The 118,545-nt window shown below is 35.0% G+C and overlaps 22 protein-coding genes, 3 long non-coding RNA genes and 1 pseudogene across 33 annotated transcripts; 10 read left to right on the top strand and 16 right to left on the bottom strand.

Moving 5' to 3' along the window:
- The first annotated feature begins 777 nt into the window (after window positions 1-777).
- On the top strand, window positions 778-2,379 carry LOC125610004. The gene is made up of 2 exons (XM_048781644.1): window positions 778-1,304; window positions 1,365-2,379. The coding sequence occupies exons 1-2, from the start codon at window positions 778-780 to the stop codon at window positions 2,377-2,379; spliced, it is 1,542 nt and encodes a 513-aa protein (XP_048637601.1).
- Window positions 2,380-8,591: 6,212 nt separating this feature from the next.
- Window positions 8,592-13,369, top strand: LOC125575887 (alpha-humulene/(-)-(E)-beta-caryophyllene synthase-like). Its single transcript, XM_048735089.1, has 7 exons — window positions 8,592-8,740; window positions 8,875-9,157; window positions 11,202-11,577; window positions 11,655-11,873; window positions 11,978-12,116; window positions 12,208-12,456; window positions 12,826-13,369. Exons 1-7 carry the CDS (start codon window positions 8,648-8,650, stop codon window positions 13,114-13,116), a joined length of 1,650 nt encoding a protein of 549 aa, XP_048591046.1. The 5' UTR covers window positions 8,592-8,647; the 3' UTR covers window positions 13,117-13,369.
- Window positions 13,370-13,746: 377 nt separating this feature from the next.
- On the bottom strand, window positions 13,747-21,039 carry LOC106352010 (ferric reduction oxidase 4). The gene is given in 10 exon segments (XM_048781645.1): window positions 13,747-14,001; window positions 14,087-14,811; window positions 15,731-15,733; window positions 16,305-16,539; window positions 17,057-17,384; window positions 17,699-17,933; window positions 18,440-18,619; window positions 18,709-18,805; window positions 18,896-19,138; window positions 20,985-21,039. Coding segments are annotated over 10 exon segments (2,244 nt in total). The 3' UTR covers window positions 13,747-13,858.
- Window positions 21,040-23,428: 2,389 nt separating this feature from the next.
- On the bottom strand, window positions 23,429-24,941 carry LOC125575888. 2 transcript variants are annotated; one of them, XR_007314425.1, is made up of 4 exons: window positions 24,599-24,941; window positions 24,165-24,515; window positions 23,917-24,004; window positions 23,429-23,787 (listed from the first exon to the last, which is right to left on the bottom strand). It is a non-coding gene; the product is annotated as an uncharacterized LOC125575888 (long non-coding RNA). The 2 variants fall into 2 exon arrangements; XR_007314426.1 differs by having other exon boundaries at window positions 23,917-23,976; window positions 24,599-24,939.
- A 1,200-nt stretch (window positions 24,942-26,141) lies between these two features.
- LOC111197841 (uncharacterized membrane protein YjcL-like) lies at window positions 26,142-28,214 on the bottom strand. The gene is made up of 6 exons (XM_022687655.2): window positions 27,903-28,214; window positions 27,603-27,829; window positions 27,233-27,343; window positions 26,968-27,129; window positions 26,640-26,881; window positions 26,142-26,567 (listed from the first exon to the last, which is right to left on the bottom strand). The coding sequence occupies exons 1-6, from the start codon at window positions 28,175-28,177 to the stop codon at window positions 26,244-26,246; spliced, it is 1,341 nt and encodes a 446-aa protein (XP_022543376.2). The 5' UTR covers window positions 28,178-28,214; the 3' UTR covers window positions 26,142-26,243.
- A 2,570-nt stretch (window positions 28,215-30,784) lies between these two features.
- Window positions 30,785-32,854, bottom strand: LOC125610006 (replication protein A 70 kDa DNA-binding subunit C-like). The gene is made up of 9 exons (XM_048781646.1): window positions 32,626-32,854; window positions 32,444-32,540; window positions 32,234-32,358; window positions 32,031-32,115; window positions 31,813-31,942; window positions 31,537-31,730; window positions 31,341-31,464; window positions 31,044-31,259; window positions 30,785-30,940 (listed from the first exon to the last, which is right to left on the bottom strand). The coding sequence occupies exons 1-9, from the start codon at window positions 32,852-32,854 to the stop codon at window positions 30,785-30,787; spliced, it is 1,356 nt and encodes a 451-aa protein (XP_048637603.1).
- Window positions 32,855-34,082: 1,228 nt separating this feature from the next.
- On the top strand, window positions 34,083-37,011 carry LOC106348292 (probable receptor-like protein kinase At5g24010). The gene has a single exon (XM_013788006.3). It carries the CDS (start codon window positions 34,298-34,300, stop codon window positions 36,782-36,784), a length of 2,487 nt encoding a protein of 828 aa, XP_013643460.2. The 5' UTR covers window positions 34,083-34,297; the 3' UTR covers window positions 36,785-37,011.
- A 73-nt stretch (window positions 37,012-37,084) lies between these two features.
- Window positions 37,085-38,395, top strand: LOC106348291 (septum site-determining protein minD homolog, chloroplastic). The gene has a single exon (XM_013788003.3). It carries the CDS (start codon window positions 37,136-37,138, stop codon window positions 38,117-38,119), a length of 984 nt encoding a protein of 327 aa, XP_013643457.2. The 5' UTR covers window positions 37,085-37,135; the 3' UTR covers window positions 38,120-38,395.
- Window positions 38,396-39,094: 699 nt separating this feature from the next.
- On the bottom strand, window positions 39,095-43,917 carry LOC106348290 (S-type anion channel SLAH3-like). Its single transcript, XM_013788002.3, has 6 exons — window positions 43,694-43,917; window positions 41,602-41,805; window positions 40,947-41,492; window positions 39,917-40,687; window positions 39,799-39,830; window positions 39,095-39,723 (listed from the first exon to the last, which is right to left on the bottom strand). Exons 2-6 carry the CDS (start codon window positions 41,773-41,775, stop codon window positions 39,336-39,338), a joined length of 1,911 nt encoding a protein of 636 aa, XP_013643456.2. The 5' UTR covers window positions 41,776-41,805; window positions 43,694-43,917; the 3' UTR covers window positions 39,095-39,335.
- A 5,252-nt stretch (window positions 43,918-49,169) lies between these two features.
- Window positions 49,170-51,199, top strand: LOC106447670. Of its 6 annotated transcripts, none has more exons than XR_007314427.1 (7): window positions 49,172-49,514; window positions 49,638-49,736; window positions 49,842-49,955; window positions 50,130-50,161; window positions 50,250-50,436; window positions 50,647-50,755; window positions 50,835-51,199. XR_007314427.1 is itself a non-coding variant. In XM_048735090.1 (7 exons), the coding sequence occupies exons 2-6, from the start codon at window positions 49,685-49,687 to the stop codon at window positions 50,698-50,700; spliced, it is 363 nt and encodes a 120-aa protein (XP_048591047.1). In that variant the 5' UTR covers window positions 49,172-49,514; window positions 49,638-49,684; the 3' UTR covers window positions 50,701-50,755; window positions 50,835-51,199. The 6 variants fall into 6 exon arrangements, 3 of the variants coding, with proteins under 3 accessions (XP_048591047.1, XP_013745099.2, XP_013745100.2); XM_048735090.1 differs by having other exon boundaries at window positions 50,326-50,436; XM_013889645.3 differs by having other exon boundaries at window positions 49,173-49,514; window positions 50,386-50,436.
- A 5,975-nt stretch (window positions 51,200-57,174) lies between these two features.
- LOC106352009 (putative F-box/kelch-repeat protein At5g24040) lies at window positions 57,175-59,260 on the bottom strand. Its single transcript, XM_048781647.1, has 3 exons — window positions 59,133-59,260; window positions 58,274-58,694; window positions 57,175-57,703 (listed from the first exon to the last, which is right to left on the bottom strand). The coding sequence occupies exons 1-3, from the start codon at window positions 59,258-59,260 to the stop codon at window positions 57,311-57,313; spliced, it is 942 nt and encodes a 313-aa protein (XP_048637604.1). The 3' UTR covers window positions 57,175-57,310.
- A 4,656-nt stretch (window positions 59,261-63,916) lies between these two features.
- On the bottom strand, window positions 63,917-65,429 carry LOC125575284 (putative F-box/kelch-repeat protein At5g24040). The gene is made up of 2 exons (XM_048735091.1): window positions 65,016-65,429; window positions 63,917-64,445 (listed from the first exon to the last, which is right to left on the bottom strand). The coding sequence occupies exons 1-2, from the start codon at window positions 65,271-65,273 to the stop codon at window positions 64,053-64,055; spliced, it is 651 nt and encodes a 216-aa protein (XP_048591048.1). The 5' UTR covers window positions 65,274-65,429; the 3' UTR covers window positions 63,917-64,052.
- Window positions 65,430-68,650: 3,221 nt separating this feature from the next.
- LOC125610007 (putative F-box/kelch-repeat protein At5g24040) lies at window positions 68,651-69,148 on the bottom strand. Its single transcript, XM_048781648.1, has 2 exons — window positions 68,877-69,148; window positions 68,651-68,801 (listed from the first exon to the last, which is right to left on the bottom strand). Exons 1-2 carry the CDS (start codon window positions 69,125-69,127, stop codon window positions 68,651-68,653), a joined length of 402 nt encoding a protein of 133 aa, XP_048637605.1. The 5' UTR covers window positions 69,128-69,148.
- Window positions 69,149-69,705: 557 nt separating this feature from the next.
- Window positions 69,706-70,179, top strand: LOC125610008. The gene has a single exon (XM_048781650.1). The coding sequence runs from the start codon at window positions 69,706-69,708 to the stop codon at window positions 70,177-70,179; it is 474 nt and encodes a 157-aa protein (XP_048637607.1).
- Window positions 70,180-70,329: 150 nt separating this feature from the next.
- On the bottom strand, window positions 70,330-73,347 carry LOC106348288 (uncharacterized protein At3g49140). The gene is made up of 10 exons (XM_013788000.3): window positions 73,196-73,347; window positions 73,015-73,108; window positions 72,416-72,623; window positions 72,195-72,297; window positions 72,043-72,113; window positions 71,797-71,946; window positions 71,328-71,732; window positions 71,076-71,231; window positions 70,898-70,993; window positions 70,330-70,770 (listed from the first exon to the last, which is right to left on the bottom strand). Exons 1-10 carry the CDS (start codon window positions 73,230-73,232, stop codon window positions 70,663-70,665), a joined length of 1,428 nt encoding a protein of 475 aa, XP_013643454.2. The 5' UTR covers window positions 73,233-73,347; the 3' UTR covers window positions 70,330-70,662.
- A 2,552-nt stretch (window positions 73,348-75,899) lies between these two features.
- Window positions 75,900-78,793, bottom strand: LOC106454600. Its single transcript, XR_007314430.1, has 2 exons — window positions 77,814-78,793; window positions 75,900-77,696 (listed from the first exon to the last, which is right to left on the bottom strand). It is a non-coding gene; the product is annotated as an uncharacterized LOC106454600 (long non-coding RNA).
- Window positions 78,794-79,425: 632 nt separating this feature from the next.
- On the bottom strand, window positions 79,426-84,194 carry LOC106352007 (probable peroxidase 61). The gene is made up of 4 exons (XM_013791699.3): window positions 81,450-84,194; window positions 81,148-81,327; window positions 80,857-81,016; window positions 79,426-80,408 (listed from the first exon to the last, which is right to left on the bottom strand). Exons 1-4 carry the CDS (start codon window positions 81,696-81,698, stop codon window positions 79,972-79,974), a joined length of 1,026 nt encoding a protein of 341 aa, XP_013647153.1. The 5' UTR covers window positions 81,699-84,194; the 3' UTR covers window positions 79,426-79,971.
- Window positions 84,195-86,327: 2,133 nt separating this feature from the next.
- Window positions 86,328-89,703, bottom strand: LOC106352006 (G-type lectin S-receptor-like serine/threonine-protein kinase At5g24080). Of its 2 annotated transcripts, none has more exons than XM_013791697.3 (5): window positions 89,374-89,703; window positions 87,865-89,228; window positions 87,588-87,765; window positions 87,035-87,485; window positions 86,328-86,836 (listed from the first exon to the last, which is right to left on the bottom strand). In XM_013791697.3, exons 1-5 carry the CDS (start codon window positions 89,646-89,648, stop codon window positions 86,465-86,467), a joined length of 2,640 nt encoding a protein of 879 aa, XP_013647151.2. In that variant the 5' UTR covers window positions 89,649-89,703; the 3' UTR covers window positions 86,328-86,464. The 2 variants fall into 2 exon arrangements, with proteins under 2 accessions (XP_013647151.2, XP_013647152.2); XM_013791698.3 differs by having other exon boundaries at window positions 87,865-89,217; window positions 89,374-89,598.
- Window positions 89,704-89,781: 78 nt separating this feature from the next.
- Window positions 89,782-94,369, bottom strand: LOC106350546 (acidic endochitinase). Its single transcript, XM_048735092.1, has 3 exons — window positions 93,798-94,369; window positions 93,328-93,538; window positions 89,782-92,716 (listed from the first exon to the last, which is right to left on the bottom strand). The coding sequence occupies exons 1-3, from the start codon at window positions 94,102-94,104 to the stop codon at window positions 92,311-92,313; spliced, it is 924 nt and encodes a 307-aa protein (XP_048591049.1). The 5' UTR covers window positions 94,105-94,369; the 3' UTR covers window positions 89,782-92,310.
- Window positions 94,370-96,453: 2,084 nt separating this feature from the next.
- Window positions 96,454-97,365, top strand: LOC125610009 (glutathione S-transferase T3-like). Its single transcript, XM_048781651.1, has one exon. The coding sequence runs from the start codon at window positions 96,454-96,456 to the stop codon at window positions 97,363-97,365; it is 912 nt and encodes a 303-aa protein (XP_048637608.1).
- Window positions 97,366-98,410: 1,045 nt separating this feature from the next.
- Window positions 98,411-99,457, top strand: LOC106350543 (putative nuclease HARBI1). Its single transcript, XM_048781652.1, has one exon. The coding sequence runs from the start codon at window positions 98,411-98,413 to the stop codon at window positions 99,455-99,457; it is 1,047 nt and encodes a 348-aa protein (XP_048637609.1).
- Window positions 99,458-100,591: 1,134 nt separating this feature from the next.
- On the bottom strand, window positions 100,592-103,139 carry LOC106348282 (eukaryotic translation initiation factor 3 subunit B). Of its 2 annotated transcripts, XM_013787996.3 has the most exons (9): window positions 102,990-103,139; window positions 102,808-102,877; window positions 102,639-102,702; window positions 102,482-102,553; window positions 102,153-102,407; window positions 101,972-102,046; window positions 101,798-101,895; window positions 100,908-101,724; window positions 100,592-100,817 (listed from the first exon to the last, which is right to left on the bottom strand). In XM_013787996.3, exons 2-9 carry the CDS (start codon window positions 102,864-102,866, stop codon window positions 100,761-100,763), a joined length of 1,497 nt encoding a protein of 498 aa, XP_013643450.2. In that variant the 5' UTR covers window positions 102,867-102,877; window positions 102,990-103,139; the 3' UTR covers window positions 100,592-100,760. The 2 variants fall into 2 exon arrangements, with proteins under 2 accessions (XP_013643450.2, XP_013643449.2); XM_013787995.3 differs by having other exon boundaries at window positions 102,808-103,105.
- Window positions 103,140-104,122: 983 nt separating this feature from the next.
- Window positions 104,123-104,930, top strand: LOC106348287. Its single transcript, XR_007314431.1, has 3 exons — window positions 104,123-104,262; window positions 104,369-104,469; window positions 104,558-104,930. It is a non-coding gene; the product is annotated as an uncharacterized LOC106348287 (long non-coding RNA).
- An 8,620-nt stretch (window positions 104,931-113,550) lies between these two features.
- LOC106348284 lies at window positions 113,551-114,537 on the bottom strand (annotated as a pseudogene).
- Window positions 114,538-114,684: 147 nt separating this feature from the next.
- Window positions 114,685-115,609, top strand: LOC106348285 (arabinogalactan protein 41-like). Its single transcript, XM_013787998.3, has 2 exons — window positions 114,685-115,002; window positions 115,335-115,609. Exons 1-2 carry the CDS (start codon window positions 114,885-114,887, stop codon window positions 115,406-115,408), a joined length of 192 nt encoding a protein of 63 aa, XP_013643452.2. The 5' UTR covers window positions 114,685-114,884; the 3' UTR covers window positions 115,409-115,609.
- Window positions 115,610-115,768: 159 nt separating this feature from the next.
- LOC106348283 (probable WRKY transcription factor 30) lies at window positions 115,769-117,434 on the bottom strand. Its single transcript, XM_013787997.3, has 3 exons — window positions 117,039-117,434; window positions 116,731-116,865; window positions 115,769-116,517 (listed from the first exon to the last, which is right to left on the bottom strand). Exons 1-3 carry the CDS (start codon window positions 117,326-117,328, stop codon window positions 116,001-116,003), a joined length of 942 nt encoding a protein of 313 aa, XP_013643451.2. The 5' UTR covers window positions 117,329-117,434; the 3' UTR covers window positions 115,769-116,000.
- Between the last annotated feature and the right edge of the window lie 1,111 nt (window positions 117,435-118,545).

The raw sequence follows: 118,545 nt of genomic DNA on the forward strand, positions 1-118,545 counted from the left end.
ACTGAATCGATCTATATATAATCGGATTGGATAACATGGATCGATTGGACTCGAATCTATCTTATTAAAACAGAAATATTGTGTTGGATTCAACTTGTTTCTAGGTAAGGTTTTAATTAAAGGAAGATGTAATATTCAAAAGTCCAACGTTCATTTATAAAATAGTTCGGTACATTAGATTTTCTACATTTATCATCGTTCGCTATCTAAGTTAATAGTAATAATTTTTTCTCTCTAAAAACGGCGATGATATTGGCGACTAGGGTTTGATGATTTTATGAAGATGGAATCCGGGAATTCGAGCAGGGGATTGGGTGGACTCGATCTATGGTGATCACAACAAGGATTATGGGAATCAAGGCTTTTATTTGGCTCGATTTGGGAGAGATACGGGAATCGAAAAGGGGATCTGTGGGAGTTTAAGGAAATCGAATATCTGGGTCCAAGGGCGATGGAGTCTGGACGCAATTGAGATTGATCTCAGGATCTTTACAGGTTGTATTTTAGATCGCGATTCTTTTATTTCCTTTTCATACCTTATGGAGATGGGGCTGTTTTACCTTACGGAGGCTTGGGTGCATTGGTATCTGTGGGGATCGAGATCAGAAAGTATCAAATTACAGAGATACGGCTTAATTGTGGAATATTTGGTGTTTGAATATATGGGAATTTGGGGTCAATATAAGGGGATGACAGAAGTGTTTTTTTGGGGATATCACTGGTTCATTCCTCATTCGTTTCATGCTTAAAGTTTTCTTTTTCTTCCTGATTATCATGATGCAGAGCCAGCTCTTGTGCCACGGTGAGGAGATGAGGAATGGTGAGGGCATGCGCAAAAGACTGAAGATTTCGGTGGCGCATTTTGATAACTCCGCCTTGATCAAAACCTACTCCAAGACTTTGATCGGGAGATGTATGAATCCGGAGGAGCAGGAAACGAAGGCGTTGTTCTCAAATCTTCCAAAGATTTGGAAATTGGAGGAGAGGGTTACGGGAACCGATTTGGGCTTTGGCAAATTCCAGTTTGACTTCCAGACGGAGGAGGAACTTGAAGCGGTCTTGATGCAGCAGCCTTACCATTTCGACTATTGGATGCTGGCTTTGGCAAGGTGGCAACCTAAACAGTCAAACTCTTTCCCCTCCGAGATCATGTTTTGGATAAGAGTCATTGGAGTCCCGCTTGAGTTTAGGATGGTCCCGACATTTGAGAGCAATGTGGGAGCCTTGGAGAGAGTGGTTGTGGTTGATGTGAAGTATAATAGAGTTCAAGTAGTGCTTGACGCGTTCAAGGAGCTGTGTCTTGAGTAAGCGGCAGTCTCTCTGCGGTATGAAAAGTTATTCGGCCACTGCAAGCTATGTGCTAGTCTTTGTCACAAGGAGGAGCTATGCCCTTTAGACGACAATAATTTAAAGTCGAGCCCAGAGAGAAGAAGGGAGCTTAGAGAAGGCAATGGAGCGTGGACAGATGGTACGAAACATGAGGATCGAGCTCGTAGTTATAAGGGTGTGGTCATCAACGGGCAACCAGGTCAACAGAACAAAGAAAGAGACAGCCGGGAAAACTATGGGAAAGGAAAGGGTAAGGCGGTTGATGTAGTAGATTCTAAGTGGGTCAAGGTAGCTGAGAAGGGATCTAGGAAGCCTTCTACCTACTATGGCAGTTATAGAGGAGATGGTGAGGGCTTTCGGTACAGAAACACGCGGAGGGATGAGGAGAGAAGTGGAGGCACACGTGGGGGAGTTGGTGAACAAGAGATACGTACCAGACCTTCTTCGAATCAACCAAGAGAGTTTCATTATCAGAGGACTCCAGCTTCTGCAGTTAGGGAGGAAGGGGAGATCAAGGGCACTGGAGATGATGCAGCAACTGATGAGTTTCAACTTGAACTAGCTAAGACGCAGGCGGAAGGATCAGAGGCGATAATTGACACTACTGAGGAGGAGATGGGTTTACTCAAGCTCAAGGGAGTGATGGAGCAACATGAGGACATAGCAGCTGACATTGATATGGAAATAGAGGCTATTCATGCTTCCATATTGGAGAATGGTGGGGATGTGGAGGTAGAGGAAGAGTTTCAGACTCTCTCGGAGGAGGAAGCTGAGCAAGTGGCTGAGGTTGATGGGGAAGAGGAATTGGTGAGTGGTGAGGTTGATAGCAACAATGAAACGGTAGCAGATGACATGGCGATGAGACATAGTAACCGCAGGAGGCTGCTCAAACCCAGCACTGCGGGTAGCAACAAGATGAGGATGGCAAGCTCGCTTCTCTCTCCACGCAAACGTGCTGCAGCTAAGGTGGGAACTCGTCAGGGTGATGGTGGTAAGCTGTCGGAAAGAAAGGGGCCTTCAAACCCGAAGTCAACGAACCTCAAGTTTTAAGATTATGGATCAAGACCTATTTAAAGTAAGTCTTACCAAGAAGGAATTGGTTTATGGGGGTGGTCTCTTTTGTGTCAAAAATATTGTCCTATCTATGGCAAGTTAGTCTGGATGATGAGGGTGGGGAAAGATGAAATTGTGATGATTATTGTGGCTTTTATTAAGATATGGAATAAAATTGGAATTTTAAGTTTGTTGTGGTGTTTTCTTGTTGTATGCGTACATGTATTGTACGTGTAAGGGTGGACTATTTGGTTTGGAGATATGGCTTTGGGAGTTGGCTTATACCGGGTCTATTATATATGGTATTTGCTTTGGTTTGGTATGGAACTATGGAGGCTTTGGGTTCATTGGCAACTATGATTTTAGGTATCATGGTGCAAATTTGTTTGAGATCAAGGAGATGGGAAATGCAAAGTACATTAGGACATGATGAAGACGTTCTTAAATTCTTCTCTTTTGGGGGTTCATACCCTTTGTGGTTTTTATGAATTATTTAATGGGTTGTCTTTGGTAGGCCTAGTTGCTAGAGATAAATTTAGATGGAATTATGGTCTTAGTGATAAGTTTCTTTGTCATGATATCCGTAAATATTTAAATACACGGAAATGGTCTTACGGGTCTAATGGTATGTTTTATAAATATAGCTGGTTTGCTAAGCGATTGATAAATCTTGTACATTTATTTGATCTATTGGTATTTTTCAGAGAGAACCGTGATGGTTTAGATATATATAATATGTATCTTGCTCTGATGGGTTTATGGAATGATGGCAAGGAGTCATCGGCAATTTGGAAAAATGGGCTTCGATGGTGTGGTCATGATCCTGATGGGTTTAGTGATACACTTAATGGGGTTTGAGTACGGGATTTATGGTTTACAGGCACCTGGTATTATAAGACTGTTGAGTATCATTAAACTCCAGTCTTCTGGCTCGAAAGGGCAAAACCAGTATCTTTATATATGAAAATATTAAGTTGGAATTGTAGAGGTCTTGGAAGTCACTGGACAAAAAGTTATCTTCGGGAAATATGGCATCAAAACAAACCAGATTTTTATTTTTATCAGAAACGAAACAGGATTTTGGATTAGTACAAGGATTTCAATTTCACTTTGGTTATGACAATCTGGCTATGGTGGATCCAATTGGGAGAAGTGGTGGTTTAGCTCTCTATTATAACAATGAGTTCCAAGTTAAAATTTTATATTCTAGTAATAGAATGATTGATGTTGAGGCTGTGGTCAAAGGGAAACAAGTTTTCCTTACATTTGTATATGGAGAACCGGATCAGAAACTAAGGGAACAAGTTTGGGAGCGATTAACCCGGTATGGGTTATCTAGGTCGGATCCTTGGTTTATTATAGGAGATCTAAATGAGATTACTGGGAATCATGAAAAGGATGGGGTTCTTTACGATGTGCAACATCTTTTATTCCTTTTAACAATATGATACGGAATAGTGGGTTATTAGAATTCCCGGTTCGAGGTAGTAAAATGTCATGGCAAGGCCGGAGAGGCAAAGGGAAAGGAGCGGTGATAGTCAGATGTAGACTGGATAGAGCCTTAGCTAATGAGGAATGGCACACACTGTTTCCAGTTTCTTATACAGAATACCTGATGATGGTGGGATCAGATCATCACCCTGTAATTGTTTTTTTGGAAGACAAACCATCAAAGAGAAGAAGGGGACAATTTAGGTTTGATAAGAGGTGGTTAGGCCAAGAGGGGCTAATGGAGTCAATCGTATCGGGCTGGACAGAATCTAGGACAGGTCAATCAGAGGATTTTATTACTAAAATTAGTAACTGCCGTCATGAGATCTCCTCTTGGCGGAAGGAGAATCAACCATATGGAAAGGAAAAAATCCATAATCTTCAACAAGCTTTGGAAGAGGTACAAACAGATAACAACAGATCACAAGAGGAGATTATTGAGATTTCCAGGAAATTACAAGAGGCCTATAAGGATGAGGAAGAGTATTGGCATCAGAAGAGTCGGAATATGTGGCATTAAACAGATAACACAAAATTTTATGATGCTTTGACAAAGCAACGACGCATTCGAAATAAAATAGTTGGCCTTCATGATGATACGGGTAAATGGATTACAGATGAGAATGGTGTTGAAAACGTGGCGGTAAATTATTTTGAGGGTTTGTTTCATTCTACTAATCCTACTGAGTTTGATAGCTTTCTCGAAGAGATAGGACCAACAATTTCTTTACAGATGAATCAAATGCTACTACGGTTAGCAACGGAGGAAGAAGTCAGACAAGCACTATTTATGATGCATCCGGAAAAGGCGCCAGGGCCGGATGGGATGACAGCTCTCTTTTTTCAACATTCTTGGCATGTTATTAAAACAGATGTGGTGGAGCTGGTGAATAATTTTTTGATTACAAGCGATCTGGATCCAAGGATAAATTTAACTAATATTTGTATGATACCAAAATTGGAGAGGCCGACAAGGATGACGGGACTAAGGACGATAAGTCTTTGTAATGTTGGATACAAGATTATATCGAAAGTTTTGTGTCAAAGATTGAAAAGTTGTCTTCCAAGGTTAATTTCGGAAACACAATCGGCTTTTGTGGCAGGAAGGCTAATTTCGGATAATATTCTTATTGCACATGAAATGTTTCATGGTTTGAGAGCCAATAAGTCTTGTCAGAATAATTTCATGGTAATAAAAACAGATATGAGCAAGGCTTATGATCGGATAGAGTGGAATTTCATTGAGGCTCTCCTTCACAAAATGGGTTTTGATTCTCACTGGATCAAATTAATGCGCAAATGTATCTCCTCAGTCCAATACAGGGTTCTTATCAATGGGCAACCTCGGGGTCTTATAACCCCCCAGCGAGGTTTACGGCAAGGGGATCTCTTATCTCTTTATTTATTTATTATGTGTACAGAGGCATTAATTTCAAATATTAAAAAGGCGGAGCAGATGAAACAATTAACTGGTATGAAAGTGGCAAGAGCTTGCCCTGCAATCTCTCATCTGTTATTTGCAGATGATAGTTTGTTTTTCTGCAAGGCAAAAAAGGAAGAGTGTCGGACTATTCTCAGAATTCTAAAGGAATACGAAACTGTCTCAGGGCAACAAATTAATTTTCAGAAATCTTCCATTCAATTTGGACATAAGATTGAAGAGACTAGTCGTCAAGAATTGAGGGATATTTTGGGAATCCAGAATTTAGGTAGAATCTGATCTTATTTAGGACTACCGGAAAGTCTAGGTGGTTCTAAAGTACAAGTGTTTGGCTTCGTACAAGAAAGGCTGAATAGTAGGGTTAATGGATGGACCTTTCGTTTTTTTACCAAGGGTGGAAAAGAGGTGATTATTAAATCAGTGATTACGGCTTTGCCAAACCATGTGATGTATGTGTACCGGTTGCCGAAACCTACAGTGAAGAAGCTCACAGGTGCAGTCGCCCAATTTTGGTGGAGTCCAGGAGGTAGCACAAGAGGTATGCATTGGAAATCATGGGATAAAGTGTGTGCCCATAAAGACAATGGTGGGCTGGGTTTTAAGGATTTGACTGATTTTAATACGACAATGCTTGGGAAACAGTTGTGGCGGCTGATCGAGAAGCCAAATTCTTTTTTTGTTCGAGTCTTCAAAGGACAGTATTACAGGAATTCTTCACCCCTGGAACCGATTCGCTCATACTCCCCGTCATATGGCTGGAGGAGTATTATTTCTGCTAGATCTCTGGTTTATAAACGACTAATTAAAAGGGTTGGAACAGGATCATCTATTTCAGTATGGAATGACCCTTGGCTCCCATCCACTCGCCCGAGACCAGCCAACAAAAACTTTCATAATAGTTACCCGGACCTCACTGTAGATTATCTCATTAATCAAGGATCACGCACATGGAATGTACAGGCAATTAGGAACTTGGTGGAGCCACAAGATGCAAAAATAATTGAGAGTATACCGTTGCGTAGAAATCAATTGGCAGATAGGAATGGATGGCATTTCACAAAAAATGGAAAATATACGGTACAATCAGGATATCAGGTAGAAAGGATTTATCCTGACAAGGAGAAGCCACCTGATTTTTATGGCCCTAATGTGGATATCCTTAAGGCACACTGTTGGAAGGTGAGGTGTCCTCCGAAGCTAAAACACTTTCTATGGCAGTTGTTGTCTGGTTGTATAGCTGTGACGAAAACATTAAAAGCACGAGGGATACAAGGAGACACCTGCTGTGCCAGGTGCGGAGCTCCGGAGGAATCAATAAACCATGTGTTCTTTGAATTACCTCCAGCACGTCAAGTATGGGCATTATCCAAGATCCCATCAAATCCAAACATTTTTCCAATTGGCTCTCTTTTTGCTAATATGGACCATCTATTTTGGAGAATTAATCCAAAAATGAAGGATCACCAGTTTGCATGGATATTATGGTATATTTGGAAGGGTCGGAACAACAAAGTGTTCAGTAACTTAGATATGGACCCAAGAGACACGCTGAGATTGGCAGAAGTGGAATCAACACTGTGGGCTGAGGCACAAGTTATTAATGATCGTAGGTTGGTACATGAAGTACAGGTAAGGCCTGATATAGGGACCATAGGAAGATGGTGTTTTACGGATGGTTCTTGGAAAGATAAGGATCTTTATTCAGGACAAGGAAGGCATAGTACGCTGCCCGGGTTTGATGGCTTATTGGGGGCACGAAATGTAAGGGCATCCCTCTCACCTCTTCATTCGGAGATGGAGGCATTGATTTGGGCAATGGAATGTATGCGAAATTTAAGGCAGTTTCAGGTTACGTTTGCAACGGAATGTTCTCAACTGGTGAAGATGGTTTCGGAACCAGAGGAATGGCCAGCATTTGAAAGCTACCTGGAAGATATCAAGATTTTGCGACAAAGTTTTGTCAACTGAGAAATCGTTCATGTTCCTAGGACGGAGAACAAAAGGGTGGATAGCTTGGCACGGAGTGCTCGGCAACAACCGTCTTTCGTCGTGCACATGGATGTAGTTTTACCACCTTGGTTTACAGAGTCTACATGAGTCTGTAAATGTTTGCTGTCAAAAAAAAAAAATATCATCGTTCGCTTATTTACATAAGAATCTTTTCATTATTATTCATGATTAACTCTACAAAATACAAAATACAGTAAAATTTCTATAAACCAATAATATTGACACTATGATATTATATTAATTTATAGAATTATTAATTTATAATTTTTTTTTTGCATTTTAAGATATATTTTCAAAAGAAGAAAAATGATTGATTTTAGTGTAAATAAATTAATTTTTTCTTTTTCGAAATTCTACATTTTATATATGTTTGTGTTAGGGGAAATTACATGTTTACCAATTTCATGGTACCACTTTTTATTTTTACCATCACTAATAAGACATTTTCAAAAATACCTTTTTCATTAAGTGGCAAAAAAACTCTTATGCATTTGTTATTTATATATATAATAAATCATTATTTAAATAAAAATAATAAAAAAAAATTAAAATTAAAAATTAAAAAAATTTAAAAAAAAAATTCGAACTTTTTCATAAAAAAAAAAATTTTGAATTTTTTTTCGAATTTTTTTTTATTTTTCAAATTTCTTTTTGAAAAACAAAAATTATGTTTGAAACTATTTTTAAAATTTTTTTATATATTATTTAAGTATTTATATATTTATTAGAATCATAAATTTCACATTTCAAAAACCCTACCCCACCCCTCAACTTTAAACCCTAAGTCTAGATTATTTAACCTTAAGGGTATAATTGTATTTTACCCTTCATTAAAAGTGAGGGTAAAAGTGGTTAGTGTAAACATGAAAAGTGGTACTATGAATGTGGTATTTGTGACAATTTTTCTTTGTTATATTATTTGATGTATATAAATTATGCTTCGTAGAGTTTAATATGATTTTTGATATAATTTTCTTTTAAAACTAAGTTAAAATATTAAACTCTCAATTATAAACGTAAAAACCCAAACATTGAAATTGAAATGTTATTCACACATGGAACACAAATACAAAATGTCAATAAATAAAAGTTATAATCGAAAGAATACTTCCATCATACTTTAGTACTATATTAAATTCAAATTTCTCTACCTAAAATTAATTGTTGATAAATGAATTGACATATTTCTTTTGTATATATTAGTTAAGATATGTTTTTACATCTTTGTCCCTAATATATAGTTTAGAGTTTCTTATATATATGGATAGAGCTCACTCGTTAACTTAAAGCATTCTGAAACCACAAGTGATTGCTAACTTAAACATGAGCATGGAGAGTGAAGTCCACCGTCCGCTAGCTGATTATTCAGCAAACATCTGGGAAGATATCTTAACACAGTTCTCAAAGTCCGAGCTTGTACGTATATTCTTCCATATTATTCAATTCAAGCATCACATATGCACGCATAGCATCCTCAGGCTATTGTCATTTTTTTTTTGGCCTATTGTGAGTTGATTCACTTATGCATTTATATTCCTATTTCCATGTAGGAAACTACTGATACGTTAAAAGAAAAGCATAGTACTCTAAAGGAGGCTGTGACAGAATCATTTATGGCTTCAAAAGAGAATCCGATAGAGAACATCAAGTTCATCGACGCTCTATGTCGCCTTGGTATCTCATATCATTTTGAGATAGACATCATAGAGCAGTTGGGATATGCAATTAATAGTCTTGATTTTAATCAGTTGATACGTCGTGATGAATGCGATTTGTACACAGTTGGGCTGCTTTTCCAAGTTTTCAGGCAATTCGGGTTCAAACTTTCCGCTGGTAATTATTTTTATTTGGGAAAATTGCTAAAACGGAACAAATTTAGCATAGTTATCATTTTGGTATAAAACCAATTTTGTCCATTTTATCTTTCTTTTACCTTTTTCTTTTCTGAAATTTAATGAAATGAATAGTTTTATGAATTAAAAAATTATTAAAAATATAAAGAATTAATAAAACACCGATATACACAAATATATTTATTTTTTTGGTTGAAAAACTTGATAAATAATATTTATAAATTTTGTTCTACTAAAAGTAGAATTCGTCTTCTACGGAAAATGAGTTAGTAGAAAACGAATTCCCGAATAAACAAGTTTATCTACTTTTTCTAGAACGAAAAATTTACTTTTAATTAAAATTCTAAATATTGAGAATGCGAATTCTACTAATTGTAAAGATATATACTTTTCTCTCAAAAGCCATTTTTACTTTTATGAAATATTCTAAAATTTCCGGAATGCGAAATCTAAATACAACACGTAAGTCTACATGAGGTAGAAATTGCATTCAAGATTTTTGTCATAGTTCTACTCATTGTATAAGGTGCCTTTTACGGATAAGAAAACCTGTTTTTCGAAAATTAAGGAAGTTAATGTTAAGAAAATATTCTAAAAATATTCTAACTTCCCAAAATGTGTTTTGATCGATTAAAAAAACCGATTTTTCCTTTTCTTCTTAATCAATCAATGATTTCTCCATAGTTTGTCTTGTGATTTTCACAAACTCTTGTTCTATGATGCATATATATAAAACATGTGATGTTTGAGAATCTGGTGCAACTATGGGATGAGTTTTTTTGGTTGATGACAAAGTGGATAGACTACTCTTATTGGAATCAAGTTCTATCTTAGAAGATTTAAAAAGAATGGTTGTGGAGGATTTTGATATAGAAGAAGATTAGGGTTAGTAGGGATATTTGGTTCCGTACTTCAGTGTCTTTTGTTTCATTTTAAATTGTTTTAACATTTCTTTTGCCTTTCTAAAACATTTTATTTTTATCTTTTTTTATTAAACTTTTTAAAATGGTTTTAATGTATGTTTAATTTGATTAATGAAAGGTTAGTTTTGGCATTATGAAAAATATTATACTATAGAGACAACTTAGTGATGTTATTATACTAAGGGGACAACCATCCTAAATTTTTGTTCCGTTTTTGCAATTTTCCTTTTTTATTTTATATTTCCTCTATTCAAAACGATGGATAATTTAAAATTTCACACATATTAATAGAATATATAAAATCTTAATTATCAATGTATAGTCATTTGGGATTCTCTATTTTTTATAATTCTAAACCAATAACTATTCAATAAATTCAATTTTTTTAAGCTTACAATTAATCATTACTATGTGATTATCGCGATCATGCATGTGTACAAATATTTTTTTTTTTAAAAATTAATAGTAACTAAATTTTTGTAATTTATATGAATAAAGTAAATAAAATATTATTCTTAATAATAAAATTTTGTTTTAATTAGACCTTTAAATAATAATTATTGTGTAAATTTGGATTGGTTCAATTACACATTGTTTAAGTATATTGAATAGCAAATATTCTTCTGAAGTGAGTCACAACTGTTTTTTTGTTTTGTTCTGAATAGCTAACTTCGGATTCAGTTTTTATTGTATTTAGCTTGATTCTTAGTTTTATATTAAATTATATATATATATATATATTGTAAGTATTTATATTTTAATAGGTTTTCAAAATAATATATGATCTGTTTATATATTAAACTATATTTCTTTTTCTAAAATTTGCTCAAAAGAAATAAACTGATTTACCATCTTAAGAATGAACGTGAGTGCAACACGTAAGAAACTGATTTTTCAAATAATATTATACAGTTTAGTTGATAAAAAATATATTAAAAATAGAAAAATACATCTTTTTGAAACACTTTTTTCTTTCTAAAATATGGATTTATCATTTATGAAACCGAGAGAACATAATTTTCAAATAAAATATATTAATAAATAACACTGCAACTTTGGATGATTTTCATTTAATCCAAGTTAAAATTTATACATCTCAAGATGTGTTTGAGAAGTTCAAGGGCGAGGATGGGAAGTTTAAAGAACACTTAGTGGCAGATGCAAGCGGTATATTAAGCTTGTATGAAGCTTCACAATGGAACACTCGTGGAGAAGATATCATCGACCAAGCTCTCGCTTTTTCAAGCTGTCACTTAAAAGCAATGTCATTTCAATCTATCCCCCAGCATCTTGCAGTACGCATCAAGAATGCTCTAAAGCATCCTTACCACAAAGGCATCTCAAGGATAGAAACGAGGAAATATATCTCATACTACGAGGCAGAAGAGAAGCGTGACGCAGTTTTACTTGAGTTTGCAAAGATAGATTTTAATATGCTCCAAATGTTGCACCGCACAGAGCTTGCTTGCGTAACAAGGTAACTATATGAGCTACTCAACGCATGTAAGTAGTATGTGACATGAAGTTGATCTTTTTTTTACCATTACAATTCAGGTGGTACGAAGAAATGGAAATTAAATCTAAAGTAACATACACAAGGCATAGAGTAGCAGAGGCGTACTTGTGGTCAATTGGGGCATATTTCGAGCCTCAATATTCTCAAGCACGAGTTAAAACAGCTGTTGCACTAATCATATTCACAATGCTTGATGATACGTATGATGCCTATGGCACAATGGAGGAACTTGAGATTTTCTCAGATGCAATAGAAAAGTACTCCATTTGCAAAACAAAAATTAAAATACAATAAACCATGTACTGTAGAATTTTAATTTTCTTTATGGCTATGATTAATACGATATGGTTGGCTTTAATAGGTGGCTTCCCGCTCCGCCTAACATGATACCTGAGAGCATGAAGTACGTGTACCGTATCATGGTAGATTTCTATGAAAAACTTGATGAGGAATTTGAGAACGAAGGAAGGTCAGGTTGTGGCTTTCATCTTAAGAAATCAGTTAAGACCACAAGAATCAACCTTCAATACCATTTTGTTTTATATATATATATATATATATATTCAGACCTGATGAATTACTTACAATCAGTTGAAGACAACGGCGAATGGATATATGCAAGAGGCAAAGTGGTTGAAAGAAGACTACACTGCTACATTTGACGAGTATAAAGAGAATGCGATAGTGAGTTCCGGTTACTATCCCTTGATTGCAATGACCTTCGCAGGAATGGGAGATGTCGCAAATCTTGATGCTTTTGAATGGTTAAGCTCAAACCCTAAAATTAGGGTAGCTTCAGAGAAAATCAGTCGATTCACAGATGACATTTCTAGCTACGAGGTGAGCAATTAATATTTTATTATTTGAATTTTGTCAATGACCAAACGCGAATTAAGTTATAAGGAAGCAAATGAAGCAAAACCAATCGAATCAAATACATGTTTAAGGTTTGTATATTAATTATGTGAATGATAAGTTTACAATCCTTACATATGTATTTATACTATTCGCAAAATCCGATATTTCTTTTCTCTTTAGAAAAATATATTTATACTAATAAAGTAATTTTTTAAAAATTCAAACGAATGTTGCTTTCTACTAGTGTACATAAATATAAGTCAATTTCAGAATCAACGAGTTTGTATAGTCCTAACTGTATATATATGTTTATTAATTGAATACATTTGACAAATATATTATGGTTTGCAGTTTGAACGAAAAAGGGAGCATGTAGCAACGGCTATTGAGTGCTATATGAAGCAATTTGGTGTTTCCAAGGAACAAGCAGTGGAAGGAATAAATATCATGCTTTCTGATGCATGGAAAGACATGAACCAAGAGCTAATGAGGCCTCACTCATGTCCTTTCCCTCTTTTGATGCGAATTTTTAACCTATGCCGTGTCGTCGATGTATTCTATAGGTACCAAGATTGTTACACCCACCCTGAGTTCCTGAAAGAGCACATCGTCTCCTTGTTCATTGAAGACATACCCATTTAAAAACATCACTGTGGAGTAATTCATCACAAAATGATGGTCAAATAAATATCTCGACACTTAAACCGTGCCGCTCTCAACATATATGCCATTTGTTGTATACTGTATGTGGTTGTATTGTTTTTTTTTTCTATGTCAAGTGTGGTTGTAATGCTGGTAGTACATCCATTTCTGTTTCTATTTTATTTTTATTTATGTTGGTTAATCCATTTGTGTTTGAATAATTATTTGCATGAGTTGATTTTTTTTTTATCAAGTGTTTTTTTAACCCAGCTGGGAAATTACAAAATAGGTAATTTTTGAAGTCAAATGATCACATTGAAACAAAACTAACATAAAAATGTTCTGATATTAAGTATGTATTTTTTTATTGTGACACAAAGCCTTTTGATGATAAAAAATCACAGATAGATCACGTCTATATAATTGGGAAGAATTATTTTCTCAATTTCTAATTTTATGGACAGTAAATAAAGAAAAGTGATGTTTCTAGCATGCTTAACCCTCAAGACTTTTAGTTAGCCACAACTCACAAGCTCTTCAAAAATATTGTTATCCCTCAACCACCGCGAGACGATGATGATCCCATAAATGATGTTGATAATGATGTGGATGCTGGATAACATAAGTATATATTAATATTCCATTTTTGCATTGCATTAAGAGAAAATTAAACAGCAAATCATAATAAACACCACAGGATCATATTACAATATAAAATAACATAGTTAGAACATTGAATCAATCACCAGTTGAAACTAATTGCCTCAAAGTGAAGGTTTTTAGCTAAACCAGATGAGCATATCCTTGCCACCTCATGCCTCATCTTTCTTGGCCCACACACCATCACTCCAACGTCTTCTGAACCTTCTGCCTCAAACAGAATTTCTGCAAAACAGTAGCGTTCAACTATCATATTCATGTTTATATGTACATTCAAATAAACCATTTGTGGGCATGCAAGATGACTTACTTTTCAGATTAGGTTTGGAACCGAAATGAACTGAAGTGGCATGTACTATAGACTGATACGGAACGCTCTCGAGCTCTCTCTCGTGGCCGCAGAACCATGAACCTGGAGAAGACGTAGGCGTCTGAATATCTACGCTCTGTACTTGCTTCTTGGACTCTTTTTCTCCTTCCTTGTTCTGTTTCTTGCGCCACAAGAAAACTATGCTTGAAGCAATGAAAATACAGACGCAACCTAGGAACATGTCCCAGAGCCCTCTATAGGAGAAATTGTAGATACTTCCTGTGTTATGATCAACAGGGTATATATAATAGCGTGTGACAATCGCTATGAGCAAGAGAAACATGACAAATGATGATAAGATCACCACTCCGAGCCAGAGTAAGTTGTTGGGTCCAAGGACAGGTGAGATGGGAGAGTCTAGAGGATGCGGTTTAAACCACTTTTTCTGCAAAAATCTGTGATCATTATCTGTCTCTGGCTTCTTGTCTTCTTGTGTTATATAGGCCTCGATCCGCAGATTCAGCCTAGAAATGTCTTAGACTGAAATATCTGATGGGAATATTATGTCTAAAAACGCAAGATCATGGTAGTGTTTAAAGGCACAAACAAGAAGAACATCTGGTAGTTTTGGGCTTTGGCTTTGGCTCTGGAATATGAGTTCTCTGATAACGGAAATGAAGGGAGTAATTCCACTTCCCCCGCTCACCAGGATCAGTGAGTCATGCCTTTACAAAATGAGAACGATTTAGAAAACATAATGGTAAGAAACTGAATGAAGACCTTGTAAGTACTCGTGCCTCAAATCTATGGAGTTAGGGCCATAAGGACCTTCAGTAGAAACCTCCAGAGAATCGATGGAAGAAGAGATATGGGTGTAAAGCTTCTTAGTCCAACTTCCTTGTCTTCTGATGACAACACTCAGTGTATCTTTCTCCAAGTTGCTGCTTGAAGTTATTGTGAATGGATGCCATCGAAGCTTGGAAATGCTCGGAACATGTAGAAACAATATGCTCGTTGGTGTATAATGTAGTCCTATAGTTAGATTGTTACAATGTGTTAGAATAATTTGGTTGAAAACGTGAAGCATCTCTCTCTCTTAAACATGGCACTCTAGCCCAAGTTTATTGTTCTTGCGTTTAAATCAAACACGACTATAGTTTTGATTGTTTCAACCGAAAATATTTGTGTTTGGTTATGCTTACATTGAATAAACTCAACACTTGAAAAAATTGTATTAAAAAATTCTGCAAACTGTAGACCTTAAAAAGTAAATTAGAATATTTCATTTAGCGTTTAAAAAAAAACTGTTGTGGTTTCATTTGAACGTAAACGTAAATGGATGAACTAGATATAAACCTGGTATTTTGGCGAAAGTGAGCTCGAGATTGTCTGAAGGTAAGATCTGAGCTGAGACAAGTCTAGATCTCTAGGTGGATTGCAAAAACCTCAAGTAGCGGTCAATGAAGAAGAGGAAGATGTTGGGCAAGATCATGCATAGCCACGAGTCTCCAACATGGATCACGTAGAATATTATGTAGAGACCGTATAGATGGTGAGTGTAGAAGAAAATCTCAAACTTCTTTCGTCTGTAGTATGGTAAACTCGTCACCCACATGGCTATTCCAATCACCATCGCTATTGTACCGGCTAGATTAGGCACATATGTCGGATTCCATGCAAACGCCTTCACATGTATAAGAACCAAAAAAATTATTTTAAAATATCAGTTTCGGAATAGAATAGCTACATAACATCCTTTTTTTTAAATTAATTTTGATTTGTTAACAATACTAAAAATATAAGATGGAGTTAGAAATAACGGATACCTCCAATCAACTTATTGATCATGGCCCAGTAGATAAGGAAAGCGACGGTGTGAACGAGGAAGAGAAAGTTTCAGATATGTCCGAGCCAAATGTGATATTTGATGCTTGACTCGGAAGTCAACCCGAGAAGTGGCAGAATCGTTGAGGCTCTTGTCACGGGGAAGAACAAAAGGGCCCAACAGTAGTGACTAAAGGCACAAACAAGAAGAACATCTGGTAGTTTTGGGCTTTGGCTTTGGCTCTGGAATATGAGTTCTCTGATAACGGAAATGAAGGGAGTAATTCCACTTCCCCCGCTCACCAGGATCAGTGAGTCATGCCTTTACAAAATGAGAACGATTTAGAAAACATAATGGTAAGAAACTGAATGAAGACCTTGTAAGTACTCGTACCTCAAATCTATGGAGTTAGGGCCATAAGGACCTTCAGTAGAAACCTCCAGAGAATCGATGGAAGAAGAGATATGGGTGTAAAGCTTTTGAGTCCAACTTCCCTGTCTTCTGATGACAACACTCAGTGTATCTTTCTCCAAGTTGCTGCTTGAAGTTATTGTGAATGGATGCCATTGAAGCTTGGAAATGCTCGGAACATATAGAAACAATATGCTCGTTGGTGTATAATGTAGTCCTATAGTTATATTGTTAGAATAATTTGGTTGAAAACGTGAAGCATCTCTCTCTTAAACATGGCACTCTAGCCCAAGTTATTGTTCTTGCGTTTAGATCAAACACGACTATAGTTTTGATTGTTTCAACCGAAAATATTTGTGTTTGATTATGCGTAAAGATCTTATATATACATTGAATAAACTCACAGGACCGGTCCTTGGCAAAGCCTAACGAAACATTGGCCTTAGGCCCCCAAAATTTTTGAAAAGAATTACATAGAAAAAAGCTTTCAAAATTTTTTTTTAGACCCTCAAATTTACCAAAAAAATTTTTTAGCTGAAATTTTTTTAAAACCCGTCTACAGGCCTCTAAATCTTAGGACCGGCCCTGTAAACTCAACACTTAAAAAAAATTCTATTAAGAAAATCTGCAAACTGTAGACCTAAAAAGAAAATTAGAATATTTCATTTTGCGTTTAGAAAAACTGTTGTGGTTTCATTTGAACGTAAACGTAGATGAATGAACTAGCTATAAACCTGGTGTTTTGGCGAAAGTGAGCTCGAGGTTGTCTGAAGGTAAGATCCGAGCAGAGACAAGTCTAGATCTCTTGGTGGATTGCAAAAACCTCAAGTAGCGGTCAATGAAGAAGAGGAAGATGTTGGGCAAGATCATGCATAGCCACGAGTCTCCAACATGGATCACGTAGAATATTACGTAGGGACCGTATAGATGGTGAGTGTAGAAGAAAATCTCAAACTTCTTTCGTCTGTAGTATGGTAAACTCGTCACCCACATGGCTATTCCAATCACCATAGCTATTGTACCCGCTAGATTAGGCACATATGTCGGATTCCATGCAAACGTCTTTATATGTATAAGAAAAAAAATCATTTTAAAATTCAATTTTGGAATAGAAGAGCGACATAACATCTTTATCTCGAAAGAGCTTCAATATTTTTTCAAGTTCTTTTAGATAATGGACCGCTCCTCTAGGTTTCACAGATACTAAAGTCTCCTTGGTAAACCACACCCAGATCAAAGCCTAAGTATCAAATCGGATTATATGGCTATACAAAAGTTACACCCTTATTGGCCCTAGAGCCGAGGCTACTGAGATTCAATATTTTGATTTGGTGAAAATATAAAAATATAAGATTTAAGTTAGAAATAACGAATACCTCCATCAACTTATTGATCATGGCCCAGTAGATAAGGAACACGACGGTGTGAACAAGGAAGAGAAAGTTTGAGATATGTCCGAGCCAAATGTGATATTTGATGCTTGACTCAGAAGTCAACCCGACAAGCGGCAGAATCGTAGAGGCTCTTGTAACGGGGAAGAACAAAAAGGCCCAACAGTAGTGGCCGACGTATCCTATTCTCAGACCAAACGCCCTAAACTTTGCCTGCCATCTGCCCCATTTCACTCGATGTTTTATACGCTTAATTTTTTTTAGCTAAGAAATGCTTTATACTTTTAATCAATTAGTTTTTTAATCTTCTTAAACAAACGGGAGAACCTACACCGAAACACAATAGTTGTAGCCACCCGGTCCGGAGCACAAGCAAAGGAACCGGCTTAGGGCATCCCAACTTTTACAAAAAAAATTTAGTTGTATATAGGGCATTATAAAAAAATTGTATGAAGAATGGACATAAATTTGTATTTTTGATAGGGCATTACAAGTTTTTTTCTAAAAGTTAGACCGGCCCTACTTGTAGGAACCCGTGAAATACTTGGATATTCTTAACTTGAAAACCTACATATATAGTGGCTAACCATAATTGAAATTATAATTAGAGAACTAGAACCAGACCATCACAAATTGTTTTTTGATTTGGATATCTGAAGGTATTCAAGTAAAAAGCAAAGTAGAATAAGAACAACAGAGAGTTAAAGTAGGAAACACAAAACTTACATTTTTGCATTGTCGTCGTTATGAAGACTGAAGTGGTAGCTAAGGTAGAGATAATTGGCGAGAGCCCAAGCCAAAAGAGCTACAAACAATAGAGAAAAAGTAAACTCGGTGGCTGTCACTATACCCAGTGGGTTCATCACCATCATCACCCTCCCCATTCTCCCTTTTATCTTCCATTTGCTGCATTTATACGAATAAGAATCTGATTTGTTACAAAGATTTAGGAAATATAGTCAATAATAAAACAATGGAATTATAACAACCCAAACCTTTGAGTTTGCGTGGGCTTCTTCTGGATATGCAAATAAACACTACTCAGAACCGCAATGAACATCATTGGAACGGTAAGAAGCACTAGATTTATGCCTACACACATTCATCAGGATAAACAATAAACACTCAGAAATAAATAAAAAAGGTATATATATCAAAAGAAAGAAACTCTCAACTTAATACCTTGAGGACCAAAATAAGTAGTATTGAGATACTTAGCCATTTTGGGCGTCCACTTGTTTTTGAAAATGTTTGTTGAAACCATAATCCAAACAAAAATCCATCCAACAAATGCAATCAACATTAACATCTTCAGAATGTTTCTCATATTCCCCAATATCCCTTTATTGTATCCACAGTATCTGATGTAAAGCGTATGTTGATGTGTGAAATTTTCTTTTTTTGGGGTTCTATGCTTTTGGATTTCTTATTTATAGAGGATACAAGAGGGCGATAACGTAATTGTGTATTTTTATATAAGTCTTAATTATCAGTACTAGGTGTTATCTAAGAAGTAAGATGTGATCACTTCCTTTGCTTTTAATTATCTTATCTCCCTACAGTTCATTGCTGGCACAGAATATATACAGAATATATAATTTAATATATATGCACAACTGGTAATTACATAAGGCATATATCGTAAATGTGCTGCCTGCAAATTATTGTATCAGAATTGATATAGATACATGTTTTGCCAAACATAGAACTGGTTTATGAAATTGAAAGCGTTCCTTGATCATTTTGTATATATTTCAGCTTCCATTGATTATTACTTCTTAAACTCAAGAAATATAATTGGGACTATTCAGTTTTAATATAAATTCATAAAAAAAATCACTAAAATAACATTTTTAGTTTATTTTCACAAAAAAAAAACTTCAACGTAAATATATATTTATACCACTAGGATTAGTTAGTATGTGATTGACAATTACTGTAGATGTTCTCCACGACCACAATTATACCTACAACCCAAAAATTTACAGTAATCTTGATTTATATTTTTTTTTAAGCTCACAGCCTTTTTTTTTTAAATCCACGCTACTTTCTTTAAATTCATGTCTTTATAATTGCTCCGCAAGACATATACATACAACTCAAATTTTAAAATTTTTAAAATTAAAAATCTAGAACCAAAGCAAAAAAAAATCACAGCAATATTTTTACTGCCAAAAAATAAAATAACAGTAATATTTTTTATTAGAACCTATTTTTGTGACAAAAACTAGAGAGAATTGTCCAATTCATAATGTATACAAGTATATGTGAATGTATATATGCACCATACAGAAATTCGATCGCGGTAGGTAAGTAACATATGAGACTATCATACTAAATGTGTAAGACATATTTACGACTAGAGAACATGTGAGTCTATAGCAAAGATTCGATTATTCTCTTAACAAAATATTTTTTTAATCTATAATGGCAAAAAAGACAAGAATTATCACTTTTCGGTAGGGGTGAAATATCATTGGAAACGAAGCTGATATGATTGTGTAAATATATTATAGGAACGTGCGATCCTTTCTAGTTGTTGTCAAAGAGAGATGGTGCGGATCAAAATCAAAATACATTATTTGACGCTCATTAGCTAGGGTTATTACATTATTTAACGTTCATTAGTTTTATTAAAAGAATGAGCTAGGGTTTCGTGCATAGAGAGCTGAGGTTTGAGAACATTCTACAAGGCAAGCAAGGGCCAAAAAGGCATGATTCATGCTTGGACAAAGGTGTACTACATCTTTTTTTTTCTGATGTACTACATCCTTACTTGTTCTTAGTTAATAGTTTATATCTTTGCATTAAAAAATATAATGTAGTACTAAAAATCTTTTTTTCTTAGCAATCGCTGTAATGTATAATATTATATATTTTGGAATCATTCGGTACAAATCCAATTCACGAGATAGTAAATTGCATCTTTTGGCATAAACACATACACATTCTTAGAATCTATTCGGGATAAAAAAAATAAAAACAAAAAAGGATAAATGGGACGCTTTTGGTTACAAATATTAAATAGAATCTTACTGATCAGGTAGAGTTGACATTCCAGATTAGACATTAAAAGTATGTTTTTGATAATATGAATAAACGAACTGAAGTACAGTTGACTTATATTGAAAGAGACGTAGAGTAGTACAATCTACATTACCACTAGATCGATTAGTATACTTGTATATAACAACTGACAAAACAAATAAAACCAAATCTATTGAGATAATTGGCTTAATATACCCAAATCCACAAAAAATTAATAAACTACCCAAAACCATGAAAAACCTCTTGCTACTGTAGACATTTGTGTCTCCCTTTCCCATTTTACCCCTGCCCTAAAATTTCTTCTTGTTTCTCTTTCTTTCCCGAACTCACTTCTCTCTCATTTATCTTTCTCTCTCAATTTTCTCAACCTTTATTAATATTAAAACTTATTTTCAGATCAATCGATCTTCTTTTTAAATCTCCAAATCATCACCTACTATGTTCCAACACCAATCATACGATAATCTCCTCTTCCTCATTTCATCTTCTCACCATTACATTAATAATGTTGATGTTTGAAGATGCAAATCATACGATAATATCCCCCTCTTCAATTCCCCAGTATCTCTTAGTTGAGCTTTTGAAATTGAAAATCAATGGTTAAATTAGAGATTGCGAAAAAGTTACAAATATAACGATTAACTTAGAACAATAACCTATTTAGTAACATATAATAATTCATGTATCCTTTAACGTCATCTATCTTTTGAGATCTCACTAACCATTATAAAAATCGTCTAACAAGTTAGATAACAACTAACCAAACATGTATAAGCTAATGAATAAATTATCACGGTAACCTAGTATGTAACATCTAACGACTAAATATTGTATGAACAAAACTATTTTGTAGCAAAAGAAATTTAACGCTAAGTTTTAAAGTAAAATGTAATATAAATTGTTAGTGGATAACTTGTTTATTAGAAAAATACTTATCATGTAGCAAAACCAATAACCTCAATCTAGTATGTTATTTAATAGGTAAAACATAAATTAGTCCGATAATCAATTTTGTAACATTTAACAAAATATTGATCAGCTGATTCAAGCTATTTATAAATATCTTACCCTTAATTTTAAAAAGTGTCAACATGTTTTGTAACCGTTAAAGAAAAATGTATCAGCTAATGAAAATATATTATGTACAAATTTATATATCATATATCAAACCACACATATTTACCAAACAATTTAAATTATACGGCACCACTGGTTGGTAACAATTATCCAAACATGTATCTGCTCACAAGGCTTAACCAAACAATAACCAAATATGTTATATAGCGATTAAAGTACTCAGAATTTAAATGAGAATTTCAGGTTGTACCATGTGATTCTACCAACACATGCACTGAAGAGATCTCTCTGGTATGCACTGACTCACTTGGAACCTTCAAAATTGTGGTAAACATCGAAGAAACTGACAAAAAAAATTATTCTAAAAGAACTCATCGATGAAAAAACTATTTATTGGATCCACAATGGTGAAAATAGGAAAAAAGAAGAAGAATCCATTTGTAAGAAATACTGAAATATTTTTAAAGAAGAGTAAAGAACTAGGAAAGATGAAGAAAAAAATGAATAAGTTTGGTGAGAGATTTAAGGGAAATTCGAGAAGGAGAAGGAAGAAGAAGGAAGAAGTTTGGGTAGGGGCAGGGGCAATATAGGGGTTTAGAAATGTCAATAGTGTTTAGAGTATTTACTTAAATATGGTTTTTTTGGTGTATATGAGACCTAATTTCTCATCTATTAATAGTACTAGGATAAACCCGCCCTACGGGCGGGGCGAATAAATAAAATAATAATACAAATTTATTTTAAATTCTAAATTTACTTTTACCTAAAAATACCATTGAAGTATATAATTATTTTACAACAATTTTATCTATATATTTTAAAATTCATTTTAGAAATTACTAACATGTCTAAGACACATAATTTTTCAAATTACAAAACACTATGAAACATTAGTTATTTTAAAAACAATTATGTTTATTATGAATTTTTTACTATATATTATTTCTAATTGTTATTTCTTTGATTTGTGTTATTATATTCATCAGTTTTTACTGTTAAAATTGTTTCATATTATGATATTCAACCTTAATTTCGTTGCAGTTAACTAAATTTCATAATATAATGTTGAATTCTTATGGACTGTCTTTATTTTGGGAGTGTGAATATTTTGATATGTTTATTTTATTTTGATTATCTAGTTTGATTTCTACTATTATTGTAGTTGTCAGATTATTTTAAACTATATCAGGTACACATGTGTTGGTGAGGTAGAGGAAGATTAATTGTTCTACTAAAATAAATCGAGAGCAAATCAAAAGAAGTCCCTCTTGTATATGACTAAACGGAGGACCTCGCTGCTTTGTTTTATCTGGTATTGTTTATGAAAATGGTAAGTATAAAATCTTCCATTTTTAACTCATATTCAGTGACTTTTTGACTTGGGAAAAATCATGTTTGCTTTCTTTCACGGTTAAGGCCAACGATAGAAGTATCCCTTCCTTGAATCTGTTACATATTCATGAACTTGGACTAATGTAACAATGAGCTGAATTCATATTCATGAATCATGATGCTCAACTAAATATTTTTCATTTTCAAGTTAAGAAGCATTACTTCTTTTCACGTGTCAAATATAATCTATAATCAACATGTTGGGACTGGCTTCTCCTACTTTAGAAATCAAATTTTTGATATACCGAGTGACACATGTGTTGGTTAAGTGTTTTTATAATGTAAAACAAAAGCGACAAAACAAAAAAATGAAAACTAAATGACCATACTTGTTTTGAAGGTGTAACTTTTGGAGGTTGCAGTTGGTACTTCTTGCCTCAGAACAGTCTGAGAAGTCAATCTTGATCCACCTGTTATATCATCTGCAGCACTTGAGGTTGGTTTCTTATGCTGCAAAACCGTAGCATAGACAGGTCGTACGGTTCGTTTAACATGCACATGAAATCTTCCACGCCAAGAACTTTCTTTTGTAAAATTTGGTTCCTTGGCTGTTGATCCTGAAGACATCCATGATAAAGGTGAGTATCAATGATAGAAGTACTGCCTAAATCCCTAGAGAGTTGTTTTTCAATACTACTTGGAAGACATAAGTTAAATTGTCCTTCTTAAAAACAAAAAGAACAAACCTTTATTTCAAGCGTGGTATTGCAGTCCCTGAATTTGTCAACATGTGTCAACCAAAAACCCTACTCAATCCAAAGGAGATAGAACTCACTGAACAAATCAGTAGAAAGTTTAATAAAATGGATCATCGAATCAAAGCGAAACTTTACCACACAAGGTTATTTCAGGCTCGAGTCAAATCTATAAGTATAGGATATGTCTTTAAGACCTACAGAAGTGTTATGTAAATATATACTAATATAGTATATACCTTTTGCAATTGATTTTCAAGACAGTGGAAGAAGATGGATTGCTCTGCCGATTCCTCTTCCTCTAATTGATGAATAAATTGTTTATCTGCTTCATCTTGCCTTACCGGTTACTGAAAGTAAGATGAACAATTAAAAATAACACCTAATAACACTGGATCAAACAAATATCAAAACAGAGTAACATAATCGAGATGAAAAGAGAGAGAGAGAGAGAGCGCAAATCCACAACGAACTTCCAAGCAGCGCTGTTCTTCTTGGTTAACAATAAATCTCAGATTGATGAGACTGGATCGAAACCATAGACCCGATGAGTAACATGTCGACGAACTGCAAGCTCTATATAAAGGGAGCTACAAATAAAAGGGATTGATCTTAACTACATATAAATTTGGGACGAAGAACACGTAGACCAGTTTCAAGAAAATTATTTTACCAAAATCAAGCTCTGACTGAGCTGGTTCTGTGAGATGTCGTTAAAATAGACAGCGACTTGAGACTTGTCAGTGGAGATCTGAGATTCTCCGGTGGATTTCATGGACATGGATGTAGTTTCACAGTAGTTTTTTTTTTTTGAGTGGATTTAGGTTTAGATACAACGCTTTCTATAGGTGGAGGATCAAGGGGAGGTGGAACGAAAAATTTAAGAAGAATTTAAAGTTGATCATTGATTGATAAGGAGATGCTCAAAGTAACGCTTAAACTCAGAGATCGGAGAAGAGGAAGTGGAAGACCGTAAAAGAGTTTGTCGACAGACTGGGGATGGGCTGAAGATTGTTGAAACAAAGCCCACACAAAATGCTCAAATGACGTGGTAAAAAGACTAACTCTGATTGGCTGATTTTCCAGTCTGATGTGGACAACCTCCCTACTCCTCATATATCCCTTTTAGTATTAGTTAGATATACTTAACAGTTATTTATTTATAACAAGTCAAGTTCAACCAATGGAAATGGTTATTGTTTGTTTGTTTATGAAATAAACGCACAAAAAACACTCTACTCGGAGGGGGGGGGGGGGGGGGAGAAACTCAAAACTAATAAGAAAGACAACAACAATTACAATTTACAAGGAACGCAGCTTATGAAGCCTCCATGCATGATAACGTTAGTGGAGAGGGGGCAGCTGCCCCAGTAAGTTCAAATATTTATGAATTTTGTTAAGTAATAAGCCAAATATTCATTGGATCAGTTGGTGCTGCCCCCATTAAAATTTCATCTCTGCCCCAAACATTTCTTGGTTCAAGTGTCGCCTCTCACCATTTCAGTTTTGTTTTCATTAAAAAATCATTTTTATTAGTTATAACAAACTGTTTATTTCCAATTTCCTTCCTATATGAGTGCTTCACGTATCTATAACAGAGAATTTAAGGCATTTTTTCTTTCCATAGTTTTTTATTTACAGAGATTGTTCAATAAAATTTTATATACTTTTCAGTTGGTTAATTATTTTTAGAGTATAATTAGTTTTTTTTAATTATTTCTCCATTACATTTGTGTGTTTACATTATTTTGGTTGGTCTTAACAAAAAGAATATACTTTATATATAAAATAGTAAAGTTATATGTTAAACCATATAAATAATAAACATATTTCATGTTTAAAGATGCTAACAATTTAAAATTTGTAATAACAATTTAATATATATATATATAATTTTTTTATATTTAAATATTATTATAATAAATATGGTAATTCTCTCAAATAGTCATTTTTAAGTTTTTGTCACAAAAGTAGTTTTCAAGAAAGAAAATGACTAAAATAGCCATTTTTATTTTAAAATTTTTATTTTTTATTTTTAAAATTTTGAAATCGTATCCCTAATACCCTACTCATTAACTCTAAGTCCTAAGTCTAGTTAACCCTAGAGTTAAACTCATTAACTCTAAGCCTAAGTCTGTATTTTTATTTTTTAACAAAACTTATTTTGGTCATTTTCTTCACTGAAAGCTATTTTTGTGCCAAAAACTTAAAAAAACTATCCTGAAAAATTTCTCTAATAAATATTTTAATTAAATTATGTCCATAGTAAAAAAAATTTCGGTTACACCAATCTTAAATCTGTTTAATTTGGTAAGAAATTACAATCGTTTAAGGACCAAAACTCCACATCCAATACCAAGAAAAGTTGCTATGGAGACTCCAAAAACGCCAGAGAGAATCCCAGGGACGACAAGTGAAGTCCATCCTTTAGCGGTTGCCATGGCACAAGCAGTAGTTGGGCCTCCTATGTTAGCATTTGACGCAAGAAGCAGTAGCTTCATGTCGATAGAGAACAGCTTCCCCAGAAGCAAAGTCATTGCAAGATGAACCATTACTTGAATTACAGCAAAGAGGAAGATACTTGGTGCAGTGTTGATCACATTCCATACACTCCCTGTAGCTCCTAGAATCGTGAAAAACACCTGAACAAATAAAAAGATTCAAAAATAAAAGATGGTTTATAATGGATAGACTGTAATTAATAAAGGGAATACCTGCATGAGAACGAGAGAGATGGTTTCAGCAGAAGGTGCGAGAGAGTTGAAGAAACCAGGGAAAGAAGTAGCCAAGACGACGGTGATGGCAGTAACAGCAGGAAGCATGCCTCCTTGGATCTTGAGTAGCTCCGTCATCGAAATCGCAGCTTTACATATGAGGAAAGAGACTGATAATGCAATTGAAGTTGAAACCACTCTGTTCTTGTCCTCAGCTTTAACATCCTTAGTCATGTCAACATCTGCTAGAGGGACCACAGAGAAACTTGAGTAGGAAGTGTTTCTAGCTTATAGCCCCTGATAAGATAGTTACTTAGACGAACTTTACCAGAAGAAGATGCTGCTGAGGTGGTCTCAGGGGGTATCTTTGAGGCTAACGCAAACAACACCATAAAGTGTAGAGCACATATGACATTATCAACAGCCACCCCCGCCGCTACAACAGATGGAGAAATGCGTAGAGCCTCCGATATGGCAACAAAGTTAAGAGCTGCAGAGAGAGATAACAAGAACCAACAAAGCTACAACCTTTTAAAACCTATATGTGCTGACAAGCTAAAGAAGCAACGAGGAGGAGGGTTCATACAACTTACATCCACCAATGTAGCTGCCCATAAGAGCAGCTGCTATTTTCCAGTTATCCGGACCGAGTGATCTCATAGGCACCAGCATAAACGCCACCACAGTTCCCACAACCGTCGCAACTGCCATGAACCAACAACATTTAAAAAAGGAGCAACCTTTGAACAACAACACTCTGTTTCTCAAACACTCAAATGACTATGTAAGCTTCATAAATGAGCAACCTTTGAACACCACTCTGTTTCTCAAACACTCAAATGACAATGTAGCTTCATAAAGGAGCAACCTTTACACAACGCTCTGATTCTCAAACACCTAAGCATGAATCTAAGCTTATCCAAAAGTCATGACCTTTACATATCAAAGATGAAATCTTTTTACCAGATCCAATTAAGAAAGCAAGGAGCAGAGACCCAGTAGATCGGATAATACGGCGGAGATCAGCTCTAAACAACAGCAACGGAATCGTATGCGGCAAGAGAAACTCCATGAAGAAGGAATACGACGGCGTTTCGAACGGTATTAGCCCTAAGTTGCTCGCGGCGAGTCCAAGCAAGGTGCTGGTCAACGCACCACTCATCATACTCCCCATCTTCGTCTTCTCCGACCTCAAGAAGTCATTAACCAAATCAGTAATACATAAACTCCGATAAACTTGGAAGTTACAGTTGAGATGATTACCAGACACCGAAGGCTCCGGCGGCGAAGAGAGCGGCCCATTGACCCCAGTGATCTGTAGGAGAGATTAAAGGGAGTCGAAGTTGCGAGGAGACCTTCACACGCCGTGATGAGACAGGACGCAGCGGTGGAGGAAACTGCGACGGAAGTGTTCCCGGCGATTTGTTCCTGTGGAGGGGAGTCAACGATAAGTTGTGGCAGGAAGGTGACACGTGGTGCAATGATAATGAGGGTGACAGTGAATTTAGTGACACACGTGTGAATATATGAAGTGCCATTGATTGGAAGCAAAGCCGTTGGATTAAAGTTAGGAGTCCATTTATAGTTTTTATTCAAAGGCCTATCGATCAGGTTCGGTGGCCCATTTAGGCCCACTAAATAGGAAGATGGAGTTCAACTGTGTATGGAGAGAGAGAGAAAGAGACCAGCATCAGTAGTAGAGAAACAACTTGCCTAAAAGTATTCCTCAGAGAATTCTCTAATTAATCTAAGGGAAATTGTAACATCTGATCATATACACTCCTCAGATAATCAGAACAAATGGTAGTAAACTCTTTTAAAAGCTAGCTTGAGGATATTCTTACCAAGCACATTGATGTACTCTGAGCAGTAAGTTGCCGATGTTATGTCTTTCAGCTACCACATGTTTTCTTTAATAATCAGTATTAAACTAGTCTATTCTTGCTGATCATGGTTCTTTATTGGTTTCTTGTAACCATTTTGTGTGTTAGATGATTCATGCTTGGTTTATGAAGTGAAACGAAAAAATTGCCAGTAGCAATTCTCCTATGATTCATGCTTGGTTTCTTATCAAATTTAGTAAGACTAAACTCTAGAAATGGTATCTTTTAACTGGTTATCATCTCTAAATTTAAAAGCATAAATAGGATTATTTTGCTCGTGAAGGACAACTCTTACAAGATTGAGATGGGCATCAACATCAAAAACATCCACACGATAGAGTCAATAACCCAATATCACTCGTTAATGACCTCAGTTGCGTTGACAATGACATAAACAAAAAAAATTAGACATATACAAAACAAATAAAACGATGCACATTAGCTAAACAAAACAAAGACATCAAACATAATAAAATCAGAGCAAGGATGGGGACAGAATAAAAGAAAGAAACATCACAAATCAGAACAAGACATAAACAAGAGGAACATATTTGGAAAACGTAATGATGATTATGACAGCAGATTAAAATAAAAACAAGATTACCCGATGATCACCGATTTGAATCATGATTTATTGCTCTCATGTAATTCTGTCATTTTTTTTAACACAATAACTAGATTTTGACCCGCGCGCCCGCGCGGATATTATTTTCCGATAATTATGTTCGTTTAATTTGTACTACTTTAGTTTATTGTTGAGACTATATATTTTGTTACTTTTTTGTGTTATATATTTTTGTTCTTAGATGTGTGTTGGATCAGTCATGTTATTATATACTATTTTTTTTTAAATGTAAGTATTTATTAATATATCCTCAAATGACCATTATGTAAGTTGTTCTTCCAAATCTAGTCCACAAATGAAGAAATGATTGAAAATAGTTTTATTAAAAGGTATATTTACTCTTATATTCATAAGGTTATCTAATCCTAAACTTTGGTTTTAATAAGATAGATGGGAGGAGTTTTCAGGGTGAGGTTTAATATTTTAAAGAGTATAACATAAATATTGAAAGTTTTTAAATATTTAAAAGAATTTTAGTTTTTAAAATTATTATTTATAAATATAAAACAATGAGTACAAAAGTATTTTATGTTTTTAGTAAAACATATTTTGGTAGTTTTCTTCTTTAAAATTCCTTTTTATGTTAAAAACTAAAAATAATTGTTTAAAAGATGTTACTATTTAAAAATTGTATATTGTATCTATGCAGATATTTTTGACCACATAAAAAACTCATATATTAATTTGTACAGAAAGTAAGTATAGTTTATTTTTTAAAATGATAGTTAATTTGATAATTAATAACATTGGGTTGACAAAAAAATAATAATAATAACATTGGCAACCGCAAATTACAAGTAATTTCCAAAAGATTAAAATTGGGCTATACTATATTATTTCATCATTAATTATCCAATAAAACTTAACATTATGGCCCAAAACAATTGTAACAAAACCCCATTTATAATGATTTTTATTCTGGGAAAAGCAAACAAAAAACGTAACTACTCTAGTGCTCTGTTTACTTTTCTCTTGGTCGCAGCGAATCTCTGTCTTATCTCTTCTTTGATGTTCATTACAATAAATCGCAAGTATGAGAAGATTGAAGAATCAGATCACGCTGAGAGCAACGATTTTATGTATGTCAACTCCATTCACTCAGTCAAGGAAATGTATAAAAGGTTAGACTTCTATATTTTTATTTGACAAACTCAGATTAAGAGATTAGTTTTTTTTTTTGTGTTCAACTCAATCGATTTTTTTTAATTCCGACAGAGATCTCTTTCCCACTAGTAGATCTGCCATTAACCTCTCTCTTCCGAGACATGCAATCAAAATCCTAATCTTGTCTTAGAAGGGTAAAGTCGAACCATTCACCTCTCATCTTTCTCATCCTAACAACAAAAAAATTTCCTTTTCTTCACAAAACTGAGTTTCATGATTTTGTTACCTTTCAGATAAACTTCATTTTTTCGAGAAACCAAGATCTCAATAAGAAAAAAAAGTCAATGATCGAGTGATTTTGCCTGGGTTATCTTTATGCTGTAATGGAAAATGCAAAGTTAAGTTTTAAATATTTATTGGAATATGTTTCAGAGCTTAGTTATGTTGTCTTTATGCGATTATTTTAGTCATAAAACACCAAAATAAAAAGCAAAGCAAAATAACATTTTATTAGGTTAAGCACTCATCACTAATCAGTCCTTTTCTTTCTCCTTCTTTACGATCTTAGTGCATAACTTCTTAGAAGTAGATGTCATGTCCATTTGATCACACTCATCTTCCTTACGTTTGTTACTTGGGGTGGAAAAATCTTCAGATGAGTTCTCATTGATATGATCAATCCCAGGAAGCTAAAAAACAAAGAAAAAACGATTTAGTTTACTTTGAAGCTTTTCAAATTCACGTGAAAAGGACTAACATGATAAAGTAGTTAAATATGATAAGACCACTTACCTCTCCACCAGATAGAGTTGACGAAATGGTTTCAATTAATGAAACTGGTTCTGAGAGTGACTCGATTCTTTGAATATAATCTCCAGACCAGACCTCAGAGACCTTAAATGTGTCTGAACCGTTTGTTACATTGTCACTGGTTATGGCTAAACCAAAACAAAAAGATTTCCCAACCAAATCTCGAATAGGCTGAGGTAGTATTTCTGGGTCTTCAATCTGTTACACATACAAAGCAATTTCAAACAATGTAATATGCCAATGCTATTAACCAATAAATTATTAGGCTAAAAAAATAACCTCGTCAAATGAACCATCCCAAAGTTCAACAGCTTTGCTACCAATAATCGTTCTCCCAACAGTATCAAGAAGCATTAATCTGCATGTCTCAGTGTCATCTTTGACAATCAAATGAAGCTTGAACCTGTCAAATTCACATATCAGAAGTTAGACACGTTTAATATGTTTATAGACAATGTCAGTGTTTGTTACTTACTTCGGTTCGTAATTGTTACACGGACCACGATACACATCACAATAAAATTGTGGCTTTTCAGACTGAATCATCTTACCAGAAGATTTCCTTCCAATCTTAGTAAGACGTCGATTGTGTCTAGTACACCCAAAATAGAACCAACCCCAATCCGTGTCAATGGATTCAATTGAACAAATGATCTTGCAACTGTCAACCTATATGGTTATAGGCACCAGGCGTTAGAACTATTATAATAAAAAACCAAATTTACATTTTGTTACCAGATTGTATTATTACCTCAAAACTTTGCAAAATCTCAGAAATACATCTCACGTCTACATCATCCCAATTGGCCGTAACCTTGGTGATTATCTTCTTTTCATTACTTTGATCACAAATAGCTAAGGCAAGAGAATCACTCGACATCCTGATAAAAACAAAACCGAGGTGCGCTTAACAAAATTTGTTAAATTACAAACGATGACAAACCAAGTAATATATTTTTTTATACTTACTTCTGTCTAAAATCAATAGCTTCCTCCATTGTTGGGTTGAGACACACAAGTGAAGCATCAAACGCGTTGGTGATTTGCACTTCTCCTATATTGTAAAAATAAGTGTTAATGCATATTTTGAAATTGAACTATGGATCATGGATACCTTTGTAAAATAGTATGTAGCAGATAAAACTTATAATATAATACTCTTAAGTGAGTACCTCTGAACTCGCTGATTTTTGCAAATCTTATCAAGCATATAAAAGTTTCATCATTAGCTTCTTCCATATGTGTTTCAATCTGCTCGGCATATTTTCCCCATAAGCAACACGACACCTCTTGACCACTGAAAGAACATTTATAATTGAATAGAAAATGTAAGATATTGTTTAGTCCATAAAAAAGTAAATAACAGATATCAATAAAACTACCTTAAATCACGTAAACGGAAATGAACTCTTTTTGTGTCATTCCCCTTAGCTTGGACGGTAGCTACTGCTCCAAGATCAGTTACTTGTCCCATGATATCTGATTCAATAACAAACTTTATAAATGTACAATGACATAGGAGTAAGACCGCATAGAAAAAGTAATAATCTAGTTGTATACATACCAATAAGGAAATTGGGTTTTAGCTTTCCATTAACAATCTCCTCGTAGTTAGCCAGATCAAGGAATTGATTATCATTACGATAATCAGAAGGGGTTATTGATGTGTCTCCTAAGATCGTCATCTTGTACTGTTGCTTTGTAGGTCGATATTGACGTCCTGCCCCAGTTATTTTAACGGTGTCAACGACCTTCCATTCACCAACAGGTAGGTAACGCTGTTCACGATTCATTTGCCATCTCTTGCATGATGCTTGGATTTTAGCTCCCTTTTCAGAAAACAGAGTAGAATATGATTCAGTATTAGTTGAGAATTAATATATATTTAAAGTCAGCGCAAACATATCTTACAGTTTGATCTACCAGGACGCACTCAAGAGTATCACCAGAAAAACTGGTGCTTTGTTTCCACGAATGCAGAAGTTTGAGGGTTAGACGCCATTCATCTCGGTAAGGTTTTAGATCCTTAATAAGACACATTTTTCGATCGTTTGACATATTTGCTATGAGATTTCGATGGGTGGTGTTATATTATAGTAGAGGTATATATATATATGGGTGTAGAAATTAAATTTATATCTAATTTATGGTTAGGATAGATACAGAACCGAGATTTGCTCATTTCTGTTTTCAACGAAATCGAATATATGACAATATATCTTATTCAATATTAGATACTATTAAACTTGTTTGCGCAAAACATGGTAACAAATTAGTACAGAATATTTAGCTGGTTGTGTATTTTTGCCGAAGAATCATTGTTTCTCCACCAAATATATTGCGCATAATCGTTATGGAAGGTGTATTATTTGGTTTTAGTGTTTACGTGGAGAGAAAGAATGATCGAAACAGAAAGGTAATATTCGATATGTTAGATGGAATAATATATTCCCTTCCTCCCAAATTTTTGGTAACAACTCCTACGTTTTTGGTAATGAATTATAGACGGCTTTTAAGGACCAGTTAGTGGGATTTTATGCGCGTAAAGATAGGATGGGAAGCAAGATTTGATTTTTTAAAAAGTGGGCTTACGTATCAGAATTTGTAAATGGGTCATCGTATGTTTGAAATTCGATTGTAAAGGGTTATGTTTTAAAAATTATTAAAATGACTCTAATTAAACATGTGTCCAAACACATTTCATTAAGATTACTAATCAAGTTTCCAAACAATCCCAATTTGTACTTTAGTTTTAATAAGATAGATTCTGTCATCTTGTTTTCTATAATTTGGAGAAAAAAGATGGAGCCTTCGTTTTTCAGTAATGCCTCGGTCCAAGCCCATTAACTGCATAGTGAAAACCACAGTCATAATCTTGCTCATGATAGCGTATAAGAGTGGTTAACTACAACTTTCTTCCTTAATCTTTTACCAAATCAGTAAAATCAATTATTTGAAAAAGCAAAAACTTTTTGAAAACGATTGCCACCGAAAACAACAAAAAAACTTGTTAAGCTAGTTTTTGGTTTCCCATTGTAGTTGACAAAACTCGCAGCCTAATGATTCGCAAAAACACTTCCTGTTTTTTTCACTTACATTAGTGGAAAATACGAAATGAATACATAAAAGCGCCAGCGAATACGCACTTTCTAGTTTCTCTCCATTTCCTCTTCCTCCTCTTCTCTTTAACATCATCACAAAGCTTTCTCAAAACCTTCCCAAAGCTGCCATCTCCAATGGCGTTTCTGGTAAATCTAATCCTCACCCTTATCCTCTTCTTCCTCTCTCTCCTCCACCTCTTTTCAGCTGCCTTCACTCCACCCGACAACTACCTCCTTAACTGCGGCGCCAACACCAACGCCTCCTTCTTCTCCACACGCTCCTTCCTCGGCGACTCCTCGAAACAAGTCTCAACCTTTCTCTCTACCGATCGATCCATCTCCCTCTCCGACCAAAACCCACCTCCGGATTCTCCCCTCTTATACCACACGGCCCGCATCTTCCCCGGCGGATCATCTCCTTCGTACAAACTCCACCTCACCAGCAACGGCACTCACTTCATCCGCCTCCACTTCGCCCCCTTCAAAGCTTCAACCTTTGACTTAAATTCAGCGAAATTCTCCGTTTTGGTTAACGGGTTCTCCGTCTTGACCAGCTTCGCCGCTAACTCCGTCGTAGTCAAAGAGTTCATACTCAAAATCGATTCCCCTGTTCTCGAGATTTCGTTTCTCCCTTCGAAAGCATCCACCTTTGCCTTCGTCAACGCGATAGAAGTCTTCTCAGCTCCCAGAGATTACATAATCGATCAAGGCACTAAGCGCGTAGTCCCCAACTCCGCTCAAATCTTCAGCAACTTATCATCCCAAGTTCTCGAGACGGTGCATAGAATCAACGTCGGTGGTTTGAAGTTAACTCCGTTTAACGACTCACTCTGGAGGACGTGGCTCGTCGACGACGACTACCTTCTCCTCAAAGGAGCTGCTAAGCGCGCGTGGACCACTCACTCTCCGAATTACCAGAGCGGCGGCGCGACGAGGGAGATTGCTCCTGACAATGTGTACATGACAGCGCAGGAGATGAACCGAGATAGCCAGGAGCTGCAGGCGAGGTTTAACATCAGCTGGGAGTTCCCCGTTGGTTCGAAACGTGTTCTTCATTTGGTTCGTTTGCATTTTTGTGACATCGTTAGTACATCTCTTAATCAGCTCTACTTCAATGTCTTTATCAATGACTATCTCGCGTATAGAGATGTTGATCTCTCCGCGTTGAACTTCCATGTGCTTGCTTCTCCTTTGTATATTGACTTTGTTGCTGAGTCTGATCGTGATGGGGCGGTGAGGATAAGCGTTGGACCGTCTGATCTCAGCAACCCGGCGAGAGCTAATGCTATATTAAACGGAGTTGAGATCATGAGGATTGTGAATCCTGTAGGCTCCAAAGTGGGGTATGGGAAGAAGCACGTGGTGTGGATCGTTGCCGGCTCGGTGTTGGGAAGTCTTGTGTTCTTGTCTCTCCTCGTCTTGTTGGGTTTGTGTTTATGCAGGCCCAAGAAGAAGAACAGAACCAAGAGGTCAGAGAGCACGGGGTGGACGCCTCTGAGGAGGTTCAGAAACAGCTCCATCAGTAGAACGACCGAAGGAACCGTGAGCTCCAACGGCTACCAAACTCTGAGAATCTCTTTCGCTGAGATACAGTCCGGAACCAATAACTTTGACAAGAGTTTAGTGATCGGAGTTGGAGGATTCGGGATGGTCTTTAAAGGCTCTCTCAAGGACAATACCAAAGTAGCTGTCAAGAGAGGCGTCCCCGGTTCGAGACAAGGCTTGCCAGAGTTTCTCTCCGAGATAACCATCCTCTCCAAGATCCGTCATCGTCATCTCGTTTCACTTGTGGGATACTGTGAAGAGCAGTCTGAGATGATCCTTGTTTATGAGTACATGGACAAAGGACCGCTCAAGAGCCACTTATACGGTTCCACCAACCCTCCTTTGTCGTGGAAGCAACGGCTTGAGGTCTGCATTGGTGCAGCGAGAGGTCTTCATTACCTTCACACCGGTTCTTCCCAAGGAATCATCCACCGTGATATAAAGTCCACGAACATCTTGCTAGATAACAATTACGTAGCCAAAGTTGCTGACTTTGGACTGTCGAGATCCGGTCCTTGTCTTGACGAGACTCATGTGAGCACGGGGGTTAAAGGAAGCTTTGGTTATCTTGATCCTGAGTACTTTAGAAGACAGCAGCTCACTGATAAGTCCGATGTTTACTCGTTTGGAGTTGTTCTGTTTGAAGTTCTCTGCGCTAGACCAGCTGTTGATCCGTTGCTAGTGAGGGAGCAAGTGAACTTAGCAGAGTGGGCTATTGCGTGGCAAAAGAAAGGAATGCTTGACCAAATCGTTGACCCGAACATCGCTGGTCAGATCAAACCGTGCTCGTTGAAGAAGTTTGCGGAAACTGCAGAGAAATGCTGTGCGGATTACGGCGTGGATAGACCGACGATAGGTGATGTTCTGTGGAACTTAGAACATGTGCTTCAGCTTCAAGAATCAGGACCATTGGCTGAGCCTGGAGAAGCTTGTGGAGATGTTAATGGCTCGGGGACGACGGCAAGGCAGGGTTTGTCTAGTGACTCGAACACGGAGAGGGACAGTGGAGATGGGACTTCAGGTATAATCGATAGTAGCCAAGTGTTCTCTCAGCTCATGAACAACGCTGGCAGATAATAAACAAGTCACTGCTTTATAGAGAGTGTTTATAGTCAAATACATGAACCGGGAAAGCCAAAGTGGTGTACCGGTATATCTAAGATTTGGTTTTGTGTGCGGTATAATTCGGTTTGTATAACTTGTAGATTCTCTCTTGTGTTGAGTTGAATGTATTTTTTCATTTTGTGTAACTTTTGTAATACGGATGAAGCAAAACCGGGAATAAACATCATATTGCTTGTGTTCTTTTTTGATTGGTTGGATCTTAAACCGGTATACGATTAAGAAATTATAAACCGGAATCTGAAATGTTATAGATAAAACAGTAAAGCCCTTGGGTCTCTCTCTGAAGAAGAGCACCACTATCAAATGGCGTCTCTGCGCGTGTTCTCCACGACGAGCCATCAACCTCCGCTTCTTCCATCGTCACTCTCTTCAAATCCCCTATCAACCTCACCACGATTCGTCAAAAGCCCTAGCAGACGAACTCCAATTCGATCCGTTCTCCAATTCAATCGCAAACCCCAGCTCGCCGGAGAAACGCCGCGCATCGTCGTCATCACCTCCGGAAAAGGCGGCGTCGGAAAGACAACCACCACCGCAAACGTCGGACTCTCCCTCGCGCGCTACGGCTTCTCGGTCGTCGCAATCGACGCGGACCTCGGCCTCCGCAACCTCGATCTCCTCCTAGGGCTAGAGAATCGCGTCAACTACACCGTCGTCGAGGTCCTCAACGGAGACTGCCGCCTCGATCAAGCTCTCGTGCGCGACAAGCGCTGGTCCAACTTCGAACTGCTATGCATCTCGAAACCTAGGTCGAAGCTCCCGATGGGATTCGGCGGGAAAGCGCTCGAGTGGCTCGTCGACGCCCTTAAAACGAGGCCGGAAGGCTCCCCGGACTTCATAATCATCGATTGCCCCGCCGGAATCGACGCCGGGTTCATAACCGCCATCACTCCGGCGAACGAGGCGGTTCTTGTGACGACTCCTGATATAACGGCGCTTAGGGACGCGGATAGGGTCACGGGGCTGCTTGAGTGCGACGGGATTAGGGATATAAAGATGATTGTGAATAGAGTGAGGACTGATATGATCAGAGGGGAAGATATGATGTCTGTGTTGGATGTGCAGGAGATGCTTGGTTTGTCGCTGCTCGGCGCGATTCCTGAAGACTCTGAGGTGATCAGGAGCACGAACCGCGGGTTTCCGCTTGTTTTGAATAAGCCTCCGACGCTTGCGGGGTTGGCGTTTGAGCAGGCGGCGTGGAGGCTCGTGGAGCAGGATAGTATGAAGGCTGTTATGGTGGAGGAGGAGCCTAAGAAACGTGGCTTCTTCTCTTTCTTTGGTGGTTGAGTGGAACCGAACTGGAACTGGAACTGAACTGAATTGAACTTCCTCGGGTATGTCTGCATCAAAAGCTTTTGTACAGGAACTAGATTTTTTTTTGGAAGGTTTGTCTGTTTTGTCTGAGAATTAAGATTCGTTCCTAGGACAATTGGAGTTCTACTGTTAGTTTGTTGCTGAGTTCAAGCTTTGATTCTATGGCTTATCTTTTCTTGATGTTCTTGAGTTATGTATCTCTTTATGTAAAACTGAGATTTTCCAATATATCTCGAGTTCTTATGTCAATTGAGCTATGAGAACTAAATAGGTTAGCTGATCTGATCTGAAATTTTCACCACTATGCTAATGCATTAGTTCATTTGGTTTGAGTAGTAGTTCTACAATTTTTGTTTGGGTGTTAACTTTGATAGTAAGGTATCCATTAAGTTCTTGAAATTGACATGCTAGTGCAAAACTGAATCTTTTAGAGCATCTCCAACCCATCTCTATAATAGAGATTTCTAAAATAGAGGAAAAAATAGAGATGATGTTTTTGCTCATGTTCCTCTATAATAGAGGAATGCTATATTTGCTTCTATAAATAGAGGAATGCTATTTTTTCCTCTAAATATAGAGGAAAAAAATAGCATTCCTCTATTTATAGAGGCAAATATAGCATTCATCTATTATAGAGGAACACATTGGAGCAAAAACACTAACTTTATTTTTTCTTTTATTTTAGAGATCTCTATTATAGAGATAGGTTAGAGATGGTCTTATACTGCACTTCTTAGATACTGCACTTCTTCGATAGTGTGCACATCTTTCTTGCGGAAATTACATTATAAATGCTGATTCTGTTGATTTACCATGGATCCAAGATTCCCTTTATTGAACACCTGGTCTTACTCTGCTTTCAATGTCTTTGGTCTCTTTAGAGTTTTATCTGTCGAACTGAACCAAAGTGAATAGAACTGCTGATACTATTTTATGATGCTGCTGATGTAATGATAAACCCTCAAAAATATTTTATTTATTGAAACAAAACAAGTTTACATACAGTATTCTCATAACCGCTTTCACTGGTTTACTGCTGGTTCACACATGCTCATTAGAACCATAGCAACCAACAGTTACGTTACTAGGTTCCTCACTTGTGTCAGAGACACTGACAACAACTCAAAACCAAAACTTGGATACGATGACTCGATTAAACCAGGGGTTATGAAAACTGTTTATGTTTTTTTTAAGCCGAATCGTTCTCTTGAATTTTTCCATTCCCAGCTTCTAGATCATTACTCTGACTGCTGTCGGAGTCTGTGAATTTCAAGAAATTCTCGATGTTCTCTGAGCTTACGTTTCTTAGTTGGTCGAGCCACCGGTGGTGGCTAGTCTGTTTGCGTCTCGGGCGGTTGCTGATGGCTATGGCGTAGTCATTAGGAAAAAGATCGCCGAGGACAAAGACATGGATGATGGTAGTCACTAGCAGTGCCGAAACGACTAGTGTTGCTATAGCACAGAGGATCACACACATGACTTGAGTCATAGTGCTCCTCACTACTGTTGCGTACCTGATGGTTGCAATTGCAGCTCCGGTCATTGGAAATGTATACGCCCACCAAGACAACGAAAATCTATAAAAAGTAGAAAAAGGGTCAGAGAAAATTATACGAATTAAGAAACAAAAATTAAAAATTTATAATACTTACTTGATTCCACGAAAGAAATTAATCCGCACAGCCTATAAAAATTTTGCAAAATTTTGTATTAGTAGATATTTTTCTGACTAAGCAAAAAGTATGAACCAAACTTAGATGTGAAACGCACCAAAGAGAAGTAGAGGAAAATGGCGATGAAGTAACAAACTTTGGAGCCATAGTCAAAGGAGCCAGTGATCTTAGCCCAAGCCATGGAAGCAACACTCGGGGCCGCAACAAAAAGGAAAAAGACAGGGTGAAGATCTTTAGGCAAAGTCTCGTTGGTAGGTAGTCTTTGGTATAGTGTCACGAACAGAACCAAGTAATGAGCCATCCCAACAGCGTAGAAAAACATTGGACCTTCCCTAAGTCCCATGCTTGCACCAAGCAACGCCCCCACAAAGTTCCCGACGATTGACAGATGGTTCGTAGGGTTGGCGACCCGGGAGAGCCTGCGTTGACCACCGGACATCCATTGACCGTAAATCTTGAGCTCAAGGCAGATGAAAGGAAACATGAGGAGGTACCACAGGAACTGTGGCAGTTCTGTCATTACGGAAGGTGGGACCCCGAGGGCTAAGAAGAGTAATGAAATGAAAGGAGCGAAGAAGAAGTTGATTCTGATGGGGTGGTAGTATTCACGGCGTACGGCTTCGAAGTAGAGGATGATTTTGAGGAGGTAAATGATGGCAATGGTAAAGACTAAAGCGACTGAGATGAACCAGAGAGCTTGGTTGATCCATAGGGGCACATGGAGGAACTTGGTTGGCTCGGCAGTGGCTAGGGTTTTCCACATTATGGCTTGGCTGCTCACTCCAAGGCACATACCGAAGGTTGATATGGGGTAACGAAGAAGAAACGGCCACGTTTGTTCACTTGGTAGAACGATTTCTTCTAGAGGCTGCAACGTCCAAAAAAATAAAAAAATAATTAGAATATATGTCAGTCATGGATATATAGTCTAATGCAGGCTTGATCCCGAGCATAATCAAAATAACCGATCGCTTAAAGCACCACAATTTTAGTTGCATGTAGAACATTATGAAAAAATTATATGAAGAATAAGAGCATAAACTTTTATTTGAGCGTAGGACGTTATAATTTTTTTTTTTAAATGTCCGACCGGCACTGGTTTAGTGAAAACAAGTGTAGGTACGTACCCGGAGAGTCTCTAATTCAGGACCTTCCAAGGCATCATAGTAACGGTCCACAGGCATGGCTTCATTAGTATTTATATTCTCCTTAGGCCGGTTTGGTGTCTCCGGTTCAATAGCAGCTGGTTTTCTTGTAAACTGTCTCTCCAGTTTCCCTGACCAAGTCTTGAACGAGGTGTACCTGTGATCCTTAAGCTTATGCATCCCCGGGTTTTGATTTTGAAGTTGACCACTCTGTTGTTGATGTTGCTGATGATGATGATTGTCATGACGACGACCATCATCATCATCATTGCCGCTTCCTATGTAGAGAGATGACACTTTGGCCATCGGCTGAGAGATGAACTTGACTGACTTTCCAGTCGATACAGTGTTGTTGTTGTCGGAAGACGTTGATGTCGGATCGGATATCATGAGAATATTTGGTGAAGTTGGCATTGAAAGTGATGGTTTTCTTTGATGATTGATCTGCATCCATGGTGCAGTCTCTTTGAGATCCTCAATATAGCTACGATGAGCTTCCATTGATGATCTTGCTGCTTCTTGACCATTCTATTCACATATATATATGCAACGAAATTAGGTCGAATTTAGTTATATAATAACTTCAAAACCTAATGTTTGTGAACGTGGAATGCAATAAATAAAATAAATAATATACCAAAGTAGTCGTGGATGCATGATAAGGATGAAAGCGACTGATGAAGCGTGGAAGAGGAAGATTATTATCCTTGTAATTGTCAAAGCCAACCATTTCTTCTGTCGTGGCTGTTCTCAGTAATGTTGGCAGCTCTTCTTCTAATTCTATTTGCACACAATTTGATCTCCCCTCCATTGTTAATAATCTTTTTTAGCAAATATTCCCCTGTAAACAAAACGTCAACTATTACGTTATTTTTTAATCTACAAAAGTAATTTATCTTTTGACTTGACTTGTATCATTGATTCATTCATCAGCCAAAATGATTGATTAGTATAAAACTTATATGATTTTGAAGCATATGCGAGGGAAGACAATAACTATATAGTTCGACAAAATTCTAAATAAAATACTGGCTTTTTTTTCAAAATACTGGCCATGTTAGTGGAGGAGAAACTTCTCGCCAGTTCTTGGTCACAAGATTTTAACCTTTTTTCTCTGTTTTTCCTTAATTATTCTCTGTAACATATTTTTCTAGCGTTATCTAGAAAATGGATCTGGGTTTTAAATTTTCCAAAATGACAAGCTGATAAAAATAGAAACAGTTTTTTTCTATCAAAACAAAAGCATGATCTAACCCACTAAATCTATCTACCTAAGTTCTCCACCTATAAACAGATATTCTAACCTAAATTCTCCACCTATAGACATTCACCTAAAAATCATTATATTTAAAGGCTAGTGGTCTAGCCACTAAGGTGGTTTAATTTCTCAGCTGAATGGAATTCAACTACACTTGCCCTCGATTCGACATCACGGGCTAGAAAAAAAAAACACCATTGTTCTTTGTTTGATCCTAAATGATTCCACTTCAACTATAAATATGTGTTGGAGGCTCTTGTAAATCCTCATCAAATCAAACAACAATCATAAAAGAGAACAAATTCATAAGATTATCCTATGAATAATTATCTTAAAAACAAATTCATAAGATTATTAAATTTGTATAGGGTAATCTTTCAAATCTTATTTCAGAAAACTAATAATTTTAGAACTGTCTTAATGAGTCTACGGATTGTTTACATGGATTTTATTTTCATGAGCTAAGAAAAACATGGAAATATATGGTAGTAACAAATTTTCTACCAAAGTTGCCCAAAAATACGGTACTAAATGTAAAGAATATGTACTTTATATTATTGAGTAGGAGACTAGTATGGGACTATGGAAAGTCTTGATGCACACTCCTATCATTACGCTGCATATATTCTCACATTAATCCTGCATATACTCTCACCTAACTTGCATCATCTCTTCTGTATAAGCATTGCTCTTGTCAATAACATCATTCGATTCAATACCTCAATAACTAGGAGTCACTTACATATTTATGCAGAAATACGAGCAATTCTAGGATAGTATGAGTGATTTTCGTGATTGAGTAATCATAGAATTGATTGAGTGATCACGGTAATTAATTGTAATGATGCTCTCTACCACTAAACTACTTTTAACAAAACAAAACTCCTGCAAACAACAGAATATAAAAAAAGTGTACATTTTTAAAAGTAACGACTAATTTCTAGTCAATTGTGTGGTGACTGCTGAGCTAAGCTGTGTCCATCAAACTTATCGGGTCCACTTGAAATTTATGGTCCGACCGGCCAACAAGGCTTATGGTTATTGTAACAATAACAGCCAACAGGTAATCAATCGCTGTGAAAAAACGGTATTCATCCTACATATAACGGACTAACAAACCGTCGCATTGGCTACAGCTAATGAGTTAAAAATTAAATGTTAGCTATTGGCATATTGGGGTTTAGTCTCAGTTATTTTTTCTGGAAGCATTTTGGGTTTATGAAAGAAGAACGATGAGAAAAGGGACAAAACATGAAAATAACAATTCTAATTAACAAGATTAACAGTTCGTTATCAGAACCCTAAAAGTATATTTTCCTTGTTAATTCAGAATCTTAAGTTTTTTGTTGAACATGCATTCAGAATCCAAAGTTGCCTATGCATTTCCGTTAAAAGGATGTATTAAAACAAAAATTGAAGGAGACCTGTCAACGAGCTAAAAGAGGACAAGATAAATGAAATTAACACTAACCTGGCGATTATGAACCCCGCAACCAGAGTCACGTCGAGCTTGCTTAATTATGCCTGAAATTCTGGGGAAAATACGAGCAAAAAAGAAATGCTGCTTGAGATTTGAAATATCTATAGATCTTTTCTGTTTCTTGTGGAGATAACTATGGAGTCTTTTTGTTGGAAAAGAAGCGAAGACTAAGGAGAGAAATAAAGAAAAAGATGAGTTGGTTTGAGCGAAAACAAAACACGTCTTTGTACTCTATATATATAGGGAAGATAATATCTATGTGCACGTAAGTACAGTTACGGAAATCTATAGTGAATGTATTTGTTATATGTATAGCTGTAATACAAATTTTATAACGTGGCCGTCTTCTTGTTGATTAATAACTGGTCATGATTTACGTTATTGACAATCTTAAGTATTTTTCTTTATTATTTAGACGCATTATTCAATCTAGCTTTGGTCGTTCGGTAGTGGACCACATTATTACGAAACGAACAAAACAATTAAGCAACTTGGAAAATTTTGAAATAAATTTATGCAATTGAGTTAATATCTTATGTAATAAAAACATAAATTTTATTTCTATAAATGATTTTGATTTCCTCATATGAAACCTTAAAATGTTTTGGAAAAGGATCCGGGTGATTCAAAAAACAACATGAGGAGTACGTATAATGGATCTAGAAGATCCATGATACAAATGATAATGTATTCACAATATATATTACCATTGGTGTCATGAATGTTTTATATTATATAATCACAAGATTATCATTAGTATCATGATTCTTCTAAATATTTCTTCAAACCTTTATGGAAATCGAGTAACCAAAACTGTTGTACATTAACAAAAATTTATGTACTATAAGAATATCTGAATATATATTTTTCAATATTTCCCAAACAATATGAGGGTTTTATATGACATTATAAACATAGTGTGTATTTTTAGCTCATATGATATGCAATGGATTTTTTATGTTTGGCAAATTTAGCTTTGTAAAGTTGTACTTTTCTTTTTCATATTCACAAGGTCATATGTTTTTTTTTGTGCACCACAAGGTTATATCTTACTAGAATATGTGCATGTGTTTTCATTTTTTTCTTTTAGGTTATGATTTTCATAAGTTATTAAGTTTTCACGGGTATCATATGGTTTGCTTTGCTAACTCATAATTAGACTTGGCAAATATTAATTCATTTTATATACAAAACTGTTTTTCAGAAATCAAGTACAATAATTGTTGGGTGCATAGTTTAAACTGATGATAGAGTGACGCGTACAAATATATGAATCATTGGTTAAAACGACTAAACCCGCCGACAACACGACAACTATTATTTTGTAAAATTGCACAAAGACGTATGGAAGAGGAAGATACCAAATTGTTGTATACATACCGTGTTGTTAGGGCATCATTATTGGTGTCCCTTAAGTTGGGTCCTTAAGTGTAGGGTCCCTTAGCTTTTAACTAAAAAAGCTAAAGAGTGGCCCTTAAATAAGGGACTTGAGAGAAGTCTCTTAGCATTTTTAGTTAAAAGTTAAGGGACCCTACGTTTAAGGGCCTCAACCTGAGGGACACCAATAATGATGCCCTTAGGTACAATACTTGGCTGATTAATTTGAAGTAGGATTTTTGCTGTCACCGAACTGTTTTTGTTATATTTACTAGATTTTTTAACCGCGCTACGCGCGGATAAGATATTATATGTATTTCTCAATTCTAAAAAATAATGTATAATATTGTATTATATTATTTAAAGAATATAAAATAAGACTACATAACATAAATATATTTTTTATATTTTCTTTGTGGAAATCATTATGTTGTTTGATTGTTGTACTTAATTCACATATTTGCATAGATATTTGTGATAGATGAATAACTATATTTTTATTATCAGTAAATAATATATATTTATTATATAATATAAGAAAAATAGAATTATTTACTTTTTAACAAACTTGTCTCATGTTGGGGACTCGGTTATTGACATATCATATTCGAATGAAACATTTTTACACTTATCAATCTTCTTAACAATTAAGAAACAAATCTGAATATCAAAACAATATCTCATACGATCTCTTTGTGGAATAACTGCTCTGAATCAAATTGAATTTATGCATCAAAAATGACTGGAAATGGATGTGCATATGTGTTATCTAAGTCAGCTTTACAAAAAACTATTTATAGTTCATATATCATTTATGTCCATCCTATTTTTTTGTCCATAATTTCTTAAACATCTTGAAATAAGTAATGCTAATTAATAATAAACTTTTTGCTCACAAAATAAAAATCAAATTTGTCTAACTGATATATGTATTTCTCAATTCTAAAAAAATAATGTATAATATTGTATTACATTATTTAAAGAATATAAAATATGACTACATAACATAAATATATTTTTTAAATTTTTTTTGTGGAAATCATTATGTTGTTTGATTGTTGTACTTGATTCACATATTTGCATAGATATTTGTGATAGATGAATAATTATATTTTTATTATCAGTAAATAATATATATTGATTATATAATATAAAAAAAATAAAATTATTTACTTTTTAAACAAACTTGTCTCATGTTGGGGACTCGGTTATAGACATATCATATTCGAAGGAGACATTTTTACAGTTATCAATCTTCTTAACATTGAAAAAACAAATCTACATATCAAAACAATATCTCATACGATCTATTTGTGGAATAAATACTCTGAAGAAATTGAATTTAGGCATCAAAAAGGACTGGAAATGGATGTGCAGATATGTTATCTAAGTCTGCTTCACAAAGTACTATTCATAGTTCATATATCATTAATGTCCATCCTATTTTTTTGTCCACTATTTCTTAAACATCTTGAAATAACTGATGCTAATTAATAATAAACTTTTTGCTGAAAAAAAAAATCAAATTTGTCTAATTATCGCTTAAATATTTTATTAGTATGGTCTAAGAAGCTTTTAAGTGATATCATAGTTTAATTTATTAGTTTTTTTTGTTAATTTTTAGAGGTTTTTGTATTTAAGATTTTTGTCCATATTAAGCTTCTATTTCTTTCACAAAATTGATATATATATATATATATATATATATATATATATCATAAAAATTACCATCAAATCAGTTTTACTTATTTATTATTTTGTTTTAACGAAAATACACTTTTTAAATAATTTAAAATAAAATTATATATTAATTTGCTGTATTTTAAGAATTTCATTGATTTAATTAATTTGCTTTGGTGGATAACTTAAAAAGTTTTCATATGAATCGGGGAAAGCAAGCTTATGTTGTTATATTATATTTATTTTGTGTATATAGAATCTATATATAATGCTAGTGTGATAAAGAAAGAACATTATTTTTTTGTAACTTCAAAAAGATACATTATTACAATTTGAAATGAATCAAAATTGAATAAAATGGTAATTAAATATTTGTAAATCTAATTGTTTAGTTGGATTCTCATGAAAAAAAATCGATTTGTTAAACAAATGTTTCAAAAAATTTTGTGGTATTGTTTTGTCTATAAATTATAAAATTTATTGAATTAATATATTTAATTATTGCATCCTTAAATAATATTTTATTAAGACATTAGAAAAATATGTTTTGAGTTGTTTTGTCAAATTGTACAAAATTCTATGCTTTTTCATATTTGTAACTTCAAAAAGATACATTATGACAATTTGAAATTAATCAAAATTGAATAAAATGGTAATTAAATATTTGTAAATCTAATTTTTTTTTTTATCTTGTTTAGTTGGATTCTCATGAAAAAAAATCGATAGGTTAAACAAATATTTCAAAATTTGTTGTGTTATTGTTTTGTCTATAAATTACAAAATTTATTGAATTAATATATTTAATTATTGCACCCTTAAATAATATTTTATTAAGACATTAGAGAAGTATGTTTTGAGTTGTTTTGTCAAAATTTTACAAAAATCTATGTTTTTTCATATTTGTCACGAAAATTTATATGTTAAACTTACTTTTACAAAATTCTTAACTTTGTCACGAAAACAAAAATCTATGCTTTTTCATATTTGTCAACGTTCTCACACTTTCTAAGAATATATTAGCTTAGTCACTTACTTATTTTTTTTTTACAAAACAAAGTATCGGAGTCTTGAAAGTTGAATTCATATTATTGTAAATGTACATAAGAGTTTGTGATTATATACTTAGTGGTTCTTGTATATGTGTCCAAGAAAGTTTCAATGGCTTAGTGGTAACTGTCCTATATATATATCATACTAACCCGGGTTCGATTCTCATCTTCGCATTGTTTTTTTATTTTTTACGAAAAATAAATGAGATGACATGGCAATTTTGGGTTCTCTGATTGGTTGATTTTTCTATCCTATGTGGACACCCTCTCCATGGCTTATATCCCCCTTTTAGTATAGTATATTCTTAAATTTGTCACGAAAACAAAAATCTATGCTTTTTCATATTTGTCAACGTTCTCACACTTTCTAAGAATATATTAGCTTAGTCACTTACTTATTTTTTTTTTACAAAACAAAGTATCAGAGTCTTGAAAGTTGAATTCATATTATTGTAAATGTACATAAGAGTTTGTGATTATATACTTAGTGGTTCTTGTATATGTGTCCAAGAAAGTTTCAATGGCTTAGTGGTAACTGTCCTATATATATATCATACTAACCCTGGTTCGATTCTCACTTTCGCATTGTTTTTTTATTTTTTACGAAAAATAAATGAGATGACATGGCAATTTCGGGTTCTCTGATTGGTTGATTTTTCTATCCTATGTGGACACCCTCTCCATGACTTATATCCCCCTTTTAGTATAGTATAGATATTTGTCCCAATGATAAGTTCATGATTTAGTAATTAAATATTAATACTTTTTGGTTCCAATCTACATGCGCTGTACATGAGTTTTGTCTTTAGAGCGGACAAAACTTATGTTTGACTAACAGCATGTTAATAATGCTAAGATAAAACTCAACGAGTTACAATAATAATAATAAATCAGTCGCCGGCAAACGTTAAATTATACTCCAATTTAAGTTTTCATATATTAAAATATTTTATCATTTAAAGGTTAGTCTACTAGGTTGATGTAACTTATGAAACTGACCAAACCATTAATCGATGCTTAAAATTTTGTTTGTCTATTAGAGCATAATAGTAAACGTGTAAGTTTTTTTTTTTTAGAAAGAAAGATTATAAGTTCTTTAAAGTTAAATGTGTATAATCTAAAATAATGTTAAGTGATCCATACGCAGAATAATATTAGAAGGACAAGAAACGTTGATTTGAGTTATCCTCAACCTTTTGAGGATGGAGATGGCAAACTGACTATCTATATATATATAAATATGTTTCTCTCCTGTGAGAGAGACACGTCATCAAATAGAGAGATGAAAGAGCAACACGTGTCTCTTAATTATTGAGTTTCCCTTGCTTTCGTTTAATTTGCTTAAAAGTGGGGTTTACGGTTTTATTTATGGGCTTCTTTCTTATTTTCTTGGGCTGTTAAAAAAACAACGTACGCCTCTTGCATTCATCTTCTTCAAGAATGGGGATGTCGACATCTAGGGTTCATCGTTCTGCGATCTCTGTCTAGCTCAAGCAACAATGGTGTCCTCGAGAGGGTTCTTCATGATGAATCTATGAATCGAAACCGTTTCGTCTTAGATTCATCTCGTACAAACCGTTATGGAATGCATTGATTCATCGTCATTAACTACCGTCTTAACTCCTTTGACCCAATCCAAACAAGATTCCTCATTCAATTCATCTTCCCTCATCACAAGGCGGCGGTGGCTCTATAGCTATAAAAAGGTTAGCTTTCATCCCATAAACATCACTTTCAGAAATCCCGTAACTCTTTCTTCCTCCTTTCACTACTTTTTTTAAACTCAAACCAGAGATTCAAATCCCTTTTGTTTTTGACCATGATTTAAGGTTCTGTTAACGCACACTGGCTCAACACCTTCAAACAGGAAGGCTCGATGTACTCTGTTACTGGGTTCAACGTTACACGTAGCAACCAAAAATTCAAAGGTCAGCCTCATTCTCATATCCAAAAGTTTCTTTATTGGCGTCTGTTCTTACATTAATTAAAAAAATAAAACTTTTAACATCAGTCCAAACAATATACATGTACAGGGATGTATCGGGTTGGCTTCGTGTGTTCAATGAATTGGCTACTGCATTTCTTGAAAATTACAGAGCTAGGGCCTAGACCCAAAGGTTATTGTGTCAGCCCAAAAATTGTTGGAGGTAGTTATACTTATGTTGTTTGATTGCTGGTTTTTCAGAGAATTGCTTATATGTTTTTATTTATTTAATTACATATCAAACAATCTCTACAACTCTCTGTAACTGATATACAATTCATATGCATGTTGGTTATTCCCGAACGCAACTTCTCGCACCTATCTCTACTTTGACAAGGTGGCAGCAGCTGGCAACAATTATTTTCGGAGGTATGTATACTTCCATAATACATTCTGCAGTTTATATGCTACATTAGATTATTAAACACCAGATCATAACCTGAACTCGACACCACAGTGCTTTAGGTTGGAGTCTAATGCCGGCATAAACCCAATAACTGCTCTGTCTGTTTTTTTTTTAATTTCTGGGACAGTCATTACTTCCCATTTCTTCAGCCCTATGCTTAATTTCTCTCACCTTTTCTGAAATCAAGTTGCAGCACTTTTACAATGAACTTGTGGAGTACAAGCTCATTCTTGACAAGGTAATATGTTATCATTTTACTCAGTCTTTGTAGTGCTTCCCCTTATTATTACACAGAGAGTCCTGAATTGGTTTGTAACTAATTTTACAGCTTTGTGGTTCTGTAAAATATACTATTATAGATGATCTTTGGTTAACACAATTAATGACTGTTATCCTAAATTCTTGGTATGTTTCTCATGCATTCATGTCTCTGTTGTGTGTCCTTTAGGCTGGTGATTTTTTGCTTCAGCCAGAAGTCTTACCGCTCAACAGAGTGAGATAGAATCACAACAAGTGGGTGAAGAGTAAGACGCACTCGAGGCTTTTTGCTGCAGGAAGTACGAAATCTGCGACTGTTTTACTTCTTCAAGTTGTGTTTTCCACAAATAGCTTTACAAACTGCCATTTTTTTAACAGGAGCAGTCTGTTGGTCCAACAAAGCAAGTAAAGCTTGGATTCCTCATCGGGCTGGTGCCACGCGAAAGTCTATGGTGTTAGAGAGGATCCTATTTTGCGCAGCTAGGAGCAACATCTTTATACGAAGTCGACAATGTATCATTGAGGAGTTCGTTGTTGATCCCAACTCTGTGGAGAAGGCTAGCTTCTTATTTTCCACACAGCTTCTCCTAGACATTAAAAGTGCGGCATTTTTCTATGCAGGAATTTGAATGCTTTCTTAACGTATATTTGTTCCCTCATAGGCTCATGCAATTTAGAGTCTAAATTCCATATGTAGTTTCTACGTTCTCATATGCATATGCTTATATTTGACATTTTTTCTATTTCTGTTGTTTTATTTCTGTTCTGGTGATCTACCTAGCCAATAATTATTTGACATGGAATGTTGATTTTTGCTGAAAAAAATATATTTATTCTGTTTTTCTCTACTAGAGATTGATTTATGTTCTAAAATAATGCTAAGGCAAAGAAAAATGTATTTTATTTTGGGGAAAGAGCATAAAGTTGTTTTAGAAAAAGATATTCAAAGCTTTTGGGGACAATGACTATTATTTCAGTGATCTTGGCAGATGACCTCAGATGATGATTGAAGTATATATAATCTCTTGATATGTGACTGATGATTTCTATGTATTTTTTTTTATCTGTAGAACTATTAGTTTTGTCACGAGTTACAAATGATAACCATATGAAGCTGCAATCAGTTCTTTTGAACAATAACCAACGACAAACATATCATTTATGAATATCCTATCTCAACCAAATGCAATCCTCTACAGCCCAAACTATTCATATAAATGTTAATCATAACACTCACAAATCCATTCTTCCGAGCCCAAAATATACAGCAAACCACATTTAACAAATAAATTTGTTTATTTTTTATCACTGGAATTTTACTTTGATTAGCTTTGCATTATTACCTTCTTCTCATTCAGTATAACATTCTATTTTTAATAAGAGTAGAAATGCAACTTCAAATAATCACCACTTTAACTCCAATAACATGTCAAAAGACTATGATTCCAACATAAAAAATAAATAATCTTATAACATATACAAAAAAATTATCCACAATCCAATTCTTCTGAACCTAAATATTACGTACCATAAATAACACATCAAATATGGAATCAAATATTTGTAAAAAGAAATAACATGAAGACCATTTGAGGTCGTTACGGCATATCAGTGTATATAACCTTTTAATATAAAAGAAAATATTGTAAACAAGCAAAATATATTTTATCACATGTAATTTTTTCTCACCTAAAACGTTTTAAAAGACATTATACACATTTCTTATGAATGTAAACCTAAAATACAAACTACAAAATCATAAAAATTATAATAATCTAGATTCCCGCCCGTAGGGCGGACCGACCCTAGTAAATAATAATAAGATGTCCACAGAGAGATAAGTAAATGAAAATGAGAGTATAAGAACTAATAAAGAGTTAAAATTATGGAATTTAAAAAGGGAAACAATTAGGACATTACAAAAACTATAATTAATGTTCTAATCGTTTTTCATCAAACGATTCTTTAGTTTTGGTGAATTTCTTAACAGTATATTTTATGCTGAATAGTTATTTCCGATATTTTTTAGCAGGGTCAGATTTCGAATATGGTTTTCGTATGAATGTGAGACTAAAAATTCTGGTTTTCTCAAAAAAAAAAAAAATTTCTGGTAGGATGGATGATGATGCAAGCAGACAAAAGTAGATAAAGATATTTACAGGGAGATCATTTATTCTACCTTCCTACCAATTTGCAAACGAGTGAACGACAAAAATTGGGGAAAGTTAAATAAAATTTGATCAAATATGGAGCTATGATTTGATAGGCTATGGCCTTATGGTCCTATGTACCCATATGACTTGATAACTGCTGTTTCTTTAATTGTCAATTTTGCCTTGGAGCTTGGAGTCGTTGTCGTAAGCAAGTTGGCATCTTCTACTTTCCCGCCAATTATAGTAACAAAATCGTGAAAGTTATATAATCTTCTTACTACTAGAAAACATGAATTATGGAGGATAGAAATGCAGAAATTACAAAAATAAAATGAAAAAGAAGCAGACATTTTACCTATATATACTAGTGTTACTCCGGTGCCTGTGTTAAGCACGGCTCAAATCTCCTATATTTTTAATTATTTTGTCCTAATTTTAAGTTTAACTAATTAGTATTTTTACACATAAAGAACCATCCATATGTAATATTGAAGCAAATCTGCTGAAACGGTTTTGCAGAATATTTGATATTCTAAAAATGTAGAGGTTCATATATAAGTCTGTAAGCATTTTATGTTATCGTAGTTGAGATATATACACACATAAAATAGTTAAAAGAACTGTATTTGATCCATTCGATTTTTATGTACATCTCTTGAAAATATAATTTTCATACAGTATTGTTTTTATTATTTTGAATATATTACTATAAGTAATCTGAAAAAAAAAATTCTGAAAAATTATGACATAGAAAAAAATCATTTATTAAAAATAAGATACATATTTTGATGATAGCAGGGATTGAGATATTTCTTCACTATTTTTCTATGGTGTTCATCATCATCTAAGCTCCACAATCCCGAAATATTTTTAATGGTTGCAAGTATTCTCCTTCTTTTATCTCTATTTTATTTCTCGTTAAATATTGACACACCTTTTTCACTATTTTATAGTCATCTTTGATCTAGTTATTGTTACAAATAATGCTATTTTTTTTTTGTCAACGTTACAAATAATGCTTTCAAATCGCAAATTCACCTATAGCGATTAGATTTCCAGTCACACAATTAAATTTAAAGTAGAGTTTATAGCTTCTGTGTTAAAACAATGTTTTCGATATTTGATGCAGACTTTGGATTTCAAGAGTACAAAAAATCTATCACTATAACTAAAATCACTGAATTAAAGTACAACCAAAGTTTTCCTAATGTTAACATGAGAACAAATTTGTGTAATTAAAATATTTATACAACTAAACATATCAATATTTCAGGAGTCTACAACCTATTTTTAGAAAATAAACTACTATTTACCCAAATACTCATCAACTTCATACGAAACTTAATTTTAGAAATCATAGTGTGTGTACCTTTTTACCCACACATCCGAGAGACCAGTACTCTAATTTTCCATTCTTTTGAGTTGGCATGATATTCCAGTGGCATCTTCAACCTATAGCAGAAATACAGAAATGATTATGTATTAGAGGATAAGAAAAGAATTATTCTAAGAAATTGATAGAAAAGCATAAACTTACAGAAGAGTTTTTTGGTTACACTAAAATTCATGTGTAGCTTCTTTATGAACTTTTTCACATTTGTTCTCTCCATTTATAGCAAAGACGTAAAAGAACGTAATTGTTGCTGCACGGTAAACGTAATTCTTCGTAAAACGTGAACTTTGTATTATTGTTGCAGAAAAACTTAAGATTGATAACAATGGAACACTTACTTTTTCCTTTTGATGATGTGGTGTAGTGTGTAGACACGATGCACCAATGCAGTGAGTGTTTGTTCTATGTAAAGCTTAGCCCTGAGTACAATTTAGAAGATTAACCTTGATCTCCATGTGTCAAAATTTAGAGTCTCACCTCTGATGATTTCGTAGATACAATTTAGAGAAGACAATAATTTAATTTATATTAGAGATGAAGAAAACAGTTTTATACAAAAAAAACAGTTTTAAAATATGTAAGTTAACGTGGAGTGGGTTTTTGAGAAAAAAATAGGAATATAGGTAGTTGAATATTTGGATTGAAAAAATATAGGAAATAAAATTATTGTTTTTAAATTCTTTTTAAATTTTTTGCCAAGTGTCAAATTTTTTTAATTATTTTCTAAACTTTTTTCACATGGCAGTATCTGATTCGCTATGCGACTTGCGCTTTAGTATATAAGGGATAATACTTCCACCTGCCTTCGAGTTGATATCAATCGTTAAAACAAATTATGATTATAGAGTAACTAGATTCTGATCCGTGCGGCTGCACATAATTATTTTTTATTTATAATTTATGTTTTAAATTAAAATTTTATGATCTGATGATATTTTATAAATTTTAGTTCGTGTCAAGATTGTATTTTTGATTTTTGGTTTGATTTTGGTTCATTTATGGGCTTTTGTTATCGGTTTAAGAAATATACTAATTGTTCAGTTATTTATGAATTTGAATTTTGTTATTTTAATTTTTGGTTTGGTTTAAATAACAATGTTAAGAACCCAATAAAAATTTGAATGTAATTTGAAAGTTATATTGTATAACTAAATAATTAGGAATGTTATTTTTTTTTAATAGGCCGTGAATAAGTCTAAATTTAAATGACAATTTTTTAAATAGATAAAAAATAGAATTCTAAATTAATAGATTAGATATAAGTTTCAAGTTGTGCAAGAAGACTTCATGAATATGATCGTTCTATTTTTCTTATCTTATAATATGTTGCCACTTGCCCACATATATGTTCATCAATTTTATGGTACAACTTCGACTGTCACGTGCTTACTTTATACGATAGCACACAATTTTATCTGATGACATATTATTCCATAGTATAGCAACAAATATAGGGAGAATTCTACGTTGTAGTTGATAAGTTTACCATTTATATATGATATAAGCAAAATGTATTAACAAAATTTAGAAAGTTAAGAATTATTAGTGAATCGCAAGTCCATGCCAAATTACCGATAGAGACATGATACAATATTACAAAGTCAAATTCAATGCCATGTCAGGAGATATCTAGTCGATCCACATAATTTCTTATACAACCATATTGTTTTAGGTGTTGAAATGTGACATGATGGCAGATGCAAATATCTTGTTCTATATATAACGTTGGAACTAAAGCCTTGCTGATTACAAGGGAATAACTTATCTTTTGTCCATAACAATATGAAATAATATATCAAAAAAGCTAGCTACTCAGCAGTGCATCTCACCGGATTCACCCCACTGCAGATAACCCTCAGCATTATCGACAGGGACATCCCCAACACAATAAGTGCGAGACGCAATAGGAGAACTCTCTTATGCAATTTTGGATTCGATGACAGTGTAACTCAAATCAACTTGTGTGTATACTTGTTTATTGAACAATACTTGGATTCACCCCTATGGTGAATGGGTAAATTCACCTCACCTTTTATAACCAACCAAATTGCCACGTAGGATTAGTTAAAAAGGCAATAAAATTAAAAAAAAATTGCTGAAAACAAAACACCAACGTTAACGCCGTCTACGAAACGAAATTCTAAAAATTTAATATCTAAACCCTAAACCTCAAATCCTAAACTTCAAATCTTAAATTATAAACCCAAATTTCTAAACCTAAAACCCAAACCTCTAAACCATAAACCCTAAATCCTAAACTCTAAACCTAAAATTCTTAATTCTAAACCCAAAACCCTAAACCATAAACCCTAAACTCTAAACCTTAAATTCTAAACCCTAAACCCAAAACTCTAAACCATAAACCCGAACCCTGATCAAGTAATGAGTTTAGGGATTAATTTAGGGTTGTGTTTTGGGTTTAGGGTTTAGGATTTAGGATTTAGGGTTAGAGTTTTGGGTTTAGGGTTTAGGATTTAGAGTTTAGGGTTAACGAAATTCTAAAAATCTAATATCTAAACCCTAAACCTCAAATCCTAAACTTCAAATCTTAAATTCTAAACCCAAATTTCTAAACCTAAAACCCAAACCTCTAAACCATAAACCCTAAATCCTAAACTCTAAACCTAAAATTCTTAATTCTAAACCCAAAACCCTAAACCATAAACCCTAAACTCTAAACCTTAAATTCTAAACCCTAAACCCAAAACTCTAAACCATAAACCCGAACCCTGATCAAGTAATGAGTTTAGGGATTAATTTAGGGTTGTGTTTTGGATTTAGGGTTTAGGATTTAGGATTTAGGGTTAGAGTTTTGGGTTTAGGGTTTAGGATTTAGAGTTTAGGGTTTAGGATTTTGGGTTTAGAATTTAGGATTTAAGGTATTGGGTTTAGGGTTTAGGATTTGGGGTTTAGGGTTTATGATTTGGAGTTTAAAGTTTAGGGTTTATATTTTAATTTTTAGAGTTTTGGGTTTTACGGACGGTTTTAATATTGGTATTGTTTTTCTGAATCATTTATTTTTTAATTTTATTACCTTTATTAATTAATCATACATAGTATTTTGGTTGGTTATAAATGGTGAGGTGAATTTAACCATTCACCATAGGGGTGAACCTAAGTATTGTTCTTGTTTATTTATTTTGCCACTATAATAGATTTTTTTCCACTATAATAGGTTTTTGTAACTCTAAACATTTTATTTATAATATTTACAGTTTAACAAAAAAAAATCAAAAGCTTAAATAGCAGCACAAGCTTTTGTTATACAAGAAAAAATAATGATATTCATGTTCATGAATGTGATAAGATCATGCGTTCGAGATAACCCAACCAGGGGGAGATGGAAACAGCTCAACATACTCGGGAATGTCTTCTACAGACCTAACGCCTTGCTCGTTGAACTCATACACGAGAATGCTTTCATGTTCATTCAAATTAGTTCCGCCCCACAGGTCCGAAAAGATTATAGAGTTGGCTCTAAACCCCTGAATCTCAGTAGCCAAGCACGAGAAGGAGCAATATTGCTCCAAGAACAGCACACGATCATCCACATCTTCCACTTGATTCCAGTCGTTTCTCTCCACGTCTAACTCTGAAACTTCGAACCATATCTTCTTCTCACGGATATTTGGTATGAAAAAATCGGCTCGTCTCTCTGTGCACATCTCTACGAGAAGGACCTTATCCCCTGAGTTTAGAAGCTGTGCGTTGAAGACATGTAACATATGAAAATAGAAGAAAATGATCAAGACCGGTCTGCGGCACAGCCGGACAGGGCCGGGCCTGACAATTTCCGGCTCAGAAGCCAACAGAAAAAGCCCATGATCTAATAAAACACAAAAAAATATTAAAAAGTACACCCAAGCATTTTAAACCCGGAACCCCAAACTGGAACCCCAAACTATACTATTCTTAGTCTTTACCAACAGAACTAGTGAGGAACTTCAGTAACAATTGGCCCCTAAATTAAATATAACTTGTCGGCCCCGAAGCCAATGCTTGATTTGCTTGGAATCATACGCCTTGCAGCCGGATGCAACATTCGCATATGCCTCCAAAATTTTAAAAGGATTAGAAACATAGGTTTGATGGTCCCTAAATTAGGAAATACATTTTTTTTCTTTAAGATCTACCCTAAAATGTTTATAACCCTCAAATTTTCAAAACAGACCATGAGTGAAATGTGCGGACTATAAAACCTTAGTTTGCAACTTTGTCTCACGAAAACTTAAAAGTCCAAGCAAGGATATAAAAGGTTTTAGTCTCCTCACCCAGCGTTTCCTTGTCTTATAAGACGGTCTAGACCGCTGAAACGTATGCAATTGTAGAGTTGGCTCTACAACTATTGTTCTGCCGGTGAGATCTATGGCGTAAAACTTGCTTTTATATGAAACTATCCCTTCAAAGGAAACGGGTTGTGTTATCTGGAGCTCAGTCCAACGCCCATCGATTGACCTATACACAGCGGGACCCTTGAATGGGAGACGCCCTAGAACCATAAACTCGTTGTTCTCTGCGTTTAAACTCATAAAGCCAATGCGTCTTTCCACTTTCCCCTCGCATGGTTCGGACCATTCGCTGTAACAAGCCACATGTTCTTGAGCTAACTCAAAGACTTGACATCTGAGCAAGTCAAATGAAAAAGTTGGATACGAATATCTATCCTCATCGGTGTTTCTTCTTAGGAACAAACTTATAACGCCCCGATCCGTCCACGGCTAATGGGCCACCCACGCCCGCTCTCTCGACCCGTGGGCCCCATCCCACCTGACGGACGGTCGTTAATTTTCCAAGGCCCGAAATCATTGTTTACTGACCCTGCAATCACCACCCGACCTTTCCCCGTGCTTTGGCCTCACTCACACGCTATCGCGAATCACTTCCCGATAGGTCACCCATCCTTCCACTACTCCAGTTCAAGCACGCTTAACTCTGGAGTTCTTTCATGATGTGCTCCGGAAAAGGTAAGTCAACTTTGGTGATATAGGTAGCCAAATCAATTCTCTTAAGCCTTTTCACATATCACAACTCGGGATGTTACAATTCACCCCCTCTCAAAGAACGCAACGTCCTCGTTGCGCCCCCGACAGGTCTCAAGATGCCTCTCAGGTCGGAACTGAGATAGCTAACCAGCTCTGATACCACTTATAACGCCCCGATCCGTCCACGGCTAATGGGCCACCCACGCCCGCTCTCTCGACCCGTGGGCCCCATCCCACCTGACAGCCGGTCGTTAATTTTCCAAGGCCCGAAATCATTGTTTACTGACCCTGCAATCACCACCCGACCTTTCCCCGTGCTTTGGCCTCACTCACACGCTATCGCGAATCACTTCCCGATAGGTCACCCATCCTTCCACTACTCCAGTTCAAGCACGCTTAACTCTGGAGTTCTTTCATGATGTGCTCCGGAAAAGGTAAGTCAACTTTGGTGATATAGGTAGCCAAATCAATTCTCTTAAGCCTTTTCACATATCACAACTCGGGATGTTACAATTCACCCCCTCTCAAAGAACGCAACGTCCTCGTTGCGCCCCCGACAGGTCTCAAGATGCCTCTCAGGTCGGAACTGAGATAGCTAACCAGCTCTGATACCACTTATAACGCCCCGATCCGTCCACGGCTAATGGGCCACCCACGCCCGCTCTCTCGACCCGTGGGCCCCATCCCACCTGACGGCCGGTCGTTAATTTTCCAAGGCCCGAAATCATTGTTTACTGACCCTGCAATCACCACCCGACCTTTCCCCGTGCTTTGGCCTCACTCACACGCTATCGCGAATCACTTCCCGATAGGTCACCCATCCTTCCACTACTCCAGTTCAAGCACGCTTAACTCTGGAGTTCTTTCATGATGTGCTCCGGAAAAGGTAAGTCAACTTTGGTGATATAGGTAGCCAAATCAATTCTCTTAAGCCTTTTCACATATCACAACTCGGGATGTTACAATTCAAATTGGTGACAACTCATCCTGGAGGAGTGTTGTTAAAGGGTGAGGACCTGGGTTCGAGTCTCACCAACAACCTAATTATGGAGTCAGAGAGAACTCATAATTGAGGGGTTGGGGTCGGTGCGCTGCAGCGCTGTGAACCTAGGTTCCTAGTGAGAGGATGGGTTGTCACAAAAAAAGTCGACTTTTTTTGTGACAACCCGCCCCGTGGGAACTACCTGTCCCGTGGGCCCCAGACTCACAGCGCTGCAGCGCACCGACCCCAACCCCTCTATTATGAGTTCTCACTAACTCCATAATTAGGTTGTTGGTGGGCCTCGAACCCAGGACCTCACCCTTTAACAGCATTCCCACAGGACAAGCTGTCACCAATTGTGTTACAAATAATGCTATTTTTTTTTTGTCAACGTTACAAATAATGCTTTCAAATCGCAAATTCACCTATAGCGATTAGATTTCCAGTCACACAATTAAATTTAAAGTAGAGTTTATAGCTTCTGTGTTAAAACAATGTTTTCGATATTTGATGCAGACTTTGGATTTCAAGAGTACAAAAAATCTATCACTATAACTAAAATCACTGAATTAAAGTACAACCAAAGTTTTCCTAATGTTAACATGAGAACAAATTTGTGTAATTAAAATATTTATACAACTAAACATATCAATATTTCAGGAGTCTACAACCTATTTTTAGAAAATAAACTACTATTTACCCAAATACTCATCAACTTCATACGAAACTTAATTTTAGAAATCATAGTGTGTGTACCTTTTTACCCACACATCCGAGAGACCAGTACTCTAATTTTCCATTCTTTTGAGTTGGCATGATATTCCAGTGGCATCTTCAACCTATAGCAGAAATACAGAAATGATTATGTATTAGAGGATAAGAAAAGAATTATTCTAAGAAATTGATAGAAAAGCATAAACTTACAGAAGAGTTTTTTGGTTACACTAAAATTCATGTGTAGCTTCTTTATGAACTTTTTCACATTTGTTCTCTCCATTTATAGCAAAGACGTAAAAGAACGTAATTGTTGCTGCACGGTAAACGTAATTCTTCGTAAAACGTGAACTTTGTATTATTGTTGCAGAAAAACTTAAGATTGATAACAATGGAACACTTACTTTTTCCTTTTGATGATGTGGTGTAGTGTGTAGACACGATGCACCAATGCAGTGAGTGTTTGTTCTATGTAAAGCTTAGCCCTGAGTACAATTTAGAAGATTAACCTTGATCTCCATGTGTCAAAATTTAGAGTCTCACCTCTGATGATTTCGTAGATACAATTTAGAGAAGACAATAATTTAATTTATATTAGAGATGAAGAAAACAGTTTTATACAAAAAAAACAGTTTTAAAATATGTAAGTTAACGTGGAGTGGGTTTTTGAGAAAAAAATAGGAATATAGGTAGTTGAATATTTGGATTGAAAAATATAGGAAATAAAATTATTGTTTTTAAATTCTTTTTAAATTTTTTGCCAAGTGTCAATTTTTTTTAATTATTTTCTAAACTTTTTTCACATGGCAGTATCTGATTCGCTATGCGACTTGCGCTTTAGTATATAAGGGATAATACTTCCACCTGCCTTCGAGTTGATATCAATCGTTAAAACAAATTATGATTATAGAGTAACTAGATTCTGATCCGTGCGGCTGCACATAATTATTTTTTATTTATAATTTATGTTTTAAATTAAAATTTTATGATCTGATGATATTTTATAAATTTTAGTTCGTGTCAAGATTGTATTTTTGATTTTTGGTTTGATTTTGGTTCATTTATGGGCTTTTGTTATCGGTTTAAGAAATATACTAATTGTTCAGTTATTTATGAATTTGAATTTTGTTATTTTAATTTTTGGTTTGGTTTAAATAACAATGTTAAGAACCCAATAAAAATTTGAATGTAATTTGAAAGTTATATTGTATAACTAAATAATTAGGAATGTTATTTTTTTTTAATAGGCCGTGAATAAGTCTAAATTTAAATGACAATTTTTTAAATAGATAAAAAATAGAATTCTAAATTAATAGATTAGATATAAGTTTCAAGTTGTGCAAGAAGACTTCATGAATATGATCGTTCTATTTTTCTTATCTTATAATATGTTGCCACTTGCCCACATATATGTTCATCAATTTTATGGTACAACTTCGACTGTCACGTGCTTACTTTATACGATAGCACACAATTTTATCTGATGACATATTATTCCATAGTATAGCAACAAATATAGGGAGAATTCTACGTTGTAGTTGATAAGTTTACCATTTATATATGATATAAGCAAAATGTATTAACAAAATTTAGAAAGTTAAGAATTATTAGTGAATCGCAAGTCCATGCCAAATTACCGATAGAGACATGATACAATATTACAAAGTCAAATTCAATGCCATGTCAGGAGATATCTAGTCGATCCACATAATTTCTTATACAACCATATTGTTTTAGGTGTTGAAATGTGACATGATGGCAGATGCAAATATCTTGTTCTATATATAACGTTGGAACTAAAGCCTTGCTGATTACAAGGGAATAACTTATCTTTTGTCCATAACAATATGAAATAATATATCAAAAAAGCTAGCTACTCAGCAGTGCATCTCACCGGATTCACCCCACTGCAGATAACCCTCAGCATTATCGACAGGGACATCCCCAACACAATAAGTGCGAGACGCAATAGGAGAACTCTCTTATGCAATTTTGGATTCGATGACAGTGTAACTCAAATCAACTTGTGTGTATACTTGTTTATTGAACAATACTTGGATTCACCCCTATGGTGAATGGGTAAATTCACCTCACCTTTTATAACCAACCAAATTGCCACGTAGGATTAGTTAAAAAGGCAATAAAATTAAAAAAAATTGCTGAAAACAAAACACCAACGTTAACGCCGTCTACGAAACGAAATTCTAAAAATTTAATATCTAAACCCTAAACCTCAAATCCTAAACTTCAAATCTTAAATTATAAACCCAAATTTCTAAACCTAAAACCCAAACCTCTAAACCATAAACCCTAAATCCTAAACTCTAAACCTAAAATTCTTAATTCTAAACCCAAAACCCTAAACCATAAACCCTAAACTCTAAACCTTAAATTCTAAACCCTAAACCCAAAACTCTAAACCATAAACCCGAACCCTGATCAAGTAATGAGTTTAGGGATTAATTTAGGGTTGTGTTTTGGGTTTAGGGTTTAGGATTTAGGATTTAGGGTTAGAGTTTTGGGTTTAGGGTTTAGGATTTAGAGTTTAGGGTTAACGAAATTCTAAAAATCTAATATCTAAACCCTAAACCTCAAATCCTAAACTTCAAATCTTAAATTCTAAACCCAAATTTCTAAACCTAAAACCCAAACCTCTAAACCATAAACCCTAAATCCTAAACTCTAAACCTAAAATTCTTAATTCTAAACCCAAAACCCTAAACCATAAACCCTAAACTCTAAACCTTAAATTCTAAACCCTAAACCCAAAACTCTAAACCATAAACCCGAACCCTGATCAAGTAATGAGTTTAGGGATTAATTTAGGGTTGTGTTTTGGATTTAGGGTTTAGGATTTAGGATTTAGGGTTAGAGTTTTGGGTTTAGGGTTTAGGATTTAGAGTTTAGGGTTTAGGATTTTGGGTTTAGAATTTAGGATTTAAGGTATTGGGTTTAGGGTTTAGGATTTGGGGTTTAGGGTTTATGATTTGGAGTTTAAAGTTTAGGGTTTATATTTTAATTTTTAGAGTTTTGGGTTTTACGGACGGTTTTAATATTGGTATTGTTTTTCTGAATCATTTATTTTTTAATTTTATTACCTTTATTAATTAATCATACATAGTATTTTGGTTGGTTATAAATGGTGAGGTGAATTTAACCATTCACCATAGGGGTGAACCTAAGTATTGTTCTTGTTTATTTATTTTGCCACTATAATAGATTTTTTTCCACTATAATAGGTTTTTGTAACTCTAAACATTTTATTTATAATATTTACAGTTTAACAAAAAAAAATCAAAAGCTTAAATAGCAGCACAAGCTTTTGTTATACAAGAAAAAATAATGATATTCATGTTCATGAATGTGATAAGATCATGCGTTCGAGATAACCCAACCAGGGGGAGATGGAAACAGCTCAACATACTCGGGAATGTCTTCTACAGACCTAACGCCTTGCTCGTTGAACTCATACACGAGAATGCTTTCATGTTCATTCAAATTAGTTCCGCCCCACAGGTCCGAAAAGATTATAGAGTTGGCTCTAAACCCCTGAATCTCAGTAGCCAAGCACGAGAAGGAGCAATATTGCTCCAAGAACAGCACACGATCATCCACATCTTCCACTTGATTCCAGTCGTTTCTCTCCACGTCTAACTCTGAAACTTCGAACCATATCTTCTTCTCACGGATATTTGGTATGAAAAAATCGGCTCGTCTCTCTGTGCACATCTCTACGAGAAGGACCTTATCCCCTGAGTTTAGAAGCTGTGCGTTGAAGACATGTAACATATGAAAATAGAAGAAAATGATCAAGACCGGTCTGCGGCACAGCCGGACAGGGCCGGGCCTGACAATTTCCGGCTCAGAAGCCAACAGAAAAAGCCCATGATCTAATAAAACACAAAAAAATATTAAAAAGTACACCCAAGCATTTTAAACCCGGAACCCCAAACTGGAACCCCAAACTATACTATTCTTAGTCTTTACCAACAGAACTAGTGAGGAACTTCAGTAACAATTGGCCCCTAAATTAAATATAACTTGTCGGCCCCGAAGCCAATGCTTGATTTGCTTGGAATCATACGCCTTGCAGCCGGATGCAACATTCGCATATGCCTCCAAAATTTTAAAAGGATTAGAAACATAGGTTTGATGGTCCCTAAATTAGGAAATACATTTTTTTTCTTTAAGATCTACCCTAAAATGTTTATAACCCTCAAATTTTCAAAACAGACCATGAGTGAAATGTGCGGACTATAAAACCTTAGTTTGCAACTTTGTCTCACGAAAACTTAAAAGTCCAAGCAAGGATATAAAAGGTTTTAGTCTCCTCACCCAGCGTTTCCTTGTCTTATAAGACGGTCTAGACCGCTGAAACGTATGCAATTGTAGAGTTGGCTCTACAACTATTGTTCTGCCGGTGAGATCTATGGCGTAAAACTTGCTTTTATATGAAACTATCCCTTCAAAGGAAACGGGTTGTGTTATCTGGAGCTCAGTCCAACGCCCATCGATTGACCTATACACAGCGGGACCCTTGAATGGGAGACGCCCTAGAACCATAAACTCGTTGTTCTCTGCGTTTAAACTCATAAAGCCAATGCGTCTTTCCACTTTCCCCTCGCATGGTTCGGACCATTCGCTGTAACAAGCCACATGTTCTTGAGCTAACTCAAAGACTTGACATCTGAGCAAGTCAAATGAAAAAGTTGGATACGAATATCTATCCTCATCGGTGTTTCTTCTTAGGAACAAACTTATAACGCCCCGATCCGTCCACGGCTAATGGGCCACCCACGCCCGCTCTCTCGACCCGTGGGCCCCATCCCACCTGACGGACGGTCGTTAATTTTCCAAGGCCCGAAATCATTGTTTACTGACCCTGCAATCACCACCCGACCTTTCCCCGTGCTTTGGCCTCACTCACACGCTATCGCGAATCACTTCCCGATAGGTCACCCATCCTTCCACTACTCCAGTTCAAGCACGCTTAACTCTGGAGTTCTTTCATGATGTGCTCCGGAAAAGGTAAGTCAACTTTGGTGATATAGGTAGCCAAATCAATTCTCTTAAGCCTTTTCACATATCACAACTCGGGATGTTACAATTCACCCCCTCTCAAAGAACGCAACGTCCTCGTTGCGCCCCCGACAGGTCTCAAGATGCCTCTCAGGTCGGAACTGAGATAGCTAACCAGCTCTGATACCACTTATAACGCCCCGATCCGTCCACGGCTAATGGGCCACCCACGCCCGCTCTCTCGACCCGTGGGCCCCATCCCACCTGACAGCCGGTCGTTAATTTTCCAAGGCCCGAAATCATTGTTTACTGACCCTGCAATCACCACCCGACCTTTCCCCGTGCTTTGGCCTCACTCACACGCTATCGCGAATCACTTCCCGATAGGTCACCCATCCTTCCACTACTCCAGTTCAAGCACGCTTAACTCTGGAGTTCTTTCATGATGTGCTCCGGAAAAGGTAAGTCAACTTTGGTGATATAGGTAGCCAAATCAATTCTCTTAAGCCTTTTCACATATCACAACTCGGGATGTTACAATTCACCCCCTCTCAAAGAACGCAACGTCCTCGTTGCGCCCCCGACAGGTCTCAAGATGCCTCTCAGGTCGGAACTGAGATAGCTAACCAGCTCTGATACCACTTATAACGCCCCGATCCGTCCACGGCTAATGGGCCACCCACGCCCGCTCTCTCGACCCGTGGGCCCCATCCCACCTGACGGCCGGTCGTTAATTTTCCAAGGCCCGAAATCATTGTTTACTGACCCTGCAATCACCACCCGACCTTTCCCCGTGCTTTGGCCTCACTCACACGCTATCGCGAATCACTTCCCGATAGGTCACCCATCCTTCCACTACTCCAGTTCAAGCACGCTTAACTCTGGAGTTCTTTCATGATGTGCTCCGGAAAAGGTAAGTCAACTTTGGTGATATAGGTAGCCAAATCAATTCTCTTAAGCCTTTTCACATATCACAACTCGGGATGTTACAATTCAAATTGGTGACAACTCATCCTGGAGGAGTGTTGTTAAAGGGTGAGGACCTGGGTTCGAGTCTCACCAACAACCTAATTATGGAGTCAGAGAGAACTCATAATTGAGGGGTTGGGGTCGGTGCGCTGCAGCGCTGTGAACCTAGGTTCCTAGTGAGAGGATGGGTTGTCACAAAAAAAGTCGACTTTTTTTGTGACAACCCGCCCCGTGGGAACTACCTGTCCCGTGGGCCCCAGACTCACAGCGCTGCAGCGCACCGACCCCAACCCCTCTATTATGAGTTCTCACTAACTCCATAATTAGGTTGTTGGTGGGCCTCGAACCCAGGACCTCACCCTTTAACAGCATTCCCACAGGACAAGCTGTCACCAATTGTGTTACAAATAATGCTATTTTTTTTTTTGTCAACGTTACAAATAATGCTTTCAAATCGCAAATTCACCTATAGCGATTAGATTTCCAGTCACACAATTAAATTTAAAGTAGAGTTTATAGCTTCTGTGTTAAAACAATGTTTTCGATATTTGATGCAGACTTTGGATTTCAAGAGTACAAAAAATCTATCACTATAACTAAAATCACTGAATTAAAGTACAACCAAAGTTTTCCTAATGTTAACATGAGAACAAATTTGTGTAATTAAAATATTTATACAACTAAACATATCAATATTTCAGGAGTCTACAATCTATTTTTAGAAAATAAACTACTATTTACCCAAATACTCATCAACTTCATACGAAACTTAATTTTAGAAATCATAGTGTGTGTACCTTTTTACCCACACATCCGAGAGACCAGTACTCTAATTTTCCATTCTTTTGAGTTGGCATGATATTCCAGTGGCATCTTCAACCTATAGCAGAAATACAGAAATGATTATGTATTAGAGGATAAGAAAAGAATTATTCTAAGAAATTGATAGAAAAGCATAAACTTACAGAAGAGTTTTTTGGTTACACTAAAATTCATGTGTAGCTTCTTTATGAACTTTTTCACATTTGTTCTCTCCATTTATAGCAAAGACGTAAAAGAACGTAATTGTTGCTGCACGGTAAACGTAATTCTTCGTAAAACGTGAACTTTGTATTATTGTTGCAGAAAAACTTAAGATTGATAACAATGGAACACTTACTTTTTCCTTTTGATGATGTGGTGTAGTGTGTAGACACGATGCACCAATGCAGTGAGTGTTTGTTCTATGTAAAGCTTAGCCCTGAGTACAATTTAGAAGATTAACCTTGATCTCCATGTGTCAAAATTTAGAGTCTCACCTCTGATGATTTCGTAGATACAATTTAGAGAAGACAATAATTTAATTTATATTAGAGATGAAGAAAACAGTTTTATACAAAAAAAACAGTTTTAAAATATGTAAGTTAACGTGGAGTGGGTTTTTGAGAAAAAAAATAGGAATATAGGTAGTTGAATATTTGGATTGAAAAAATATAGGAAATAAAATTATTGTTTTTAAATTCTTTTTAAATTTTTTGCCAAGTGTCAATTTTTTTTAATTATTTTCTAAACTTTTTTCACATGGCAGTATCTGATTCGCTATGCGACTTGCGCTTTAGTATATAAGGGATAATACTTCCACCTGCCTTCGAGTTGATATCAATCGTTAAAACAAATTATGATTATAGAGTAACTAGATTCTGATCCGTGCGGCTGCACATAATTATTTTTTATTTATAATTTATGTTTTAAATTAAAATTTTATGATCTGATGATATTTTATAAATTTTAGTTCGTGTCAAGATTGTATTTTTGATTTTTGGTTTGATTTTGGTTCATTTATGGGCTTTTGTTATCGGTTTAAGAAATATACTAATTGTTCAGTTATCGGTTCATTTATGGGCTTTTGATCTGCAGATCAATTGGTGACAGCTTGTCCTGTGGGAATGCTGTTAAAGGGTGAGGTCCTGGGTTCGAGGCCCACCAACAACCTAATTATGGAGTTAGTGAGAACTCATAATAGAGGGGTTGGGGTCGGTGCGCTGCAGCGCTGTGAGCCTGGGGCCCACGGGACAGGTAGTTCCCAGGGGGCGGGTTGTCACAAAACTATGTAGAACTATGTCTCCATTCTCTTTCTCTTGTAGCTTAAACAACCTGTCAGGATTAGAAAAACTTATCTAAGTATCATCAAAGATTCAAGAACGAAGTTCAAAAAAGAAATGTTTTTACCAATATCGAGGACCGTTGAGATCAGAAGACTTGAGAAGGTAAACACTTCTGCTCAAGATATAACGATCATCACCATAACCAGAAGAGTACACGAGAAGAGGACATCTAAGTGATGTCTTCGGTCGAAATAAGATGCTAGAGGATCGCCAAGAGGAACATACTGACCGGAAGTGGATCAGATCAAAGGAGTTGTCGATTCTCAGGGAGATGGAGTGGAGGATCTCTGGCGGCAACTCCGACCATTTCTCCATTTTTCTTTCTTCTCTGACTTGATATGATGAGGATCATGTGGAGCTTCTATAAGCCTAAACTTAAAACGTGTTTGACTTTCTCTTTAATTTCAGTTCAGTTAATGTGTTGACATTATTTTGGCTTGACGTGTAGCATGTTCTAAAACGCGTTAGCCATTATTATCGACACACGAACCGTATCGCGGCATTTAAACGGAGCATCGACAATATGTTTTTACATAAAATATAAAAATGAATTTAAAATTCTTTTGTAAATAATCAATCTACTAGATATAATCATATAAATATATAAAATAAGTAACAAAGTACTATAAATAAATAACATTAAGAAAATATATAATAATACTACTTAATATTCAATTTTAACATGTATTTAAACCGTTATTATGTCTCAACTATATAAATCCACATAAAAACACCGTATAACATGAAACGAGTACTTAATGCTATTGAGGCAGAGTTAGTGATTGTAAAAGGAAAGATGAGAGCTGAAGTAGAAGATACAAATGTTTGGAGACGAGGGTCAGCGTACAAGCAAAGATTCTCCACATATGAAACTTGGTCATTACTGAGAACAAATGAGGAGAGATGTGAATGGTCCAGGGGGATCTGGTTCTCCAAAGTTCGCTTTTGTGGCCTGGCTAGCTGCTAGAGATAGACTGTCGACTATGGATCGAATATCCAAGTGGGATCATCGAGTTGATGAAACTTGTGTTCTTTGCAAAAGGGAACCGGAGTCAAGAAACCATTTATTCTTCGAGTGTGTCTTTTCTGCTTCGGTTTGGGAACATCTTACTAAGGGTATCTTGCTAAGTAACCATTCTAATGTCTGGCAAGATATTGTGTTCATTATATCGGATGAGCGTATGGAAGGGAAGAAGAGATATTGCTTGCGCTATGCTTTTCAAGCAGCTATACATGCTATATGGAGAGAGAGGAACAAGATAAGGCATAATGAGAAGGCATTACCTATTACTGCTGTTATGAAGATGGTAGAGAAGGGTGTTAGGAACAAACTGAGTATCTTGAGAACAAAGCGTGTGAAGGGATGAGAAAAGGGACTTCAATTCTGGTTTAGTACTCGAGGTTAAACAATTTATAGTAAGGGAGTTTATAGAAATTATGGATTTGGATATAGAGGTTCACACATGATGTAATAAAAGTTTTTTTGATGAATAAATTTAACAATTTTTCAAAAAAAAAAACATGAAACCAGTACATTTGATTGATTATCGTATAATGCATACGCACCATCTAATTAGATGCGTAAACTGCATTTTAGAACACTGATACCAAGTATAACGAATCACAGATTTGAACCACAAACAAAGTTACATCATCAAGAATGAATTGAAAAACGTCAAACAACAGGAGATTCAGACTTCATCTGCCAATCTCCAACAAAGGTAACAGTGAAAAGCACCGGTCCTTTATCGTTGACAGTAGTTACTTCATGTTTTGACTCGTGAGGAAAAGATCTGTCGATATGCAAATATTGCGTTTGAATTTGTTTTCTTTAGACTTTTTTACTAACATCACCAAGATTCCTTTGGACTCGTTTGCTTTGGTTTCTGCGGCTTATGAGGTGTGGAAGCGAATAATAATTCTCTCAATTGTCCCTCAGCACTGTGCACTGATGTTGCCTGCAAATACATATTTCACAGGACACATTAATCTTAGTGAAATTGTTATGTCAACACACATGCCTAATCTTGTGAGTATAATCTTTATGTTACCATAATGATCACTAAACAGCGTTTTAAGACTTACCCTTGTCAAGAATGCAAAACGTAATGTCTCAATTTCCATTCCCGAGCAAAGCCTGAGGTCGAAACCAAGTGAATCTATACCGATGAGCTTCACTTCCTACATTGCCAAACATAATATTGATCAAGGCAACATATTAGACCTTATAAACAACTTGTTGATAATTCAAGTATCTTGTTACCTCTGCTTCAATCCCTTTATGTCTCCAACATAGAGATTTGAGCGCTTCAGTTAGTTTATTATCGCCATCTTCCTCTAGACGTCTCACAATACCATCTGATGCGAGAGCAATAGCATCAGGCTGTGCTTTTCTGACATCTCCCACTTCCACTTCAGTCTGTTCAAAATCAAAAATACACAACCAAGCAAAAGCTTGAGCCTAGAGAAGAACTGAGACAAGGAGGAAGGAGTGGAGAGTCTTTTATCAACAAACCTGACGCCCCTGTGCTGTGATGAGCTGGATTTTATTCATCTCCAGCTTGTAATAAGATACAGCATTTCTCGAATTCTCAAGCTGCAATATCTTGTCAGTTTCATCAATGTCTTCTGATTTTTCTCCCTCATTGTTATGGTCAGTACTTGTAGACTTGGGAGCAGAGATGTCTGAGTGATCTTTCACAAAGACACGGCTCAATAGCCCCTGGATAGCCAGGCCAGCTGATGGCTGCTCCATCCAGTTTAAAGGATCCTTTGACGCAACCTCGGCTATCCTCCTGGCAAAATACATAGGATGGCAAGTTCGCATCGTTTCCAAGTTTGCCCAGTCTCCAAGTGATTCATCAGAGTCTGAAACATAATCATCGTCTTCATCTCCTTCTTCTAGAACAGCAACCCATTCCTGAAGTCACCGTCACAGTAAGTCTTCTTCTAGAGATAAAAGATGAAATAAAATAATACAAAACCTCATCATCTTTGTCTTCATCCGTCTTGTTTTCATCGTCTACTTCAGTTATACCATCTTCCATTTCTTCAATCTCAAAACCAATACCAGAGGGAGTACTCAGCTCCATGTCCTTGATCATCTCCATCGTATCAAAACCTACTATCACTTGCTGCAAATTGCATAACGTGGAACTTATCACACCTCTTATCTCCATGCATGAGTATCCACTCCAGGGAAAAAAAAAGAAAGAAAGAAAACAACATACCACATAGTTATTATCAGAGGTAACAACGGTCTGCATTATGTCCTCGTTTTCCTTAACTTGAAAGTATATATCTGCATTTCATAAGGGTCACATAACTCAATTCCTAAATGCTTGACAGTAATAAATAAGAAGAAGAAGAAAGGTTTGCTTACTTCCATGCTGATCCGTTACATAAGGAATATCAGGCCAGAGAATGTTCTCATGAAGTCCAATACCAAGCAAACCTGAAAGCATCAGAGTTCCCTTTTTGTTCACCTGAAAACAAGACACACTACGCAAAATTGTCACAAGGTCTGTATCAATAAAGTATTGTTAAAGGGTCCTAACAAAGAGTGTATCTTTGTTTGGATGATTGAAAGATGTCATGTAATACCTCAATGATGGTTCTAGCGGTTTCTGCAGGTGGAAGCCTGGAATCTCCAGGATTCTCTGGCAAATACGCTCTGATTTCTTCAGAAGGATGATAGCTTGGTTTCTTTGGATCCGAAGCTGAACCTAAATACTCTGCAATGGCTTGAGTCCTACTCTTCCGTACACATTTTCTAGTGAAATAGTCATTGTTACACTTGAGAAGTCCACTCCTGGTAATATATGCACACACAAGTCCGATAAACGAGGATTCATATATAACAAAAACGGTACAAATGATAATTGAATAAAAAATACAATACATATTACAAAACTGAACTAGCGATTCTCAATTTTGTTTGAACACAGTAACTGGTAATGGAAAAATATATATATAAAAAGTCTAAAACTTTTGTATGAACACAGTAACTGGTAATGGAAAAATATATATATATATATAAAAAGTCTAAAACTTTTGTATGAACAGAATAATTGGTAATGAAAAAAAAGATTAAAAATCTCAACTTTGTTTGAACAGAGTAACTGGTAATGAAAAACAATATTAAAAATCTCAACTTTGATTGAAGACAGTAACTGGCAAAGAAAGGAAGGGATCCAGAGTACCTAGGAGCAATAGGGTTGAGCAGGTGAGAATGAAAAGTTCGCCGAGGAGCGAAGCAGCTTCCTTCGTCCTCTGTGTTGGGTACATGACGATACTCTGCAAGAAGCCAAACACAAGATTCAACATTGAAACCAAAGCAAGTTCCTTTACATGAGAGTATTGATAGAACAAAATCGAATTTACGGAGGAGCGCCGTCGAGGAGAAGAGACGGACGGCCATGACGGAGTCTTTTTAATCTTCAGGGAAGGAAGCTGAGGCCTCTCGAGGGGAAGAGAAGGAATGCCATAGATTTATCTCTCGCTCTTTCGGATTTTGCTAACTGGTGATGACGTGTCAGGTGATCATTGGTTATTACTCGAGATTGAGTGTTAACACCCATTCACTAAAGGTTATCCTTTGAAACGCTGCGTTTTAGATCTGGTTATGGTTTATTTACATGCATAAGCTGTAAATTACCTAGGTGTTCAAAAAAAAAAAAAAAAAAAAAAAGCTGTAAATTACCTAATGTTTAAGGACCTTTCTTTTGCTCCTAAATTCCTATTTGACTAACCTTTAAGGAGACTAGATTTTTGAACCGCGCTACGCGCGGTTTCTGTTTGTAGAAATATTTTTTTTGTTTTTTATTGATTTTAAACAATTTTTTGTCTGAAATGTTTTATTTAGATTAGTTATCATTTTGAAGTTTTGAATGGACAAATAATTGGATAATTTGTTTAATAAATAGAAATTTTATTTTATTTGGTTATTAATAAATAAATTGATTATTAAAAATTGATTTACTATTTGGTTCTCGTTCAATTTCGTATAATTTTAAAATTTTAGGATAAAAGTATTCGGGTAATTCGGTTGGTAAATAGTATTTTTAATATATGGTTTTATAAATTAAATATATTTAATATTTGTAAGTATATAAATATTTGGTTTGTATTTTAGTTCTGGTTTTGGTTTCGGCTCAGTTTTTTTTTTGGTTCTAGAAATATATGATTTATTTGGATATTTATGAATTTAGTTTTGTTTTGTTTCGTTTAGTTAAGCAAATGTATCCACATTTACAAAATATTTTATATATAGATTCAGGGCCGTGCCTGACTATAGGCTGATCAAGCACATGCTTGGGGCCTTGATATGTATAAGTATTTTAAGGGCCAATTTTTTTAACAAAATCTAGTTAGTTCTACTGGCCTATGTTCAATTTTTTCCTACAAAGGATTGGGGGTTCGATTCTTTGCTCCATAATTTTTAATGTTTTTTCATAATAAATAATTAAAGGGCCAAAAATATATTTTGTGCTTGGGGGCCCAAAAAAGTCAGGCACGGCCCTGTATAGATTCATGTAATAATTTTTTAAATTCTAAAAATAAACTTGCTGAAATGGCAAATTGAAATCTATTATAAATATTTTTTTTGTTGGCAAACATATACGTATAAAGTTGTTTCATACTATTTTTCTTGAAGCTTCAAATAACTTTTATTAACTTACCCGAAATAAAATATTGACTGATTTTAAGATGATAACTAACCTTTCTGTTAAATAGTTATTTTTTTTTAGTTTTTGACATCGCTAAATAGTTTTTTTTTTTGTAAAAAGGAATCAACATCGCTAAATAGTTATATAAATTTTGTTTTGGTAAAATAACATTGCGTATAGTTATTTGATATGCCAAAATGTTTTATATATAAATGAGACGATGGAAAGCGAAATAGATGTTGAATACACTACTTGAAACCTTGGCATCGTTTTTGCTACATGCGAATTATATTTATATTTTATTTTAATACAGTTCTGAATTGTAATGTATTTATATATGATTATTTTTATATTATGTGTTTTTTCTTATTGTGTTCTTTTCTTACATATGTTTTAGATTATTTTTTTAGCATGTATTTTAAAAACCTACCTTACTAAAATTAAAGTTATGTTTTACCAAATAAATTTATGTAGTTATTAAATTAATATATTTAATGTATAAATTAAAAACAATATATATTATTTAATTGCTATTTATATAAGTTATTGTGTTTGTTAATTGTATAGTTAATAATCCACATCCACATATCTTTTAATAAAAAGTCCTGAGAAACTAACATATTTTTAATGTTGGTGTGAAAAATAACCTTACACATGATAATAACAATTAGATATGAAGTACATAAAACTAATGTGCCAAAATTATATCCTGAAACACTAACATTAATCAAAAACTATTGTAGATTGTCTCAAGTGTTACTATATAGTACACAAAGTTATTCTTCTAAAATGATTTTTTTTAATTAATATCACTTAATGAACAATGTTTGTTTACTTATTATTGTATTAAAATTTGCTACTACATCATCAAATCTAAGTTCAACTGGAATTTGTCTTAATGATTTTTTATTATTTTATTTGCGTTGACAAATCCTCTATTAATTTTTTTTTCTTATGAATCATATTCTGGTAAAAATAACTTTTAGTTCCACTTATTCGTCAATATAAAAGAAATATTTATTTAGGAAATTAAGACAAAGTCTGAACGGTGCAACAAAAACAAACATAAATATTTTGAGCTACTTATGGTTTTTCTTTCTCATGTTGATTGATAACCGAATGGATTTACTGTATATTGAAGGATATGTTCCACTAAATTAGTTATGATTTTACATATGTTGGCCATGATGCTTAAAGCAGTTATCATGGTATCCCAAAAAAAAAAAAAAACTTTACTATCTAGGCCAATCCTATAAACTATTAACGTGAGCCTTTGAAGTAGTAAACTGTAAACTTGTTCCCTGCTTTTCACACAATATCCAGTAAATGGTTTAATAAGTGATGATTAAAACTTCAGAACAAATGTCGTTGTTCTCAGAACAAAACACTCAACCAAATGGAAAGGTAGAAAGCTAGAGTCATCTAAAACCAGTATAACAATACCTTTAGTTAAGATCTGGTCTGTCTATCTTAATTGTTTTAATTACTAAAAAGAAATGAATATAAAAGAAAAAACAATGAGTACACGAACATAACTGTAAACAATGATGTCATGACTGTGTAAATTAAGTTTATTAGCTTGGTTTTACACTCTTGTTAATTCCTTTTCTATCAGCTTCGCAGATTCTTTGCCTCCCAACCAGGTGAGGTACTGAATGGTTTATCAGTTTTCGTAGCAGGAACGTAGCAGGAACATAGCAGGACCAGCTTGGCTTCTGCATCATGCACGCAACAGAGAGCCAGCACCCTATATCCAATTAGCTGGTGAAAACTCATTAGTTACATTATGCATATATATAAAACCCAATGAGAGGATAACATTTAAGTGTATGTCACTCCCAAGTTTTCACCTTCAGTGGAAGCCCATATCTACAACAGGGGATACTAACATATTCATGATTGCTAAGAAGTTAATGGAAGTAGGTCAAACTAATCGTTCACAGTAATGTTCAAAAACATGATATAAGGAATTGATCCCTGCAAATGAGAGAAACAACAACATGTTCTGGAAGCTTTTGGACACAGTGAAAATTATTTAGGATACACACCTATTAAAAACTTATGGAGCAGACAACTGTTAGCTCAAACTTAAAATACAAACAGAGATTTTAATTCACACATGATAGGCACAACTTACATTAATAGAATTTCCATGGAACCGAGATAGAGTATGCTAACTCCAACATATAAAGAAAAAACTCCAAAGGTAAGACAGCTGGATGAAAACAGCCAGTGGTAGTATTGTATCTCTAAACCAAAGAAAGACAATCATGCACAAAGAGAGTGTGATATATCCCTATAATAACTTGTCACTTACCTAAAACCCAATAGACATGTACAATTCTTTAACACAAATGAGTTTTCGCAATAAAAAAACTACTCTATGAAAATATTTCAAGAGGGAAACAAATGTGAAGCATACACATGACTCTAAAGCACAATTCTACTCGAAAGATACATTAAGTCAAACAAACTTGTACTCATTCATCTGAAATTAGCAAGTGCTAGTTCATCAGTCACATAGATTTGGTGAAGAGTAGGTTTGAGAAAAGAAATGTTACCAGCTTGGAAAGAAGGAGACTTTTCCCATTACAACTTGCAGACTTAAGAATCATAGTTTAGAGATAAGAGTCACTCTTTAATGATATTCCTCATATCCTCTTTTCATTTCACTGATCTGTTCTTCTCTACAATCTTAGACGCGTCGGCTACGATGTTCCTCTCGGTGATGCTCGCGCATGGAATCAAAATCTGATAAGATAGAGATTACAATTTGGATAATATACTACTCAAGAGAGAGAGAGAGAGAGAGAGAGAGAGAGAGAGAGAGAGAGAGAGAGAGAGAGAGAGAGAGAGAGAGAGAGAGAGAGAGAGAGAGAGAGAGAGAGAGAGAGAGAGAAAGAGAGCAAGAGGCTAGAGTAAAAGGTATGATCGGATGCATCACAGGGAGTACCAGTGTCGAAAATCATATTTGAGATGAACCAACTGCAGCGGTAGCGGCCATATTTGGTTTGCCTATCCGGGTGTTCTCCTCTACGAAGTTCTGAACAATCTTCGCTAAACAAACGAAAATTGGCTCGTACTCCGATCCATCGCATCGAGGAAAGGTTTCTCAGAAATTGAACAACTACATTAGTAAACGGCCGATGATCAAATAGACGCTTGAGGCCAGTTTTGAGCACTGGTTGCATGTTGAATCCGGCTGGATAATCATCCTGAAAATGACGATGACCAGGATCTAACTTCTCTTCCTCTTCACCAATCATGATGCAATAAAATTTATAGTTCAAAGTAGCTTAGACGTACGACTATAAAAATGAAAACAGACTCACCATCAGTTCATATAGCTAGGTTGGGTAGAAAGGAGAAGCTGAATTATTACGTTTGTTTGGAAGGCAGTTCGTCTCTGCAAAATTATTCCCAGAAAGGAATAAGTTCTGATTAATATAATCATTGTTTGGCCAAGAAAAATAAGAGATTTATTTAAAATATGTTTTGTAGAGTAAAAAAGAGGAATCGTTTCAGCAATCAAACTGAAAATGTTTAGCTCACCTAAATGACATGGCTGATTTGAGGGATCTAATTGGTTGATCCGGAGTGGGTGAAAGTAACAGAGACGTTGAAGACGAACTGGAAGAGACGGATTGATCGATGAGATGAGGTTTTGGGAAGTTGGGCTTGACCTGGGCCATGATTTATTTTATGAAGACCACACGGAAGGCCAAGTATCCTCTTTTCAGTCAACAAAGATATTACGACATGGCAGCATTCTATTCTTTCATTGGTTGAATTTTCCATCTGATGTGGCATAGCTTAGAGGGCTTGTTATCTTGCTTTTAGTATAGTATAGATACTGAGAGTTTAGTGAGTGTGTTTTAAAATTAATTTTCTAATCAATTTGGATTCTTAAATATGGATTTCCAAAATTTAGATTAGATCCCTTTTCTAAAATGCGCCACCTAATTTGCGGGAAAAGCTGTATCCGACCGGTCTTCAAGCGTGGCGAATTGACGAAATTCGGTGAAAAAATCGGATCTCTAAAAAATCTTAAATTATTACTCACTTCTGTCTTTGAATCCACAAATATAGATATGATTTGTGAAGTGGAACAATGCATTACTTAATATTCCTAAGAAATTTTACCATTCATAAAGAATAATTTTTCCTTTTCTTTCTTGCTTGTTCTTTTTTTTTTTTTTGATCAATCTTACTTGTTCTTTTTATTGTAGAGAAATATAAAACAAATTTGTTCCTCACTAAATATGATAAGGAATCATTATCTCTTATTTTTCCTATAATTTTATTCCTTTCTGTTTATTTCATATCCGTTTCCAATGTTTATGTGATGGTTACCGGTTAGACTATTAAGGAAATCGTGGGAATCATCAAGATGTCCATGAACTTTCTTCAAGTTTTGTGTTTTGTCTTCTTTTTTCATATTCTTCTTAAGAACAACGAAAAGGCTGATGCCTTGGCCTAAAGAGTGCTCAAAAAACTTATTGTAATGGACCTTGGGCCTGATTGAGTTTTAACTTAAGTACTAGATTTTGATCCGCGCTTTCAAAGCGCGGGTTTATTTTTGTTTTTTTTCAATTAACAAATATTTAGTACATGTCACATTTTCATATATTTGTGCTTTATTTTATAAAAGACTTAAAAATTTTATCTTTATTTATTGTATTTCATTTTAAATGACTATTTATGTTTAAAAAATTAAACTTTATTTTTTAATGAATTAAGTTGGTATAACTCTGATAAATTAATTTTATTATGTGGTTAATATTTTAATTAAAAAAATTATATACTTTTAATAAAGATTTATACTTTTCAATAAAAAAATTCAATTATTTTTATGAATGCTTAAATTATATTAAGAAAAGAAAAAAAATAATAATTAAGAATAGTTGAAAACAAATTATTTGAACTTGGACTCAATGGCCCAAAGGAAAAAAAAAAGGTGAAAATTGAATCTGATTTTTTAATAGGCCCAAATGGCCCAAGAGAGATTTGATGTGGGATGGATCCAAAAATAATGACCCAATATAGATGTGTTATTAATATTATTTGATTGTCCTTAATAAAACATGTACTGTTAGTAAAAGAAAGGGTATGCTAAGGTAATTATGACAATATATAGGATCCTGCTTTAATAGTATAGATTTCTGTGACAAAAAGAAATAGACTTAGAAAACAAGAACGCTGTCATATTAGTACAACTATAGATTAGTGTCTGTACATTCATAACAAAAATAATCAAATTGTAGTTCATATATTAACACCATTTTGGGTAGAGAAAATAAAATATTTCTTTCTTTCATAGAAGTTTAGTTCTATAACTATTACAATAGATCAATTAAATAACTGGATCTCTGTTATTTGTTCTCCATATCGTCCTTATTGATTAAAGCTTTTATCAAAACAACATAAATATTTAGGTTACAGTACAACAATCACATACACACATAAAATAAGATATCATATTTATATAAATTAAGCACCGTAGTTGGCGTTGGTAACTCTGCAATCTCGGCGAATCTCTCCAGCTTTGCCGGTCAACACATTGATAGATCCCATCCTCGACATTGCCAAAGCAAAAGATTTTCTGAAATCTTCAAAACCTGCAGCGAACTCTTGAGTGATCTCCTTCGAGTCCTCGTTGTAGAGCAACTGTTGGTCCACGCCCAAGACAGCGTTATGAGACAGGACACGAGAGTAGTATGAGCTGCTGAATCTGTTGCTCGAGCCTGAGTCTGGATTTAGGTAAACGAGTGGATCGGTTTGGCCCTTTTGTGTTCTTGGAGGACAAAGGTATTGAAGTTGTGACACCAATGTTGTGTTCATGGTCGGGTCTGGTTTTCCAGTGTTCTTGAAGTTGTATAACCTGTTCACTATGTGGCTGCAATGTGTCTTCCCCATCGAATGTGCTCCTGTGACCATTATCAATTATAAAATCAGAGACCGTTGAAATTCATACATTTAGCGAATCTTATATATTTAGCTCCACTTTCTTATATAAAAATATATAGTGGTTTGGTTTTGCATGGAATGAGAATTAGACAAATTAATACACATTTTATGAATTTAAAATATATTTAAATTTTCACGATATATTTGTAAATTGCAAAGGTAAAAGAAGAGTGGCGTTACGTTTAAAATTAACAAAACAAAATTACTTGAGATGCTTATGATCGTTGATTCATTTGAATAAATATTATACATTATATATAAACCTAACCTAATCGCAAACGTAAAGATAAACCCGATGAGGTCTTATAATATAACATAACTCTGCGATTACGTTTCCCTTGAAGAACTGATGAAAAGTTCCTTGGGTCTAATGGAAAAAAAAAAAGAGAAGAAGATAGGGTAAATTACCTAGAAGAGTAGTCATGTCCAAAACGTCAAGACCTTTGGAATTGAAGTATGACAGTGACTCCTCGACTGAGATAGACGGTGACGGTAGATCCACAGCGTCTGCAGTTAGTGCCCCACCGTCCCTTCTCCCCGTGAACACAGGATAAGATGGTGCTCCGGCCTAATCATCATTTTATCCAATCAAAACAAGATAATCAGTTAAACTAATTACAAAATCCACAATAATAGATCGACACTCTCACAGAACATGAACACTTTAAGATAACATGCAAGTATATCTTATATATGTACCATGTGAACAGCATCTCTAGTGGCAAGATTGAGTATATCAGCGCAAGAAACAACACCAGGACAACGTGATTCAAGAACTTGTTTTATTTTATCGATTATCACAAAACCTCCAAGTCCTCGATTTTGTGGAGCTGTCCTCTCTGAGTTTGGTCCTTGTAAAAGTACCGAAGCATCACATCCCTACATACATATTTAATATTTTACATAGATTTAACACCATAGCCCATAGGTCATAAAAAATGTAGGTAATTCTTGATGTTATAGCTAGCTAGTCAAAAGTAAAGGACGACGTTTTTACTTACATTAACCATACAATCCGAGTAAAGAAGACGAAGAAGCTTGGGAGCAATGCTTGTGTCATTCTTATAAAACTTTTCGACTTGGTGTCTAATATAAGCCTCTGCATCATCACAAGTGTTGGTAACTTTGTAATAATGCCAAACCAGCTTCACCGGAGGGTTCAATCCCGTCGCAGCCTTTACCGTAGCCGTTCCGGTTAAGCTTACGACTAAGAGGGCCAATAGTGGGAAAAATTTCATACACTGCCTCATTTTTATAAAAACGAAAAAAAATCTTCCACCACAAAAACCCTTTGATTTTTTGTTGTTGTTGTTTTCTTGATTACAAGATCAAAGTAGTTGATCTTATTTGTTTATAAGAAAAAGAAATTGAATGAGGAAAAATAAATGTAATGAATTTAAGAGATATGGATTAGTGGTCGATCAGTGAGGGATATATAAGGTTTCACTAGGGTGGCACGTCCACGTGGGCTAACCGTTTTTTTCGTTGTATAAAATTATTATAACGTTCTGACTTTGATGTACACTACAATACAAGGAAGCGCGTGTATGACAAACGTGGATTCACATGAAACGATGTTCTTTCACGTTCGAACTATGGTTAGTCTTTGACTCTTTTCTGCTTCTTTTTTTCTCGGCTAAGAAATCCTATTTTGGTTATCCCTTCCAGATATGATGAACGTGCTTTTATAATATCATAAGCGACCATATACGTGCATGTTCTAGATAGTTACCATTACAAACTTCACAATGATAATAAACGAAATTTGGAGAGTATTCAAAATTGCAGACCACAAACCTTCATATAGTAATGAATATTGGATCATAGCAGTAATCTATTAATCATCATATCTTGTATTTTTGAAGTGAATAAATTTAAAATTCTTAAAAAATAAAAAGAAAATTGCAATTAGCGTCTTCTGACTTGTAAGACAAACTGGTCGGCGAAGGATATTCATAATAAAACATTTCGCTTGCTTTTTGTAATGGATGATGTATAAATAAGCTTCCATCTACAAGAAAACACAAACCTGATGACAAAATCTAGCTGTAATTACTGAACAACGTGTTCAAGCTAACACATTGCTGAAAACTTGTCCTTTCGTAAGCGTCAATTACTCGAAAACCTGGTGTTGCAATTTCTCAGGAATCTGTTTAAACAGTTTTCTTTTTTGTTAAAGTTTATTCCAAGATTCTCAGGAATGTGTTTAAACAGTTACTTCATGATCCAACTACGTTATTTTTATTTTGTAGTTTCCCTTTCAACATTGTTTGTTTTCTCCAATTTACAAATCAACATGGTTTAAAATATTAACTAACTTATATAATAGATAACCTGTTTTCTTTTATAAACCATTGTTTTCTCAAGTTGCGTTTTAGTCTGTTTCCTTCTTTTTTTTTGAAACACAGTCTGTTTCCTTTTATTTGCTTTTAGTCAGGAAAATTTTAGAATAATTTCCATGGATGCCCAATACTAAGGATATTAATAATAAAAAGAACAAAAAAAATTGAAATCTTAAAAAGAAACTAAATAATTTAATTTTATTAAAATATAATTGGACAATTATCTCAAATAACTCATTTTTAGGTGTTTGTCATTAAAAGAGCATTCAAGAAGAAGACCAAAAGAATTTTCTATCCCTTGCTTTATAGACATATAAATATAATAAATAATAATAAAAATTATAGTTTGGAATTACATATTTCAAATCCGAAATTTTTAATAATTTTTTAAATCTTTTTTCAATTTTTTTCTTCAAATTTTCTTTTTGAAATTTGAAAATATTTTTTGAAATTATTTTTAAAATTTTTATTTGAAATTTTCAGCTTTTATTTTTTATTTTTTTTTATTTTTAAATTTCACTTTCAAAACTCCACTCATAACTCTAAACGGTAAGTATATGTTAGTTAACCCTAAAAATATATATACATATTTATCTTTTAATAAAACTTTTTTGGTCATCTTTTTTTTGTTGGAGACTCTTTCGGAAAGAAAAATTATCCTAAGAAATTTCTCAAAATATATTGATGAATTTAGAAATCTAGTTTAGAAATTTTAGCAATGAAGATTCTTTGTTAAACTGTTAATTTTAAACCGTTATAATCGGAAATAATGATATAAAATGAAATAGAATTTGACCGCCAGGTCGGTTTTGACCTGGTTAGATATTGCTAGAGGATGATTTATTAAAGAAGCTAGAGTATCTTTTGCCTTCGCTAAGCATGGGACTTCAGATTTATTTAACCATTTTACAAGTCACAACTGTCATTTCTTATCATTCTTTTGTTGCCACAATATTTCCTAGTCTTTTATGAACAAATAAGTTATTACAAAGTCAAGGTAAGTGGTCCAATCGACGACTTATATCATGTGCTACATAAAATACATTAGACCTTCAACGAATTTTTTTTTTATTCCACCTCACTGGCACTTTAGTCACAACAATAACATCAATGGGAAAATCTCATTTTAAACTAAAAAAGTGTAAAAATATAGCACTTTGAACTTTAGTGTTTAAAAACTTATACTTTAAAACCAATTATATTAGCACATTAAACTTTGAAACTAACTTATTTCTTTATCAAGCAAACATGTGATTGGTATTGTTCATCCGTGTCTAAAAAGATGTATGTGAAAAGCTAAAAGGTGTCAATTGTCTTTTTAATTAATGAATAAAAAAAAATTTAAATAAGAAAAATTAAAGTTAATTTAAAATCGGAAATAAATGCAAAAAAAAACTCAAGAAACAAAACTTCAAAAAATCAAACTTCAAAAATAAATGAATAAAATTTTTAATTTATTAATAAATTAATTTAAAATCAAAAATAAATAAATAAAAGTTAAAGTTAAAATTAAAATAAATTTAAAAAATAAAAAATAAGTATATTCTAAAATAAATTCAATAAATTAATAAATTAATTAAATCTTAATAATAAATTCAAAATAATTAAATATCAAAAAATTCAAAATAAGTAAATAATTCAACAAATGTCACTAGAAACCACGAAAATGTAAGAAGGTAGCACTTTGGTGGTGATTTCATATCTCACAGTTTCCCGATATATTTATAGTTCCTCACCGTATTTTTGGTTCGTTGGTGGTAATTTCTGATATATCATCTTTGATGGTGATGAGTTTGAACGATGATATGTCAAAATCCACCAACACCAAGGGTTATATTTCAAAAATAGTTACTATTAACATATTGGAAATCACTGCATAGAAAAAAATATTTTGGAATTTTTTACTTATTCTTTATTTTTGAATTTTTACTTTTTCGAAATTATAATTAAATTTTAGTTTATAATTAACTTTTAGTTTATTAATTTTTTAGTTTTTAAATTTATTTAATTTTTTTAAAAGAAAAATTCATTAAATTTTATTAAGAAATTTAGATTTTTATTCATTTAATTTTATTTTAAATTTATTTTAATCTATTTCTAAATTTAAAATTTTATTCATTTATTTTTATTTTTAATTTTTTTTAAGTTTTATCTCTTTTTTATTTATTAATTAAAAAACTGATACCTCATACCTTTTTATGGATGAACAATAACAGTCACATTTTTGTTTGGTAAAGAAGTAAGTTAGTTTCAAGGTTTAATGTGCTAATATTATTGGTTTGAGGGTTTGAAGTGTAAGTTTTTGAATACCAAGGTTTAAAAAGCTACATTTTTACACCTTCATGGTTTAAAATGCGATTTTCCCTAACATCAACGTATTTAATTAAGCAAAAAACAAAGCAAACATTAAGCAAAAACAAAGAAACATAAAGCAAAAAAATGCGAATGACGCGTCTTCAACTCGGAGAAGAATGTTATCTCTGGTGTAATCCTTGTTCCAAATCGTATATCAACTAGCAAATTCTTTTGTATTTTCATGTTGCTTATTGGCTGATGAGGACGCTGATGAATCAAAAACGCATCCTCCACAAAGTCCATGAGAACTCCCATCATCATTTCATTGACACATGTGAACTTCCCCAAGACGGTGGCATAAACTCCAGAAAATCCATAAACTTTTAGAGATACTGATCTGCGGCTGTTTGGTGGATGGTCCAACAGGTAGACATCAACTTCTTTTTGAGTAGATTCTTCTTGATCATTGCATAATATCTTGAAAAAGCATTTCAATTGGTTACTTCTGTCATAAACTTCAAAAATGTTTTGATGTGACTTGTGAAAAGGCAGATTAACACTCAAATCCATGTTGACCAAATAGTTTATCATCTTTTGTAATTGAGAAGAAACCTCTTGTGGAAGCTTTACTAGTCTAAGAATTTCTATTTTCATCCTTGCAAAAGAAAAACAAAAACATTTGGATACAGTACATGACAATCAGATTAGAGTGCAAGCTAAACATGGATTACTAAGAACATTGATAGAAATAAGGACACATAAATCGATTGTTATTAATGATTCACCTATTAGAATCGCAATACATATTGCTCCATCAAAAGTACAAACTTTGTTCATTGCCTCTAACGATTGATATGCATACATTCAAATTAAAACATATGTCTTGGACCATGATAAATAACGTGTAAATAATCATCTATGTTATTGACAATCCATAAATAACATTTACAAGTGCCCAACAAAAACCGGCTACATGCCATTTTCTAACCATGAACATAAATAATCATCAAGTGATTACCAGATCGGCACCATCATCGAGTTTTGTCACATAAGTGACCCATTAGGAGAGAATGCAACTTTAGAATCGTCAAAAGACTTTGATTTTAACCAAACAAATCCACAACAATTCTAGGCATGTACCTCACTGGAAAATGTGTATTCGTGGTTGATGGGTATGAGGTGAGTTATGTTGTTTTCAATATTAGACCATTAACAACATTTTAACTCCCTCATGACTAGTAATCAAGTCATAACATCATTTTATTTTTAATTAAACAAACACAAAACAAACAAACAAAAATGCCGAAGAGAATGAAGATTACATTTTAGTTAGCCAACAAAAAAGAGAAATAATTTTAAACTACAAAACGCCAAAAGAACTACCTAGGAGACATGGAAGAGTAACTACAAGTAGCATGAGACCGAGAGGAAGAAAGATAACTCTGAGATGTTGTCATGGTATTAACAGTGAAAGAGCTAAGCTGGTTATTAACCTCTCTCCTCAACGCTCTATACACATCCTCCAGTCCTTCATCGATAAGTTCTAAAATCGTTTGCGGCATTGGAGGCAGATTTATCTCGTCTGAAGATCCTTCTAGAAGCTTCACCACTTCTCCCATTGATGGCCTCATTGATATGTCATCTTGTATGCACCAAAACGCCACTTTAAGAGCTTTCACCACTTCCTCTTCCTCTGCTACTCCTTGTAGCCTTCTATCCACAACTTTCAGGGCCGTCCCGTTCATTAGTTCCTATACGTTATTAATCAATGTGTTAATCATCGTTAGGCATTAGTCAAACGTTCAAGTGCAGTCTAAACGCTAGACAAACTATCCAAACACGCCAATCTATTTTTAGACATTTTATATGCATAACAAAAAATTTTATTAACATATTATGATACATTTTTACATGCATAACAAAGATTTATAAAGATATTATGATGTTACCTTGTAAGCCCATCCAGGATAAAAGAAATCTTCAGCGTTGAAGGACACATCAAGATTTCTCCTACCACCAACAATCTCAAGAAGAAGCATTCCATAGCTATACACATCAGCCTTCACTGTGATCGGCCGGTTACTCACCCACTCCGGAGCTAGATACCCTCTCGTCCCTCTAATCATTGTTACCACTTGAGAATGCTCTCTCCCCATCATCTTAGCCAACCCAAAATCTGATATTTTAGGACAGAAGTTTTCATCCAACAAGATGTTCTCGGGTTTAATGTCGCAATGAATAATCCTGTTTCTACACTGTTCATGAAAATAAGATATCCCCTGCGCAGTTGCCACAGCTATCTCAAAACGTGTACGCCAATCAAGCAGCCTGCCCGTCCGGTCTGAAGAGAATATCCATTTGTCTAACGACCCATTTATCATGAACTCATAGACTAGAAGCCTGTAATGTCCCAAAATAATATATTCTCCTCAAATCTTTTTGCTTTAAAACAGAGAAAATTATATTGAAAAAGTCTTTTTAGGGTTAATGTTTTTATCTTACCGGTGTGAGTCTTCGGAGCAGTAACCACACAAACGAACTAGGTTCATGTGATGCATGGAACCAATGGTATTGACTTCAGTGATAAACTCTCGCTCTCCATGAGATAATACTGATAATCTCTTCACTGCAACCAGCGTTTCACCCGCTACTCTTCCTTTGTATACTGTCCCAAATCCACCTGCCATCATAAAAACATAGTAAGTAAGATTTAAAACGGTCCTTACTATATAAAGAAAGACTTGTTATAAAATTAAAAATGAAGATTCTTGATTCAGACCTGATCCAAGAAGTTGGGAGAAACTATTTGTAGCGTTCTGAAGATCACGGTAAGTAAAACTCACAGGAGAGTCACAAAGGATCAGCGAGTTCTTTACGGCTTTCTTTAGTGTTCTCTTCCTATCTACATTGTAGTATAACAACATCCCAAGTAGTGCCACCAGCACAAGCATCCCAACAACTATAGGAATCACAAGAACCTTCTGTCTTAACCCATGGCTTTTATGTGATTTAGAATCCTTATCATCGTGATTATTGAAAGGATAAGACTCATTAGCTCTAGTCTTGACGAAAAGTGTCGAACCAGGATCTTTAAACCCGCCAAAGTTCAGGCTCCTTAGAATCCAACAGTAAGGCTTCTCATCATCTAAACCGTAAACCGAAGCAACACATTTGCAATCCGATAAACACATCGAACCGCATTTACTCACGTTACCGATATCGCTGTAATTGGCGATAACAGAACGATCAGAGAAATAGTAGTTAGTCTCTTGGACCGTCGAGATCTTGAAGGTATTGTTACGGTTCATTTTTCTTTCGCATTCTTGGACCAGAGATGAGTTGTCTGAACAGAGTTTATTGTTTTCTTGATCAGGAAGCTTAACCGAACCGGGGAGACATAAACAGTCAGCGTTTTTCTTGGTCCGGTCCAAGTTGCATACACCGTTACCGCATATCCCAGCTATGTCACATGGATTTGACACAGCCGCCCATTCAGGTACCCATTGGCTTGAACTGTTCATGTCGTTGTCCCATCGGTATAACCGGAGGTTACCGTTGTTCTCTAATACCAACCTCCGCTGAACCCGGTTTTTCGTTAACCGGGGATTACTACTACTTTTGTTATAGTTCCGGTTTTCATCTACCGGATTCTTGTAGACATACACTGCTCCTGTAGAGGATTCTCCGTATACGATCTTGAAGCTTCCGGTATCGTCAAGAACCGCGGTGACAGCTCCTGTGACATTCGAAATCTCTGGTCCGGACCAGTATGAGTAGTTTGCGTGAGGGTCAAGATTGATGTTGTAGGTTAGACCTAGGCTAAGCGAAGTGTGTTGCTGAAGCATTTTTAGTGAGTAATGGCCATGACGCGACGGTGAAGGGTTAGAGGTTAATTCTAGAGAAACGGTTAAGGGTTGGTTTGGAAGGAGAGTGTCGGCAGGTTGTGAAAAGCTCTGCCAAATGGCTGGAGAGGTGGTAACTTGGGTCCCAAGGAGGACGAAGTTTCCGGATTCGGACATGACTGCTGATTCCACGCCGTGGTTTGAGGTGTTTGAGGCCCATATGGTGGTGGTTTGGTCGGAGAGTACAAGGTTTCCGGTTGCATCTAGCTCCAAGACTGCTTCTTTTGTGACTGGGGAGTTTCTATATTTTAGATATTGGATTTTTGAGTGAAAATAGTGTGGAAAATTTCTTATCATAGACAAATCTACCGCTGGAACTAAATAAATTAGTTTATAACGTTGTATATAATACTTGCATTAATAAAAAGTCAGAGGATTATGTGTACCTATTGGGAGACCAAACGATGGTTGGATCACCGGGAAGTTGTGCGAACCAAATGCTCAGTAAGAACTGGTCGGTTGGTTTAAACCGAGTAAACCCGATTGCAAAAGTACCATTTGCGGAAACCCATACCCGGTTCGGTTCACTAGCTAATAACTTTGAACCCAAACTGATGTTCGGTTCAGAAGCCAAGCCAACTTGAACCGAGCTAACCAAGAACAAGCAGAAGAACGAGAACGAGAGACAAAAATAAGGAGAACTAAAATGAAATGAAGACATAGTAGAATCTTGTAACAAGAGAGGAAGAGACTAAAAATCGTTATAACAAATGCTTTTGTATTGTTTATATATCGCATATTAATGGTTTGAAGTTTGAACGCATTAGAGAGATGGTTCGGTGGGAGATCTCTGACGAAGGTGATTGTGGCACGTGTCTTTACGGGTGACCTAAATTTTGACAAAGCTCATTGTTTTAAATGGTCGGTTTTAAATAATTGACAATGTTGGATTTTTAGATTTGGCGGCAACCTGTTTTGTGCCTTTTAAATAATTGACACTATATTAATTATGAAAATTTAAATAGGAATGGAAAATGGGTGTATCCATAATTTAATAATAATTAATGTTTTATAATAATTTTTGTATAATTTGTGACAATGTGTTCGTGAAAGTGAAGATTATCCAGTGTCGCATAAATCAGCAAAAAATAAACCATTTTATATATGATGGAAACTGAATAAACCGACTAGTGCAATGCATATCAATACTATTAAAAGGGAAAGAGTTTTAATATATCTACCTAAAAAGGTTGTTTGGACCATTTCCTTAACTAACAATATTTTTGGACTTAACATAATATTTAATTAACAATAAGTAACTAAAAATTTCTCTAACAAACATTTAATAATACATTTATTTATTAGACCACATTATTTTGTACAAGAACAAAGTTATACGACATATAATTTCCTATATTAGATGACTGTACCATTTGCTACACAAAAATAATGTACTACATATACTTTATTATATTATTCTCTAAACATGTCTCATTAGTCTCATAATTAATAAATGACTCATTTCACCCAATATAAATAAATTATATAAATCGTTTGATCCACCAACTATGTAACAATACACGCCATCCTTTCTATACTTCTGAGTCTTCTGTTTTAAATTATGAAAAAAGCTAATTCATATATTTACTAAGAATATATCTTACTTCAAAAGTATTTAAATTTGAAACAAATCAAATATTAAATATTCTTATACTTTTATCCTATTTTAAAAACCAAGATATAGGAACATTGTTACAAAATATTTTAAACAAAAAATAATATACCGCATATATGTTATTTAAATTCAATAACTTTATCAACTTTAACAGATTTCATAACTCATTTAAAAATTGACATATATCATACATAATACTATACCATGTCATCATACATTATATATTTCCAAACAAACAAAATCAAATTTTAATAAAGTAAACCATCTGTTAAAAATTATATATTTTACTTTAAATTATTTTTTATACAAAGTATTTATCACAAAATTTATTATTTAACTTTTTGGTTTAGGTTTGGATTGGTTCTTTTCAGATCATGATCGGTTCGAATCTATAATTCAAATACCTGTAAAATACCTATAACTTTTAGGTACGTAACAGGTCCGAATTAGTTTGGGTATCGAGGAACAAAAAAATACTCGAAGTACCTGAAAACCAAAAAAACAATACTAAAACACATACCCAAAAACCAGAACAAGTACCCAAAATATTGAAATACCGAAAAGATCCAAAATTTTACCTGAAATCTGACCCAGTGCACCAAAAATACCCAAAACAAATTCTGAATACCCTATATATTTTTATTACAATTTTACTAAAAACCTGAAACTAAAATCGAAAACCTGAACGCAAAACTTTAAAAGTATTTGCAATACCAAAAACATATCTATAATACTCGAATATACCTAATATACACAAAAAACCTCAGGTACTTGGGTATTAGGTAGGGTCTCGGTTAGGATATTGACTCAAAGAAAACTTGCGGGTCTAAAAAAAAATTGAATATGTACTTTGTCCTAGATCCAAACCCAAACAGCACCAATATTTCCAGATCGATTTCAGTTTTGTTTCACGATCTGGTAAAATGTTCATATCTAATAAAGAGATTACATAAGAGTATATATATATAAAATCATAAATAAACTAATTCATAAATTAGATAATTTTAAATAAATTTCTTCTTCGATATAATATAATTTTTGTAACATAATAATGCATAACAATTTTAAAATACTAATTTATAATCTTTGTTTACAATCCAAAGAAAAACCTGCGCTTTCGTAGCGCGGATCAAAATCTAGTTAAACCCTTAAATTTAAAACTAAAAAAACAGAACTTGAATTGTATATTCGCCTCAGTTTACAAAAAAAAACTTGAATTGTATATTCTTTCGATCTAATTTTTATGTATACATACTAGAGAAACGTCTGAAACTAAAATAGTTTTGACTGCAAGTCTGCAAGCAAATTCGTCAACGCCTTAAAATAAATTTTGCAAATCTTTTACTTAATTTTTTTCTTTCAAAACTGGAGTCGGCCATGTGGAGCTGAACATCATCAACCTTCAAAATAATGATGCTATATGTAATATGTTTCATCTTCAACCTTCAAAATAATGATGTTATATGCCATGTGGAGCTGAAACATATAATATAATATGAAATATATAGTAAGTATCCGTGCATACTAAAAAGCAAGTAATCCTTATTTCATTATTTGAAGGTTGATGATGACGTAATTTAATACTGATACACACATTGCAAATCAAAATACCAACATGCACCCCACACACACACACACACACACAACAATTCTTCATAAACCAAACACGAGAGAACTGAAAGCATACAAAGGTAACTTCAGCTTCCTTTCACACACGAGCCACTATAGATGAACTGTAACCATTTTTATCATCCCAAAATTTAGACCAAAGCATCACACCTCCATATTTTCGTGACTTCTTTACAGTTGGAAGAATCTGTGAAACCAGTACATCCGCTGGGATGTATCCACCTTCAGCGGCTTCAGGAGCCGCTGGGAGACCTAGAAAGATTTTTTGGGCAGTGACCGAAGTTGTCCACGTCTTCCATGAATGGAAAAGGCTTTGCGTATCACCTGAAGTGTATTGACAAGGTGGATTGTTGTAGAACATGACCCAAACATAGTCGAAAAGTCTAGTTTTAAGGGCACTTCCCATTAGATCGTCTGGAAATGGACACTGAGGAGCTCCTGTTATGTACACTTTTCTTCCCCGGTAGCTAAAATTTGAAAGAAACCTGTCCAAATTTTCAAATACAAATTTATAAGTCAACAATTATGAAAATCTCCTTTTATGTTCTTTGTTATAAGTATATCACATCTTACTATGTGTCCAATGTTTAAAAAATTACTAGGCGGTAACTATGGTGCTTTGTTGAGGATTAACAATTAGAAGGATTACTCGGGACCTATACAAGACTTAAATGCTAACAATTTATTGATTTATTTTTTATATATTTTACATTTTTACATCAGATATTTTAGTTTTAAGATTTAATTGTAAAATTATTTTGATGAATTATTAAAAAAGCTAGACAAATTTTTAGATTTATATTAATATTATTTCTTAATTTAACAGATATAGACAAGTTTAGATTGCTTTAAATGATTGAGACCAATTTTAACTAATTTAAAACAGTTTAAACCGATTTTAGTTGCATAAATCAGAAATTAATAAAATTGTTTCGGCTATGGCCTACCCGATTTTTAAAACATTGACAATATTTGTCTTTAGGTTCTAGATTTTTTGGCCCAGGTATTATAATAAGATTGAGAATTGAAAAAATAAATTTCTTTTTTGGTGATAAAAGATGAAATCTATATGTTGATCAAAATGTTCCCCTAGTACCTAACAAGATCATCCCAGTGTTGAGGAGAGCCAAGTTCGATATTGAAATCGATACCATCAAGAACAGCATCACCTAAGGGACGTGCCGATGATTTCCCTCCCAAAAAGTTGTTCCACAAATAATCAGCGACCATTTTTGCGTCCTCCCTAGACCTGATTGAATAGTTTCCAATGGCGCCGCCCAGAGACAACAACCTTGTTATTAAAAAGACTCATGTGAACTTTTTGTAACCATGACCAAATCTAAAAGTAGATGTGCTTTCAAACTGGTTAATTAAATTTGAGGGAGGGAAAAGTGGTTTGAGTTAAAAAAGAAAAAAGTTATTGACAATAGAATACTGGAAGCAAATTCGTATATAGATGAAAATCGCTGTAGCTTGTAACCAGCAAAATACTGTAATATCATGTAGACTAGCTTATCATTGGATAAATGTATGCTAACGTTAGACGTTAAGGATATTTGAATGGACAGACCTTTATGCCACGAAGTTGACAAGTTTTGACCTGAGCGCCAAAATGGGTGCAAGTGTTGGCCGCAGGGTTGCAGTGGCCGGCAAGGTTGAGCTCCGGCGTTTGACCATTTCCGAATTTCACAAGAAAGGCGATGTTGACGTAAGCATACCTGCCGGTGGCACATGTGGAGGAGAGACTACCTTCGAAGCCGTTTTGGCCCCAGTAGATGGCTATGCCTCTGGATGGGTGGGAGGGTTTGCAAAAACAACAGCTTATGAAGAAGAAAAAAGATAAAACAGGCTTAAAATTTTTTATGTTACTCATATTTTTGTTTTTGATGTCTTTGTCTTCTTCTTGGCTGTTTTGTTTGTCATTGGTTAACTTGCTTTTATAAAAGACTTAAGGTGCCAAGAAAAGAAACGTTTGTGCGTTTTTCCTTTATTGCACTTTGAATCTTATCTTTGTATTTGTATAATGGCTCTCACACAGAGTGAATGACTTCAATTGGTTGTCTGTTTTTTCCGTCAAATGATATCCCTAAGGGCATCTCCATCCCTACTCCATTTTTTCCTCTAAAATGAAGTAAAAATGAATATGGAGTAAAGAATACTCCAACCCAATTCCATATCTTACTCCATAATGAAATTTACTCCATAAATGGAGTAAACTATTTTTTGTTTGTTCATCACTCCATTATGGAGTGGGAAATGGAGTAGGATTAGAGCTATTTTACTCCATTTTCACTTTTACTCCATTTTGAAGAAAAAAATGGGGTTTTACATTGGAGATGCTCTTACGACTTAAACTAGATGCAGATCTCAAACGTTTTAACAAGCCATCTAGAATATCTGCCCACCAACTGTAGTTATATAAAGAAATTAAGAATGACAATTTCCTAAACATTCGCCGATCAAAATCATTACTAAGTTTTGTTACCGAAGAAACCGGAAAAAATATTTAAGACTCGCAAGTTTGTCTTGTGTTGAGACAAGAATAAATTCATAGCACAATACTTCGTTTACAAGTACAACTGATGTACTCTTCCTTGTCAGTTTCAGTATTATCTAGCTCCAATTCTATTACTGAAATCAAATTTGTGCATTGCCACAAACAACAATCTACTTCTGTTAATACATGCTTTAAAAAAACAATTTCCAAGCTTTCACATTGAAACCAAACTCATTCATTGACAGAAACACAGAACATAAAGATACTGAATGATACTGAATGATTGAAGGAGGGGAAGCAAAGGGAGAGGACGTTGGTGGTCGTAAACGCCATTTTAGTTGCTCTGAAAAAAAACAAAACCCTCTAGTTTCAGTATTATCTCGAGTAGGGAGAGAATACGACGTCGTTTAGGACTTCACGTTTTGGAATTTGACTTTTTCGGTTTTTCCTCTTGGCGTGACTCTTAGAGCACTTGCAACGGGGGATGACAACAAATCCGTAAGCCCGGTCCGTTGCACTTTTTGGATTTTTTAATTAATATAAACCCAGCCCATTTGACAAATTGATCCGTAAATAGCATCTTGACGGACCCGGTCCGTGGGCGACGTGGCAGAAAGAAATTGGACGGAGGCGCGATTGTGTTTGGTATTGGCGAGAAAAAATTCTTCATTTCGACGAAAGCAAAGAAAAAAAAACCTCTCAACTCTCTAGGGCGATTGTCGGATCCCACCTTCGCGATTCAACTCCGTCTGATCCTCAAGGTAAGTAGAAGCGTTTTCTTCTATATTAATCGAACTAGATTGTTTTCATTTATATTCAATAGAGTTGGGATCGTTTCGTATCAAAATTAGGGTTCGAAAAAATTCTGCGATCTGGAGATTTTTTATATTCAACAGAGTTTGAAAACCCTTTTGGGTCTCGATCGTTTTAGGGATTTGAAAACCCTTTTGGGTCTCGATCGATTTAGGGATTTGAAAACCCTTTTGGGTCTCGATCGATTTAGGGATTTGAAAATTGTGCATTTTTTCCATTCGATTTAGGGTTGCGACTCTATTTAGTGTTGATATGTTTGTCTTTCTTATTGTTTTTCAAAATCATTGCTAATCTTTGCTTTTTGCTTGTCTCTTTCTTTGCAGGTTAACGAAAATGGGAAGGTATAGCTATAGCCAGCCGTCCTCATCATCAGTGTCCATCGACATCACCTCACTTCTCGAAGCTGAAGCTCAGTTGTACGCCGATGAAGCTCAGAGTAGCTTCGATAATGGAGAGCCGTTTCAGAACCAACCTCAACCTGAGGGGGATGATGGCATCCCGACGATCTGCTACTGTGGGAGTGAGCCGGTTGTTGCTACAGCCTACACGGAAAAAGATCCAGGCCGTAGGTATTTCACCTGCAACAATGTCGTTGATGGAGCCACTCACATCTGGAAGTGGTGGGATGACGTTTAAATTGCTGTAGATTAATTGAATGGTGTTTGGTTAAATAGCTGTTATAGTGCATAGGATTTAATTTTGCTACTGATTTTTGCTACTGATTTTGAATGGTGTTTGGTTAAACTAGGACTGTATTAATAAATGCTACTGATTTTTGTTAATTGCTTTTAGTTTGCTTCCTATCTTCCTAACTGCTCAGATTTGATAGGCTGTTATTGTATAATAAATTGGAACATGTATTACTTAAGGCTCTGTGTAACTACTTGAGTAACACAGAGCATTTTTACAGCCATGTCGGGTTATAGACACCTTCTGTACAGTCAAATGCCAGTAGATCTTGAATCACCCGAGCCTTTTTGGCTCGGGTCTCAAGCTCCTGATGATTCTCCTAGCGAAATCCCTCCTGAGAGTCCTAGCCAAATCCCTCCTGAGTGTCCTAGTCAAGTCCCTGGTCAGTCTCGTAGGCAAGTCCCTGGTCAGTCTCGTAGGCAAGTCCTTGAGGAGTCTGTTAAGACCTTTGCAGATAGAAGGAAATATTCACCCAAAGAGGATAGGATCCTTATTGGTGCTTGGCTTAACACCAGTAAGGACCCTCTCGTAGGCAACGAGCAGAGAGCTGTTGCTTTCTGGAAGCGTATTGTAGACTACTACAACGCCAGCCCTCAGCTCGGTGGGGAAGTACCGCGAGAGGTTACTTCTTGTAAGCAGAGGTGGTCTAGGATCAATCATGAAGTATCCAGATTCACTGGTTGCTACAACCAGGCGCTGAGGGAGCAGAGAAGCGGCCAAAATGATGATGATGTGATCAAAGCTGCTTACGACATATTCTTCACCAAGTACAATACCAAGTTCACACTCGATCACTGCTGGAGAGAGCTCAGGCATGAGCAGAAATGGGCCTCCACTTATATGGCTAAGGATGGTGGAAAGGAAAAACGGAGGCCAGTGGTGGATCTTGACGGACCAGAAGAAAATGTTGTTGGAGAAGATGAGGATAGACCAGTCGGGGTAAAGGCTGCGAAAGGTGCCAGTAAGAAGAAGAAGAGTGGTCGAGATGAGGAGTTGTCTAAGCTACAAGGCGTTTTAGAACTTAAGGAAAAACTGTCTAGAAATAAACTCCTTGATCGCTTGCTGGCCAAGAAAGAGCCATTGTCTGAGATCGAAACAACACTAAAAATGAAGCTTATGTCTGAAATGTTATGATGTGTACTGTGTGTTCTTTGAGGTCACCTGCAGGAAAAGTTAGTACTTGTTGTGTGATGTGTGTACTTGCTTAGTTGTTACAGCTAAACTAACCATCTTTTAAACGTGTTGTTGCAGGTAGTCACAGGAGGATAGGAGTTCTTTTGTTCCTTAGCTAATGCGGAGTTGTCACGGGTGGATTTAGAGTAGTGAGAGCATTTTGGCATGTAGCTCCTGCTCATAAGTCACGGGTTTTCCCTTCTTGTAGTATAAGTACTCGGATATGTATCTCTTTCTCCTCAACATCAAAAACCTTATCATCAAAACCTTTGTAATATTTTGGAACGAAAACCATTGTAATATTTGTCTGCTACTTGCTTCTCTCAATCCTTTTTATCCATCTCATCAACTTGCTTCTCTGTACCATAACCATAATCAGGTTTCGCTTGTTCTCTCATATGGCTTAACTTGCATTTGTATTTGACTTGTCATTTTGTTTCACTTTTACATGCATTTTGTTTCAGTTTTACATGCATTCTCTTCTCAGTTTCGCTTGTCATTTTGTTTTTGTTTCATCATAACCATTTAGTAAAGTTTAGTTTTAAAAGTTGCTAGTAAACGCTGGTTTTTTAAAAGTTATAACAAACTCCAATTGAATAGATAAAAAATATATATCAGATTCACTAAATATAAGAGATTTTTCAAACTTAGAAGAAATTATTATATTTTTAACTTATAAGGAAAAAAAAATAGAGAGATTGAAAAATATAAGAAATCTTCTAAGCAAATTATTATTTATCCAGCAGGATAAGCAATGTCGTCATCTTCATCTGATGAAAATGATGAAATCGAGGAGAGATTGGATGATATTATCGAAGATTTCATTGACAAAATTTACGACGATATAGTGGAGGCCGAACCCATACCGCAAAGGACCCGTAGTTATACAGAATGACACCGCAAAGGAGGACAGCACCAGCTAAGCAATGACTACTTCAACGACGACCATTCGACATATTCGATACAAACTTTCAGACGCCGATTCCGCATGAATAAGAGATTATTCATGCGTATTGTCGATGGCCTTGAACAATTCTTTCCATTCTTTCAGCAAAGAAAAGATGCAACGGGGAGGTGGGGTCTTACTGCACTACAAAAATGTACGGCAGCAATTCGTCTACTTGCTTATGGAAATTCGGCTGACACGGTTGACGAATATCTCCGACTTGGTGAGAGCACTGCATTTTCTTGTTTACATCATTTCACTGATGGGATAATACAGTTATTCGGAGATGAGTATCTGCAACCACCCACAGCAGAGGATCTTCAACGACTACTCGATATGGGAGAGAAACGAGGGTTTCCTGGGATGGTCGGGAACATTGATTGTATGCACTGGGAGTGGAAAAATTGTCCAACCGCTTGGAAAGGACAGTACGCCTGTGGCCACGGAAAACCGACTATTGTCCTAGAGGCCATAGCTTCACAAGATCTTTGGATTTGGCACGCATTTTTTGGTCTTCCAGGTACCTTAAATGATCTTAATGTCCTCGATCGATCTCCTGTGTTTGATAACCTTTTAGAAGGTCGAGCTCCCAGGATGAGGTACATGGTCAACAACCACATGTATAAGTTGGCATATTACCTCACAGATGGTATATATCCAAAATGGTCAACATTTATCCAAACTATCACACTCCCTCAAAGTCCTAAACAACAGTTATTTGCTCAAGTTCAAGAATCAGTCCGAAAAGATGTCGAGCGGGCTTTTGGAGTATTGCAAGCTCGGTTTGCGATTGTGAAAAACCCGGTTCGTACAATGGCCAAAGAGAAGATAGGGAAGATAATGAGAGCATGTATCATACTACACAATATGATAGTTGAAGATGAACGAGATGGTTATTCAATGCGGTACGATATTTCAGAATTTGAAGAAGGAGAATCTTCCAGAACTTCGGAGGTCCTAAACGCAAACCCTACACTAAACGAAATCCCGACAATTCTCAATAATATATTTCCCAACCGAAATGATCTTCGTGATAGGCAAACTCATGAACGATTGAAGAATGATTTGATCGAAAACATTTGGAATAAATTTGGCGATGAAGATTAATAATTAGTATCTTTATATTTAAACCTTGTATCTTTTAATCCTTGTATCTTTAAATTGAATCCTTGTACCTTTTATTTTAATTATGCAATTAATAAATTTTCAATTTCAATTTTTTTTTTAAATTATATTTTATTATTAAGAACTCCGTATTCGGGATTACCATTGGACGAGTTTTTTGGACTCGAATCCTTCACTGTTCAAACAAAAAAAAACAAAAAAAATATATTAAACAATTGCCAAGGATCCCAATGTGGGGATGACCATTGCAAGTGCTCTTACGTGTCATGTGGCCCATTATAATTATTAAACTGATCAGTTATAATTATATTCTACATTCACAATTTAAATATATTTTTTTTCATCAGTTAAAATAGAATTCTTGTGAAATAGCTTTTTTTCTGTCACTATCTTGTGAAATAGCTTATTGTAAGAAATAAGCATGAATAATTGGTGTTATTCCGAGGGATGCGGGTCGTCCACAAAGTAGACAAATAATTGTTCAATAAAATGCCAAAACAGTTCACGGTATGGCCTATAAGCAATGATGTGCTCATCAACTGCCCTTCACCGCCAACGATCACACCTTCAACGCCTTATTTTCTATCTGCGTGTTGACTAGCTTATTGTATGCTTGGAGGTCGAATCTCCATCAGGGAGAAACGGTGTCTTGATGGCTGTGATCACACTCTAAGAGACCTTATGTCACCTTATGTCATAGGTATCACAGCTGCTATTGGAGAGACCCATCTCGCATTCTCTCTTGTAGCCCTCGAATTGATGCGTTCGAGGGAAATGGAGGGCAGAGTCAATGGAGATCAAGACGTGACCTTTCAAAGCTGCCATCCTTCAACGTTGGGGAACGTTGCAACGAGGCCACAATCAATTGAGCTCCGGCGGGAGAGGACCGTGGGCTTTTTGATCAAATATAGTAACTTATAACTGTTAATAATGCAGCTGCTATCTCAAGTCTTCTTACTTTGTAATATAGGAATCAAAACTAGCTATATGAGTTGAACAAATGTGCTCTCTGCTAAACAACAATGAGATAGCATGTTTGAATCGTAATCAGATACTACTTAAACAAAAGCAGCGTACATGTGCTAAACATTCAAAGGCATTATCTTCCTACCTCTATTGGACCAAATAGTAGCTTTATAACAAGTTAATGGAGTGCTGACAAAAATAAGAAAAAACAAGTTACTAGAGAGATCTTGGAAACGAAAGCCAAAACCAAACATAGCAGAGAAGTTGACAAATAACATAAAAAGTTTAAATACTTGCATAAACAGTAAAGCATTCTTCTTCACTGCGTCTTAAGCATGTCATCATCTATGATTCCTCCGTAAGGGCGCCAATCAAGCTGCAAGCAATCAGAGAAAATAAAGTATATGAGTAAAAGCCAGTAGTTATGTATTCTACCAAGAGAAACTATGTCATAATTGTACGTTACCTGCATTATGCGATTTTGACACTGATGAACAAAAAGACAATCTCCACCGGAGGACCAGATAGTAAACCTATCAAGAGGGTCATTTGGATCACTGCACCAATCACTATCAAACTCCTCTTGTGGTATCGTAGACACCGTTGCAACATATTCCCCACTTGGATTCCAAACAACCTGGTTGGCCTTCACGTTTGCAACTGAGGAAATTTGAGCAAGCCGATCCACATCAAAAAACTCAAGCTTGCCCTCTTTCAATCCAGCAAGAACCACGAGATTGCCTTTGGGCGACCAAAAGAGGGAATCTGCTTGCTTGTTGCTCAAAGTAGTAAGCTCTGTGACCTTTCCAGGTGTCTTCATCGAGTAGAAACTGACAGTTAGGGTTGGTTCGTCTCCGTAAATCACAGCAAATCTGTGACCGCTAGGTTCCCACGCAAAAGCCAGGATCTTCTTGTCCACCTTGAGAAAATCCGTGGGTATGCCTTTCTCTTTGATGCGGAAAAACTCAAACCCCCCATAAGTGTTGACAGCAAGGTACTCACCATTGCTCTGCCAGTGCATCTTGCAGTCGCCAACAATAGCGGTAATTTCCTTCTCTGCCAGCTTCACCTCGTCGGGGATTTGCAACAGAAGAACCTTGAGAGGCTTCTCGCCACACAGTATTGCAAGCACAGCTTCTGTGGGAGACCAAGAAATATCTATAACATCATCAAGTTTCAGTGGTGCCTTGCCCAACAGGTTGAAAGTCTTGGTCTCGTAGACAGATACAGTGTTGCTTTTGCTAAGCGTGGCGAAGTATGTATCATCTTTACCCCCAGCCCATCTGCATGAAGAAACATTTACCATATCAATAAACTTGTGTAATAATAAAACCGAAATGCAGTTAAGAAAAAAACCTTATCACAGGCCACTGGGGGGAGTCAGCAACATCAGCATTATTTAGTCCAACGATTCCTGTCCCAGTGCTCACATCGAAAATCTTTAGCCAGAGTCCCTGCAAACAGCACAAATTAGAACAATTTTGCAACAAAGAGAAATTATGGGAAGAAAAGAAGGAAAGATGCACTCACATTTGGGTCAGTTGGGTCTGGTCTGTTATAGGTTACTAGGTATTTCTCACCTGGGGAAATATCAAACTCTTCTACCTTCAAGAACCAAAAAAAAAAAAGAGAATCAAAAGTCTATTTAAAAAAAAAAAAAAGAGAGAAGGCATGATTGGTTATTTTCAAAATAAATACGAAGAAGACAAACCTGATAGTGATTAAAACGCATGAGGCGGCCAAAGTCCGTATAATATCTTGAGCCCCAAATAATGACCAAGTTGTAGTTAGATGAGACAAAGAAGGAACCTAGAGGAGACCACCGCGAAGGCAACTTCTTATCAGCAAGATAACGGAAAAAAGATACGGTTTCATCAACAGACCAATTATCATTCCATATAAGCTTGTCAAGTGTGCCATCACGGATAAATAATTGATCCAAGGCTCCAACTCCAACGTTAAAGCACTGCAAAGAAAATATATATTTGGTTAGCAAGCATCCTAACCTAGCCAGCCAGATGAAAAAAGACAGTGACGCACCTTGGAGTCCAAGGGTCTGTCGAAAAACCTCCTGGTCAGAGAAGAAGAGCATGGAATACTAGTGGGAGGGTTCTGCACAGAAACACAACATAGATATGTCAAAAGAAAATTGTTTCATACTCAACACATAATTGAACGAATTAGAAACAGTGCCTACTTTGGTTTCGATCTTGATAAACTGCAAGTATGATTCCTCAGGGGATCGACTAGATCCAGCTTTGCTATATAAAAAAAGAGGAACGATTGTTCAAAAACCCACACCACATATACGTTGAAATTGCATCAAAAAGACCATGAAAGAGAGAGCCAATAAAAAAAAATATCACCTCTCAATCCTCCTATATGTACGTCGTCGAGTACTAATCGTGCAGGTATCACCTCTCATTCTTCTCTCCACTTCAGCATCAGCCATCCCGTAAAAAGGATGGAACTTTAGTTTCTTTTTTCCTTTAAGAATTTTTGTCTCTCAATGTTTAGATCTGTAAGTACGGATGATGAAAAAAAATACCTAATTCTTCGTCTTCTCCGATGAATCTGTTGTTGATTGGGTGAAATTAGGTGTTTTTGCGGCTTTTCAAAGTTCTAATTGCGAGAGGCAGAAACCCTAGATCCAGAGTTATGTAACTTTTCAAGTAATATTAAGCTTTAAACGTAAAATTTTTGGGTATTGGATTTAGAAGTTTGATATAATTTAAAAGAATTATAGTTTCCATTAAATTATAGTGTTATTCAATTTCTTCAATTCTTTCAAAATCTTGTGTTATTGGATTAAGGATATCAATTTTCTAATTTCTTTAAATTCTAATGTTATTCAATATTTGGTAGATTTTGTAGTAATATTATTGGAAAGAATTTAATGGAAAAAGTATATAAAAATGTGAAGAACCAATTCGTTGCTCTAATGAAGAGAATTTATTATCCTTCTAGATATCGTCGCACGACCGTATACTTCTTCCCAAACAGATTCGAGTTAAGAGCATGCAATAACCTAAAAAGCTCATTCTCTTCATCTCTTCTCCTTTTTTCACTGTTTTTTCTCTTCTCTTTGTAATTTGTATGCTTCTGTTCTGATGTGGTCAAGCGCCTTATCTTCAACTCCAAGTGATCCCAAGATCCCCTTCAGCACAGCCACCTTTGGATCTTCTTTGTCTTCTTTACTTCTTTACTTTCTTCGCTATACATAGACAGCCATAACCAGTGTCGTCCCTATTAATTTGGTGGCCTAAAGCACATCAATACAATACTAAAAGTTGAATAAGAGCTCCTCTCATGCTGTCCACGTCCTCAATAATAATCAACCAATAGGAGGTCAGATTTCCGCCACGTCAGCAATAAGAGGTCAGAGTCTATTACTAAACTCTGCGTTTTGTTGAATCAAACCGATAGGTCATCTTTTTTTCATCAAGCTTTTCTTTCTTTGTTGAAGTCTCACGGACGCCTCCATCTCCAGTGCTGCTTCTCACGCCGTCTAGGACCTGTCTCGATGCCGCTGCGTCTCTGCCTCCCCTCTGGGCCTCCAACGACTCAGTGCTGCATCTCCTCCTTTGTGAGGGGCTCTGTATCTCCTCCTTTGACTCATTATACTATGCGACTCCAGATTTATTTTCCTTTTCTATCTGTCCCCGGCAATAAAGATTGGAAGGGGCACTGGGATCAAGATGGACAAAGGCTGGTGTTACGTCTCTTTCTCCATGTGTACAAAGAAGCTTTAGCGGACTGTATCATCCTTCACTTGTGTCTTGTGTGGCCTGAAACAACACTAATGTTGTTGGTGTGCTAAGGTATATTGGATCCTTTACCTTTTATTAGATTTGGAATTAAGAAACACACACAGAGGCAACAATATATTTTATAAACACTTAATTGTCTGCAACGTATTGTGTGTAGATGAGTATTGCTGATGAGACTGCTGAGGGCCTGTTTGTTGGCTTCGATGGGGTAATACTAAATTGCATCTCATACGTGCATATGAACCTGGTCATCTACTGGTACGTAGCTATCGCATTATGTAGCATCATCCTACAGTTTCCTCTGGATCTTTTGCCAGCTCTCACATTTAAAACATGTAACTTATAGGCTGGGGAGGGAGTTAACTCAGAAGAAGAAGAGGCTCGGTGGAGAGCTGAGCGTGAAGCTGCAGAGAGAGAAGTTGCTAGAGTGAGAATGAGACAAGAGTAAGCACTTGCTCCTGGACTGTTTATTTCCCGTGATAAAGTAGATTTTTGTAAGGTTCCTGAATGGATAAAGAAAAGGGAGGAGGTTTGAAAGCAATACCAAGATATAAACATTGTATGACTACGTTGATTCACTTGGATGCTAGAAACAGAAGAGTATAGCTTAATCACAAACTTTCCAAGAACGGTGTATGGAAGCGAAAATGTATGAAAAAAATGTGTTGTATATTGTGAATTGGAAGAGAAAATGTATGAAAAAGTACAATTGACTAACATTTTTAAAAAGATTAAAAATAAAAATATTGATGACAAAATAAAATAATTATATATTGGTGTTAAGCTAACTAAATGATTTCTAACAATTATATATTGGTGTTAAGCTAACTAAATGATTTCTAACAATGATAATATATTAAATAGTAAAAATTATAAGAGAAAATAGTGAGAATAATACGAAATGATTTGTTGAATAAGTCATCATAACTTAATCACATCATTAATCATAATAAAATAAGTACTATTATAAGTTCAGACATTTTTTTTGCTGCCATTTCAACAAACGAGAAAAAAAAACATGATACATCAGTGCAAAATTTTAAAAATTTATAATAAAATTCACATTTTTAACACTGGAATTTTGAACCATATATATTAACAATACATCAAATGCCCTATAAATAATTTTTACGGTTGTTTGTTATCTTTTTGGTTTAGCCTTTGGTAGTAAAGCAAATTGTGGAATTCATTATTTTTAATTTTTTGTTAATGTGAGTTTGAAAAAACACAAAAAGAAAAACAGGAATATATTTCTCAAATATAATAATACATAAATATATAACCTAACATATATTTTGTAAATATTAAAAAATAACAACTGATATCAAATTTTTATGCTACTTGACTATTTTCCAAAAAAAGAAAGATAAAATTTGGCTTTTCATTTTCGATTTTTTAAATTATATAATTTGAGAAGAAATGTATTTAAAATCCATTAAATTCAAGATAAGCAAATATTGTGAAGAAAGTAAAATATTTATGTTTTAGTGAATTGTTTAAATATAGTATAACAAATGCATAATTTCAAAAACAAAAGAAATAGTAAAATTTGTAGTAAAAAATATTGAAAATTATAATAAAATAAACTGAAATTTTCATTAAAATTTAAAATGTGTTTGTATTGTTTCATTTATTTGCTTACCCGCCCAATAAAACACTACTCTTAACGTGTTGGAGGAAGCCGAAGCAATGATAAAGAACATAATAGTGGAAGAAGCCACTATTATGTGAAGCTCTTTTTTTTTCTACTTGCAGGAAAAAGGGTAACATTAAGATGGCTGAAAGAGTAGTAAAGTGTTTGCTGAAGCTGGATCCAGATGTGCACATATCTAATGCTTGCTATTTATGTGTTTTTCGAAGAGGCAGTTGAACAGAAGGTTTTCATGAAGGAAAGACAAGTGAAGAAGGAAGTACGTGCAGTTCGATGGAGGTATATTACAAAGTTCACGAGTTTGTTATTCTTTTTGCCGGAAAAGACACAATAGATTCTCAAAACATCAACAACAAATTCAGTGTCAAGTATTATCTGAATCTTTTCCTGGTGGACGAAGAGGATCGTTGTTACATCAAACAGCAAGAAATGACGTTGTACAAGCTCAAGGAGGAGACATTTTGATGTTTACAGAAATAAAAGAACAAATAAGAATTTTTCAGAACTTTGTAAAGCATTTTTTTTAAGATTTATTTTTCCTGTATGCAATTGGTTGGAGACTAGGAGTCATGAAAGTTAAACAATGTAAGTTTGTTCAATAATTTATAATCATAGAATTTTTCTTAAGTTATCAACAATTACTTTTGTTTTGTAAGTTTTTTACTATTGCAAGTACAAGCTACATATGATGATTAATTTCGGTTATTTTATCCAACTTAATACTTATGGTTTACTCTCTACGTACACAAACACTGATTTTTTATTTCAAGGTAAAATAAATAATAATATGATACTTCGATATGATGAACCATAAAGATTATATGAGTAATATTGAGGTTTTTACATAGCAACGCTGTGAACCCCTTCTTATCAGCCCCAAGACAAAATATTATAACCATAATTTCCATTAGTGAGCGAAGGCAATCATTGAATATCAACTAAAATTAATAAATTGTCAATCTTTTTTAAGAAAAACAACTACATTCTTTGGATTTTCTTAGGGAAAACATACATATAGCTATTAGAGAATATTATTATAATTTTAATATTTTGTTTTGCTGTATAAAAACAAAAATATTTGACATAAATTCATGATTTTTTAAATGTACATCACTTTTAGATTTCAATTGTTCGTCATTTCACCACTGCCTTAAGAACGAATTCATATACATTTTCTTATCACCAAATAATAAATAATAAATATTAAAATTTTAAAATATACATTGGTTAATTTTAACGTCCAAATAATAGATAATCAATCTTAAATTTTTTAAAATATACATTGGTTAATTTTAACGTAAAAACAATGTTTGAATTATATGTTAATATAACAATATATTTATAAAATTCAAATAAATGAGATAAAAGAATAATTGAATTTCAACTAAAGTTTAATTTATTTTCTTATTCAGTTTGTTTACCAAGTTATATGTATTTTGACAATGAAAGAAAACAATATGAACTTTAATAATTTTAAAAATTTAGTCACCAAAACCAATACAAAATAGATTTTTTTTCTAATAATTTATATAGCATTTTCAATCTATGTGTAAAATATGTAGTCAAATACAGATTCTATAATAAACTAATTAAATTACTCTAAATGAAAGAAATCCGGGCGTAGCCCGGAAAAATATCTAGTTAACATAATAGCCTCATATTTTTTACTATCAAGTAATTATATATTAGAATAATTTTTTGTAACTGAATAGTATTAGAGCTAGAGATTATAATAATAAAATATGTTTTCAACGATGAATCAATATTTAGCAGATAATAATATATTTATTTAAATTTAGTAGGAAACTTATAATTATGGCAGTTAAAGTTAGTAATATATAACTCTAATACTATTCAGATACAAAAAAAATATATATTCTAATATATAATTACTTGATAGTAAAAAATATGATATAGAAAATTATTAAGGAATGAAAATAATCGAAGAGAGTCATATTATTTTTTTATTTGTCAACAAAAGAATCATATTGTTAAGTAAGCAATATATTATATGAAAACTGACAGAAAAAATAGTGGAAGGATACATATGTTTTTAAAGAAGTGCATAATAGGAGTTGACTATCGTATGTCACGAGTATTAGCAAACAATCTGAAACCACTACACTAAAACATCTCTAAAATGTGACCTCTAAAACTATTTATTTGATTGTGGCCTAAAACACATGCTTCATCAGCCTTATGCAAGGGACGGGCCTGCCCATAACCTTGGGAGATAAGCTTCTATCACGTCTTTGTTGTAGTCAACAATATCATACTCACATGAAAATAGAATTTTGTTGTAATCAACGAATATCATACAAAAAACTTCCAAATTCAAATTTATATATTTTTATTTCCTTTAGTATGTTGTTTGATTTAGTCAACAATGACATACTATCCCTACAAAATAGTACTTACATAAAAGCTTTAAACTTAACTTTACGAGGCTTTATATATAACCCGTGTATCAAAGTCAAAAGATAAAACTAAACAGAACACACCGACAACAAACTTTCAGTTTCTTAAGATTCATTTTGTAACTTTTAATAGGTTTCCTTTTCATGAATCAAAATTTTCACGAAGAAAGAGACATCATGATGGATATCGAAGAAACAAAAAAAAGATGATTTTGATGCGAGCATATTTCTTATGGTGGTGATGGTTTCTAGAGATGCTCAGTTTCAAAACTCAAAAAGCGTCTCCTGGGTTAACATTCTATAGAACGCAACGCCTCCTTCGCCGACCAGTCACAATGCTCGGAGAACGATACATACAGAAGGTATTAAATAAAGATTTTCAACACTTTCGGGTGTTGTACCATATGTTTTCAGATGTGTTTCTAATTCATGTGCATTCCTTTAAAATTCTTAAAGAAAAATAAACATGAGAATTATGTAAATGCATTAAAATATCAGCGAATCTTAAACGACTACAAAAATTATTATTTATGAATTTTCTCAAATTCTATTAAATTCCTCGATTAAATACCATCCCCTTAGAGTTTAAAAATGTTTTATTTTAATTATTGATAGTTTATTTTGTAAAATTTTAAATTTATTTTGATTAAATTTGATGGAATTTAGGTTTTTCTTTTCTTTTTAGATCCTAAGTATCTCAACCCGATCCGGACCCAAAAATTACAGCTATTTTAAAGGTATTTTAATTATATATCCGAACCAATCTGGATACGAGAAGAACCGACATGAATCTGAACCGAAAATTTAAAAATGTCTATTGAATCCAAATATCTAGAATCCGAAGGATCCGGACCAAACCCGACCCAAAGACCGCAGAGTGTCATGAGTTATTCTTTTTTACGTTTTTTTAATCTAATTTTATGTCCAGTTATTCCTTACTACTCTCTCTTACTTTTATCACCTATCATTTATTTTACCACTAAATACTTTAGTTCTTTTGTCAATTATCAGAAAACAGATTAACATAGTGATATCTCATGTTTTTATAGGCTTTTAACATTTCATTTGAATGCATTTTGATCATTAGATGGCATATTAGGTGTATATATTACATTAATTAGAGTGTTCATTTGCATATCCTAGGGTTTGGATTGCACAAATGAGAAGTTTGGGGCTAAATTGTGGGGTTATTCCTACAAACTACAAAATTTGTGGTTGAATTGAAAACCATCATGAGACGAGGGATCATTCTGCAATTAAAAGGAGGTCTAATCTGTACACCTGAAAACTTTGTGGTTGATCGGAGGGGTGTATATGTAATTTCCATAGTTGTGGGGTGATCGGAGTAAATATTAAAAACGTCAAGGACCTGTTGTGGAAAAATATGAAAACCAGCCAATGGAGTTGTGCGATCTTCTTCTCGCCGGATCTGGTGCACAACGACGACGGCGAAGGCTAGGCTGACGATGAGTTGTGGTTTCAGACCGTCACGGAGGAGCGCTCGACGAGGAAGACAGAGACGAGACTGAAGACTCACGCCTACGAAGGCGGGAGAGGAACGTGGGCTTATCATACACATTGCATGACTTCAATTGGTTGTCTATTTTTCTGTCAAATGATAACGCTTTACGACTTAAACTATCTCAAACGTTTTAACAAGCCATCTAGAATCTCTCCCCACAAACTGTAGTTTTATAAAGAAAAAAAATAAAGAATGACAATTTTCTAAATATTCACCGGTCAAATCATTAATACTAAATTTTGTAACTGGAAGTAACCGGAAAAAAATAGGGAAATTGGGGCCAATAGACACGACAAAAAAGGTAATTCACTAAGTGGCGTTTTTACCTAACAGATATATATACGGCGTCATATATACATAATAATACTATACTACCCCTCTGAATTAACCGGCTAACCTGTTACCACTTAAAAAAAAAAATATTTTTATTGTCCAGAGTAAATCGTGTCGTCTCCCCTTCCACACAACTTCTCCTTCTCTCCTTCTTCGTCGGGTGATTCTCGAATCCGACTGACCCTCCTCCTTATCTCCTCCTACAGATCCTCTCTCACTCCACTCAAGTTCTCATCTACGTCGTCTTCCCTTCTACTCCGCTTCGGCTCTACGGGCTTCGGTGGTTGGATTTTTTGCGACTGTCTCGTCGGAGGGGAGTAACACCGTCGAATCTTCACCTTAACAGAGTATCGGGTTTCTCATATCTTTGACAATCCCGTAAGTTCTCTCTCTTTCTGCTTCGTCTATGTTTCTCTGATTTTTATTTTAGATCTATGCAAAATTAGGGTTTCTTATTGTTATGTCTGTATAATCCATCGTTCCTGTTGTAAACCAACCATTGTTCCGGTTACGGAATTCCGGCGTAGCATATCGGACTTCCTCAAATCGATTTAGGGTTCGATTTTTCCCGGGTTGTGTGAGGTTTCTTAAAATTGAATTGTTGCATGCCGGTGATGCAATCTATCTGATGTAGTAATCTATACGAAGATGTGTGGAATATCATTGCTGGGATTTGGCCCGTTAGTTCACATAGTATGAAATTTTGTATGTATTTCTATGTACAGTGTAATAGTATTCGTATACAATTCAACTATTCTATGTAGGATCATATCGATTGTGCTCATGTTTGATTTGTTTCGCTTTCTGTTTGGGGTGCTTCAGTCTGATGTCTATTTCGACTCATATTACATGGAATAGTATTTGGTTAATAACATTCCATTTCACATGGAGTGGTACATTCAAATGACATACTGTTCCACTCGGTTGCCGGTTCTGACTTAGTTACGTAATTATTCATTCCTATATTGCATATTACATTGTCAATCATCTACCGTCTATCACTCAGCCATTCCATGTAGGATAGTATCGATTCTGCTCATGTTTGGTTTGTTTTGCTTTTTGTTCGGGGTGCTTCAGTCTGATGTATATGCTTCAGTGTGATGTTCGGGGTGCTTCAGTCTGATGTATATGCCTTTTACATCATATGTCTTTTCATTCGTTAGCCATTCTTATTCGGTTTGACTCATAATTCATTTCTATATTAAATATTAAAGTATGAACTGTCCTCACTCTTTGCCTCTCTTACTTTTCATTCTTCAGGTTTGGTATGGACGAGTTAGACCTTTCAAGTAGATTGTTTGAGACAGGTTTTGATGTCAAGTGGATTTAGTTTTCCGAAGATTTGGGTTGACTATGGTGGATTTGGGTTTATATTTTCCTAACTTGGGTTTAGTGTTTAATGTCAAGTGTTCTATTACCATCCCCATTATCTTTGTATTTCATGTTGCTCATGAGGAATGTAAATACATGTCTTCAGTATTATGGCAGGTGAATTCACTTTCACAAAGATTTGGGTTGCCTATGTATTGGGGTTTATATTTCTCTAACTTGGGTTTAGTGTTTACTATCAAGTTTTCTATTACCATCCCCATTAGCTTTGTATTTCATGTGGCTCATGAGGAATGTAAATACATGTCTTCAGTATTATGGCATGTGGAATTAATTTCCTGAAGATTTGAATTGCCTATAAATTGGGTTTATATTTTCTTAACTCGGGTTTAGTGTTTACTGTTAAGTGTTCTATTACCATTCGTATTAGCTTTGTATTTCATGTTGCTCAATCATGGCTCTAGTATGCACATAGTATCATTTTAAATAGTACATTGTATATAGTATAAAAGTCTTCTCGTAATGGGCGGTGCAAATATGCATGTAACCCTATAACATACATTTATAATCATTAACCTACATCATTAAAATGTGTGTATGGTTTACAAATCAGAGGTTAGGGTTTAGTATTCCGAGTTAAGATTTAGTATTCCCTAAACAACTTTTGTAATATGGAATGAAATATGTCGGCTATTTCATATAGAATGGCTTTATTCAGTTTTATACTATACAGATGGAATGAAATACTGCTTTTTCAGTTTAGTTTATGTTGGTTTCAGGTTCAGGTTGGGTAAAAAGTACACACTTCGATGTGAGCATAGAAGTTCAAAAATATTACCATTCAAATTTATACATGATATAAATGCAGCTAGTATATAATTAACATGGTATATGGTACATGGAATAGTTGTTCTCAGGTAAATAACATAGTATATGGTTTTCCGTCGGATGGACTTACAGTGGTAATTAGATGGAATACAACACTTATTGGTACACGTTCTAATTTACACCACTTGTTTAACTCTGCACAGTAAAACATCTCTAATAACTCCACCTATTTACGTGGCTTCCTCCTAATCTTTTATATGGAATAGCTGCAATCCATTAGTGGCCATTTACTGCAGAGAATACATCATCATCTCTGCACAACCACATACATCAGCGTCTATGTAAGTGGTTATTTTGGGTCATGTGCATACACTTATTATACTTTATATAGTTCATGTGGAATGGAAAGAAGATTCTTCACATCTATCTATTTACGTTCATAATATATATTACATTTCATCTGACTCATGCCAAACGGAAAGTTTCGTCGTCTAAATTGGATGGTTTTACTGAACTCAGCTTGACTTTATGTAAACCATTTCATATTTTACTTTCACCATGCACCTTATCACGGTTCTAAAATTTAGAACACCATCACTCAATTGTAAATGAACTTACAATAAACTATTCCACGTACGTGACGTAGTATGGAAAGCAATACAATCGGAATAGGATTTATGTCATCATCTTCAGATTGCCGTTATGTTAACAGAGATTCTATCTCCCTCATATATGTTCGTCACTACTCTTGATTTATATCCTCCTTCATACGTGCTCAAGACAGCTGCGCACAACGATCCGTATTATATGTGATTATTACTGCGGCAGACAATCCCTCCACGTCGTTCATTTTATAATAACGAACCGGCAACCTGTTATGGTGAGGGGCATAACTGGATGGAATCAAGCCAAAAAGTCTGACAATGAATTACGTCAAAATCATTGTTACTTTCTTCATTTGTTTTTGAAATATGGCTATATGGCTAATAAGCCCAAAAAAATATTCAAGACTCATAAGTTTGTCTTGGGTTGAGACAAGAATATTCATAGCACAATACTTCGTTTACAAGTACAATTGATGTACTCCTCCTTGTCAGTTTCACCATTATCTAGCTCCAATTCTATTACTGAAATCAAATTTGTGCATTGCCACAAACAACAATCTACTTCTGTTCATACATATTAAAAAAAAAAAAAAACAATTTCCAAGCTTTCACATAAAAACCAAAACTCATTCATCGACAGAAACACAGAACATAAAAAGATATTTTGATACTGAAACGTTTGAGTCCAATACATTATCATTAGCTTATAACTACAGAAAAATATATAAAACACCAAAGATCCATAAGCAGAGTAGTAACAACTTGGAACAATTAAATCTATCTGCTATTGTTGAGAATGGAACCCAAAGTTCCCAAAACAGCAAAAGCAAGCAAAGGGCTGACGTCAAGCGTATCAAAGACGGGAGGGATAATGTTCCTGAAGAGATTGAGATAAGGATCACAAAGATCCCTAATCGCAGACAAAGGCTGGCGATCCCAAGGGATGTTGGGGAACCAACTCAGCAAAACTCTAACCATCAACACGCCACTGTAGATATCCAGCCACTTGGACAAACCGGCCGCGACGACCGTCAACGGCGTGTTGAGATAGCCGGCGGGACGGTCACGGATCGCCGCGAAGAACAGAGGACCGGCGGAGGAGATTCGGATGGAGGCTTGGATCTGCGGGGATAGGGGGGAGAGTTTGTGGATTAGGGATTTGGTTAAGGTTCCGGCGAGGATCGCGAGGGTGGTGAGTGATTTGGTTGAGTCGGAGAAGGGGAATTGAGGAGAGGGTTTAGTCAAAGAGAGTGTTGGAGACGGTGGTTTTAGGGTTTTTGAGGGAGAGATTGAAGGAGGGTTTGTAGGGGAAGGAGAGACGGAGAGGAGGAGGATTGCGAGGATGGTGGAGTGGTGGGAATCTAGGGCTGACGTAAAGTGAAGGGGAGCGAAGGGAGAGGACGTTGGTGGTGGTCGTAAACGCCATTTTAGTTGCTCTGAGAAAAGAACAAAACCCTCCAGTTTCAGTATTATCTTGAGTGAGGAGACAAAACGATGTCGTTTAGACTTCACGTTTTGGAATTGACTTTTCTTGTTGTGTTCATCTTTATTATGGCGTTGACTCTGACGTGTCATGTGGCCCATTATAGTTATAATTATATTCTACATTCACAATTTTTGGATCTCTCTTTTTTTTACCATCAGTTAAAATAGAACTCTTGTGAAATAGCTTATTGTAAGAAATAAGCATGAATAATAATTGGTGTTATTCCGAGGGATGCGGGTCGTCCACAAAGTAGAAAATAATTGTTCAATAAAATGCCAAAAGAAGCTCTCAAAATTCTCATTACCTCTTCTCTCGCTTTTGCCTAGCTTTTCGTTCCTTCGTTTTCCTCTTTCTCTTGTTCTTCCCTCTCTAAATCATCACCCATAACTGAGGGAGGGAAGAACGTACAAATCCTTTTAAAACTGAGTATATAATTGGTTATTATATATCAAATTAAGCAGTTAAAGAGAAGAGTGAAAGGGAGAAAATCTCTACTTTGAAAATGTCGGTGTCTAAACTTTTCTTCGGAGCTCTTACAATCGTATGGATAGTTTTCTCCATTTTTTTTCCAATGGCACAGGCTCAGTCCGCAGCTTCTGCTCCGGCTCCGACAAGCGATGGTCAGTTTACTTATATGCCTTTATACTATCATTCTTTAGTAACAATTATAACTTATAATATAGAAATGACCGTGACTGTTGAACAAAAATAAAGACACTGACTAGTCTAATAATCTGAGACAGAGAGATTTAAGTAAGATGTCGCAAAATATGTTACGTGTGTGAATGCATATATCTTAAACTTCTCAGACATGGATGCTCTCAAAGAAAAACTAATTAATATATGGCATTAGTTGAAAATAAGGAAAATACTGAGTAGGAACTATCCTTAACCAACTAGTATGCAATTGTACAACTCTCTATATTTTGATAACCTCTGTTTTCATTTGCAGGAACAACAATAGACCAAGGCATAGCATATGTCCTTATGTTGGTGGCTTTGGTCCTCACTTATTACATCCATTAATCCTTTTGTCATTTTAATTTTGGTCTCTATTTAGTTTAATTATATTTTCTCATTTTGATTATAATTGAATGGAGCCAAAAAATTTATGTGGTAGAGAAATTAACGAGGTTTTCTAATATTTGGAGTGATACAATTTTGAAGTTCATTTGTATAACGTCGATGTGCGTCAACTGTTTGAAATATATTTCATCACTTTACATCTTTCTTCATTCCCATATTCAGTATCTTCAGTGGCATTCTTTATAACTTAAAATTTTAAATTAAAACCCAAAACAATTATTGATGCCACTGTGAGTTCGTATTGACTTTTAAAGAAACGCTTTGTAAAAAAAAATCAATCTCTGACATTGACCGACAAACTAAAGCAAAGAAAGCTTTATTTTGCAATAGAAAGATTCAAACTTGTTGCTACAACATTTGGTAAAAGAAACATGGATCTCAAAATAAGGCTTATTTAATAAGCAAACAAAAACATGATTAAGAAACTAAGTAGGACTATTGATTTGGAAACTGATTAGCTATTATGAATAAACGATCTCTCTTAATAGATCACATAAAGTTTCAACCTCTTTCTCTTAGTGATTAACTAAGATTAGAACCCTCTAAAACCTTTGAATGGATTATTTGGATCAAAGCTTTCAAACGGAGATTCCGAAGGAGAGTTTGATGTAGAGTGAGAAACCGAGCCAACATTGTGAGAAGCCAGATAATCATAGTTGACATTAGCTCCTAGATCACTAGAGAAACTCGTAGATCCGAATAGGTCAATGTTCTGATCTGCCAGTTGAAGCATCATATTGTTACTCTCTAGAGTTGGGGTAGAGGACAAATGATATTGAAGGGTTTGATGCAAATGTGATTGATGATTGTAGTTGTGATGGCCAGCGTCTAGACTTTCCTTCACCATCTCAAGATTTTCGTGTTCTTGTGGCTGGTTTGGTTCAAGAACTCGCACCGGAATGGCTGAACGTACATTTGCGGCTTGGGAGCAAGAATGTATTCCTCGGTAACTAATCTCAAAGAGCATCTGATGATTTTCGTTGGATCTCTGGACTTGTTTGGTGGCTTCACATCCTTGAGATTTTCTATACGTGCATCTATAGTATCCTCTGTACCAGAAAAAAAGAAAAGAAATTATAATATTGAAAGAAATTATAATATATGATTTTGTTTTCTCGTACGATATGAATTTATGATTATTAAAGTTTGGTACTTGTGTAATACTCCTATGTTTCTGTCACATTTCCGGGCACAAGTTTGTCGGTGATTAATAAATGAACACGTAGTTCAGGAACTATGCAAAGGTAATTTACGAGACTAACCTTGGAAACTTGGCTCCGAGGATATCCTTTTGGCCGTACTTTCTCCAACTGAACCCATCGTCAAGAGTTCTATCAATCTCAGCTCCAGGGGTAATTCTGACTTTTTCGGTCCACCTTGGCATTGACTTCTTTGAACTTCAAAATTTCACATTTCAAATAGTTAGGAGTTTATATATGCAAAAAAAACATAAATAGAAACGCACATTTATAACAAGTTTAGTGGTTTATGCTAGCTAGTATCGTCGTTGTTACATTATCCAAATTCAAAAATTTCATAAAAATGATAGATTATTTCAGTTATAGTATACCTCTTGATGTTTTGGTGGGGTTCTTGGTCGGAATCATCGCTCTTGGGGCTTCCTCCACCGTGGATATGAGGAGAAACTTGGTCGAGTTCGGCGGGGTGGTTCATAATGGTCAGAGACTTGTGGTAAGATTCAAGAATCTTCTTGGCCAAATGTTCACGTGATTCTTGATCAGATGAAGAAGAGCCGAGTTGAAACTTGAGCTCGTGAGCATAGTCTCTTCCTTCTGTCATCAGCTCGCTGATCTCTTTCTTCATCTTCTCCCACTCTCCACTATTACTTTTCCTCTCCATTACGTTAAGAGAGTGAAATAATATGGTATATGGATTAAAGATGGTACAAAAAATGTGTTATTAAGAGGATGTATATGTAGTGTGCATGGCTTGCAGAAGATATATTTGAAAGAGGGGAATATAAAGAGGATTTCGTGAGAGAGACAGTGTTTGACTTTTTGACTGAAGAACGTTGGAAGCTGATCTGGCAATAATAGAATGGAGAAGTGAGACTGGTCTTTGGTCAAATAATTTGGAAAGTCCAACCTGCTGACCAGTTCCTTGCTTCTCGATCCTTTATTTTTGGTTTTTGGATTTTTTTTTTTCATTTTGCCTTACATGATCTAGTCTTAAAATTAGGCATACAATCATGTTAAGCAAATTTCTTAATTAAAATATACAAACATATTTTTGCTTGTAAATTTAACTTGTAATTTTTTTTAACTTAATTTAACTTGTAATACTGAGCTTACAGAATACATATTTTCGATTAAAAAACTGAGCTTACAAAGCACAAATTCTGGAACGAGGAATACAAAATCCCATCACTACCATAAGTTTCTCTTATTTACATCTTTGAGTTTAGGTGGTGACACAATACATGACTAGTACTAACTGCAAGGAACAGAATGGGGTCTAATAAATGGATTTCAGATTGGTTACATAGATAATACATGTATATTATTCCGGATTACTACTATAGATGGTATGAGTGATATATAGTATGGAAATTCTGCTAGAAGTGATGAGAGAAAATAAAAATAAAAATATATACCATATTGATTACCTAAAGTTTTCCATTGACTGAGAGTTGGAAGTGGAATCAAAACGGATCGCAACAATGATAAAATACTCTTAACACAACACAAGAGAAACCACTTAGCGATTTAGATTCCTATTTAATACGATAAGCAAACAATAATCACAATCACACACTAATTGTTTCAGACTTTCTTAAAAACTGAATCATCGTCTTCTTCAAGGCCAGCAAAGGAGAAAGATCCGAAAAACTTATGTTCTAAACTTACTGTATTCATCATCATTAGTACAAACACAATTTGCCGTCCTAAGACGCGCACTAGTTACAAACACGCCAGGGTAAAAACAAATTCATGACGTTTACAATTCAATTACATCACCGTCATTATAGAATAACAATGGAAGTGCGACTACAATTTTGTGATGATATTGGCTTTTGACCATTCTAGTGTGGCTTTGTATCAAAATTTCGTGTTAAG

Source organism: Brassica napus, chromosome A6, assembly GCF_020379485.1.
Source record: "Brassica napus cultivar Da-Ae chromosome A6, Da-Ae, whole genome shotgun sequence".
Taxonomy (NCBI): Eukaryota; Viridiplantae; Streptophyta; class Magnoliopsida; order Brassicales; family Brassicaceae; genus Brassica; species Brassica napus.

Coding starts and splice junctions, on each gene's coding strand:
- LOC106352006 (XM_013791697.3), bottom strand. CDS start 89,648: ATGTCTTCATTTCATTTTAGTTCTCCTTATTTTTGTCTCTCGTTCTCG. Junction 87,766..87,864: donor CTCCCAACTTCTTGGATCAG/GTCTGAATCAAG, acceptor TTATGATGGCAG/GTGGATTTGGGACAGTATAC. Junction 87,486..87,587: donor TGCTCCGAAGACTCACACCG/GTAAGATAAAAA, acceptor GGGACATTACAG/GCTTCTAGTCTATGAGTTCA.
- LOC125575284 (XM_048735091.1), bottom strand. CDS start 65,273: ATGAGTTTAAACGCAGAGAACAACGAGTTTATGGTTCTAGGGCGTCTC. Junction 64,446..65,015: donor ATAAGACAAGGAAACGCTGG/GTGAGGAGACTA, acceptor TTCAACGCACAG/CTTCTAAACTCAGGGGATAA.
- LOC106348291 (XM_013788003.3), top strand. CDS start 37,136: ATGGCGTCTCTGCGCGTGTTCTCCACGACGAGCCATCAACCTCCGCTT.
- LOC106348288 (XM_013788000.3), bottom strand. CDS start 73,232: ATGGCCGTCCGTCTCTTCTCCTCGACGGCGCTCCTCC. Junction 70,994..71,075: donor ATAAAGGGATTGAAGCAGAG/GTAACAAGATAC, acceptor TTGGCAATGTAG/GAAGTGAAGCTCATCGGTAT. Junction 70,771..70,897: donor GTTTTGCATTCTTGACAAGG/GTAAGTCTTAAA, acceptor ATGTATTTGCAG/GCAACATCAGTGCACAGTGC.
- LOC106447670 (XM_048735090.1), top strand. CDS start 49,685: ATGTACTCTGTTACTGGGTTCAACGTTACACGTAGCAACCAAAAATTC. Junction 49,737..49,841: donor TAGCAACCAAAAATTCAAAG/GTCAGCCTCATT, acceptor ATACATGTACAG/GGATGTATCGGGTTGGCTTC. Junction 50,162..50,325: donor GGCAACAATTATTTTCGGAG/GTATGTATACTT, acceptor TTTCTGGGACAG/TCATTACTTCCCATTTCTTC.
- LOC106352009 (XM_048781647.1), bottom strand. CDS start 59,260: ATGATTTCGGGCCTTGGAAAATTAACGACCGGCTGTCAGGTGGGATGG. Junction 58,695..59,132: donor TATAAGTGGTATCAGAGCTG/GTTAGCTATCTC, acceptor GGGCGTTATAAG/TTTGTTCCTAAGAAGAAACA. Junction 57,704..58,273: donor ATAAGACAAGGAAACGCTGG/GTGAGGAGACTA, acceptor TTCAACGCACAG/CTTCTAAACTCAGGGGATAA.
- LOC106348292 (XM_013788006.3), top strand. CDS start 34,298: ATGGCGTTTCTGGTAAATCTAATCCTCACCCTTATCCTCTTCTTCCTC.
- LOC125575887 (XM_048735089.1), top strand. CDS start 8,648: ATGAGCATGGAGAGTGAAGTCCACCGTCCGCTAGCTGATTATTCAGCA. Junction 11,578..11,654: donor GAGCTTGCTTGCGTAACAAG/GTAACTATATGA, acceptor ATTACAATTCAG/GTGGTACGAAGAAATGGAAA. Junction 12,457..12,825: donor ATGACATTTCTAGCTACGAG/GTGAGCAATTAA, acceptor TATGGTTTGCAG/TTTGAACGAAAAAGGGAGCA.
- LOC125610009 (XM_048781651.1), top strand. CDS start 96,454: ATGTCGGGTTATAGACACCTTCTGTACAGTCAAATGCCAGTAGATCTT.
- LOC106348283 (XM_013787997.3), bottom strand. CDS start 117,328: ATGGAGAGGAAAAGTAATAGTGGAGAGTGGGAGAAGATGAAGAAAGAG. Junction 116,866..117,038: donor CCCCACCAAAACATCAAGAG/GTATACTATAAC, acceptor GAAATTTTGAAG/TTCAAAGAAGTCAATGCCAA. Junction 116,518..116,730: donor CTCGGAGCCAAGTTTCCAAG/GTTAGTCTCGTA, acceptor TTTCTGGTACAG/AGGATACTATAGATGCACGT.
- LOC125610007 (XM_048781648.1), bottom strand. CDS start 69,127: ATGGAGAAATGGTCGGAGTTGCCGCCAGAGATCCTCCACTCCATCTCC. Junction 68,802..68,876: donor CTCAACGGTCCTCGATATTG/GTAAAAACATTT, acceptor TAATCCTGACAG/GTTGTTTAAGCTACAAGAGA.
- LOC106348282 (XM_013787995.3), bottom strand. CDS start 102,893: ATGGCTGATGCTGAAGTGGAGAGAAGAATGAGAGGTGATACCTGCACG. Junction 102,047..102,152: donor TGCGTTTTAATCACTATCAG/GTTTGTCTTCTT, acceptor TGGTTCTTGAAG/GTAGAAGAGTTTGATATTTC. Junction 100,818..100,907: donor GTCAAAATCGCATAATGCAG/GTAACGTACAAT, acceptor GATTGCTTGCAG/CTTGATTGGCGCCCTTACGG.
- LOC125610004 (XM_048781644.1), top strand. CDS start 778: ATGCAGAGCCAGCTCTTGTGCCACGGTGAGGAGATGAGGAATGGTGAG. Junction 1,305..1,364: donor TTCAAGGAGCTGTGTCTTGA/GTAAGCGGCAGT, acceptor GCTATGTGCTAG/TCTTTGTCACAAGGAGGAGC.
- LOC106348290 (XM_013788002.3), bottom strand. CDS start 41,775: ATGGAGGGGAGATCAAATTGTGTGCAAATAGAATTAGAAGAAGAGCTG. Junction 40,688..40,946: donor CTGAATTAGAGACTCTCCGG/GTACGTACCTAC, acceptor TGGACGTTGCAG/CCTCTAGAAGAAATCGTTCT. Junction 39,831..39,916: donor TTTTCCTCTACTTCTCTTTG/GTGCGTTTCACA, acceptor AAATTTTTATAG/GCTGTGCGGATTAATTTCTT.
- LOC106348285 (XM_013787998.3), top strand. CDS start 114,885: ATGTCGGTGTCTAAACTTTTCTTCGGAGCTCTTACAATCGTATGGATA. Junction 115,003..115,334: donor TCCGGCTCCGACAAGCGATG/GTCAGTTTACTT, acceptor TTTCATTTGCAG/GAACAACAATAGACCAAGGC.
- LOC106350543 (XM_048781652.1), top strand. CDS start 98,411: ATGCGTATTGTCGATGGCCTTGAACAATTCTTTCCATTCTTTCAGCAA.
- LOC106350546 (XM_048735092.1), bottom strand. CDS start 94,104: ATGAGTAACATAAAAAATTTTAAGCCTGTTTTATCTTTTTTCTTCTTC. Junction 93,539..93,797: donor ACTTCGTGGCATAAAGGTCT/GTCCATTCAAAT, acceptor AGTTCACATGAG/TCTTTTTAATAACAAGGTTG. Junction 92,717..93,327: donor CACTGGGATGATCTTGTTAG/GTACTAGGGGAA, acceptor AAATTTGGACAG/GTTTCTTTCAAATTTTAGCT.
- LOC106352007 (XM_013791699.3), bottom strand. CDS start 81,698: ATGAGGCAGTGTATGAAATTTTTCCCACTATTGGCCCTCTTAGTCGTA. Junction 81,328..81,449: donor ACTCGGATTGTATGGTTAAT/GTAAGTAAAAAC, acceptor ATATGTATGTAG/GGATGTGATGCTTCGGTACT. Junction 80,409..80,856: donor GGACATGACTACTCTTCTAG/GTAATTTACCCT, acceptor TAATGGTCACAG/GAGCACATTCGATGGGGAAG.
- LOC111197841 (XM_022687655.2), bottom strand. CDS start 28,177: ATGGCACTTCATATATTCACACGTGTGTCACTAAATTCACTGTCACCC. Junction 26,882..26,967: donor CTCAGCAGCATCTTCTTCTG/GTAAAGTTCGTC, acceptor TCCCTCTAGCAG/ATGTTGACATGACTAAGGAT. Junction 26,568..26,639: donor TCTCTCTCGTTCTCATGCAG/GTATTCCCTTTA, acceptor TTATTTGTTCAG/GTGTTTTTCACGATTCTAGG.
- LOC125610006 (XM_048781646.1), bottom strand. CDS start 32,854: ATGAATCGTGAACAGCGTTACCTACCTGTTGGTGAATGGAAGGTCGTT. Junction 31,731..31,812: donor AGATTTTGCAAAGTTTTGAG/GTAATAATACAA, acceptor ATAACCATATAG/GTTGACAGTTGCAAGATCAT. Junction 31,465..31,536: donor TGTAACAATTACGAACCGAA/GTAAGTAACAAA, acceptor TGAATTTGACAG/GTTCAAGCTTCATTTGATTG.
- LOC125610008 (XM_048781650.1), top strand. CDS start 69,706: ATGAGGAGAGATGTGAATGGTCCAGGGGGATCTGGTTCTCCAAAGTTC.